General features: G+C 42.4%; 4 protein-coding genes across 9 annotated transcripts in view; 3 read left to right on the forward strand and 1 right to left on the reverse strand.

Annotated features, from left to right (window-relative positions):
* Positions 1–6,749: 6,749 nt before the first annotated feature.
* On the forward strand, positions 6,750–18,997 carry LOC111854109 (interleukin-1 receptor-like 1). 3 transcript variants are annotated; one of them, XM_023831721.2, is made up of 11 exons: positions 6,750–6,998; positions 7,355–7,400; positions 8,188–8,380; positions 9,526–9,709; positions 10,029–10,179; positions 10,715–10,786; positions 10,909–11,068; positions 11,621–11,763; positions 13,876–14,013; positions 17,343–17,507; positions 17,814–18,997. In XM_023831721.2, the coding sequence occupies exons 2-11, from the start codon at positions 7,358–7,360 to the stop codon at positions 18,203–18,205; spliced, it is 1,641 nt and encodes a 546-aa protein (XP_023687489.1). In that variant the 5' UTR covers positions 6,750–6,998; positions 7,355–7,357; the 3' UTR covers positions 18,206–18,997. The 3 variants fall into 3 exon arrangements, with proteins under 3 accessions (XP_023687489.1, XP_072556761.1, XP_072556762.1); XM_072700660.1 differs by having other exon boundaries at positions 10,029–10,110; XM_072700661.1 differs by lacking the exons at positions 6,750–6,998; positions 7,355–7,400 and having other exon boundaries at positions 8,359–9,709.
* A 1,795-nt stretch (positions 18,998–20,792) lies between these two features.
* Positions 20,793–50,176, forward strand: LOC111852086 (probable ribonuclease ZC3H12C). Of its 3 annotated transcripts, none has more exons than XM_072700370.1 (7): positions 20,793–21,164; positions 21,598–21,719; positions 37,950–38,734; positions 41,431–41,570; positions 42,827–43,061; positions 44,260–44,366; positions 44,450–50,176. In XM_072700370.1, the coding sequence occupies exons 3-7, from the start codon at positions 38,034–38,036 to the stop codon at positions 45,715–45,717; spliced, it is 2,451 nt and encodes an 816-aa protein (XP_072556471.1). In that variant the 5' UTR covers positions 20,793–21,164; positions 21,598–21,719; positions 37,950–38,033; the 3' UTR covers positions 45,718–50,176. The 3 variants fall into 3 exon arrangements, with proteins under 3 accessions (XP_072556471.1, XP_072556472.1, XP_072556473.1); XM_072700371.1 differs by lacking the exon at positions 20,793–21,164 and adding an exon at positions 21,404–21,501; XM_072700372.1 differs by lacking the exons at positions 20,793–21,164; positions 21,598–21,719 and adding an exon at positions 29,525–30,054.
* Positions 50,177–60,245: 10,069 nt separating this feature from the next.
* On the reverse strand, positions 60,246–109,542 carry LOC111852078 (radixin). Of its 2 annotated transcripts, none has more exons than XM_072700922.1 (15): positions 109,233–109,542; positions 97,020–97,117; positions 85,324–85,407; positions 82,552–82,647; positions 82,235–82,357; positions 81,967–82,118; positions 81,467–81,550; positions 80,878–81,024; positions 79,386–79,482; positions 69,181–69,344; positions 63,633–63,763; positions 62,995–63,155; positions 62,728–62,820; positions 62,347–62,574; positions 60,246–61,982 (listed from the first exon to the last, which is right to left on the reverse strand). In XM_072700922.1, exons 2-15 carry the CDS (start codon positions 97,029–97,031, stop codon positions 61,818–61,820), a joined length of 1,737 nt encoding a protein of 578 aa, XP_072557023.1. In that variant the 5' UTR covers positions 97,032–97,117; positions 109,233–109,542; the 3' UTR covers positions 60,246–61,817. The 2 variants fall into 2 exon arrangements, with proteins under 2 accessions (XP_072557023.1, XP_072557024.1); XM_072700923.1 differs by having other exon boundaries at positions 109,147–109,542.
* Positions 109,543–130,512: 20,970 nt separating this feature from the next.
* LOC111852063 (adrenodoxin-like) overlaps positions 130,513–144,179 on the forward strand; it is a 15,336-nt gene continuing 1,669 nt past the window's right edge. The window contains exons 1-2 of the mRNA XM_023827572.2: positions 130,513–130,825; positions 137,837–137,961. Of these exons, the coding sequence (XP_023683340.2) occupies positions 130,572–130,825; positions 137,837–137,961 (379 nt within the window). The 5' untranslated portion in view covers positions 130,513–130,571. The remainder of the gene's footprint in view (positions 130,826–137,836; positions 137,962–144,179) is intronic.

Below are 144,179 nucleotides of genomic sequence, written 5' to 3' on the forward strand. Positions count from 1 at the left end.
CTACAGCTGTTGCCTTCTGAGCTGAGTAAATGGCTCTTTATTCACAAGAGTTCCATTCATTTACCACCAATGCACACTGAAGCAACCCCACCTCTCATATCACATCCTATAACTTTTCTCGTCGAGCACAAAAATGGGACATGCTTTAGCCACAGACTTAAGCAATGTTTTTTCATATAACATAAGACCCCTGTGTGTTATAGTACGAGATGTGAATTTATCTCATGGGGTGATAGATGGCAGGTATTTTTCTCATGACATCCTTTATTGGGAACACATCCTATTTGCAATTTCATTTTGTCAGCTTATAGAAAATTTGCTTACAATTTGCACAGAAATGTAATGGAAACACAGCTTATGACAAAGTCAGTTGTCATTGCCTTCCTCTTCTTTCTTTGATCAGTTATATTCACTGTCAGTTTATTCGCTCCTGAAGCTCCTCTGCTAGAACCCGGCACTGCAGATCAGTTTGATCTCTGTCCCCATTCACTTGCTTCTGGTTCCTTCTTCTGTGGCGCCCAGCGTGCCAGTCCAGACTCAGAAAGAGGATGGGCCACCTTTGTCAAGCGAAGGACCATCTTTCTGATGCACCTACTAGATAGTTAGGGGTCATAGGAGGCACTGATTACCCTTCCTGTCTAAAATGAAAACAGCTTAATTTTCTGTGGTAAAGTGCTTTGGACGAGCTCCTATGACAGCCACTCAGTGGCCACTGTTAGGTTCCCCTTGCTGGTACCGGGTTTGGCTCCCTTTTGCTTTCAGAACTGCCTTATTTATTTGTGACATAGATTCAACAAAACCTGAAACATTTCTCAAAGACTTTAGTCCATGTTAATATGATAGCATCATGCAGTTGCTGCAGATTTGTTGGTTCATGATGCAAATCTCCCATTCCACCACATCCCATAGCTGTACTGGATTGAGATCTAGTGGCTGTGGAGGCTATTTGAGTACAGTGACCTCATTGTAATGTTCAAGAAACCCATCTGAGATGATGAGCTTAGTGACATGACATATTATCCTGCAGGAAGTAGCCATTAGAAGCTGGGTACACTGTGGGCATGAAGGGATGGACATGATCCGCAACAATACTCAAGTAGACTGTGGCATTTAAATGATACTCGACACTTTGGCACCTAAAGTGTGCTGAGAAAATATCCCCCACACCATTACACCACCAGCAGCCTGAATTATTGATACAAGGCAGGATGGATTCATGTTTTAATGTTGGTTATGCCAAATTCTGACTACCATATGAATGCTGCAGCAGAAATCGGGACTCATCTGACCAGGCAACATTTTTCCAATCTTCCATTGTCTAACTTTGGTGAGCTTGTGCCCACTGTCACCTCAGTTTCCAGGTCTTAGCTGGCAGGAGTAGCACCCGCTGTGGTGTTCTGCTGCTGTAGCCCATCTGCTTTAAGGTTTGATGTGTTGTGTGTTCAGAGATGCTCTTCTGCATACATTGGTGGTTGAGTTACTGTTACTTTTCTATCAGCTTGAACCAGTCTGGCCATTCTTCTCTGATCTCTGCCATCCATAAGGCATTTTCACCCAGAGAACCACGACGCATTGGATGTTTTTTCTTTTTCAGCCCATTCTCTGTAAAGCCTAGAGATGATTGTGCATGAAATCCCAATATGTCATTCCAACCCACATTTAACATGGTCAGAGGCCCCCTACTATTCTCAATGACTGGTGGGGACCGGCTAGTGATAAACGAAAATGAAATGAAAATAATACATTTATTGACATCTGTCACGCCCCGCTCCGTATGATCCCGATGTGTGCCACGCCCCCCTCATTACCTCGTGTGCATCCCCGATTGTGATCACCTGTGTCCTGTTATGTCTGGCTAGTCTTTTGTATTTAGTCCGTGTCTCAGTTAGTTTCTCCAGATCCGTCATTGTAATGTCCGTGGATGTTCCTGCGTGTGTGTGTGTCTTGCTGATTAAAACCCCTGTTTACCCGTAAGAACGGCTCCGCTTGCCTGCTTCCTCGCTCGCCTGCACGCCCGAGTGTGACAGAATGACGGATCTCCCTCAAAGCACAAAGCGGCAGTCTGAGCATCACCGGCTCGGGCTGCTGCAAGAATTTGTGTATTGGCAATCCCAGCCCGAGGTCCAGGGCGACCCTGTAGCCCTGGAGCTGGCCAACCGGGGCGCGGACCTGCTCGGGAAGGAGCGCCGACTTGGACAGGAATACCCGCTCCAAAAGGCACGGAAATGCCTTCGCCGCCTGAGCCAGCACCTGACGAGCAACCGGGAGAAGCGGAACAGAGAACTGGCGGAAGCAGCCCTAATGCTCTTCCTGGGAGCTTGCTCTGGAGTCAGCCGATTGGCGAGGGAGCTCCATACTTACCTGGGAAGACACCGCCGCTACCCACCTGCTCGGTCCCAACGGTGAGATGCCGCCTCCGTTGGAGGCATATCCACACCGGCCGGAGCGCCTGCACGGAAAAGGGATCAGCCCGGTGAGAGACGCGATTCCCCGGGTCTCTAGAGCCCTTAAAGGGGCAGTCCCGGACCTGCCTGCTCCGGACCTGTCTGCTTCGGACCTGCCCGCGGCACCGCCTGCTGCTGCTGCCGCCGCTCTGCCCGCGGCACCACCTGTCCCGCCTGACCCACCAGTCCTGCCAGTCCTGCCTGTTCTGCATGCAGTCCCTGCAGCTGCCACCGCTCTGCCTGCGGCACTGCCCGAGGTGGCCGCGGTTGCGCCCCCTGCTGGCCGCGTGATGGCGGCGCCCCCTGCTGGCCGCGTGATGGCGGCGCCCCCTGCTGGCCGCGTGATGGCGGCGCCCCCTGCTGGCCAGGAACTGAGGGTGCCTGCTGCAGCTCTGCCCGAGGGCCTGGCTGTGCCTCCGCCTGCAGCGGAGGAAGCCGCTCTGCCCGTGGCGCCCCCTACTGGCCGCACGCCCGAGGTGCCCGCTGAGGCGCCCCCTGCTGGCCACGTGAGGGTGGTGCCTGCCAAGGCGCCTCCTGCTGGTCGCACGCCCGAGGTACCTGCCGAGGTGCCCCCTGCTGGTCGCACGCCCGAGGTACCTGCCGAGGCGCATCCTGTTGGCCACGTGACTGCGGCGCCCGCCGAGGTGCCCCCTGCTGGCCACACGCCCAATGTGCCTGAGGCCGCCTCTCCCGTCCAGCCCGCGGCCCTGCCTGAGGCCGCCTCTCCCGTCCAGCCCGCGGCCCTGCCTGAGGCCGCCTCTCCCGTCCAGCCCGCGGCCCTGCCTGAGGCCGCCTCTCCCGTCCAGCCAGTCCTGGTCGCGGCTCCGGCTGCACCGCCTGCGGCCGCGCCTGCTGCCTCACCAGAGGCCCTGCCTTTAGTTCCCCCAGCCCTACTGACTCCTTTGCCCTTGCCCCGACAAGGCCGACGCCCCACAGGACCCCGCCTTTCGGTGTCCCGCAAGGGACGGGGACATAGGCGCTGGGCTAAGGTCCCACCCGCCCTGCCCCCTGGCTCGCCCGTTTGGCCCCTGGCTGTGGCTCGGTGGCTGCCTGCGGGTCCTGCGCCTCGGGGTCGGCGGTCTCCGCCGGGTCCCCCCCTGGATCCTCGGTGCCGGTCCTCGGTCCCGCCTCCGGCTCCGTGTCGGCCGCCTCCGGGCCCCCCTGCTCTGACTTGGCGTCGGACGGTGCCTTCGCCGGCTCCGGCTGCGCCTCCACCTGCACCTCCGCCTGCCGCGGCTTCCCCCTCCTGCCTGCCTGCACCGGTGTTCCCTCCTGCTCCCTCCGTGTCCCCTCCGTCACTCCCTCGTCCTGTTCCCTTGGCCCCTGGGTGGTCCCCTTCTGCTCCCTCCTCCCTCTCGCCTGCGGCCCCTTCGGCCGCTGCCCGTCGCCCGCCTGGGCTCCCTCGGGCTCCCCTTTGTCCCCCTTCCGTTCCGGTCTGGTCTCCCCTGTCTGCTCCTCCTCCCTTCGTCCCGCCTGTGTCTGTTCCTCGTCCCTCTGTTCCTCCTCTGTTCACTCCTGGCCCCTCCGTGTCGCCCTTTTCTGTCTGCCTGTCTGCATTCCCCGTCCTCTGTCAGGTCTTGTCATTTTTCTGGTCCCTGTTCCTGTTCTGTGTCTCTGTCCTGTTTCCTGTTCCCCGTTTGATGTTTTTTGCTTTTGTTTTCCAGGTTTTGGGCCCCTCGTCTCGTCCATCGCCTCCTCTCGGGCGCGCCCGGTGTGCGCGCCTTTGGGGGGGGGGGGGGGTTCTGTCACGCCCCGCTCTGTACGATCCCAATGTGTGCCACGCCCCCCTCATTACCTCGTGTGCATCCCCGATTGTGATCACCTGTGTCCTGTTATGTCTGGCTAGTCTTTTGTATTTAGTCCGTGTCTCAGTTTCCCCAGATCCGTCATTGTAATGTCCGTGGATGTTCCTGTGTGTGTGTGTCTTGCTGATTAAATCCCCTGTTTACCCGTGAGAACGGCTCCGCTTGCCTGCTTCCCCGCTCGCCTGCACGCCGGAGTGTGACAACATCTAAATTCACAAGGGGATGTTCAACATGAAAAACATGCCCATTGTAGCTGTGACTTGGTTATGGCTAATGCGGGTGGCAGCCAGCAATAGTTAGTGGTTTGGTAACATTTGGTTTCTCAATAAAGGACACCAGGACTAGAGAGAAAGACCAAGACTGTCTGTTGGTTCTGTTATACTGAACTGGGATATGTTGCTGGAAACACATCCGACATACTAACTTTGAGTTTGTACGATTGTAGCTAAACAGAAAATGCAAGTTAGTCTCCCTGTGACATTTAAGAAGCTTTTGCCAGGATAGAAAATTACAACGGCTGTAGAGATGTTTATCACTACAGACATGCAAATATACTTGGCAGTACAGAACACGGGTTTTAGTTAATTATGATTGTTGTGATTTTTGACATTTTTATTTATTTTACATATTTATTTTTATAATGTGCAAATGAGTGTCTCTTAGGTTTTGTTATTGAGACCGATGCATTGCCTTTTACAGCTGTTCCTGATTGTTTCTGCAGTTTTAATAATAATAATTAATTTTAAAATCCTGTTCTCCCTGCTGTACCAAAATTGCACTGAACTGTGATCTCAAAGCTGAAGTTTGTACTGAACTGTGAATTTTGTGTACTGTTAGACTTCTATTGGCCTAATATTATCTGTAAACTAATGTAGATGGCTGTCTGATAATCTGGCTATGACTAGCAGGATGGTGGAAAGTTAATCAGCAGGATGGGCTGGTGACATAAAATATGTGTTGCATACACCGATTTCAAATAAAAGTGCACAATTGATAAACAAGGTTATTTGATAATATAGCACAGCAGCTGAACTCTCTGTTTTATGTGAGGATTCACATTTTCTTTACTCAGCAGTTTACATTAGTATTTGATGACTGTACAATATACACAAAAGCTGAATTCCTTTTTGCACTACGTGGTATTTGAAAGCACATAATCTCTTGGACAATCAACTTTGATCTTGTTAACGAAGAAGCAGTATGCAGTTTACATAATAGCTAGCAAGTGGAACAGTTTACCATAATTCAAAAACATTATTCTTATCACTATACATTAAGCTGTATAGTGTTTCTGCTTGCTCTGCTTCTACACTGGTGTGAAGTGGATCCGTCAGTTCCGCAAACATGTGGCTTAACCCAGCCTTGACTTCATAGTTGCAGGGCTGCAGATGAGGTGGCGGATGGTTTAGCTTTGCTTATCTGATCACAGCAGGATCCAGTTATCTTTAAAAGAGGAAAAAAACAACAGATATTCCAGCTACAACATCAGATACACAGAAACACCTAAACATGTTCATGTCAGTGTTATTTTCTGTTGATTTAGCAGACAGTTTTATCCAAAGTGACACACGTTTGACAAAGCAGGGTCTGATAATCCTGGGCTAAGGGCCACACTCGGGGACCCAACAGTGAAATCACTCTGCCAACCCTGGCATTTGAAGCAGTGACCCTCTTATTACAGGAAGAGCAGCCTAACCCACTAAGCCACACACCATTCCCACTTAGCATTGTTAATCCGCCTCGTGAATTATTAGGAAGGCAAATCAAGCAACTTACAAAACCCCATTTGGCCCACTGATTTAAATAAGCCAAAATCATGAAGACACAAGAAGCAGTGCTTCCAGCACACACTGCACTTCGCTGCAGGTGAGTAGAGAGGTTGTTTCCTGGACTTTGCCACTGCCCTGAAATATCCATGCCTTCCCCCTTTTGCACAGTACAGCATGGTAATATTTTACTTGAGGGGGCACAAATAATGTACAATCTTAATGTATTAATTAACCAGAAACTAAGTGTTACATGCTGACCCAATGTTCATTCATTATTAATCAGTTATAATGGTTCATGTATTTCATGCAGTTACTATATTTGTTCATGATTTATACTTGAGTAGTAATTGACTTACTAAGTTCCTTGTGCCCCTTCAAATAAAGTGTTACCATACAGGAATTCTGCACCTAAATCTCTTGCTATGAAGCAGCAGACTGGCTCAGTCCTTGCCCCTTTTCTTTTATGCATCAAGTTCATATTATCAAAGGTAACAGACTTACAGAGGCACTTAATCACACAATAATCAGAGCAAAGCAGAGGCATCAGGCTCTGTTTCCATGATGTTGATTAAACAAATTTGTCCAGCTCACTCTCAGCTCAGTAATGCGGTACTGTTGGTTGGATGTCTGCCAGACTGCAGGTAGATTTGAGTACTCATCTCTCTCCTGCAGCACATGATGTGAAATAAGGAACGGCCTAAACAGCATACAGCTCAGAGAATGCTAGCATACTGGGCATTGACCAGCAGTCAAAGGTGAGATTCTGCCAAATAAATGAGGCAGTGACACAAGAGTTAAAGCTCTGTGGTACTTATGAGAGAGTACTGGTGCAGAGACTGTATCTGACTGGAGCACACAGTAGATCAAAATTTCCTGTTTATCATCGCAGTGGGTGTGTTCTTACTCTTACCAAACATCATTTCACAAGAAATAGGTTACAGCATAAGAAAACATATTCTCATCCCCAACAGAACAATAATGTAAGTATTTCTTTTTTTCTGAACTAGATCTGAATTGTGTGTTTGTCGGTAGTTCAAAATACATCTTTATCAGTGAGTTTTTCTAATGCTAATCGTACAGTACTTGCGGTATTTCTAATGCCAATTACAGAGAATTCATGCAATTACTATATTTGTTCATGATATATTTGTTAATGAATGCACTAACATAATTATGTTCATCATAATGTTCATGAATGCACTAACAATAAGTAAAAGACAGATAAAAGGCTAACAGGAGATTACATGCAGTATTTGGCAAAAGTTTTGTTAAAAATTCTATGACGATTATTTACTGTAGCGTAACGTTTTGTGTCGACTTTTCCTTCCCCTTTCAGAGGATGAAGCTGATACAGCTGCTGCTTCTGTTCAGTTTTACACTGGGTAATCTTGAGAAGTTTAATATTTTATATTCAGTTACAGGCTTCATTTCATTTCTATACTTTATTTATGTCATGAAACTTTTCCTGGTGTATAATTGTGTGGGCAAAAAAAAAATTTGACTGGAGAATTGGTGAAAACCAGGTCCTATCAACAAGGTGGCTACATTACCAGCCAGCAAAAAATGGGTAACACTTTAACAATTAACTGCACCTTCATAATGTCTTTATAATGCATTCATAAGCAGCATGTAAGTATACCTTAACATACCGTAACAGCTTTAATGTACATTAATAATAAACATTATACAATTATAAGATTATAATGTTTGTTATTTTCATTATTACTGTTCTATGAATGCATAATGAATGCATTATGAAGGTGCAGTTAAGGAATAGCTTCACCCAAAAATGTTAAATCTTAAATCTGTTAAGAATTGTACTTGCTTTAACAAAAGGCCTTATCCATGATGGTAGAAATATGTTAGGGTTAGGGACAGAGGTGACTGGTCCACAGAAATAGAGAAGGTTGTAAGTACCTCCTCTATTTTTGAGATCAAATTATGAAACAAGAAACTCAGTAAAATTGTCTTGTCTTTTAAAAACACATTTTCTCACTTCTTTGCAAAAATTCACTATTGTGATATTCTAAAATGTATCACCTCCTCAATTTTTTTCCCACCAGCCACCATTGGTTACTGTACAGCGGGATGATGGTTTGATGATGCCTAAATGCAGTCACTGAATTTGCAGACTAAGTGTATTGTTTTGTGACCCTCAGTTTTTTTCAGTTGCAGAATTTCTTAACATCAATGTCATCCAGGGAGAGGCTGTTCGTCTGCCTCCCTACAATCTGACAAACACAGAATACTTCTGGTACAGAAATGAAACGCTGATCAGCTCCGCCGCAGGACAGCGAGTGTTCTGCCAAGCAGGGTATCTTTTCTTCCTCCCAGTTCTTCACAATGACTCTGGAGTATACCGGTAATGTGACTATGCCGCATCATTTAGCCATATACATCTTAGCGAAGCATCTCATTGCATAATTTAGCACAATGCAGTGATGAATATGTCGTGTCAGGAGAGGCAGTCTGAATGGATGGCTGGATTTATATAGTTGCACCTTCACTACTGGTTTTCTGCTCCAAGTTATTCCAAATGTAAATTTATTTCCCACTAGAGAGAACAATTCAGCGACATTGCTGTGGATTTCTGCTCTTACTGAGAACTGAACTGACTGGGTCATAAGGCATTTGAGACAGTAATAAAATTGTCTTGTAAAGCTTATAACATTATTATTTTTTCTTTTTTCGTGGGTCTATTATAGCAACAAAGGGTAAACAAAGGTTTTTTCTTCAGATAGTTGCTTTAGTGGGTTTCATTAAACACAAGACTAGTGATAGTGGAAATCAAAACCATTATCAAACGTATGTAGAATGTCAATGATACAGAAGGGAAGATGTCTAATTGAAGTCTTTGTTCCTCAAGGCTCACTTGATGCCAATTCAAAATCCAGTAAAAAAAAGGGAAAACTTGTGTCCAGAGAAAACATAGTCCAGTCCCAAAAGATATGCAGGATCCCTGTTAGCAACCCTAGAGATAAGTTCCTGTCCGTATCCAGAATCAGCATTGCAGTTCCAGTTATTTAATTTCCCAAATCGCTTTGGGCTTGTTTCCTCAGACGGTGCACAAAAATCAACTGAGCCTGTAAGCAGCACCTTCCCAGCTCCTTTTACACCACCCTCCTACCTCCTCACCAAACACAACCAAGAAACTCCTGTTTTCTTTTCCCTCCAAAATAAATTCCACCCCTCCACCTGGGACCTGTCCTCCCACAGATAATCCAGTCACCCTAGTGTTTGCCAAAAAAATTACAAGTGACAGTAAAGGAAAACAGAAAAAACACCCCATGGAACGTAATGGTTACAGGCCAGTAGGCTCACTACACCAGTGAAAATATTATGGTTTAGTATTTCTCTCCATAAAAATGCATTTGAGATAAAACCGGACAGCTTGTTTGATGGATTTATGTGAATGCAATTCACTTTTATTGCTGTGTTATTTCTATAGAAAACATTGACATTAAGTTATATCAGATTGCTAAAATAAGCCTATTTTTGTTATTTGAGGCTAACAACCAAGCAAAGAGATTCATTAAACATAACAGTCCAGGTCTACGATGAGGAACCTTTCAATCAAACCCTCCTGTATAAGTCTGTATTTGGATTAGCTGCCACTAATCCCAGTGTCAATTGCCCTACTGCAGTATGGATGTTATGTCAGGATGTCAGAGGAAGTTTCACATGGTATAAGGTATGTGCAAAGAACAATCATACTCAGCAGTGCTTATCTTTTTAGCAAACATTAATTCAGGGTAATTTATTCACCTTCTTGAAAATCATTTTGACAATCATACATTACTTAATTTTACAAGGGTACAATAGTGAGATTCTACGTCATATTGGGGTCACAAGTCTTTGACTATTTAATTTCACTACATAATCAGTAGTGTACCCTGAAAGACCCTTGTCTCCGGAGCTAAACTTGCACATGATATATTCTCCGCCTTCATTAACTGTAAAGAGCTACTCCAGCCCAGCTCCACACCTTCACACATCTTTTGTCTTTTCAGGATTTTATACACAAACCAAAGAGGTCAACGAAATATTTTCAGATTTTTAACGCATCTAAAGAGCATGAAGGGATCTATACCTGTAAGTGCACATGGATGCGCATGAATAAGACATTCATTACATCTGCATCCAGGGAATTCAAAATTAAAGGTGGGGTTTTGTTATCACTGATTTTCCCAAATTACATATTTATTCAGAGAGACTACAGTAGTGAGCAAGTGTGTGTTTTATTAACTTGTATTTCTCAGAGGTACAGCAGCAGGGAGCTGGGAGTGTGAGCTTTGCCAAGTAATTAATAATAATTAAATAATTTAGTGATCAGTGGTCATTGTTGACACACCACAGCACACAGTGCACAACATCGAAATGTGTCCTCTGCATTTAACCCATATGTGATGTTGTGACATAGCAGGGGGCAGCTAATTCAGCACCCGGGGAGCAGTGCTTGGGGGCGGTACCTTGCTCAGGATACCTCAGTGGTACCTTGCTGGTCGGGGATTCGAACCTGCAATCTCAATTAAAAGTGCACTTGTAATTGAAAAACAATCAAAAATGAGGAACCTTTAACTCAGGGGTTAAATAAAGCCAATTTTAAAAAATCTGATGCATCTGACAATGGCCAGTCCATGAATACCGCCCTGTTTTATCAGTAACCATCTCTTGTGTTGCACTTGGGTTTACCCAGGCCCAGGTCCTGTCACCTATCCTCCATCTTTCAGATTTCCCACCAATGGCACAGCTGAGACTGGAGAGTTAGGTAAGTGTGGCTACAGTAATCTATTCACATTAGCCATCGGGTTAAACAGAGTCGTGCCTAGTGGATCAAACAATGATTTCTAAATTGTGAAACTATGAATCTAATGTCTGTTCACTATCCAGGTTCTCCAAAGAAGATGGTCTGTAAAGTGTCCTTTGGGTACTGCCAGGAAGACTGTGAGGTTGGGTGGAAGATAAATGGGGCCGATCCTCAGAAGCACATGGTGCACAAGGACAAAACTGCCAACTGTACGAACAGCAGGTTCATTATGGAAACGAGCTGGTAGGGTCAAATTAATGTGCATGTACATTCAAAACATAAATGTGACTACCAGGTAGAATGGGGATGAAGAGGAGAGTATTTGTGTTGCTTGTTGTCCTGTTTTACATCATCTTCCATTGCTGAAGACCCGCTCCCGATACTAAGAACAGATGTACAGAGGATGGTAAAAATCCCTGAATGTCGTTCTTAAATATCGAGGATGCATCAGATGCATCCTTGCCAAACAAGAACAATCTCATGATTCATTATGTCCCAAGTTTATTCTTGGGAGGCAAGTGGCAAGACAGGCATTCTCTGTATTGAGAAGCACCCCGTGTCACTCTGGTTTGCCAAAGTAGGTACAAAATTGGCATGTGGATCTGCAGGTAGACTTGGCCCATGATGGCTAAATATGATGACCTTCTCGTTTTGTAACTCCACTTATGTGCCATGTGAATTTTCACAGTCTGACTATATTTCGACATCTACTTCACTAAATACCGATGAAGAGAGATTATCAGAAAGCAATGAAGACACAGTGGCTGTATTTCATTCTGTGTTATTTGCTTTAAGGGAAAAAGAAAACGACATGACTATTTACAAGGCTGTTTTGACCATCTGTAAAGTGACCATGGAAGACTTCCAAACTAAGTTTTGGTGTGTCGCGGAGACACCTAACCGATGGGAGTTTGTGACGGTCTCCTTGAGAATCAGTGGTGAGAGGACAGCTACACACCAGCATTCTCATACCTACTGTAACTGCCTAGTGTACCTGACATCAGTGGGGAGAGCAAGAACAGGAATGAGAGTTTTGGGACTAGAATGCACTCAATTTTGAGCAAGCCTAACGACAGGCCTGTAAATGTTATTTTTCTTCATAAAGCAGAACTAGCAAAATTCTGTAAGTAGCTACTGCAGTGAACGGTGGTTTTCAGTTCTCATTCTGTCTTTATAGGTCTTGTGATGAGTGGTATGAGCTACATTACTAACTAGCTTGCTCCATAATTGCTTACTTACACTCACCTAAAGGATTATTAGGAACACCGTACTAATACGGTGTTTGACCCCCTTTCGCCTTCAGAACTGCCTTAATTCTACGTGGCATTGATTCAACAAGGTGCTGAAAGCATTCTTTAGAAATGTTGGCCCATATTGATAGGATAGCACCTTGCAGTTGATGGAGATTTGTGGGATGCACATCCAGGGCACAAAGCTCCCGTTCCACCACATCCCAAAGATGCTCTATTGGGTTGAGATCTGGTGACTGTGGGGGCCATTTTAGTACAGTGAACTCATTGTCATGTTCAAGAAACCAATTTGAAATGATTCGAGCTTTGTGACATGGTGCATTATCCTGCTGGAAGTAGCCATCAGAGGATGGGTACATGGTGGTCATAAAGGGATGGACATGGTCAGAAACAATGCTCAGGTAGGCCGTGGCATTTAAACGATGCTCAATTGGCACTAAGGGGCCTAAAGTGTGCCAAGAAAACATCCCCCACACCATTACACCATCACCACCAGCCTGCACAGTGGTAACAAGGCATGATGGATCCATGTTCTCATTCTGTTTACGCCAAATTCTGACTCTACCATTTGAATGTCTCAACAGAAATCGAGACTCATCAGACCAGGCAACATTTTTCCAGTCTTCAACTGTCCAATTTTGGTGAGCTCATGCAAATTGTAGCCTCTTTTTCCTATTTGTAGTGGAGATGAGTGGTACCCGGTGGGGTCTTCTGCTGTTGTAGCCCATCCGCCTCAAGGTTGTGCGTGTTGTGGCTTCACAAATGCTTTGCTGCATACCTCGGTTGTAACGAGTGGTTATTTCAGTCAAAGTTGCTCTTCTATCAGCTTGAATCAGTCGGCCCATTCTCCTCTGACCTCTAGCATCAACAAGACATTTTCGCCCACAGGACTACTGCATACTGGATGTTTTTCCCTTTGCACACCATTCTTTGTAAACCCTAGAAATGGTTGTGCGTGAAAATCCCAGTAACTGAGCAGATTGTGAAATACTCAGACCGGCCCGTCTGGCACCAACAACCATGCCACGCTCAAAATTGCTTAAATCACCTTTCTTTCCCATTCTGACATTCAGTTTGGAGTTCAGGAGATTGTCTTGACCAGGACCACACCCCTAAATGCATTGAAGCAACTGCCATGTGATTGGTTGATTAGATAATTGCATTAATGAGAAATTGAACAGGTGTTCCTAATAATCCTTTAGGTGAGTGTAGTTGTCATGTGGAGATTTTTATATGTCCCCATAAGAGTTGGGACACTACAATCACTGCAACTGACAACTGTTAACTGAACATGTGGTTTATGTATTAGCCTGGGTAAAGACAAAGAAACATGAATCGGTACATGCTCTGTTACTCCATTTTTCTCACATACATATTGTTGCGTCGGGCCAGGCAAGCAGTCAAGGGCAAGCTGTAAATGCAAGCAAAACAGGATTTATTGACGATAGACAGACTCTGAACAGGGAACGAGACAATGTAAATGACAGACCTGGCGATACAGACTCAGACGTGGACTTAAATACACAGAATCACTCAGAAATAACACGGAACAGCTGAATACAATCGGGAATTCACATGAGGTAACGAGGGGGGCGTGGCACACGGAAAGATCGTATGAGCAGGTCATGACACATATGCACAACCTTTTCTGCCCTAAGTATACTCAGATACATCCTGAATATCGGAGGCACTGGTGGTAGAATCTAGCACATGCTGTATCCTTCAGTGCTCATATATGGCACTCTGTTAGTCATTGGTTCTGACTGGCATGACAGCATACGCTTGTGTTCTGTTTTACAGAGACAATGTACAAATGCTTGATAGTACACCTGAGCATTATGGGGGTCCTGATCCTGACTACTGTAGCTTTCAGAGTCTTCATGATAGACCTGGCTCTTATTTATCGAGATGTTTTTAAGATGCATAGCAGTAAAAAAGGTGAGTAGGAAATTACATTCAAATGATTATATTTGCAGCTATAACAGACAGTCCCCCCTTTACGGCTATAACACCTGCCGCTCTTCTGGGAAGGCTTTCCACAAGATTTTGGAGTTTGTCTGTGGGAACATTTGCCCATTCATCTAATAGAGCATTTGTGAGGTCAGGCACTGATGTTGGATGTGAAGGCCTGGCTCACAACCTCTGTTCTAGCTCATCCCAAGGATGGGGTTGAGGTCAGGGGTCTGTGCAGACTAGTCAAGTTCTTCCACACCAAACTCACCCAACCATGTCTTTACGGACTGGGGCAATAGGGCACAGACATGCTGGAACAGAAAAGGGCCTTCTCCAAAATGTTTACACAAAGTTGGAAGCATTGAATTGTCCAAAATGTCTTAGTATGCTGAAGCATTAAGAGTTCCTTTCACTGGAACTAAGGGGCCAAGCCCAAACCCATCCCATCCGCCAAACCCACACTCAGACTGCCAGACAGAGAAGTGTGATTCATCCTGCCACAGAGCACATTTCCACTGCTCCAGGGTGCAGTGGCAGCATGCTTTACACCACTCCATCTGAGAGAGCGTTGGTGAGCCTCAGCACTCGGTGACCCTGCTCTGCTACTTTACCTGGTCTGGCACTTCATGGCTGAATTTCTATTGTCCCTAAATACATCCACTTTGCAATAATACCACTTACAATTGCCCGTGGAATATCTAGCAGGAAAGAAATTTCAGAAACTGACTTAATGAAAAGGTGGCATCCTATGACAGCACCATGCTTGAATTCACAGAGCTATTCAGAGCGAACTATTCTTTCAGAAATGTTTATAAACTTCCCCAGTAATCTCAGAGATGTGAGACAACAGCAGATACATTTTTTGGCTTGTTAAACAATGTAAAGATTTTACAATCTATTTTTCCAAAAGAAGAGGTTGAAAAGTAGGCAGAGACCCACAGAATTTATTTTTACATATACAAAATTTACCAAGCAAAATTAAGAAGTTAACAACATTCTTCAAACAAATGGTACTATCATCAAAATTAAAATATATCTAATGGTCTTTTAAGGTAAAAGTATATGAGTGATTATTGAAACTGAAGATATGAATGAATGAACATTACACTTATTTAGCACTTTTCAAGACACCCAAAGCCCTTTACAGAGTCAATGGGGAGCCGCTTCAACCACGACCACTGTGTAGCCCCCACCTGGATGATGCGACAGCAGCCATTCTGCACCAGTATGCCTCCCACACGGTACCTAAGGTGGTGAAGAAGCAGGGCATCCCTGTCACTGCACTGGAGCATTGGGATGCACACAGACCACAGGATGGGCTCCCCCTGTTGGCCACACCAATACTTCTTCCAGCAGCAACTCGATCAGCCTTCCTAGTTGATCTCCCATCCAAGTACTGGCCAGTAGGGTGGGGTGAAAAAAATCAAAATTTCCAATAGCAATTTCCAATAGTGCAGAAAAGTTATCACTGGACCTCGTTATTAAACGTGCAAAATGTCTTTGAAATAGGTTAATATTTTCAGGCTCCGCAACGCGATCGAAGTTTTCACCTGTCACATCAATGCGCAGATCCACGCTATGTATCATCCATATCATAATGCAATGTAAAATTGTTCCAATTTAATACAAGAACCTAACAATTGGTCCGTGACAATGAGTAAGTGGGAAACGACTCATTCAGAAATGTGGCGCTCAGGAGCATGTTTACACTGACATACTGGCAATATACACTATCCATTATCTATACCACAGGAGCATGTTTACACTGACATACTGGCAATATACACTATCCATTATCTATACAACAGGAGCATGTTTACACTGACATACTGGCAATATACTGTACACTATCCATTATCTATACAACAGGAGCATGCTTACACTGACATACTGGCAATATACACTATCCATTATCTATACAACAGGAGCATGTTTACACTGACATACTGGCAATATACACTATCCATTATCTATACAACAGGAGCATGTTTACACTGACATACTGGCAATATACACTATCCATTATCTATACCACAGGAGCATGTTTACACTGACATACTGGCAATATACACTATCCATTATCTATACAACAGGAGCATGTTTACACTGACATACTGGCAATATACACTATCCATTATCTATACAACAGGAGCATGTTTACACTGACATACTGGCAATATACACTATCCATTATCTATACCACAGGAGCATGTTTACACTGACATACTGGCAATATACACTATCCATTATCTATACCACAGGAGCATGTTTACACTGACATACTGGCAATACACACTATCCATTATCTATACCGCTTTATCCATCTGGTTCTTACCAAAAATATTGGGACACCCCTCCAAATCATTGAATTCAGGTGTCCCAGTATTTTTGGTAATATAGTGTATCTATCCATTTTGACTGTCAGGCTTAATACTTTTCATTTTGGTGGCACTGAGGAACAGTTTTACATTGCGTTATGATATGGATGATACGTAGCGTGGATCTGCTCATTGATGTGACGGGTGATTAATCGTAATGCACGTAGAGCCGCAGAGCGATGTAATGTATGTGTATGGCTGATACCCAGTAAAAATCTGCGTTACCTGAACTTTGGTATTTTGTAGTGATTATCATGTTGTGAAAATGCACAAACACAACACTGATGAGTATAGATAATGGATAGTGTATATTGCCCATTGATGTGACAGGTGAAAACTTCGATCGCGTTGCGGAACCTGAAAATATGAACCTATTTCAAAGATATTTTGCACATTTAATAACAAGGTCTAGTGACAACTTTTCCGCACTATTGGAAATTTTGATTTTTTCACCCCACCCTACTGGCCAGGCCCAAAACTGCTTAGCTTCAGGCGGATTACCTAGCCCAGGTGTGGGCAATCTTATCCAAAAAGGTTGTTGTGTGTGCGGATTTTTGCTGCAACTCCATAATTAGATTACTATTTAGAGGACTGATTGGCTACAGAGCCCTCACACCTGGGTTCGAATAACTGAGCTCGGTTATCCCAAAAAGCTACATACACACCGACCCTTTGTGGATAACATTGCCCACCCCTGACCTAGTCTGAACTGCAGGTGATATGGCTGCTTTCATTCATTCATTCATTCATTCATTCATTCATCCATCCATCCATCCATCCATCACCGTAACCGCTTAATCCCAACTGGGGTCACGGAACAATGGACGCAGGCAGAAACACGGGGAGAGCATGCAAACTCCCTCATTCATTCATTCAAGATATAATTAGCAAAGTCTAACCTATTGCTGCCTTGACTTGCCTGAATGTTGCTTTCAGACGGAAAGGTATATGATGCCTTTGTCATGTATCAGACGCACAACATGGAAAGGACAGCTGAGGAGAGAATCGCTCATTTTGTTTCCACTGTTCTGCCTGATGTACTTGAGCGAAAGTACGGTTACAGCCTTTTCATCTGTGGAAGGGACGACCTGCCAGGAGAAGGTACATACAAAATAAGCTTCGGTAGACACATAGTCTAAATTTATTTGTTGGACATCTGCCTTTATTGAATATATGTACGAGGTACCAAGGGGCAAAGGAGCTTTTGATCCAAGTACAAGAAATGGAGTTTTATCCTTTAGAAAGGGTTGAAATTGCCTCAGCAAATATTCAGTGTATTAATTATTTAAATTTGTAGCCTCTTTGTGCTGCTGGGGTGAAAAAATGTCTTCTCAACAAATATCATAAGCTTATTTATTTAAAGCCTGGTACCTTAACCATAAAACTTCCAGTTTTTTGACCCATCAGACTGTGTGGAGATGGTGCAGAGCCGTGTGAAGCTAAGCCGCAGGCTGGTGGTGCTCCTAACCCCAGCTTGCACTGGTCAAGATGGCATATCTGCACCAGTTGCTGAAGATGCTACCTCCCAGTTAGCTCTGCATCAGGCACTAGTCCAGGAGGAGCTGAAGATCATCCTGATCGAGTTGGAGAAGATGGACGGATACTGCCACTTGCCCCAAGCCCTCCAGCACCTTGCCCACAAAACCACACCTCTGCGTTGGGAGGAAACAGGCTGCAGCTCCGGAAGGTTCTGGAAGCGTGTTCGGTACCAGATGCCTCCAGCACCCATCCACCTGTCATATTATTCCTGCATGAGGAAACTACAGCCAGAGATTCAACCACTGAACATTTACCACTGAATGTTTAAGGGTATGATGATGAGCTCTATTCAGGCCACAGCAGAGTCATATAAATAGATGCGTGCACACACACACACACACACACACACACACACACACACACACACACACACACACCTGTTGTTACATGCCGTAAGTTTTTTTCCCGCCTTGTTTTCTGGTTTTTGATTCTCGCCTCGCTCTTTTTGTGCCTTTGCTGTGGTTGATTTTTGATCTCCCCGCTCAGTTTTCTTTGGTTTACGTCTTCGCTCGCTCCCTCGGACACTTGCTTCGGCTTGTGTGCCTGTTCTGCGTGTGTGATGCTGCGTAGGGAGTGACTGCCATTTTGTTTTGCAAGTGTGTGTTCGATTCTGTGTATTTGGTTAGGGAGTCAATTGGAGTGTTTGTCTTTTGATTTCCTTTTCTTTTGCACTTAGCGGAGATTGGCTGTGGGTCGCTTGGTAGTTGAGGATTTTTGTTTGTTAATTTGACCATGGTCACTCCTGAAGTCTTTTGCACCGGGTTACTTGTTCAGTGTCAGTTTTGTGTGTGTGAATAAAATATAAAAATACAAAAAATCCCTTTGTCCACTGGTGTTCCCTTGTTCCCCTTATCCTGTTTATCCTTTTATCCAATTCCCCTTTCCCTTTAATACTGTTACACTCCAACCCTAGACTGGAGCTCATAATGCTGTATATATGCTATGTATCAGTCATCTCTGTATGTGCTTCCGCCTGCCTTAACTGCTAGAAATCTGACTTGCTTGTGTCCTGGACCTGCATGTGGATTGCAATTGTTTTGATTGAGCAAAAAGAAATTGCTGTATGTGCTCTCACTGTAGCATGTTTCAATTGTGAGAATTATTCATCATTTCACATTAAATGCCTATTGTCCAGAATGTGGTCAAACTTCATTGTCTTAAATTGGCATGGCTAAATGCAGTTGCACGCATACAGTCATGTGCTAAAAAAAAAAGAAAAAAAAAAGAACAAAGTACGATCGTTTGCAGTTCTATGCTTTTACGTATCAGGATATAATAAAAAATAATTATATGGTCCTTACCAGGTTCTAAAATTATTTAAATGTAACTTTGGGTGTAAAACAGCACACAAATTCCACTATGTCATTATTTAACAAAACTGAAGCCAAAATGGAGATGCCATTTATGTCATGACATGCTGCGGACATGTCGAGCAGGGAAGCACTGGAATCCATAGGTACTAGGGAAACACGCGCTTATTGGGGAGAAACAGCACATACAGGAAGGACTGGTAGCAACAACGAAGGATGTAAATGACAGGACTGGAGAAACATACTTGAACGCGGACTGAAATACACAGGACTTAATGGAAATAACAAGAAACAGCTGGTAACAATTGGGATTTCACACTAGGTTAATGAGGGGGCGTGACACACAGGAGGATCGGACGAGCAGGGCGTGACAATTTGTGAAAATTAAATACACCTCAGGTGAAATTAGGTTTTTAGGTTAGGTATTTTAGCCCTGATGCCAATCATCCTTCAATAAAAAAATAACAAAGTCAAGGCCCAGCTAAACTTGATTTAGCCCCTGATCTTTTCAATAGCTAGGAACTCCCCTGATATATCCCATGATTCAATAGCTTGTAGAACCACATTTAGCAGCAATAATGTGAAGTGATCATTTTCTGTGTGACTTTCAGTCTCTCACATTGTTTTGGAGGAATTTTGGCTCACTCTTCTTTGCGACATTGTTTCAGTTCATGGAGGTTTGTGGGCATTTGTTTATGCATAGGTCTCTTAACGTCACATTGTAGCATTTCAATTAGGTTGGGTCTGGACTATGACTAGGCCTTTGCAATATTTTGATTCTTTTTTTCAGCCATTCTGTAATAGATTTGCTGGTGATTTTGGCATCATTGTCCTGTTGCATGCTTCAGCTGGCCAAGCTTCAGCTGTCAGACAGATGGCCTCACATTTGACTCTACAATACTTTGTATTTTGAGGAGTTCATGGTCAGCTCAATGACTGCAAGGTGCTTAGGTCCTGTGGTTGCAAAACAAACCCATATTATCACCCTTCCACCACTGTGCTTGACAGTTCTTACGAGGTGTTTGTGCTGGTATTCTGTGTTTGGTTTTTGCCAAACATGACACTGTGCATTATGGCCAAACATCTCCATTATGGTCTCATCTGTCCTAAAGACATTGTTCCAGAAGTCTTGTGGTTTGTTCTTTGCAAACCTAAGCTGTGCTGCCATGTTCTTTTTAGAGAGAAGTGGATTTCTCCTGGCAACCCTTCCAAACAAGCCATACTTGTCTTTTTGTAATTGTACTGTTATGAACTTAAACGTTTAACATGCTAACTGAGGCTTGTAGAGTCTGAGATGTAGGGCTCTTGGGCTTTTTGCATTTCCTTTGAGCAATGCATGGTCTGACCTTGGGGTGAAATTGCTGTGATGTCTATATAGAGAGTCCAGTTTTTCAGAGGATGCCCCCCCCCCCCCCTTACCCGGGACGAACAAACATTTAAAAAGAATGGCGTCGTATGACGCCCCGTAAGACAGCTATGGGGGGCTGGTTCATTCATCACGTGAAATACCCTCATTTTTTCGCAAGGGGGAGCAAGTTAGGTGAGCTGGAGCACGCCGAGCTTCGGTAGCTGGGAGGTGACAGGCGGCCGGACGAGCGAGCCGGTTCTGTTTTCCTTTTTCCTCGTCGACCTTGTGCAGCAAACAAATGAGTACAGTGACGTTTAGGTAAATCCCCCAACATGCTGCCGCATATTCCTGGCGTGGCGACAGCTCCTTGATCCCCCGCTGCCGTCTTATGCTGGCTTGCTTCACGGACCGTCTCAATTTCACCAACACAGAAGGATTTGTTTACTGTAAGCGTTTAATTTGCTCCTATGTAAATGACAACATACACAACGTGAAGTATGCTGGACAAGTTTCGGAGTGTGCAGTTTTGTCTGCACAGCGGCGATGTCCGTCAGAATACAGGTAAATAGCCATGTGTTATAAATTTTAATTTTCTTTAACTGACAGCAGTTTTCTGGAACTTTTACAATACATGTAGCTATATATTTATTTTAGTGACGTGATGAAACAACCTTAGAGGGAAACTGGTAGTTTAATTTGATAAAATATCTCTAACTTAACGGTCTTTAGGGTTAGGGTTACGGTGCAGTAACTTTGGTTTTAAAGAAAATATTAGTTTACTTGCAGTGCATATTGCTGCGCGTGCATACGTTGTTTTAGAAATCAGCTCATCTCGTGTCTGCCAAAATAACAGAAACTGCGTGTGCGATCGCGTATCATGAAAAACAGAGGCTGCAAGGTACTGTTCTCCTGTCTAGCAACACGTCGTGCTTGCTAGCGTAAAAACACCCAGGACAGGTAAGAAAATGTCATTTTCTTGCGTTCACACCATCAGGCCCTTGCTTGCCGTAAAACCACCGGGCTCGAGTTGACAAGTGACCCGCGGATTAAAGAGTTCACCCCGGCTAATGTGTCTCCTGAACCACGGACCACCAGACGCAGGCTGACTACATTCATGTGAGTCCGTTTTAATACACCTCTATACTTTTTTATTATTATATTTTTAATTGGCTGTGTTAAAACATCTAAAGCGAATGGCACGAAGTGAAGACAAGCCCGTAATTCCGACGCGGTTTCGTGCTGTGGACACATGTAGCGATACGTGATAATACAAAATGGTAACCGTGTAAGCCATTGCTGTAACAGTAATTATGGCGGGGGAAGGGGGTCGCGAAGGTTATGCTGGCTCCTCGCTGAATCGCTGCACCTGTTCAAAGAAGCATTGATGGCGGAATTTAAATAACAAGGCGGCTTTGTGGCGGATAATGAGGCGGCGCGCGTGCGGCGCTGTTCCGGGGGAGGGCGCGGGGCGTCGGGAGCAGATGGCAATTACCAGATTGGATAACCGCCTTTGTGAAAGGTCCCGGAGCCGTTTGAAGGCCCTGCATTGTCCTTCCCCTATTGATAATTAGTAATAGTTAATTATAAGTGTAATGCCAGTTATGCTTAGAGGCCGATGCGGTGAGACGCTAATGCCTAACGGTGATTTAGGTTTCTCACTTGGAGTCAGGGTGTGTTTGGGTCTGACGCTGTATCGCATCACTACAGTCCGAGGAAGATTAAACTGTAAACGCAACCGAACTGGGGTGAGTTTCCCGAAGCTGCCTTAATGCCACATCGTTCGTAAGGTCTGTGTTAAAAAGATAGAACTTATGAACGACGTAGCGTTAAGGAGGCATTAGGAAACTTACCACTGGGCGACACAGGCTATTGACGTTAACTGTTACCCAGTTAAATATGATTTTGTTCAGTGGTGTAGGGATGAGGGAGTGATAATGTATTTTAATGCTGGCTTGAAAACTAAAAAAATACGGGAAATGTATTTTCTTTAGTCATCCTTGTTTTATATTAATGAAGAAATGTAGGTCCTAGTTATGTTTCTCTTCACTGCCAATACCTGTAGCATTAAAACTTATGCACATTTTACATCAAGGTAAGTACAGCTCGTTTGTAGTAAAATTGTTTTTAATTATTAATGACTACTGATTAGTAAGTGCATGAAATACATGTTTTCAGGCGAGGTAGTTAACCAAGGTACGTACTAGTGACAAGGGAGTTAAACATATAGGTGCCGATTTTTTTAGGTTTTATTACTCATTTAACCCCGACTTCAGGGGGGTTATATATTCGCTAACCCTAGTTTTGTGTGGGATGTGATTGTGACTCCACACTGGCGCGGTCATGGTAGTGCGTGTGGCTGCGAGGTTTGCCCGGAAAGCCGGAGCTTGAACATTTGAGGAGCGCGAGATGGCCCTGTACAAGCTGCTGGCACGCAGCAGATCTCAGCCAGATTGTAGCTGCCATTAGAGACAGCAGTTGCCTTAGAGTTTAGGATTCAAAATCTTAGTTCCCTGTTAGGAACTTTCTGGATTTTTGGATGCAAATAATCATGCAGTGGAAACACTTTTACTGCTGGGTAGGCAGGGACTGATTTTCTTTTTGATCTGATTTCTCTTGAATCCAAAGTTGGTACCATTGATATTAAATTTGGCCCAAACATTGATAATAAAACTTGCCGAGCAGTGGGCTGGAGATGAATGAGTTGCCCCTCAACACTGTAGCAGTTCAGGTACGGTAGGCATTTCAATGAATGAAAGTTGCATTTATATAGCTCTTTATAGAAGCAGTAGGGAGCCACTTCAACCACCACCACAATGTTAGAATTGATTCTCAAAATGAAAACATTCTGATTGAAAGAATCAATATTTTAGCATTGATCTACACATCCCTACTTAGAGATATATAGTAGCCACCCTCCTGTGATGTCCTGGATTTGTATGAAGTAAAGATGGTAAATGGACTGCATTTATATAGCGCTTTTCTACTTCTATGAGCACTCAAAGCGCTTTACAATACATGCCTCACATTCACCCATCTATACCACACATTCATACACTGGTGGTGAAGGCTGCCATGCAAGGTGCCAACCTGCACACCGGGAGCAATTCGGGGTTCAGTGTCTTGCTCAAGCACACTTTGCCGGGGTCAGGAGGAACTAGGGCTCGAACCCGCAGTCCTCCAGTTGCTGAACGATTACACTACCTCCTGCACCACCATCACCTTAGATCTGCTTTGAGTTCTGAGAGTGACTTTTCTGTTCTGTTTTTTTGGCTTAATTTCTTCACTATCAATCCCGCTAAGTAAGGCAGCGGATAGTAGTGATGCAAATTTTTCCCCTTAGTTAAGAGTATTTGACTCAGGATCAAAAGAAATGTTACTTTGTATAAGCTGACTGCTCTGGTGACTAAGGGCTTGTTTTTAGGGAAATGCTTTTAGACAGAAATGTCATAAGTATATTAAGTTATCAATGCCATGGGGTTTTGCTGCAAAGTTTTGATTGTTGACCTGCTTATTTGATTTCCCCTTTGTGTTTCTTTGTAAAAGGGAAGGTTATTGTTTACCGGCTTAGCAGAACGTATGTCACAGTGGGGTGTGAGTGGGGGCCGAGGCTGCATCCCTGCTGTTCTCATCGCGTGCTGCCAGCTCTTTGTAAGAGCGTCAACTTTTGTGTTCCCGTGGCAGTGCAGACAAAGCAGCAGCTCTCCATGTGCAGAACTCCACTTCTGGCAGCCATGGCCTGTGACCTGTCCGCTTCAGTTTGATGGGGGGGTGTCAGCCCCCCCGAGAGGGAGGAATCATCTGGGACAGTGTTTCTCAATCCCAGATAGTTCATGTTTACCAGGACCTGGGAGGGAGGAAAAATGTGGGCTGTTTGGGTGGGAGCAGAAGTGTGGGGTGTCTGGGGGTCCCTGAAGAAAACGTTGAGTAATTCTGAACTAGAAACTACAGGAATGATTTACTGGTTTTGGATCAGTTTTCCAATGCTTGTCGTTCCATAATTGGTGTTGCTGTATTCTATCGCAGTCATGGGCATGCCTAACGAGTGTCCTGTATCATTCAGATAGTGTGAAAACTCCATGCTGGTCGTTAATGGTTTTGCTATTGCTTTGCTAATTTAGCCTTCCTGCAGTAAGGAATACTCTTCTATCTTTCCCCAGTTCTGGCACAAACTAAAAATACGAGTACACATAATCAGACTCTACTCCAAACCCTAAATGAATGCACTGCCTCTTGACTGTTTTTGCATGGTCATGTTAGCACAGCACTCCTGCAGTGTTAAGTAGCCTGAGTGCAAGCAGGCTTTCCGTGTTCCATGCATTTAATGTACTATGTTTGGCATTCAAGTACACGTCTGTCAAGAAAAGAAAAAGTAGATTTAAAAATGTTACCTGATTTATGCATGTTTTTTTTCCACTTGTGGCCAATTTAAATAGCATATGTCACTCTGCAGTGTAACTTCTTGGAGTGATTTACGTGTCCTAGAGTGCATGTCATCCTGTGTATCTGCGAGTGTATAGCAGTCTGTATTCCGCCTCCTCCTGCGTGTCACTCTGCACCAATCCCACTGGCCCTGACCACCCGGTCTGCTCCACTGACAATAGTAAGTGTGACCATGGCCTCCTGATCGAAGCAGGCCCTCAGAATGGGGCTGGCACTTCATCAGGAAGTGCCTGTGTGCCTGTATGTATTTATGTATGCATTTTGGGGGCGGAGGGGGGGGGGGTGTCGGCATTTGGACCAACAGCTGGCCTGGTTCCATTACAGACCTGCTCCTTTTTTTGTCCTCGCTGTCAGAGTGTTCACCTCAGCCCTGGAGCAGAGTCTTCCTGCTGTTCTCCAAATCCATCCCGCTGAGCTGTTCGTGTGGCCAGAGAGAATCGCACCGTTCTTTGTTGGGGGGGGGGGTGCTTCACACGCGATTGGTTTCGACTGCCCCCTACTTGGCTGGGGAAGTGAAACGTCACAGTCGGCTGGACCACAGCTCGGTGACCAATGGTGGACCAGCAGCCTCTAGCCTAGCAGCCCCTGCTGTGGTGTACTCACTCAGGGGCCTGATCCCCCCCCCCCCCCCTTTTGCTCTTTGTCTGTGGACTGCTGAGGTTGGTGCACTGAGGCCACACTCACTGACCTGCTCACAATGCATCTTTGGTTCTTCCTGTTAGTGACTGGCGGGGCTATGGCCGTTTGACCTGAGGTCACAATAGGGCAGACACTCACACACAGTGTGTCCTGCAGTGGCTGTATAAAACATACTCTGCCTTGCACAGTGCTAAACTTGTGCTTCAATAAATTAAGTAGTATATGAAGCATAGTGCAATGAAAAGGCTAAACAGAAATGTCAGCGTGTCTACATGTGTACAAAATGCCTTAGGGCACTTTTCCTCTGCACCAGGTACCGGACTTTTGGTATTTTCCCTTTTCCATTGACTTCTAGTCGAGTATCCATACCAAAAGTTCCAGTGCCTAAAGTGCCAGTGCAGCTGGGGTACTTCAGTATTCTGGGATGGGACTTGGAAACATGTTCATTTTCAATTGGTTATGCAAATAGCCTGCTTTGGAAACACAATACAATCACCATCTTGAAAAGCTGCAAACTCAGAAATCAGGAATAAATGAAGTAAAATAATAATAATATTAAAGTAATAATAATGTATGTATGGCCAAATGAAGAGACATTTAACTGAATCTTTAATTGCGATCTAGTTGGCAGAACGAGAAGAAGATCTAGATGGCATGACAAGAAATTTGCTATAATATACTAGGGTTGCACGATACTGGAAAAATGACTAATATTGCAGTGTAATTTTCTTTGTAATAAATATTGGGGTATTTATAAAGCAAGAAAGGAGTCCAAAATAAATATACTTCTCACAAACCCAACTAAGAGTGAGGATGAAAATGATTATTATCTGGCATGCAGCGCTTATGCAAAGGCAGTGGTGGTAAACATTACACTGATTTTTAAACATTCTACGTAATCTTGAAAATGAACAATCATCAAGTTTTATTTACTATCACAGAATAAAATATGTTTTAGCGAAACTTAAACCCCGCCACACTATAACATCCAGACAAAATGAAGGTCTCAACCCAGCTGACTATCATGGTCCTTGCGATGTGTGAACTGCATGTGAATAACATGCAATGTTAGTATTAATATCACATATTTCCCAGCCCTATAATACACTACAGCCATTTTTGAAATTCAGTGCAAAAAACCCGTCTCACTGTGATATCATTCAGTGTTGGTACCAGTTTTTACGGCAGTGGAAAACCAACACCTTGAGGTACCAAAGGTATGGTACCTGGTGCAGTGGAAAAGCGCCCTTTAGGCCTCAGAGGAGATACGAGCAACTTCTCCCCATCATTGAGTACAAGAGAGATACATTTCTTGGGTCTGCCTCTTTGTTGATGTTCCTTATGGGGAGCCGTGGAAGTGTCATGTGGACAGGAGGTGATAGGGAGCGTGAGCTGTTGGATCTGTCCCATGAAGTCAGGCTTAGGAAGACCAAGCTGCGGTGGAATCAAGGAGGCTGGGTGTAAGAACGTGACTTATTGATGATCCTTCTGTAAAGCAATACTAGAGTACAGTGCTCACCTGCCACTAATAATAATAATAATAATAATAATAATAATAATACATACAGTACTTTATTGATCCCCGCAGGGAAATTGTCTTTACACCTCCCTCAGCTTACTCCACAAAGAGCAAGCTGTCTGTGAAGGGCAGCCACCTGTAGCAGCACCCAGGGGTTAAGGGCCTTGCTCAAGGACCCACAGACTTGCTGAGACTGGGATGAACCAGCAACTTTGTGATTGCAGGCACATAGGCTTAGCCCACTGAGCCACACGCTGCCGACTAGAGGATGGGAGAGTGATGGTTCTGACAGGTATCGGGAGAGGATTTCATGCTTGCGAGAGTCTTCCTGTGCCCAAGGCGATCTCTCTCTAACACACACACACACACACACATAAACACACACGCACGGACGCACGCACACACACACACACACACACATAAACACACACGCACGGACGCACGCACATATAAACGCACACGCACGCACTCACGGACGCACACACACATACACGCACACGCACGGACGCACACGCACACACACACACACACTGCTTTTGGTCTGCTGATGTCAATGGTCTCCTAAGGATGGTGCACATGTGTCAGCTAGGGCTGCTTAATTACAGCAAAAATCATAATCACAATTAATTTTGGTCAGTATTGAGATCAGTTATTTTACAATTTCTCTTTGACTTTGGATATATTGTGCATTTACTGAATAAAAAAATAAAAAAACTTGTCTAGTGAATTTTCCTCAAACTAAATATAATTCAACTGAGAAACAAATAAAATGGGGCTGAATGGAGTGCTTTGGGTTTATAACACCAGACAGAATAGGTGCGTCTTTGCAATACAACATGCGGTACAATTGTTTTATCTTGATTATTTTGTTTTGATGATCTTTGGAAGCCAAAATTTATAATTAAAGCTTGGTTAGTTGATCCCTGCTGTTGCTCCATCTTCTGCTTGGTTTGGACCAAATGACCCAGCATGTTCCAGGATCTTGGGAGGAATAATCTCACAGTTTGCACTCTCAGCTTCTGTATTGTGCAACATTGTTCCCCAGCGTCTCCTGATCTCCTGGTTAAGACAGCTCTGGGCAGGCTTGGACAGGGATGTTTCTTCCTTGCTGAAAATGTTTAGTAATGCTGTGATTCAAGAAAAGGAAGGATGGGGTTTGTCTCTCTCTTCATTTTCACCTGGTGCAAATGCAGTTTTGCTTTTATCCGTCTTAATAATGACCACTGGCCGACCATAATTCTGACCCAAAAGCAGATGCACTCTTACTGGCCAAATGGGGCATTTTAGGAATTTAACTCTAGACCAGATTCTTAAAATCCAGTCACAGTTGTGCATCAGTTGCTGTGTCTAAAACCCAAAATCCTCCTTCAGAAATGCACAGGAGGCAACTGAGAAATACTGATTCTGAGAATTGCTTGAAGGCTTTCGTAAAGGATACTAACACAAAATATGAGAACACTACATGCTTTTTTGTTAGACCTAAATATCTTAAAATAACAGGTTTTGTTACAGAATAAAAAGTAACCTTGTTCTTACTTTGTGGTTTCTTATCGCCTGTACATGTCTGACTGGTACCAGGACAAATTCTGTTGTGTGCATTGCAGAGAGTCATGTGAAAAATGTCCCTCTTGTACAGTGATAATATTTCTTAAGACCTTTTCAAGAACTTCGAAAGGGATTGTGTTCTGCTTTGATTGATTTGTATAAAATGCACTGTTGAAGTGTCGTGTGTTAGACCAGACAAAATGTCACAGAGTAATGTCTCTGGTGACATTTAAAGTGTGGAAGAGAGTTTTACGTTCTTGCCTCTGGCTTGTAGGTGTACATTGCGGTTGGGGTTGCTGTTCCTCTTTGAGGAGGTGACCATTTTGTTCCTTTGCAGAAGTGTGTCTGAACAATATAGACATCGTGCTTCTGAGTGGCCATGAGCTCTCCATTCATTATCCAGGCCGCTTTCTGGTGGCCCGTTGCCCCCCCCGCCCCCGCTCCCCCAACACCCTTTTCAAGAACGCGGGCCTTTGGACATAATTCAGCCCATTGTTGGCGCCTCACGCCCAGGACAAAGGGCCGTGGGGCCTGGGGAGCGAGCGGCCAGGTGTTTCTCTGGATCAGCCAGCCCTCCGAGGGCCACAAGACCCACACAGCAGCTGCCCGCTGGGGCCTTTTGTGTGTCTCCATTGTTGACACTCACCCCCCTGTTGGGTCATGGACTGGGGGGGGCGGTGGGGTGGTGGTGGATAGAGTTGGGACCACTTGCTTATCTTAGTAACCTCTAAGTCGTGATGTATCTCTGCCTCTGCATGTGTCTGTGTGTTTTAATACATGGCAAGCAAAGGGTATATTTCTGTGTATGAATTAGCGTATGGATATTTATGCTTTCTTTTCAAGTGTGTGTGTGTGAGAGCATGTGTGTGTGCGCACACGTGTGCACTAGTGTGCTACGCTTGCCTACATCTGCCCGCCTGTCTCATTGTGTGCTGCCCGAGCTCCCATTGGCTGCACAAGGTGGGGGAGGCGTGGCCAGCTGGGGTCCATCTGTTGAGCCACTCATTGTGCTGCCTGGCTGGGAGCGAACGGCTCTTCAGATGGGCCTGTGGAGCGAGAGGTGCAGCACGAGGCTGAGGTCCCCTCCAAGCAGCAAGCACTGCCACCTGGACTAGAGGGAAGTACAGGAAAGAAGAAGAAAACCCTGGGGATCCATCTTATGCTCTCAGGCTGTTTTCCTCTTTTTCTTCCACTTCTTTGCTGTGGCCATTTTCCTACCAGCTAAGTCTCACAGGAAGTTGCTAGTTTTTTCTCTCTGTAGGAATGAAAGGATTTTAAGTCACACAGTTTTCTTACCAGGGGCCATTGGTGAGTGTACATACTTGAAGGTTTTATCTCTGTTTGTCTTTATTTAATATTATATGTCCACACTTTTGCACTGACCACCATAGAGTCTGATCAGCAACAGCTTAAAATATCTTAAAATAACATGGAAAACATCAAAGATGAGAAGTAGCCTTGGTACTTCAGCCTTATTTTATTGGGTAAAAGTGGTATTTTCTGTGTAGCATATCTTCATTTTTATTTCTTTGTGCATTTGAGAGGAAGTTGTGTTCTTCGCAGATTGCAGGTGCTCACCACCAGCAGACTGTGATCTGAGCTGTGACACAATAAAACCCTTTAATTTCAAATGTTGTCTTTCGGGCCCTTATGGTTTTGCCTGAAACTGATTTTTAGCATGAAAGCGAAGTTGTACTTTTCCATGCTGCTCACCTCTCCATCTGTCCTGAAAAGAACAGTGACCTGTAGCGTGTGATTCTGAGGAGTTCAGTGCTGATCGCAGCTGTGTCAGTCCACCCACTCAGGCACATTCAGCAGTGTGGGCATAACTTCTGCCTTTAAACTGGCTGGGCCTTTTGGTGGAAAGGAGGGGAATCGGATCTGAAATGTTTTCTAAAGGGGAGACCTCTGAGTTTCTGGACACCTGACACAACAATTCTGTTCTGTGAGTTTTCTGTACTAATGGTGTGTGAGTGTGTGCCCTGTGATGGGTTGGTAACCCATCCTGGGTTGTTCCCTGCATTGCGCCCATAGCCTCTGGGATGGGCTCCGGACTCCCCACGACCCTGAATAGGATAAGCGGTTACAGAAAATGGATGGATGGATGGATGGATGGAATTTTCTGTACTTTTCTGTGGCCAAAGCTGGTCTAAAATTTCTGAGTGAACAGGAGTGTTTGTGAGATTCAACTTCCAACAGCGAGGAATGTGCAGGGAGGTGTATGTGATGTGGTTATGAAACATCTTCTAGGAAAAATGGCTGGTGGTGGATCTTCAAGTTACAGGCCAACAATGAAAGTGATGAAGATGAAAAGCAGCTAATTATGCAGAGAGGTGTGGGTGTTTGCTGGGGGGGGGGCTGAGCTTCTGACTCAGGGGTTCAAGTGAGGTTGCCTCTTTGTATCGTGTGCACTGTTGTTGGGGGCGGGGTACGAGGGGGCATTGAGAGTGCCCACAAGACCGACAGGACACTGGTTGCTGGTCCTGGGGAGGGGGGAGCGGACATCTGTTGCCAGCCCGCCAGCGGGCGACCTCAGCTACTTTTGTTGACACCATGAAAGCACAGACGATGGCCCTACCCCCGCTGTCCCTGGGGGCTCTGTCCCTTCCAGCTGTCTCTGTGCGTAGCAAGCACTGATGGGGCCCTACAGGCTCACCTACCCATTACTTACATGCAGAGAAACATCATTTAACACAGTGGTAAGCAGTGGTAAGGGGCAGCAGCCGTGTTGGTCTGCTCAGCATCCCTGGGCTGTTCGGCTCTCTCTCGGTTACTGGGCACCTTTATTTATAGACTGTTAATTGAGGATTGGCTGGTAATGGAAGGAAGAACCTGAAGGATTGGTGCTAATGGCTTTGATCGCTCAGTGTTTAAAAGCGTTAATTGGCTCCTACCTCTTGCTCTACAGGCCCACCGACTCGGCACAAACATCGCTGTGCTCGTATCTCTCGCTCTTGGTGCTCGACAGGCCCAGCGAGTCGGCACAAACATCGCTGTGCTCGTATCTCTCGCTCTTGGTGCTCGACAGGCCCAGCGAGTCGGCACAAACATCGCTGTGCTCGTATCTCTCGCTCCTGGTGCTCGACAGGCCCAGCGAGTCGGCACAAACATCGCTGTGCTCGTATCTCTCGTTCTTGGTGCTCGACAGGCCCAGCGAGTCGGCACAAACATCCCTGTGCTCGTATCTCTCGCTCTTGGTGCTCGACAGGCCCAGCGAGTCGGCACAAACATCGCTGTGCTCGTATCTCTCGCTCTTGGTGCTCGACAGGCCCGGCGAGTCAGCACAAACATCGCTGTGCTCGTATCTCTCGCTCTTGGTGCTCGACAGGCCCGGCGAGTCGGCACAAACATCGCTGTGCTCGTATCTCTCGCTCTTGGTGCTCGACAGGCCCGGCGAGTCGGCACAAACATCGCTGTGCTCGTATCTCTCGCTCTTGGTGCTCGACAGGCCCGGCGAGTCGGCACAAACATCGCTGTGCTCGTATCTCTCGCTCTTGGTGCTCGACAGGCCCGGCGAGTCGGCACAAACATCGCTGTGCTCGTATCTCTCGCTCTTGGTGCTCGACAGGCCCGGCGAGTCGGCACAAACATCGCTGTGCTCGTATCTCTCGCTCTTGGTGCTCGACAGGCCCGGTGAGCGAGAGATACGAGCACAGCGATGTTTGTGCTGACTCGCCGGGCCTGTCGAGCACCAAGAGCATCGTATCTCTCGCTCTTGGTGCTCGACCAGGCCCAGCGAGTCGGCACAAACATCACTGTGCTGCTTTCGTTGCAAGCAGGAAGCAGCTGTTATGATGAAAGTGAGTTCAGATTGTGCTGTTTCCTGAAGATGGTGTGATGGCCTGACCTGATATACCTGCTGCTTTATGTAAACAGTTTGAAGTTCTCAATCCCATCCACTCTACTCACTCTTTATAGTTTATGATGAGATTGCTATTCTGCCACTAATTTCATCCATGAGAGATGTCTGTTTATGTTTTCCAGAAGGCTCTTGGAAGCTGCCTCCTGGGAAGTCAGTGATGGCTTTTCTGCTCTCCCTTTTGGCCCCTCTTTGCCCCCCCCCCTCCCCCCAATGGCAGCTCACTGGAATGTTTAGCCCGAGTGTGACTCAGCCAGCAGGACTGCCCCGGGCTGCCGTCTGCCCAGACAGCAGGCCCATGAACAATGCCCTCATGGAGATGCCCAGATTGGTCAGGGGTGGGAGGCTAGCCAGACACACGCCCCTGTCTCCTTTGTACATTCCTTTTTGTGTATGGGGTGGGGGTGGATCATTTAAGCTCTGTCATGGCATTTACAGGGAAATACCTCAAAATGAAGATGCATAGGAACTCTGATTCCGGTTGCTAGAACGGCCTGTTTGGCAGCATGAGGGACCGTCTGCTAATGCACGGCTCACCTGGGTGTCCAGTGGGTGCTATCAGCTCTACCTTTGCAGCAGACCTGCCTCCTTCAGCCATGCTGCTACCAGTTCTGGTGGGAATGAGATCCAGGGCTAGTATGTGTTTGTAGTCATGTTACTGTGATAGATTCCTGGGATAGTTGTTTTACTTGTTTAGGGCTTACAAATGGTTTTCTGCCAGTGGTGGTATTTAGCTGAATTTGACTGAATTTGCATAAGATATCAGAAGTAGTATAAATGTTTATGGATAAGTGTGGCAGTAAATACAGTGTGTGTATAAACATTATACATATTTATAGAAGTCCATGCACAATGACACAACTATCTGTTGCGGTTTTTTGTCTTGAAACCACAATTGATAGTTGGAGTGGTTTCATGCAACGATATTATATTTGGCTTTTGGCATTTTGTCATGTCTTTCTGAGTAGCTGTAGCACCATTAAGACATTCTTTCGGGGTACGTTGTCTGGTTAGTGATGCAGAAAAATACTTGATACACTCAGCAGTATCGTAGCAGTGCTGTAAAAGGGCGATTGTATCAGACTCAGAACAGACGCTTTTCAGCTGCTTAGTGCCCCCAGCTGTTTGGAACAGTGTCCGGTCCCCCAAGACCTTCTGCTGGATATGTGGGTGGCATTCTTTTTTAGTTTTTCCTTTTCCATTTCACTTGAAACATGACATACCTTTAAAATGATTTTTTACATGTTGTACTGTGAATAGTTTCGATCTTTTCGTCATTGGAATTGTGGGTATTCCTAGTTGCATCAGGCAGTAAAATGTTCAGGACATATACAACATGCAGCCAGTTGCAGGTCGTGTGGAGCCCAGAAAAGGGGAATCCCTGTGGCCCTAAGGAAGGAGGGTGCCTCCAGATAACAGGCACATCAGCAAGGAACATCTCTTGCTGCATGACATTAATAAGGACTGATGCTTGTGTTTTCCAGTGTGCTGCTACTGTTAAAAAGCATGAAATAAAGCAATTAGGCAGTGAACTGGAACATCTGCCAGTTCACTGCAGTGGGTGGGTGGGGGGGGGGGTGATTGGCTCTGTTGTTTATATTCTCAAATGACCATTGCACAGAGGTCCTTTCTATTGTTTATATACATCCTGAAGTAGCATGCTATGTTTTGCTTTAAGGCAATGGCTATCAGTAATTACCATTAAGTGTTTTACCCCTGAACTGGAGGAAAGCAGCTGTGTTTTTGGCCAGTTCCTTTGAGGTGGAAGTGAGTCAGCACAGCTATCCCTGGGCTGTGGCTCACAGCAGATTTATTGTACCTGATTTTCAGCCAAATATGTCTAGTGCTACAGATCACAGCCATGTGTGACCATGCCAGTTTCAGGCAATTTCTACTCTGTTAATTGTGACATTTTAGTCTTGTGATAGGAATATATTCAGACATATTCAGCTAACAAAGACTGGTGATGACAGAATAAAAATCTCTGCAATAAATGTGTCATTATTAAAGAGGAACATGCCCAGTTTGACCTTTTCCAAATGTCTCCAGCAGTGGCGCTTAAAGAAAAAAACTATAAGATTGAGGGAGATTTTTAAATAGAGGGAGAGCTGGGCTGAAATAGCTGAGGCAGAATGGGCTGAGAGTTCAGGCTTGGGTGAACATTAAATGGTGTTCTTTCTAGTATGTGCCAACATGTTGGGTAGTCATTCCTTTTATAACAGAGCTTGTTGTGTGTGTGCTTTTTCTCTGTGCTCATGACCATAACAAAGAAAGCACAGCAGACGATGCACTCCCATCATAGTGCAGAGCTGCCATTCAGGACATTTTATACCATCCTCTGGTCAGCACCGCAAACCGGGGTGGTCATTCCAGCAGTTCGCTGCAGTGTGTCATCCGATCTGCAAGGGGGTCATCAACTGTCAGCTTTCTGACCAACTCCAGAGTAGGGCTGGACGATTTATCGATTTCAAATCGAAATCGCATTTTGAAACAAAGTGATTAGCGAATCCCAAAGGCTGCGGTTTAGGGTATACATTATACAGCACACCGGACCCAGGGTTTAAAACTGTTGTGAGAATAGTTTTACAAATTCATGCCGTGCTCCTTGTGTGACAGTCATTCTCACCAATAACAAGCGAAGTGCTTCTCGTCAAACTCGCCAATCAGAAGTGGCCCATGAAGGTGTATAGGCCCACAAACTGCAAACATGTAAAACCCAAGGAAAATGTTGCATTCACGGTGCGGAAAAAAATACCGATTCCGCTGCTGAGCTATAAGTGAATTTCCTTCCTATTTCATGGTCCAAGATTGTATCAGAAAGGTCCTATCATCAGTAGAACCGGCGACCTCCTTTTAAACACCAGCAGCGACATACTTCAGCGTATCACACTTTTCAGCAATAGCATTAGCATACTGCTAACCCATCAAAACAAAAATGAGACAGTCAGTAATCCTCACAGCAGCGGAGTCGGTGGCCCCCAAGAAAGTCATAAAACCCATAATACAGTCGTGTTTATGTCATATGTTTATGTGCTTTTTAATTTAAGTGTTTCGAAAGATAAATCTTGTGAAATTAATCTTAATCCCACAACGGTAATAAAATAAAAACCTCGCTTTAACATAAATACTAAAAGAATAGATCGCTTTAATCGCTATTACAGTTGGGTATGGGCATGTGGCCTTATTATTTAGAAAAGATAAAAAAAGAGATGCATATAATGTTTATTCATTCGTTTTGTATTTGTCCGAGTAACAAAGCAAAGGAATGATTAGCCACTTCAGTCGAAAACTGCATTTTACTTTTTCAAATAAAATGCAGGGTTGGCAACTTTGGTCAGCTGCATGGAGTGAGATTTTCTGTTCTCTGTTCTGCACACACATTTACATGCATGTAAGTTTTATTACCTTGTAAATAGTCTGTAGGGTTTGCAAACTGCCGTAATGTTTTTGATGCAGCTAATTTTAAGTTCAGAATGGAATATAGATTTGCCGTAAGATTTCTTGTGTGAGAATCTGAGTTTGCAACCCTGAACACATACATTTTTTTGTTTCACCTGAATTCATTTGTATAGAAAATAACCATATACAGTTGTTAAAAAGCGGAAACTTCGACCAACATGAAATCACCAATAAACGACTAATATTTATTCAACATTTTACGGTTTCAGGACAGAACAGCCACTCTGTTATGAACATTATGGCTTTTTGGTTGAGAGTGTTAGATTCACTGCTGTTATTAACACTAATAACACATTAGCGCAAACAAAAGGGCTGCATACACCGAAGTAGTTCTTGCTTGTTCATTGGCGTGGGAAAAGGCGGTTCTAGTGTTAATTCAATTCAATTCAATTTATATTTATATAGCGCCTTTCACAACAGAGTTGTCCCAAAGCGCTTTACAGGGTTGTGTTGTGATACATGAAACAGAAGTAGAGGGAGATACAGAACGGGGAAAAAAATGAAGGAATGAAATTGAATAGACAAAGACAACGGAGGAGAGGAACCAAAAACTCCCAAGTAGGTAGAAAACAAAACTGGGGGTCCAAGTTCAACAGGCTGCCCAACCCCCCCCGGGCATAATAACATTACTGAGAAGAGAAACGAGTGGAAATGCTTGCTAAAAGGGAGGTATATGCTGGGATTAAGAATGAAGGCAAAGTCCATCAATGAGTCCGTTATCCATGTTGGCCTCTGAGGGGTAGCTAAGGTCTTTTCTCCACGTTGGGCTGTGTCAGGTGGCACTGAAGGCTGCACCCACGATGATACAGTTCATATGGCCCATTTGCAATGTCACCCCTTCATGGGACTGAACCAGGACTCCAGCTCAGATGGTGCCCACCCCGGGCACCACCCGGAAATGTGGGCAGGCAGAGAGCATGGATGGTCAGAACATGCGTTGACACATAAACGGACAAACATAGTAGATAAAAATGACATGTACAGCAGCACCAGCAGCCATAATTATGGTGTGTTAAGTTGCGGATAAGCTAAACTGAAGTAATGGGTCTTCAGTCAAGATTTAAAGACCGAGACCAAATCAGCATCCCGAACATAGGCTGGTAAACCATTCTACAATATGGCAGAATGCTTTACTGCCAACTCTCACTTTATTTATATGTGGAACGACAAGAAAACCTGCATTCTGTGACCTGAGTGGACGACGCGGCTTGTAAACTTGAAGTAATTCTATTAGGGGGGTAATCATCATTACCTGTAAGATCGCTATTGTTTTTCTTTTTGCTGCAATTATTTTCATTATTACTTTATTTAACTTAACACACCACATCTTTAAATTCTCATCCTTGCATTAGAATATTGACACTGAATATTGAACTGAAGCTTGACATAAAAAATTATATTGCAAATCAAATCGTAATCGCAATGTCTGTTAGAAAAATCGCGATTAGATATTTTCCCCAAATCGTTCAGCCCTACTCCAGAGCATGAAAATAAATAGCTGATCTTACCAAGTCTTGTCACTGTCACTTTTTAAAAACATTATTAGCCAATCAGAAGTGAAACCACTCAACACCAATATAGCTGCGGTCTGTGTTATGCTGCCGAACTAGCCCTCCTAGCCAGAGTCTGTCGTTACCATGTATTCATCCATGACTGGTTGTTACAAACGCATTTTACCTTAAGCTTGTCATCTAAGTGTACTTGATCTGTCTGCACAAAATATCTGTCTACACTTGATGTCTTAATTATATAAGTTGAAGTGTGACATGTAAGGAATGTATGAAAAGTCTCAATGCCAAGAAACACCCAAGTGAATTTTTTTGTAAATGTAATTTAAAAAGTCAAGCTGATTCTGAACCTGCTTCCGATTCTTGTGGTCTCTCAGGAGTCGAGGACGCAGAGCGGGGGTGGGCACGGCGGGCGCGGAGGCACCACCGGGGGCCCCGATCTGGATGTTAGCGACGGCTTCATGGGCCTCAAGGACCACCTGGAGGATGGGGTAGGCCGCATCCTGGACCTGGGGTTGGATTTGGACTACCTCCATGTGGAAACTATGGATCGCCAGTCTGGAGCGAGCGGCGACCCTGGTTCAGCTGCTGTGGAGATGGGTGTGGCCCACGTGAGTGACATCTGCTCCTCCACCTCCCTGGGGGACTCTGAGGAAAGTGCCGATTCTGACAATGAGGCGGATCGGGCGCCTAGCAACTGCAGCCATGGTGACCGCCCTTCGCCTGACCCAGACCCAGCTGCAGCACCACCTAGAGAAACTCCTCAGTCTTCAGTGGTCCCTTTGGAGGAGCCCGACCAGGCTGAAATGGCCAGGGAGTACCAGACCAAGATGGAGTTTGCGCTAAAGCTGGGCTACAGCGAAGAACTGGTTCAACTGGTGCTAAGCAAACTTGGGCCTGGGGCACTGATTAATGATATTCTGGGGGAACTGGTCAAACTGGGCAGCAAACCAGAGGCTGAGCCAGGGTGTGGTACAGCAGCGTTGCCCTCTGCCTCGCTGTCTGCCACGTCCTCCTCTTCCTCTTCCACTTCCTCCCCTTCTGGTGTCTTCCGCTCTGCCTCCAACTCACTCCGGTCCGACTCCCCCATCTACCCAGAGAGCCCAGATGACACGGACAACCTGCGGCCAGTAGTGCTGGATGGCAGCAATGTGGCCATGAGGTGAGCGCCTTCGTGCTGTGCCCCGCCCCCATGCGCCCCCATGCCCCACCCCCATGCCCCACCCCCATGCCCCACCCCCATGCCCCACCCCCATGTCAGTGTTTGCTCTCCTGCTTAGAGTTAAGTTCCCTTGCTGAGCTGCGTAGATGTGCTGCAGGAAAATGTCATTTGCCTTTTAATTTTCCAGGAAACTGAAATAATTTTATACACCAGTGAATTTGGCTCATGTTGGTTTGTTTTGTTTTTTTTTTCTTCAGTTCATTTTGGTCTGTTCATTATTCTGTTTTTGTTTTGTTTGATTATTGTATACTGGCCTTTCCAACATCCCTGCACTGGACCAACAAGGAATAATACTGAAACATTACAGTTTAGCCTTCAGAGCAAAATAGAAAAAATTTGTATTAAAAAGCTGCAAGTTTCCAGCAGAGCGGAAACCAAAGGAGGGTCAGTGGCTGCTTGATGTTGGAGAATCAGACAGTTTGATCACATGTACAGCAATCTTTCCATTTATGGTAATTCAGCTTAGGTTTTTTTCATAATGAGTTACATTTTGAATATAGTTTTTAAGGAATAATTTCCTTGATATAATGTTGTTCAGCCAAATAACATACTAAACAATTTTACAAGCTGTGATTTATGTGATAGGTGTAGCATAACGTTCGGCTAAAACCGTATTAAGCACCAGTTTCCTCAGTGAAACTTGACAACCAAAGAAGCCTTTATTTCAAATTATTGCTTATTATTTGTAACAGTAAATAGTAAAATTTTTATTATTAGTAAAAATAGCAAAATTTGTAATTTGTAAGTATTTGTAACAATTTCGTTGTTCTACTGATATTTGGGAAAGTTGTCAGGGTTTTTTCCATTTGAGCTGGATACCGTTTTTTCCATTTAAAATGTTTTGAATTTCCAATTGGGAGGAATGCATTGGTAACCTAAATTGAGGGTAGGCTGCAGTATGTGGAGTTAGAGTTACGGTCGCTAAAGGATTTTACTGCTAGACTAACTGCAGTTTTTGGGAGGATTGGGATAAGGGGGACGCTGTATCCTTATTGGTGGAATACAATTTCAGTTTGTTTATTTAGCAACCGCTTTTATACAAAGATGTGTACAGTTGAGAGTCAGACTGTCAGCTGCTCTTTTCTCAGCTTGGAAGCTGTGTAGTGACTCTGCTTGTTCTGCTTCTGCACTGGTGTGAAGTGGATCCATCAGTTCTGCAAACATGTGGTGAATATTGTCCTTGATCAGCCTTGAATTCATAGTTGCAGGGCTGCTGATGAGGAGGCTGGTGGATTAGCTTTGCTTTTCTGGTCACAGTGAGATCCAGTTATTTTTGTGTATTTTCTTTAAAAATGAAAAAAAAAACATCAGATACACTGAAATGCCTAAACATATACATGTCAATTTTATAATATTGTAATTATCTTCATATACCTGTATGTTTCTATCTCTTCATACGTGTGTCTTCTGTCTAGTATCGTGTCTTCTGTCTAGTATTTAAGATGCCGGCCTATTTTAACACGGGCCACCCTGTGTATTAGGGTGACATGCACTGTTAGCTCACATCTTCAGGGTTAGGGGTCTGGATCCTGGCCCTGCTCTGTGGGAGTCTGCATGTTGCATGGGTGTCCTGAGTGTCTAGTTTCCTCCTGCATTGCAAAGATGTGCACTTAGGTTAATTAGTCCCTCAATCGCCCGTAATATGTGACTGTGTGTGAGTACCTGTGAAGGTGTGTCCCCTACAATGGACTGGTAACCCATGCAGGTGTCCGGACCCTTGTGGCACTTAGAGAAAGCTTGCTTAGCATAGGCTCCAAGTGTGTGTGTGTGTGTGTGTGTGTGGATTAGGTTTATATTACATTGTGGGGACCAAATGTCTGCCACAATGTCATAAAAACCTGTTTTTTGATGTTGTGGGGACCACTTTTCAGGTCCCCACAAAGGTCTGTGACTGCAATCAAAAAACTGTAAATGCCAAAAGACTTATATTTTGTTTGGTTACTTATAGTTAAGGTTAGGGCTGGGTAGGGGTTAAGGTTGACATTGCTGGGATTAGGGATTTGTCCATAGAAATGAATGGACAGTCTCCATAAAGATATGAGTACAGGTGTGTGTGTGTGTGTGTGTGTGTGTGTGTGTGTGTGTGATGTACCTCATCTTGTGCAGATGAATGAAAGCCCTCACATTGGATAGTTTTTATATTGCTGCTAGTGATTCCTATGAACTCTGCATTAATTTCTCCTGGTACTCAGCCGTGTGCGTACAGTGGTGTAGCGCAGTGGCATTATGTCTGTGCTGATTATGATTAAACGTGTAACAGCTGTTGGCTAGAAGGTCTAAGCTGTGAGCCTATTCTGATACTGAGCACATTGCATCATACACGTGTTTAGTGGCCACATGTGACTTTGTTTTGTTTATGCCACTTGGTTGTTAGTGTGATCATTCTGTATATTACATCTCACAAGGGTGTAACAGTAGCACCCTATTCAAACATTTGAATGTTGCTTAGGAAAGCATTAACTTGTGCCCCGTCACTGTCACACATAGGTTTTGACTGCATGCCTATAACACTCCATCCAGAAAAGGCTCCACGTGGCTAAAACAATATGAGTCATTGTGCATAACCATAAAACATTTACTTGGGCAGGATACAAACATGCCAGGATTCAAAACACTTTTGTTTGTGTTCTCTGTAGCCATGGCAACAAAGAAGTATTTTCCTGCCGAGGTATCCAGCTGGCAGTGGACTGGTTTCGGGACCGTGGACACAGGGACGTCACTGTGTTTGTGCCGGCCTGGAGGAAGGAGCAGTCACGCCCAGATGCACTTATTACAGGTGGGCTCAGTCAGGAGAGACGCCTCTTACTGCAGCCAGCAAGGCGCCTCACTCACACCCCATCCGCAAAGGAGGAACCGCATCACAGTGCTTGTGACTCAAGACTTTTCCATAATTAATATAAGACATGCAAAAATAAATAAGGGAATGAATGAATGAAAATTGGTTAAGGAATATCAGCTCAAAAGAAAGTTAGAGTGTTAACAGTGTTAACGGCTTTACTTGTAAGCAGGGTGGCTTCTAGATAGAACAGGACAAGTATATGGTGATAATAAACACTGACTTTCCTACAAGTTTAATTTATCAGTCATGCACATGATGTGGTGGTTTAGTGGTTAATGCTGCTGCTTCACGTATTCAGGGCTGCAGGTTCAAATCCCTCTGTATTAGGTGGAGCTTGCATGTTTGGGTGCAGTTTTCTCTTGCAATTAAAAAGCACGCCATTAGGCTACCTGGCATCTCCAGGTTGCACAGTGTGTGTGTGCCTGCCTGCCCTGCAGTGGGGCCCTGGGTGTACCCCAGTCTTGTGCCCCCTGCTACACCCCCCTCCCCCCATGACAATGACCAGGTCAAGCAGCTAGATATGTGAATAACTTAAGTTTTTTAATATTTACAAATTCTCTATGAAGGATTCCTAGATGCAAATGTAATATTTATCTGACTACTCAGTCTGGCCCTTTATTTCCTGCAGTCCCAAAATACAATGCACAGATATTGTATGAATGTTTAACTTCTGAAAAATCCTGAGCAACCGGTCTACAGATGTGTAACTTTTTCTGGAGTAGGAACTTTTTATTGTTTACTCCTCTAACAGTACATCCTAGTAATGCCAGAAAATTAGATTTTGTGGTGTATGTTTGTGTGTGTGTGTTTGTGTGTGTGTGTGTGTGTGTTTGTGTTTGTGTGTGTGTGTGTGTGTGTGTGTGTGTGTGTCTGCCCTTCAGTGAACAGGACATCCTGTCCAGGTTCCCCTTAGCTTGTGTTTTCTGGCACATTGTGACTCTGTACTAGACACATGGTTATAGAAAATAGATGGAGGGTTGATAATTCATTGTTTGGTCCTTGATTTTATGCTTTAAATTAGGTCTTAGTAATTAAAACTGCAAACATGTTACCATTTCACTAAGTTTAACATAAAACATAGTGACCTCTCTGTTTTACTCTTTGAACATAGTCATCGTATCAGTTTAGAGTAACACTTTAAAACTGAAGGATACCATATCAGTGGCTTCACTGCCATGTTCTCTGTGCTGCAGACCAGGAGATTCTGCGGCGGCTAGAGAAGGAGAAGATCCTGGTGTTCACACCGTCGCGGCGCGTCCAGGGCCGGCGCGTCGTCTGCTACGATGACCGCTTTATCGTCAAGCTGGCGCATGAGTCTGACGGCATCATTGTGTCCAATGATAACTACAGAGACCTGGCCAATGAGAAGCCTGAGTGGAAGAAGTTCATCGACGAGAGGCTGCTCATGTATTCCTTTGTCAACGACAAGTAAGGGGGGGCTGGTGCTGGCCTCAGCGATGATGATGGTGATCATTTATCAATCATGTGCCTGATGCGGTGGTTTAGTGCTTAACCCTCTGGAGTCTAGGGGCAGGGGACACACTTTCACTGACTTGGGGCATGGTCACACATTTCATTCAATATCATAAACTTAATTCATGGCAAATAAACTATTTCTTATATATTTGCTTTGGCATAAAACTCATCTTAATCTTAGTGTACTTTGTAAATATGTCAGATTTATGTGAAGTTTGTAATTTGACATCAAAGTATAGACATTGCAAAATGCAGTTTGGAACAATTGCAGACACATTATAAAAGTACATAGTAAGCAATGCTGGCAGTTTTTTTTGATGCCAGATATCTGATCACCAAAGTCTTGTGTACCTGAAGATGACTAAATGGTGTAGATGCAACATTCAGTTGGATAAATAAATAAGAAAAACCTAACTCATGTAACTATTTCTGGCTCCTTTCATTGAATATGTAGCAACTTTCATGTGTATGAATGAGCCATTGTCACCTGGCCACATCCCCAACCCCCTTTAATGGCTCTGATGGGGATGTATCTGGATCGCGTTTCACCGTTGCCTTGTTCCTCAAATTACCATGCGAATGCGATTTGAATACGCGCTAATGCGGCTATTTAGAATGTGAATAGCGATCTTCGGGTGAGAGCGGTACTACACGCCCCCGACGCAGGTAAAAGAAAGGTGACATGGTTTCCCTTTTTGCTGATTTAACCTAATTTTAAAAACTTTAATACTTCCGACAATGGGCGTTTTGAAAAGAAGACAGATTACGGATTTAGTCAGTGTTTTTTTCATGTTTCTATATCAAGATTTCAGCGAGTTATGAACTGAAATACACAAGAAAGATACGCGGCATCGCCGACGATGCCGTCGACTCCAGACGGTTAATGCCGCTACTGCACATATTAATACTGTAATACTCTTTCAGATTTGGTTCTTTTTAATTTAAATTCTTTTAAATTTATCCAACAGATTAATTTTTAAGTGATGCACTAAGCTTGCACTCATCTGAACAGTGCCGGCCATCATTAAATGATGCTGGCAGTCTGGGTGCCCCTTTCTCCCCATTGTCATGACAACATGCCACTGATGATGTGAGGCAAATCATTCTTATGTGATGTGGCCTCTGACCTTTGAGCTTTGCGCCTGCGCAGGTTCATGCCCCCCGATGACCCACTGGGGCGACACGGCCCCAGCCTGGACAACTTCCTGCGCAAGCGACCCGTGCTCCCAGAGCACAGAAAGCAGCCGTGTCCCTACGGTGAGCCGTGCGTCCCGCCCGCTGCGAGCTCGCCTTCCCAGACCCACTCGTGCCCTTACTTACGTCGATGTTGTCCCCCCCAGGTAAGAAGTGCACCTACGGGCACAAATGCAAATTCCACCATCCGGAGAGGGGCCCGCAGCCGCAGCGCTCAGTGGCCGATGAGCTGCGTGCCAGCGCCCGGAGCTCCAGGGGCCTGGGTGACGGCGTGCTGGTGAAGAGCCACAGCGCCCCCTGTGCCCCCCGGCCGGACGCCGCCAAGCGGCCCGGCTCCAAACGGCAGTCGGACCCTGCAGTGCGCGCCTACTCCTGTGGGGACCTGGACGACGGCACGCAAGGGGAGACGCGTCGGAGGAGCAGCGCCCCCCCCAGCCAGGGCCTGGCCTGTGCTCTTCCGCAGGACACCAGGCCGCAGCCTGTAGGGGGCGCTGCCTCCTTCTCCTGCTCGGAAGTGTACCCACGCTGTGACTCGCCGGACCTGAGCTATTACTCGGTGGTGAGCGGCTGTGCATCGCTGGGCCTGGCGACAGAGGCGGCCCTTCTGCGGGGGGGCTCCGAGCCATCCGACTGCGGCAGCGAGGGGGGGGTCAGCTGCGGCAGCAGTGGCTCCGACTCCTTTGGCGAGCGCAGCCGTGTGCTCTCCCCAGACCCTCCCCTGGATGACCTGAATTGCCGCCACCACCGCCGCTACCCGCAGTACCCCGGCTACCCCCACTCCTACATGTATGCCCCCCCCCCCGCTGCTCTCTCGGCACAGTACTACCACCGGCACACTGAGGGCCTGGGCCGGGCGCAGGGCTTTGGCCGTGAGGACAAGCGCTCGCTGCCCTACATGCCCACACACCCGGTGGTGAGCTCCGGCTGCCACAGCGACTGCACCTCGCTGCCCCTGACCCCCCCACGTCCCCCAGCCTCCCCCCCCGGCCGCAGCTTGGCTTCCACCCGTGCCGAGAGCATTTCCGACTCCCGCCTCTACCGGCAGTCCCTGCTGCAGAGAGGGGGGCCCTACAGCAGCTGGGACTCGTATCACGGCCACCACCGCCCCCCCCCAGCCATGCCAGCGCCCCCACCCAGCCAGCCCTGCTACCAACCCTTTGCCTTTCAGAATGCGCCAGAAAACCGCGAGCAGGCCTGGCGTCAGCCCTGGGGCCGCTCCCCCAACCCCAGCCACCCACCGGCGGAGCCGCCCCCTCTGAGCCGCTACCAGGATGTGCGGGAGAAGGTCTTCGTCAATCTCTGCAACATCTTTCCCCCAGAACTGGTGCGGCTGGTGATGGGTAGGAACCCCCATGTGACGGATCCACAGGAACTGGCGGCAGCGATCCTGGCTGAGAAATCCTCGGGGTACTGAGGAGGGCTGGGGCTCCTCCTGTTCTCCTTTAGTGAATCACTGCATCTCTCCTGGGCCACAGGCTGCTTCGCATTAGTGATGCATTATGGGGGTGACAGGTGACATGGTCTTCATTACTGTGATGGGGTTAGGTGGCACTGAGGCCCCAGTGCACATGCAGGCCAACAGTAGCACTTGGCTGCAGAAGACTGTCGCTTTCCATCGTTTTAATTTTTAAAAAATTGCCTAAATGTATCTGCACAGCTGGCAAAGTTTTGTTCATAGAGAGGGCTTTTAATAGTGTGTGTGTGTGTGTGTGTGTGTACTGAAAGAAAAGTCAGTTTATTATTATTTATTTTCGCAAATTGTGTTAATTTTAATTTTCATTTTTTTTGTAAAATGAGTTTTAGCAAGGAGGTGTTGATCCTTAAGGCACTTTTCCATTGATGTTTATCCAACGTAAGACAGAAGCAGAAAATCCTGGCAATCAGATCACATGAGCCCGAGGCTGTAGGTTTGCTGTGGTTCATCAGAGAGCGCCGGGCGCCAAGGCAGAGGGTAGGAAATAGAAAATTGGCCAAATCAATTTAACTGGTTTTTTTTGACATAGTAAAGCTAAAACTGTTTACTGCCGTTTAACTGTGATCAAGGTTTGGGTGCTCAGGATGAAAACGTTCCAGTTTCAGCCATCTGCTGTGATTTACAGGGTAATGAAATACACATGATGACCCCTAACCCCAAGTCACCTTAATGATGTATTTATTTTTGTATACGCCAGATATTGTTTTTACCCAGAATGCCTTGACAGTCCCTGATGCCAGGGGATTGGCTGTCCTCTTTACAATCCATCGCTTCTACTCACTTTGCATCATTTCTTTTTATTGTAAAAAAATGAAATTTCTTCCCAAAAACAAGATGCCATTGAAATCACAAGACTTATGCTGTTTGAGGATATGCAAGCCCGTGTGGTTGATGCACTATAATGTATTGCTTAATTTATTTGATCATTATTATTCTTTTATGCTTTGTTTTTGTTATGTTGTTTGTCATGTTTTTTGTTACAGTAAAGTTACAAAAGGTGTTGTCATAGAAACCGGCAAGGGTATGCCCTGTCTAGGTTACTTATGGAGATGGATGTGTGTGTCGCTTTGGATTTACTGCTGTCCAGCAAAACGGTGACCAAATGTGTAGAGGGGTCAGTGCTTGCTAGCTCACTCTGAAGTTATCTGCATTCCTGTTCCCCACCTAAATATTTCTGGGGTTGGAATTTGAAGCCGTCACCGTGGTTGTGCACCTGCGCTCGGGTGATGCTGGGGGAACCATCTCCGTCACACAGCGGGAAGGACTCGCCTACCCGCCACATAGCTGTCAGACTTTCGTTTGGTGGTTTCCTCCTAGCTGGCAGGAGAGACCGTACCGCTACACAAACCTTGGGGGCTTAATAATAAGAAACCCTTTTACAGTTGATACAAATTGTATCTTATTAAGTTAATTACAGATTTTTAATATATGAGAGATACACATGTACACAGTATATATGAATGTTTATGATAGTTTACAGTAGTCACATTTTTAACTGTTGTTAAAGAGAGGTCTTGGGCAACATTTCATTGTATAATTACAGTATGGAGGTGGGTTTGGCGGGAGGTAGAGTGCTGGATGCAGAAGCTCCTTGTACATTAAGGAAGTTTAGAAAGAACAATGATTGCAGGAGGGGTCATTTGCATTGAGATCCCTTAAACCCATTCATGGCCTCAGCAACATGTATTATCACAGTGTCAGTGTTAGTAGTGCTGGAGGCCTATTTTCCTTAATGCCATTCACTCCTGGTGTGCCGCTGTAATATACGTAGGTGTGCAGTTGTTAGCATTAAGGTAGACCTAGCAGCTGTAGCAATAGGAAATATTAGCAGTAGCAACTGAGAGTATCAGCTGATGTGGACAGTTGACGCCAGAATCGGAATTAATGACAAAATGCTGCAGAAAGAAATCTGGATTCATGAAACGATTACAAATTCTCAAAGCAGTCCAGGTCTCCAGCATGCTCAGTAATTACCGATCAGGACAGGTAACTGTTTTTGTTTGAAGTCCTGTTTTCTTTAATGGCCCACTTGGTTTCATGGGGGTCGATATGAAAGAGACCAGCATGATGTGTGATGAACACCTTTTTTTAAACGTGAAGAGCCTTCCCCCCTGGCTTCGTGACACCATGTGTCGCGATGAGCGGTGGGGTGGGCGTACAGTAAATGCTTCTACATGGCATTGCGCTTATTGACACACCCAATGATAATCTGAACCGTGTTCAGCTGTTTATTCCTCTTATTTTTCTTAATGCTTTACTACTGTCCCAGAGAACTTGTGTAAAAGGCTGTCAGCTGCTTGGCGTAATGTTCACTGTGTAGCTTTGCTGGATGTTTCATACATTATTTTTAGGTTGTTCTTGGTGAAATCGTTCGTTTCAGCTCTGCTCTGCATTTTAAATGGATAACATATCTCATTACAAGTAGATTAGGTGTCAGTGTATACAAATTAGTGTCAGTATAGTACTAAGGATACAGATGCTTTTTGCTCATTTCAGCATAAAGGTAGCATTTTGTGGAGTGTATGAATTTCTATTTATTATTGGTTTGCTTTCATGGAGTTTTATTCTAGTTGTAGAGTATAACATATTAAAAGCTTCATTGTGGAAGTACCTGACAGGTCTTTCCTTTAAAAAAAAAAAAAGAAAAAAAGAAACCTTGACAGTGCAGGAGTTCAGGGATGCTAAATCCCCATGACAACCAAAGGCGGTGGCAGATGTTATACTCAAGTCTTAGTGTACCTGTGCATTGTTTTGCCAGGCCTACAGTAGAGCTGGGGGATATTGGGCAAAAATGTTATCATGATAAAATTTTTCATATTGGTCGATATTGGTCATTATTGCAAATTGTTCTTTCCAGTTTAAAGGTTGATTTTTACTCCTGGGTTAACTAACTATTCTCCTGAGATAAACTATTCTCTATCATCCAAATGTGACAAAAACTGACCAAAATGACGCTTTCAGAACAATTAGCTATATTTTCTAAGCCCACTAGATGGAGCCCTCTGTTCATTAAAGGTCTGAAAGCATGCCGAAAAGGAAACAAAAAGCGCCACGTGGTCTCAAAAAGTCGTAAATGGTTCACAAAGCCTCATTTTGGCCATCACTACCAAACAGCATTTTCTCTTTCACAAGTCTGAGATAGAAGATGAACAGCTTATTTTAGTCATCGCTGCAAAAACGCCACCACATTCTTTCTATCTGTTATATCTGTTATCTATGTGTGGATTGTTACTGTCGGGATTTATCATGGATTGAATTTTCCTGAGGACTTTCCTTTTGGATTTCGCTGGATTACCCTTATTGCTCAGCTTGCTCTCCTGGCGAGTTGACCTGTTTTGACATTTTTGTCAGTTGTCTGCCTACCTGCCTTAATACATTCTGTTATCTGTTGAATAGATCCTTCCTTTTCTAGGTTGTGCTTGTGCTGCTGGTCCTGACAAGTAATCACATAGAAAATGTCTTTTTCTGATGCAAAGCAAGTCACCGAAATATCGAAAACATATTGAGCATTTGGCACATTCATATCGAGGGATATTATCCTGTGATAATTATCGTTATCATTTTATCACCCAACCCTAGCCTACAACGTAACTAACCTGGAAAACAAAACAGAAATGCAGGCCAAGCACCTACAATTCTATGTCTCCAAATCTGTGTACATCTGCATTTAGTTTTAATCTGTTCCCCCAATTTAATTAGTCCAATTAATTGCAGACAATCCTTATTTATCCCAAAACACTGCAGTTAAATTTGTGTATGAATAAATGGTGAAACTTAAGAACTTGACCCTGCCCTTGGTAGTGAAGTGGCACAGAGATGTCTTCACTCTAGTGTCACAATGTCATCAGTGTCATCATTTCACCTATTTCCACATTATAAGCAATTGAAGCAAGTAGTAGGACTTGATATTGCATTTCATTTGTAGCTCTGTGTTTATACTTGGTTGAATAAATTAAATGCATCTCCCCCCAGTATTTTGCATAGCATATTAAATTCATGATTCAATGTGTTTAGATTAATTACAGTTACATTATGAGATGCATAATTCCAGCTTCAGGTGAATTGATTAGATATGCTGCTTCTTGATAGCAGTCCAGCTCAAGAGACATCTGTCCAAGAACATGCCAGTAAAACTTATCCTAATGTGTCACCAAGACTATTGTCATTTGAACATGTCAAGTTGTTTCAAATTCTTTCACAGGTCTGCTTTAAAAGTTCAAGTTAAACACCAAATTCCACAAAACTATGTTTGAAAGTCATGTGCAGAAATGTGTATTTTCCAGAATTACTTTGGTCAATGCTTGTGTCTGCAGTGAACCAATGCTTGGTTTTGTGTAAAGTATTTTGTAAAAGAATTTGTGAATCGGGAGCTTTGAAAATAAAATAAACTTGCATTGGCTGTTCGTCTTGGTCATTCCCCTCAAACTTCCAGTAATGGTTACCTTGGAGGTTGCATTAAGCACAACACCTCAAAAAGCAAATAGTATTCTGCTTTCTAAATTTTTCTGAATTCATGCCTATTTAAAAAAAAATAAAAATTTTTCTGGGGACACAGGGACATGGAGGTGATAAGTGGCCTGACAACCAGCCTGCTGAAACTGAAAATTTCTACTGTTGTTCTTAGGCCAAATACCGTATTTGTTGTAGCATTTATGTAACAGATGGCACACAATTTCAAGTTCACAATGCAATAAACAAAAACTCAGAAATTTAGAACTTTGTGAAGCCAGAAAACACTGATGTACATCTGGAGGTAACAGGACACAAGACAGTGTAATTGATTTCAAAGTCATCACTATGCCATTTTTGTTCAGTTTTTAGCCTTTTTCCCCCATGAACTACTAGCCCTGCATTAGGTTAGGTTTAGCAAACCAGACAACTTTATTTAACGTGTTTTTTAGGCATTATGTGGTGATTAGTCCTATATATGAGAATTATTATATTTAAAAAAATGGGCATATCCATTTTTGATGCTGGTTTACAGCCAGTAGTTTTCAGTCAGGTTTTCACTTGTTGCATTTTCTCTGCCCTATTTCCCCAACCTTCAAGCCAGCAAAGAAGGCTGAGGCTGCGGGGCATGTACATGCCCATATGAAGAATGCTATTCAGTTCAAAGGCATGAACATTCCATTTCCAATGCAGTAATCTCCACGGTCCTTTTAAAGGTCAAATATTTTAACTTGGTGTACAAGTTCATATCCTCAATACTCAGATAATTAGATGTACTTATTCAACTTTCTGTTTTACTTTCTTATTTAATACAATTTCCACTACATGAAATATTTTTTGTCTTGCAGACAAAAACATCTGTTGAGGCACACTCTCATACCATGATGAGGGTCACTGCACCTGCGCTATCGGTCAGAGAACAGTTATGGAAATGCATTGTAGTATCATTCCAACGGCCTCTTCCAGATGTTACACCCATGGCCTCTGCACCTCCTACTACAGATGTTACACCTGTGGCCTCTGCACCTTCTACTACAGATGTTACACCCATGGCCTCTGCACCTTCTACTACAGATGTTACACCCGTGGCCTCTGCACCTCCTACTACAGATGTTACACCCATGGCCTCTGCACCTTCTACTACAGATGTTACACCCGTGGCCTCTGCACCTCCTACTACAGATGTTACACCCATGGCCTCTGCACCTTCTACTACAGATGTTACACCCATGGCCTCTGCACCTTCTACTACAGATGTTACACCCGTGGCCTCTGCACCTCCTACTACAGATGTTACACCCATGGCCTCTGCACCTCCTACTACAGATGTTACACCCGTGGCCTCTGCACCTCCTACTACAGATGTTACACCCATGGCCTCTGCACCTTCTACTACAGATGTTACACCCGTGGCCTCTGCACCTCCTACTACAGATGTTACACCCGTGGCCTCTGCACCTCCTACTACAGATGTTACACCCGTGGCCTCTGCACCTCCTACTACAGATGTTACACCCATCGCCGCTGCACCTTCTACTACAGATGTTACACCCATGGCCTCTGCACCTCCTACTACAGATGTTACACCCGTGGCCTCTGCACCTCCTACTACAGATGTTACACCCGTGGCCTCTGCACCTCCTACTACAGATGTTACACCCGTGGCCTCTGCACCTCCTACTACAGATGTTACACCTGTGGCCTCTGCACCTCCTACTACAGATGTTACACCCATCGCCTCTGCACCTTCTACTACAGATGTTACACCCATGGCCTCTACACCTTCTACTACAGATGTTACACCCATGGTCCCTGCATCTACAGTAGTACTGTTGTAGTATCAATGAACTCTGCACCTTCTACGGTTTTGATTCAGCTGCCATCTACAGGTTCTCCTATTATGCTTGAACATTCATACTCCCTCCTACCTTTACCATCTAGAACTGAAGCACATCTGAAGACAGTGAAATGCCTTCATTGCAGTCTTTCTTTATACAGGACAAACCTGCCCACACACATATTAAGGAAGCCTGTGTCAAAATACATTACACAAACATCTCTTTTAAAGTGTGTGTGTGTTGATGAAAAAAATGGCGTATTTGCTGTGCAGAAAATGTGGCCATGGATTTTCAGTGCTATTACATGTACAGAGAAAAGCCTGGGGAAAGGCCATGACATCATGTGTCAGCCTGGGGAAAAGGCCATGACATCATGTGTCAGCCTGGGGAAAAGGCCATGACATCATGTATCAGCCTGGGGAAAAGGCCATGACATCATGTGTCAGTTAGAGGAATATCTGCAATATCATTCGCTGGCTCAGTGGAGTGGATTAAGCCACAGCATGTGTGAACATATCCAGTCACTAGATTATTGTAAAGATAGGTGGCTCTGAATTAAGCTGTTCTAATGGAAATGGTGCCTATTTTTTGAGGGGAGTCCAGGGTTGCCGTCTGTGTAAAGACACAGCAAGCTGCCCAGAGGGCTAATGTGCCACTTTGTGTGTTGCTTGATTTAGGCAGATCATCATCACAGATTTGCCTGTCCATTCATGAGCCTGAAACTGGAGAATATTTGTAACCTACAATATCCAAAACAACACCTGGCATTGTGCACGCACTAAGCACAGAACTTCCTGTCCCCATAATTGCATTGCAAAATTTGTTTCTGTTTCAAACACAGAAACAACATTTCAGAGGTTCCATATATACAGACATTAATGCTGTGAAGCACAGTGTCCAGTACATTTACAAAGAAAAAACATTCCATCCACCTTGCAAAAAGATGTAGTACAGATGAATAAAACTGCTTACTCAACAAAGTTTATGCCCCTGGAAACAATGTGCCAGTTGTGCCCAGGTAACCCCACGCTAGAAGATGCTGTACAGATTACAAACACAGCACAGACAGTGAGCATTTCAGTGACTAACAGTGTAGTAACACTTAACATGGAATAAAAGATATGTGGTGATTTCACAATGAAATATTTTTTGCAGGTATTTCAATGTACCAGTGGAAGTGTCCTCAGTGCTACATCATCGATAGGTACCAAGAGTGGAAAGACGGGCTTCACAACTATAACGACCACATAAGTTGTCGCTCTAGAACTTTGCAATTTACAAGTTAGAGAATAATGTATTTTGGGGTAGCATATATATATTTATGGTATGCTTGGTTACATGTCAAATTGTTTTAATGTTTTAATTTGTAAATTACATTGACACAGCATTGAGGGGTTCACAGTTTGGTCAAGTGGTAAATTCTGGAATTTAATCACTGCATATGGTCATCTTGATTTTTATGAATTGTGTGTCCTTTAATGACATATAAACATTTAATGCATGACCACTATCATTGCCTCATTTCTTTAGAAGAAGGCTAATCAACTCTTTGGAGGATTTACGGCAGGAGAGGTTTCCTGCCTGGGACACCATATTTCATGCATATTGTCAAGTCAAGCAAGTTTGTTTGTCATTTCAGCCACATACACAGTATGCAGTGAAATGAAACATTATCCTCTAGGATCAAGGTGCACAAAAATAAAAGGACAGAAACAACACAAGACTACACAAGTGTAATATACAGGACAAGACAACATACAGTGCAGTCGACAAAGTAGTAACCGAGCCAGTCTGAATGGATATTTGAATAAACGGTATTATTGCAGATGCAGTATTATGGCATAAACTGTATTTTAGCAGCAAGACAGCAATAAATAGTAAATATATAAATGTGCAAACAATAGTAGCAGCAGGAGACAGAGTGTGCAGTATATAATGGTATATGAAATACAGTTCGTAATTCACTTCTGATTCAGAAGTCTGTCAGCCTGAGGAATGAAACCGTTTCCCATCCTGGCTGTGAAGGTCTGTATGCTACGGAACCTTTTGCCAGATGGAAGGAGGGAGAAGAGGGTGTGGGAGGGGTGTGTGGGGTCGTCCACAGTGCTGGTGGCGTTGCGGATGTGGTGTGACGAGTTGATGTCTGACACAGGGCAGCGTGAGACCCCAATGATCTTCCCATGGTCCTTGCTATCCTCTGTAGGGTCTTGCGGTCCGAGGTGGAGCAGTTCCCATACCAAGCCATGATGCAGCTACACAGGGTACTCTCTATAGTCCCACTGTAGAACGTGGTGAGGATTGGCGGGGCAGATATTCCTCAGTCTCTGCAGGAAATAGAGACGCTGCTGGGCTTTCTTGGTGATGGAGCTGGTGTTGAGGGTCCGCATGAGGTTCTCTGTGATGTTAACACCAAGGAACTTGATACTCTGGATGATCTCCTTTGTATGCCTGTTGCACCTCCTCTCTGTATGCCGCTTCGTCGTTCCCACTGTTCAGACACACCACAATTGTATCATCCGCAGGCCTTACCATCACAGGCAGGTATAGATAGCCTATAGTTGGTGATGGCCTGGATGCTCTGCCATGTGTAATGTACATCCCCACTGTCTTGGAAGTGGCTATGGATTCTTTGAGTATGTGCACACTTTGTCACGCTGATGGCCCAGGCCAGGTTGGCCCTTAGGTCATCTGACCTGAAGGCAGTGTCTAGGGTTCTCAGCAGCGAACGTACCTCTCCAGTCATCCATGGTTTCTGGTTGGGGCATGTGATGATGTCTTGGAGACAGTAACGTCATCAATGCACTTTCTGATGTAGCCGGTCACTTACACCGTGTTCTCCTCCAGGTTGGTAGAGTTCCAGCTTCCAGCTTCCAGCTTCCCAAAACATGTCCCAGTCAGTGTGCTCAAAGCACTCCTGAAGTGCAGAGATGGGGGCCAGGTTTTCATCTGCTTCAGAATGGGCTTGGTACGTGGACCTCGGTGTGGACCTAGAGAGGTCACTGCAACTTAACGGGCCACCATCTAAGATTTGTCACTTTGTGGCATTGACTGACACCCACGACAACTATTCCTGTATCAACTGTGGGTTTCACCCCATTGCAGTAATAATGGATCTACACAGAAAAGGTGTTTTCAGCTTGGCAGGTAAGTCCTTTTCATGTTCATTAACTTTTCAAAATATATTCTGTATGCATTTGCATGATCATTTGTGACATTTACAGGGAGTGACACAAAACACCCCCAGAAGACTCTGAAGGTAAACGCGATGTTGAGGATTTTTGGAACTCCATTAATATGGAAATGATAAGCCATGTTTTTTTTCCAGAGTAACATAATTAAGGAATAATTATGCATTGTTAGATTCCATTGTTTCAGCCTTAAGCAATGAACTAGACCAGACCCGTACTTCTTTGGGAGGAAAGAGTTTATTTCCAGATGATGTTCTCTAGTGAAGCAGATGTTACGCACAACATTCTCAACCTTCTTCTCCAAACTTGTGTGTGATACCAGCCTTTTTACAGAGTCTAACGCTGCGTTCCATTTACCTCGGTGGTCGGAACTGGGAATGATGTCACACACAAGTTAAACACATTCTAGTACAAGAAGTCGGAAAGCCGTTTAACAGTACCAGGGACCCGTTTCAAAGAGCATGATTTCTTGCTTAGCCAGACAACCTGTCCGATTTAAGGTACCTCAGTTTAAATGGGATTTATCTTCATTCACTTACATTTAGCTCGGACTACCTTAAATCCGACAAATAATCCAACTAAGCATGAAATCCAGTTCTAACCCGGTTAATTATTATTATTATTATTATTATTATTAGCAATATTAGCTGATAACACATTACACTGTGTTTTGCGCGTAAAACTCTGTAGTAAACTGTCCACAGATAAGTTAGACAGTACTGTGTGTACGACCGATTTAATGAAAACTGCAGGTGTCCCTTCCATGGCTGCAAGTAAAAGCAGAAAATCCAGAGGAAAATGTCCATCCCATCTCTGGATTGTCTCAGCACTATGTCCCTTATGACAAATTTCATGAGGGCAATACAAAAGAGCCCAAGAACATTCTAAGGAGGATCAGGCTTGTTCCAGACTTACAGGGTTGGCTGAACAGTCAAGTTGTGGAGCAGTTTTTTGCTAAAATTAATAAAAAAAAATAAAAAAAAAGTATTTTCTTAATAATTTGAGTCCATCTGCATATGTGATGAGAAACATTGTTCATCATCATAATGCTGATACCAACCGCCTGTTTCTGGACTTCTAGAGCAGCAATTAAAACGTGGGCACAGACTGGAACAGCTAGGCAACATCACTTTATCTGCTGTTGGGCAAGTTGTAATAGGTGACTGCCTCATGAATGCTTTCATTGAGTTTCATTGTTATTTTTATTTTTGTGATTAATTAGGTAAGTTTTTAGATTATACTTCCGTTTTCTTTGCAGCTCAGGTTGCGCAACCCTCTGAAAAGCAGCATGATGACAATGGGTTAAATGCAGAGGGCACATTTTGCTGTTGTGCACTGTGTGCTGTGGTGTGTCAACAATTGCAACTAATCACTTTCACTTCACATTTGCACGACAGGTAACAATGAATATTATCAAAAACGATATCTACTGCCGTTGAACCCCATGTATAGTGTTTTATGAGGAATTCACACGATTCTAAACTGATGAAGATAATCACAGCCGTGTTATAGCCGATATGAAAATAGCCCCTCGTATGTATTTGTTTTTGATAAGTTGTATTTCCCTATTAGCGCGCATGTGTTTGCCCACGTCTTGCGTGAACCCTGTACAATTCTCATGCATCTCTAGTGTTGTGTAAATTACCCAACGTGTGTGTACCTGGTGGTCCAACGTCTGACCTCCTTGTATGTTCTTCTTACAAGTGGGTTTGTTGCTCCTTGGGTACCTGTCATAGTCCTGCTAAGAACTGCGATTCTTAGCAGGTCTCAGGATACCTTGTGTGCCCAGTACTACATTGGTATCAGAAGAAGAATTCCAGAAGTGATCCCACTAGTGCTCCTGGGGTAGATGAGGTTTTTGGCAGACCTCAAGCAGGTTCAGAAGCAGTGGAATGCTGAGGAGGACGATGAGGGACATGAAGCTCATCCACTGGTGCTGCAGAAGAGAAGGGCATTGGGCACGCCACTGCCCAGAAGCCCACACCAGGGCAGACGAGCAGGGGATGCAGGAGTGAGGAAGGCTCCATCCGAGATGCACCAGAGCCGTGCAGTGCTCCCTGAAGCCCCTCTTGCCAGCCTACTGGACTCTTGTCGGAGATGATGCCGGTGAACCCTGACCACTCACTGGTCATCCGTGACAAGCTGCGATCCCAGCCGCAGGCACGAGCAGCAGAGGCAGCAGGCAGAGGGTCAAGCATGAGGAGGGAGGCCTGGCGAGCTCAAGAGCGCCGTGAGCTGGATGAGCAGCGGGAGCGAAACCAGCAGGACCGGGAGCGGCTCTGGGAGTCCGTGGAGCTGGAGTGGCTGCGCGGCGACCTGGCCAGCTGGGAGCAGGAGTACAACCACCTGGCGTGTCTGGCCGAGGCAGCATTCCAGGGCCATGAGACTGTATGCCTCACTCCGGAGACCCAGCTGATGGCAGACCTCCACAAGTGGCGGAAAGAGGAGGCTACCCATGTTTCGGTGCAGGAGTAGTAGTGCAGGGCTGCCTAACTCTGTGAGCAGGAGGCCCTGTGGCAGGACCAGCCTTCTGCACAACATCTGGGCCCCACTATGCAGGGTAGACAAAAGGGCTGTGGGGCCAAGAGGAAGGTGCACTGACAGCTGTCCATGGCTGCTCTGTGTGCTGCTCTGTGTGCTGCTTGTCCCCAGAGAAAGGGGCTTGGCTGTGGGAGTAATTGAGAGTGGGGTGGCCTGGCCAGGACCACCCCCTAGCAGGGTGATCAGATCCACCCAAGCCATGCAAAAAGAAGGGTCAGCGGCCGGGGGAATCGGACACACCAGCACCCACCAGCAGCTAGCCATGTCAGTGCTGGGAGGGGACACACCGACAACTGCCACCAGGACAGATGACCTTTGAGGAGGGAGCAGTGTAGCGCTGGCGGGGTGTGCATGTCCCAGCATACCCCGCAAGTAATTGTAAATAGCCCCTTGTATTTGTGGTTGATAAGTTGTATTTCCCTATTGTCACGCATGTGTTTGTCCGTGTCTTATGTGAACGCTGTACAATCCTTGTGCGTCTCTAGTATTGTGTAAATTACCCATGGTGTGTGTACCTGACAGTATAGCGTCTGACCTCCCTGTGCTTCCCTTTTGTGTTGGGGTTCAGTGCTGGTTGGGTGCCTGTCATAGTCGTTAAGAACTGCAATTACACAGTGTGTTTTTCCCAGCAAGCAAGTCTCCTCATTCTTCACTGGTCTTGCGATGCTTCAGTTTGCCCAGTACTACAATATTTCAGTTTGATAGTATATAACCAATAGCTCTCCAAAATCCCTCTGAAATAACATACTAAATATGAGATTATTTTCTGCATAAAACTATAAAAAATGTACAATCTCAGTAACTTTTACACTAACCACATATAATTTTAATTGTAATGAAAAATACATGCTAGTTACCTCTGAATGGCACCAGCTTTTCATCCACAGTGATGTCTGGGCCAGGATTATACATTAGTGGGAGTCACTTATCCCTGACATCCTGGAATGCGCCCAGCTTGTTGGTTGCCCGCTGTGATGCTCTCGAGTCCCAGTCGTCAAAACGAATACTTGCATTTAGTGCTTCAAATCTCTCCCTGGGCTTGATGACCAGAAAAATGGGTCATGTTTCCTTGTTCCAGAGGCTGCCAACAGCCTCCCCCCCGGACTTGAATCACCATTCTGTAATCCGAGGTAGGCATGCAGTTCTGAGCTTTCTAACATGCACCACCTGTCACCATACTGCTGACTCCCTTCTTTGTTAGTGCATATTATTGCCTCGATGGAGGGAGTTAAAACAATGCGTCAGCCTAGGTGTCATCTTCATAAGGAACTCTGCAGACTTCCACTCTGGTCCCTGGGGAAATGGTAATGGCCCATGAAATTTCTCCTTGACACTCTCCGGGTCTGTGCAGTCAGAGTCCTCGCTTTCGGGTGGCTGTTCAAGCACATCCTCTTCCTCACTGGTGATATCTTCTGTGCTCTGCCTCTACACAGATTTCACTGAGTAGCACAGCCATCTTTCACTGTGTGCAGGACTGAGCCTGCAGCCTGGTGAGTCATGCTTATACCTGTGTGTGACCAGACCCCTGTGACTTTTGATCCATGCTTTGTTATGAAAAGTGCCTGTTTTTGCTTGGTGTTTTCTGAAGGCGCAGTGAAGGACGGTGTTATAGTATCATAGGCCTGCAGACCTCAAGGCTGTACTGAATATCTGACCAATTCCCCATAACAGACATTTCAGAGATGGACAATAGATCAGCTACATTAGTCATGGTTTTTAAAACCAGACTGAAAACTATATTAGATTTTAAAAAAAAAATCATTTTATTAAATTTGTATAATTTCAGTTCTGTCTGAAGGAAACCAGCTTTTAGAATTTATTAAAAAAAGATACAAGAAAATACAAAGGCATGATGCAGCAGTTCAAAGAATTGCTTCTCTCTCTTTATTTGGATTTCTTGAACCATTTATGCAGTTATGTCATGTTAGGAGAGCCATTTACAGTTTAAATTGAAAAGAATTGAAAAGATGACATTTTAGGTACTTTTCTACCCCAGAGCAAAAAGACATCTAAGGCTCCACAAGGCCCCTAAACATGTAGCAAAGGTACATTTACATTTATACCAAAAAATGTAATTTCATTGAATTACCACCATTTTTATAGATTTTGGTCTTTTTAGAAGAGGTGTTCAGGTTTTTCTTCCTAGAATGATATTTTAGGGTATTTTTTGTCCCCAGAGCAAGCAGACATCTGTGAATTCATCAAAATTCCATTGTTTCAACTGGGGGATGGACAGTCCCCAAACAGGTGGGCAAGGTGAGAATTTCTCACTCCGACATTTTTTTTTCTTGAGGTAAACTAGAGCCAAATTAGTGGCTGTCTGTGATATAACTGGATTCTGTTCAAATTTACTATGCTTAAGTGGAGCTGCAAACCACAACTGGGGTCTGTTTTACACTAACAGGGGGGGAGCGTCTACAGAATGTGGTGTAAATAATTCAAGGAAAGCAAATAAGAGGCTGCAACACTATTTATTTTCCAGGAAAATACAAAGTTTGTCGCCCACTTGGGCTTGTCTGTTAGGCTAAATGGGTCTGTTATGTCAGTTGTAAAACTGCTCCTTTAACTCATTCAGCTTTCAAAAATGAAAATGTCTAACACTCAAGTTACTGCCTGAAAGATCATCTTTTGTTATTTTTAACCAACCCAAAGACAGCTATGCCCAGCAGAGCCAGAAAGCAGGACCCAGGAGCAGAGCCATGCAGGCGAAACCAGAAGGAGCTGCTCCAAACAGAAGGTGGGGTGGTGGGGGGCAGCTCAGACCACGCGTTTGGCTGCCCAGTCAACTGTAATGAGGTAGAGAAGTGTCCTTGTCTCAGGACCGATGTTTTCATATGCTCTCCAGGCAGAAGGGCCCCACAGGGTGGACAGGCTATGCGGGGGGAGGAGCCCGCGTGCCGCTACTAGGGAGACAGTCATTACACCCACGTTATGTGCACTACACTGGCTTCTCCTCCTATGGACAAACAGGGAGGCATAAAGACAGACAGACACACCCACCCCTAGGCCATTGTGAGCAGGCAGGCAAAGAAAACCATCTATGATGACTGGGCATAAACACTAGGTCAGGGCAGCAAACCCATGTGTGTGGGACCAAGTACTTGGGGTCTAACCAGTCCTTTCTGCACTCTTTGCCTAACTTATAAAGTAGGCAAATACCTCTCTGCTGTTTGGTTTAGTACTGTGCCCACAGAGTGCACAGACTGTACTCTACATGACTGCCTGGTTCATCACTGTCCATGTGGGGAGGGGGGGGATTCTGGTCCCAGGGCTGCTGCATCACTGAGAAATTACTGAGGTTGAGTCAAGCTAACCTACCCACACACAGGCATCCTCTGTGAGACACACACACACACACACACACACACACAGGCTAACAGAAGCCTTCAGGCAACCTCATTTACCCAGTCACACATAGACAAAATTACTGCTTCAAATCACAAAAGAGACAAAACTGGTTGGGATAAAGCTTATGCAATCTCTCAGGTGAGAAAAAGAGGAGGAGGGTTGGGGGGGGACACTACCACTGGCACTGGTGGTCATACCATCTCACATTCACTGGAGGACTCAGCCACTCAAACTTACTGAACAGTCAAGATGGAAACTAGCATTAAAATAAGAGTCGAAAATAAGATCTTTTAAAAAGAAAAGATTTAAATTTTTTTCCAACTGAAGACAAGATGTAAGATATTAAAGCTTTACATACAAGGCTGCTAGTAACATCAAAAAGCTATAAATGGCCATTTTCAATAAAAGCAAAAATATTATATTTCTTTATCATCACCCCCCCCTTCGGACATGCTGCTTTCTCCAGAACAGGGCAAATCCTTATATAGATGGGCAGAGCTCTATGCAGAGAGTGGCGTGATTGGCTGACCGGAGCTGGTCAGAGCTTTGGCAAGGCCTGAGGGGGCAGGCTGTTGGCCGCATACCTCAAGCCTCTCAGCAGACAAGTTGGGTGGGTGCATGGGGGGGGGGGGGCGGGTGGGGGGGGACAAGTTGGGTGAGCAGAACAGACCGATCCTCACATAGACTCAAACTCATCGATGCGCTGCTTGGTGTTGCCCTGCCGGATCTGTCGGAGGGTTTTGTACTTGTCCCGGCCAGCACGAACGTTCTCCGCATGCAGCATGTCATTCTGGGTCTTCTTGGTGTCGTCGCGAGCCTGGGCCAGCTCGGAGCTCAGAGCCTGGAGGGAGTGCGATGGAAAACAAGCATTTCACTTTTATCAGTGAGAATGCATCACCATTCAGCACACAAGTGCCTGAAATACCCATATGATCCGCCAGGACCATGTATTTACATTCTACCAGTCCCATGTCAATCTTGGTCAAAAAGTGTTGCAACTATATCCAAGATCACTCTAGCCACTCATAAATCAGTTATACCAGGACTGCCCAGCCCTGCTCCTGGAGATCTACCATTCAGCAGAGTTTAGGCACAGGCCTAATTTAACACACCTTATACAGATGATCAGGCCCTTCAGTAATATCTCAGCATTAGAGCCAGCTTAGCTTCAACGTAGTTGAATAATACTAGGTCAGGAAGTGTACCTGCAGCTGCTTCTTGACGCGCTCATTCTTCTGTGCCTCGGTGAGGCGCTCCTCCTCGCTTCGGTGGTCGGTGACCCCGTCACTGGACAGCTCGGCACTGGCCTCCGCGCTGTTCTCATCCTGCTCGTCGTGCTCATTCTCAGCAGGGGCGGGTGGGGCTGGCCGTGCGGTCATCACATTCTTCAGCTCACCCTTGATCTTCTCCAGGTCCTCCTGGGCTGACAGGGCCTGCAGGACGTGTGCAATGACCCAAGATGCCCAAATGCAACCAATATTGCAGCAGAACATTTTAGGACAGCTGAGATCACAACACCAGACATTTATGCAGCACGTCTGTGACAGTGAGAATTCGTGACCAGAGAAGCGTGTCCCGCTGTTTACTTTGTGCTGCCACTCGTTTGCTTCATCCTCCTTCTTCTTCTTTGAGTCCTCCAGCAGAGCAATCTTGGCAGTGAACTCTCCCAACTCAGCTGCCTGCAAACATTACAGAGACTCCGATGGTTCAAGTTTTAAAAGGGCCCTAGTATTACCTCTAACATGCTCAGTACAAATTGCACTAGCTAGCTAAGAATGTTCCAGCACCAGATTAGGTTTGGTGTTGGGACACACTGTCGCTGCCAACCGCCATCACCCCTCCCCCCTCCTCACCAGCTGCTCCTGGTTCTTCAGCTGGTCTGCCGCTTGTTTGGCCAGGGCCGCCTTGGCCTCCTCAGCAGCCTGGCGCTCCCGCTCTAGCCTCTCCGCTTCCTCATGGGCTCTCTTCCTCTCCTGGTCCAGCTCCAGGGCCCTGCGCGTCTGCTCCTCCAAATCTGCCAGGCAGCATGCGCACCATCAGTCATGGTCAGCCCCCACAAGCCACGCCCACCCCAGCAAGCCACGCCCAGCCACATGGACAATCAATGGCAGAGGCACTTCCACATTTACTGAAAAAGATCCTTTAAAGTGGGGTGCTGTACAAACCACAGGGACTTTATGCAAGTCATATGCATATGCAGAGCATATATTCAACATTGCATGTTGCAGCTGTTACAGTATGAGTCATGGAAATCTAGACCATTCAATGAATGACTTTGGGTATTAATGCTGGAAAATGAAGGAGAGGAATTAAGTTATCAAAGATTAGGTCGGGGCACAAAGTAACTTTCAACTAAGAGCCCTTGTGATGTGGGCACATGCCTGAGCAGCTGGGAGACGGCACTTACTCATACAGCGACACACTAAAAGCATCCCCACATGGCCTACGCTGTGTGGCCGGTGACACGCGCATGGTTAGCAGCGATTAGCACCTTTCTGTGCCTTCATCGTCTGCTCCTCTATCTGCCTCAGCCGCTCCATCAGCTCCTCTTTCTCTCGCTCTATTCTCTCCTTTTCTTTCTCTGCATGCTCCCGTTTCTTCTTCTCATTCTCTAGCTGTGCTCTGGACGGGAGGAGAACAGAAACACAGTTTGGCACAGCAGAGGTCGCCTTTTGCTGCGGTGGATGCAAGCAGCACCTGTACATGAGCACAGCCGCGTGGGAACAGCATGCCGATGTCTCCCGGCTCAGTCCTGCGTTTGTCACCTATGAAGGGCTGCATAGCTGGGCTTCTGCTTACAGCCACTTGAGCCACGTACTTGGAGCCCAGCCCTCCTCTTGGCTGCCTTACATGCCAAACATGATCAGCAGAATCACAGCCTTTCCAACACTGCATCCTAGCCTCGGAATAATCCCGTTTGACATTACAAATAGGGGGTGCAGGCATTTCTGCTCCAACGCAACAGGTGCATTCCTATAGAACCATGCGTTATGGAAAAATTATACAATAAAAACAACAGGGCTCATGGAGGAAAAACAAAAAGATGGGAAAAAAAACAGCTAAAGGCAAATGACTTACAACCCAACCAATGCATCAGTCACCATGCTCAAAATATTTTATAAAATCAAGTCATTGAACATTAAAGTTTTTCTTTAAGTTGGGACCAGTACACGTTACACAATTTCTCATAACCTTGTTCACCTATATTTAAGACTTTGGAACAGATTTAGTAAATCAGTACAAATGTCTCTCCTTTTAAGACAATACCATTCACATCTAGATTGTCAGAAAAAGTAAAACATATAACAAATCAATAAGATTCTAGTAAGCTGATTGTATATTAGGACTGGACCTATTTCATTCATTTTTATAACTGAGGATTACTTTTATTGATTATTTTTACAAGTAATCAGGTAACTGTTTAAAAAGTATTTTGTTCAAGTGTGAGAATAAATAAAGACAAAAACGTATCCCAACCAGGGCTCTGAATGAACAGTTATTGCACAAACTTGCAAAATAATACAAAAAGATTTAAGTGCAATCCACCCCTGTTCTGTATATTAACTGCATACTGTATATACTGCCAAGGTGAACATTTATTGACAAGTTTAAAAAGTGAACATGCAGATGGCCCATGATGAGAATGTTCAGAAAGCTGTCAGTGGTGAAGATAGCTGAGCCCTCCTCATGAAAGGTGCCCAAAGGAGACTTTACTTGGTTTAATGGAAATAAAATCGTTTTATTACATTTATTCAATAAAAAGAAAATTGCCTGTGGTCAGGTTAAAAGTCAGGTCAGCTAAAACCTATAACATATTAAAGTAATATTAAAATATGCACATAAAATATTACTAAGACCAAAATCTGAAGTTTATTGCACATTTATGCTGTCCACGTGACAATTCATAACATACAAAAATCAGTTAAAATGTTTTCAAATATGGCAATATACACGGTCTCTGTTTGTAGTTAGCACAGTAATATGTTACATAAGAACATAAGAACTATACAAATGAGAGGAGGCCATTCGGCCCATCGAGCTCGCTTGGGGAGAACTTAACTAATAGCTCAGAGTTGTTAAAATCTTATCTAGCTCTGATTTAAAGGAACCCAAGGATTCGGCTTGCACTACGTTATCAGGAAGACTATTCCATACTCTGACTACACGCTGTGTAAAGAAGTGCTTCCTTAAATCCAGTTTGAAATGTTCTCCCGCTAATTTCCACCTATGGCCACGAGTTCTTGTATTTGAACTAATGCTGAAGTAACTATTCGGTTGAACAGCATCCAAACCTGTTAGAATCTTATAGACCTGGATCATGTCCCCCCTCAGTCTCCTTTGCTTGAGGCTGAACAGATTTAGCTCAAATAACCTTTCCTCGTATGACATTCCTCTAAGACCAGGAATCATTCTTGTGGCGCTACGCTGCACCTTTTCTAAGGCCGCTATGTCCTTTTTAAGACATGGTGACCAAACCTGTACACAATATTCTAGGTGAGGTCTCACCAAGGAATTGTATAATCTTAGCATTAGCTCCCTTGACTTAAACTCCACACACCTGGAGATATACCCCAACATCCTATTGGCCTTTTTTATTGCTTCCCCGCACTGGCGAGAATGAGACATGGAAGCATCAACATACACACCAAGGTCTTTCTCATAATCAGCTACCTTTAATTCAGTAGGTCCCATAAAATACCTGTACTTTATATTTCTGCTCCCTACATGGAGTACCTTCCATTTGTCTATGTTAAATTTCATCTGCCAGGTGTCAGCCCAGTCACTAATTAAATTAAGATCCCGCTGTAGCTGCTGAGCCGCTAGTTCAGTATCTGCTACACCACCCACCTTGGTGTCATCTGCAAATTTCACCAGTTTACTGTATATATTGGTGTCTATATCATTTATGTAAATTAGGAACAAAAGTGGTCCTAAAATTGAACCCTGCGGTACCCCACTATGAACGCAGGCCCACTGTGACATTGAGCCTCTTATAACTACTCGCTGCTTCCTATCCGTTAACCAGTTATCAATCCAGGTCGTTACAGTTCCTAAAATACCTGTCGCTTTGAGTTTAAGTGAGAGCCTCTTGTGGGGAACAACATCAAAAGCCTTTTGGAAATCTAAGTAGATGACATCATAGGCCTTCTTATCATCAACTTCCTGAGTAGCTTCCTCTTTGATTATAGCCTCCATAACTTTACCAGTTATACAAGTTAGACTGATTGGCCTATAGTTTGACAAATTACTTCTATCCCCTTTTTTGAAAATGGGCGTTATGTTGGCATGCTTCCAATCAGAAGGTACCACACCTTCAGATAAGGATTTTTGAAACAGTAATGTTAAGGGCCGGCAAATAATATCCCTCATCTCTTTTAACACTATAGGTAAGATGCCATCAGGGCCCTGTGATTTATTTATTTTGAGCTTAGCTAGGCTTTGCAAAACATCAGCTTCAGTTAAATATATATTAATTATAGATGATGTTGGATTAGTAATAAGAACTGGTAAGTTACTAGTGTCCTCAACAGTGAATACCCGTGCAAAACTATCATTGAACTCATTTACTATGTCAATGTCGTTTTCAATTATAAGACCCTTACTATCCTGCAGATTAGTAATTTCAGCTTTAAGAGCTCTTTTAGAGTTAAAATACTGGAAGAAACTTTTAACGTCATCCTTAGCCTCCAATGCGATCTTCCTTTCGACATTCCTTTTAGCTCATCTAATGTCATTTTTTAATTCAGCCTGTAGATTTAGATACTCTTGCTTTATTATGTCATCATCAGTTATTTTCCATCTCTGGAACAAAGCCCTTTTCCTCCTTACTTTATTTCCCTATTAAACCACCTATGTTGCAATTTCCTAGATTTATTCTTGCTGGAAACAGGTATGAAGTCCTCTTGCACTTGCAATAATGTGCTTTTAAAAAATTCCCATGCCTCTTCAACAGTTTTGTTATTTAACTCCATCCAGTTCACAGTTTCTAGTTTTAATCTCATACAATTGAAGTTAGCCTTCCTAACATTATATATTTTTGATTTGGACTTTGCTCTTCGGGCACTAAACTTAACCTCAAATTTAAGCATGTTATGATCGCTACTGTCAAGTGGTTCTAAAACGTCTAATTTACCAATCCTGTCCTGGTTATTGGACAAAACAAGATCAAGAATGGCATCTCCCCTGGTAGGGGTGTTAACAAACTGAGTAAAAAAACAATCCTGTACTAATTCCACCATCTCAAGTTCATTTTCAGAAGAGCCAGCAACAATGTCCCACTGCATCCCCGGTAGATTAAAATCACCCATAACTACCACATCATTTTTATTGCTCATAATCCTAATATCACTGTATAACAATCTGCTTTCCTCAGCAGCTACATTGGGTGCTCTGTAACAAACACCGACAATTAGGCTATTTGAGTTTGTAGCATCTAATTTTACCCATATAGCTTCCGTACTTTTACTTATATCAGTAAGCTCCCTTGCCTGCAAGTTTTCCTTTACGTATACTGCAACACCACCTCCCTTCTTACCTATACGGTCTTTACGGAACAATGTGTAACCATCCATATTATATTCTTGTCCATCCTTATCACTCAACCACGTTTCAGTTATTGCTATAATATCATAAGAGTGCGATGAGATAAGAGCCTCTAAATCATGAATTTTATTCCTAATACTCCTGGCGTTTAAATACAGACAACAAAGGGTAGGCCTATTACAGTGCCTACTTATAATATGATTTTTTTGGGGCTTTCAGTTTCCCCCCAGTTACATACTTAACTAACCTCCCTGCCCCCCCAGTCCCTAGTTTAAACATTCCTCAACTACTCTACAAATACGCCTTCCCAGTACACTGGTTCCCCTCCGGTTCAGATGCAACCCATCCGGCTTGAACAGGTCCCACCTGTTCCAGAAGGTCCTCCAGTGCCCCATAAACCTGAACCCCTCTTTCCTACACCATCCTTTTAGCCATGCATTTAATTTAACTTAGCCTGAAATGTTGGCAGTAGCCTCTAGCATAATTAGCTGCTAACAGTTAGGTCACCCAGTTGATTTATTCAACAATATTAAGATATTCATATTTTTATCATACTAGGACAGAATGAGAATTTTGCTGAATTAGTAGATTGGGACCATTCATCAAATGCTATGAGCAAATTTGAACATTATCAAACTCAGCAGTTTACAGCGACACTGCAGCAATAACATTGTCTGTGATGGATAGAAATAGCGCTACTAGCTTCTTCCAACTACCTTTGCAATTGAGGTTAATAACTTGATAAAACACTTGAATAGTGAAAGGAAGTGGTAGAAAATGACAAGATCATATTCAGACAATGTCGTCAATTGCCAATATCGTTGCCATATTGCCCAGCCCTAGATGCAAGGGATGAGAATCTGTACCAGCCAGCGAGAGTCACACCACATCTTTCCCCTATTTACTAACTGCATATTATCAAATTCTTGTTTTGGAAACGCATGTAATAGCAAAACTGCCTGTATATCAATTTTTGCATTTATTGAGCGTCTCCTGTCAGATTTTAACCGCTAATTATTAGGTGATGCATGAACATGTTGATGAAATCTGAACTGTGTGATTAGGTTGGGTATTATAATTCCATAGACATTTGCAACAAGTCACAAAATTCTGTGGGATTTCAATGAAGTATAGCAGCTATACAGTGGTGTATCCAGTTACGTATGTAAGGTATCCGTTTGATAAAGGGATAGTAGCTCCAGGACCTGCTCATCCATATGCCTTGTATACCTTGAATGCTTACCTTCATGCTTATAGAAACACCCCAGCCAGTAGGAACAGGTGAAAATATGTCACCAATCCCTATCAAGATTGTCCTCGGGGAGATTCCACCATTTTCGCTGGTGTCTTGTTGCATTAATACCAGGTCAACAGTACCCTCTGCTGGCAAATCTAAGTAACACAGTGCTGTGCTGGTACTGCACTCAGCAAAGGCCCAAACTGGCCCACATGATGCAGTCTGGCTGCTGTATAACACAAGCTTCAGTGACCCATACCTCTCCAGCTGTTTCTGGTGCCTCTCTTCCCGAGCCTGGGCCTTCATCTGCTGGACCTCGATGGTGTCTGGTTTCCTCCTCCGCATGTAGAGTTCATGGTTTCCCATGCACAGTGCCAGGATGCGTTTATTGATTCGCAACCGCGGCGCATAGAAAACAAAATCCTGGGAAACAAGATAACTGTGAACACTTTGCTGGCAATTCAGTGCATTCCACTAATGCAGTCTCAACACTAATCAGGAACTCCAGAGGCTTCAGGAAGAAAACTTACATACAAATCGATCCTTTTAGCATGTCCATCAAACTAGCACTAAAAGGTAACTACTAGGGGTAGGTGGGAGGGGGAATTGACTCTTACGAGCTGCGATTCTTCAAGATGAGTATCTTAATATCACCATTTAAAACCATTACTGAAATTATACTGTTCACATTTGGTACTGCAAATTTACCCAGTTGCACACAGCTGATTTTAAGGGACTCACATGAATGAGTCTGGCACAGTGCCATCATGAATCAGTAAGTGTGTGCAGAAACTTGTCCTGCACCAACTAACCACAAGTGCGTGAAATGTAAAATTTCATTGAATAATTATACACTTAAGTTTCTAAACAAATTGAACTATTTACACCTTTTTAAAACTCAGGTTTCATCTCACACTCTGTCTTACACTTTTCATTGCTGCACTCAATGCCAGTTGCCTTAGATATCTAATGGGCATCTTCAATGCATTGGCAACTCTGTCCGGTCACATTTTTTAACCAATAGTGATCGAGAGCCAATTTGCCTCTAATCTGTGGGGCTAAAATCGTTTTTTTATTTTTAAGTATAGTCTGAATTTCCTGGCAAAAGCACACTCCGATGATGTAGTCTAAATTGAATTAGCATGCTGGATGTGTCTCCAGAAAATATACAAGCTGGGTATAACAGAGTTCACAGACAGTCTTAACTACTCTCTCTGCTGTTGCCGTAATTCACTGGGAAGCCAAAATGTTCCCAAACTACTGATTTAAGTGGTGTGGGAGGGTCTTTGAGCTCTCTAGCACTAGCTGTAACCAACTCAAAACCACAATTAGCGTGCTTTCCTTGTTGAACATGTACTTGTGAATGTAGGTTTCACCCGTGTCAAGAAATGTATTTGTTACATTGTACGTTCCAAACTGAAAACGCTGTAACCGAAAGGCACACGAATTCATGTACACGTAGCCCTTGTTTTTACGTTAAATGTAGACCTGAAATGCTCTTCAGCAAAATCAGTTTAAAAATTGCGGTACATATCAGCAAACATATCAACATATTGATTTGGGTGGTCACTGTCCGATTCCCACCCCAGTATCGATCACAGAAAGCCGATTGGAAATGTTGGATGAAGCGCATTTGCAACTGGGCCACTTCAGTATTCAAAATGTATATAGAACCTAGTCCAGTGACAAGGAACAAGTTATTTGAATTGAGCCAAAAATAATTAAATAGTAGAAATCTTCTTAGATGTGAGAGATGAAGAATATGATACACTTCACCCACTGGATGCTACAGTGATTTTAAATGTACATTTGAGGGATACGACCAAAGGGCAGTGTAGAAACAAGATGGGAGAGCCTCATGATGATGTTGAAGCAGGATGGGATGCTGTTAGGGCATTTCTGTATGGATTAAAACCTGTGAAAATAAACTAGGCCAAAATTACCTAATGCATGCAGAAGTCTCAGGAGTAGAGCTGTGTGATATGATGACACACATTGGATGATGAAATAAACATCATCATTTCATATTTTATCATTTTCAGTTTTTATTGGACTTCATTACAGTGGAACCTGCTTGTAATGATCACAGTTATAGTGATCAACCGCTTATATGGATCAAAAAGTTTGGGACAGAATCATTCCTATACAAATACTGTTTAAATAATTTGTTTCTAGAAATCAAGTAGTGCACTTGCAGGGTTCATTTTGGGTCTTTTTATACATGACAATATATGGAAAAGATTAAAACATTGCTAATCTTTTTTTTTAATTTTTTTATTAACTTTACTTTGATAAGCTTACTTTGCCTTCTGCTTCTGGCAAGCTACCTGAGGCTAATGCTGCATGCACAGAAAACTTGACAGGAAAAAGAAAGTAATTTTCTTTCAGTTACAGAACCGCCCAAAAACTATCCACTGAGACGCAACAGTGAAACTACAATAAAGTATATTTATGTACAATATTGTACTGTATTGAAGCCCCGAGCAGATGGAGGAATCACAGCAGTGGCGAAAGAAAACGACGAGAGGTGGACTGACACGAAGTTGTTCTTTATGTTACTTCTTAAAGGGACCCCACAACATGCAACAATAACATGAAAGCCTCGAGTGACAGGGAAACACAGGAAAGTTACACTAAAGACCGTTAGCCACACATGGCAGATAATTACACAATAGTTAAGACACGTGAGGATCAGGCAAGAACTGAGTACCACCACGGTTAAAAGCACACGTGACAACTTGATACACAGCACAAGTACCTACACTAAAAAATACAAACAGGGGCTAAATACACAAAATATACACAGGGCTATATACACGCGCTCGCGAGGCATGCCGGGACACGCTGATGCCACTGATGCTACAGTATTACAGCATATTTGAATTATACATAGTTCAGTAATTTACGGTAATTTGTACAGTACTGTAATTTGAAAAGCGTTTGAATTTGTATTTTGAAAGAGTCAAAAATTTTGTAAATAGCGACGCTGTCCAATCTATTACCTTAAACTCATGTAATAAATATACAAATGTCAATTACATGGTAATCATGGTAACCACTACAGATCCCCTATAAGGTTAGGGTGGCAAAATATATATTTTTGCTAAATTGTTTTGTGTTCCTTTGTGATAGTGTTGCTATTTGCTGCAATGTGACAGCATGGATAAACCTAAATATAGACAAGTCCTGTAAAGTGTATTTTAAGCATGGAACTATGGGGGACAACATACACCGTGTAACTAATATTGTGTTTTTATACATATTAATTAATAATTGCACTGTGTCCATTCAGCACCAGTGACTTTAAGCAAGACAGACTATTGAACATGAAGTGCACACACACAAACCCTGAAATATATTACAAACACTGAAAGATACTACAGCCAGAAAACTGCAGTGTTGGAGTTAAGGTTTACATTTTGTATGTTTTAATTTTATACATATTTTATACATGAATAAGAGGCAAGTTTGAAAGTGTTGTGTTTAGTAGCTTAACTTGAAAGAAAGGTGTGATATTATTCAGTACAGCAATGATACTGGAATTTGTTCACTGTGAAATGCAGTTTTTGCTGACAAGCAAAATAAAGATATTATTTTGGGAGAAAGAACATTGTTCTCTTTACGCACAAGACATGTACCAATATCGAACCGAAACTGTGGCCCAAAAACCCGAGGTACGGACCGTACCGTGGGATACCTGTACCATTGCACCCCTAGTAAACGGCCAGTCATACTTAAAAAAAAAAAAAAAAAAACGTTGTATACCGCAAGACTGATATAACTTTGAAAAATACCGCGTTATAAATTTGTCGTCATACCGCCCAGCTCTAGTCTGATGGAACCTGAAGCACAACACACAATTCACAACATTGTAACGTGTGAAAAGGAACAATCCTGAAGCCAGAATTAGGACCCTGGCAGCAGGAACACCAGACCCACCTGATCCATTTTGACATCTGCGAATGGATTATATAACACTGCCTAAATGTAGAAGGTTCCAGGATGTACTTCTTATAGTGGACAAAGTCTCTAGATGGGTGGAAGCATTCCCAACAAGACATGCCACGCCAATCCACACGGCTAAAATACTGAGATCATACTGTGATGGGGATTGCCAGAACACAGACTCTGACCAAGACACACTTCACATCAGAAGTCTGATGTGCTCGTTAGCATCCAAGCAACACAACAAAGAAACCGGACTGAGCCTCTATGAAGTGATCATGGGCAGGCCAATGTCATTCCTAGGAACAATTGATCTGCGCAAAGCCAATGTCCACATTTCATAATTCATATAGTTAATTAGTAGTTCCATAACGTTTGCATTTAATCTTTTCTTTCATGTATTATGTACTTTTTTGAACTTTAAAAAATTTATCAATCATAAATTATCAAAGGAGGAATTTTAGGATTTTGGTATGTTACTGTGTTATATTACTGGTTGTTCATTTACTTTGTAGCACAGAAATTCTAGCTTGGGTGACCTTCTGTAATAGTAATGGTAATTAGAAAAGCACCCTGCCCTCTCGCCCCATTGAGACCAAAAGGCACAACGCTATCCAATGCAAAACAACTAATAAAGAAAGACTGAGCGGTCAGGCTGCTACAAGGTAGAATGATCAAGGAACCAAGTCTTCCATCACCATCTTCAGGATCCTGTCCTTTTATCTTGTTGCTCCTGCTTGGCTGTGATCAAACATGGTCTATTGTCTTAGGACCTGTTCACACCTGGTATTAACATGCCTCCTGTGTGATCCAATTACAAGTGGACAATGTCAATTAGAGGTGCAAACGCACCCAATATGCACTGAGGACGCATTGAAATTCAATCGCTCAGTCCACATTCGGAGCTGGTCTGGGACACATATGGCCTCATTCTCATAACGTGAACGTGAATGTGTCCTGGGCCACATTGAAGGACCACCTACTCAACTGACATCCTTGTGTGGGTGGGCGGATGTACATATGCGGTCATTAAACGCGCAAGCGGTATTTAACACATGATGCCAGAACTTCTGCAGGATGGGCCACTGTGTACTAAACTGCATGGTGAATAGCAATGAATCTTTCTTTTCTACAACACTAAAAAAATACATTTGAATCTGCTGGGAAGCTGGTTTAATTTCAGACTGTCGCAACCCATTCACATGGAAACTACTTGTCAGAAGTGTGCATCATTAATATTCCATTAAAATTTGGGAAAAAATATTGTGAAAGTAGTGATTTATTAAGATGTTTTGGAATTTGTGCACATCATATTTATTGCACACTTTGATGAAGCTGCCTTATGTCAAAGCTGCTCCACTTTAATAATATTCGTGAACCCTGCCAGTAAAAATTACATGAACTTAAAGTAGTTCACAATGTGTGTTCCATAGCCTATAAAATGGATATGGTAATAGAAACGTATAAGAATGTGATTGTTTATATAGTATAATATTGGATTGTCTGGGGGCTTGAAAACCAGGTCAGAAATTCAGTCCCACTCCAGAGAAACAATGAACCTCTTCGTTGAAAATTTCACAAATTTTGAGCTTCATTGTTATTCAAATTATTCAAATACTAATCATATGGCAACCAACATACTGCATTACATACTGAACCGTTTGCCCTTGAAAGAAAAGTATATTAGCGGTTAAATAATGTCCAATAATGACAAGTTTTAGTCTCTCCCTCCACCGAACTAACATTTATCCAATCACAGGTGAGTTTAGTAAAGGTGGCAACCAATGCAATTTTAGCTATGAAATACTTTGGCACCAAGTGCACCATCAGTGACCACTTTAAAAAAAGGAAAAGTGTTGGCTGTGATTGACATTAAATAAAACTGTCTTTTTAGTAAAACGGTACTTAACGACTTTGGAAGGTAAGTGAAATTTCAATTAAATATTCAACCTTTTGTTTACATGAGAAACGCAAGTATGAGCATTACATTGCGTTTATGTAATAATCTTGCATTAAAAAGCTTACACCAAGAGATACAACTCAGAAACAACAATAATCCAGACATTTTTACCTACATTTCAAACTATTGACATCAGTTTGGTCGAAAATGGATAGCAGTCATACCAAATCTCTTCCACCATCCAAATTCCTTCCTCCATGACGTATTGCTCAGCCATTAGGCCGCAATTGTGATAATGCAGTTTCAAGGTACCCTGTACGTTTCAAGTTATGTCATAAGTTTCAAGTTAACCCATACTGCTGCAGCAAGCATTCAGATCAATAAAATACATTCATGGATATTTTCATTAATCGTTTACAACCAACATTTTATTAGACTATGCATATTTAAATCAATATGTTCACCCTTACCATTGCAGCAAGAGTTGCAATGGTAAATACGTTTATGATTTTTTTTTAAAGTATGTTTTTATAATTTATTAAGGAGTCGTTTGCATTTAGCTTGAAAGTACAACAGATGTTTTATTAGATTAACTGCACCAGTAAGGGATAAAACATATCACTCAAGCTGAATGTACATTAACAATCTAATAAAACATTGGTTGTGCTATCAAGCTAAATATAAATGATTTCTTAACACTTAATTGAAATATGTTTACAGATGTTTGTGTTTTTATTACGTGAACACTTGCTGCAGCAGTAAGGGTTAACTTACAGGGTAACTTGAAACGGCATCATCACAATTGCGGCTTATTAGTTGCGTGATGCATCACAGGAATTCAAACGGCAGAAGAGGTTTGGCATGACAGGTGCCACTTCATGCTGGTGGAGTCACCATGTAAATAAACATTTACATCTCAGAAACTAAAGCAGCACAAACGACAATTTCAATGGCACAAACTGGCACAAATGCAGCACAAACAGCTGCAACAGGTTTGGTTGAAATCTGACAAATTGGAGGCCAACACGCAGGTTGCGCAGAGCTCCTAGGCCAGTTTGGGGCCAACCGAACGTAAACATGCATGAATAAATCAACACTCTACCACATTACCTGGGTGCGTTAGTCTGATTGAGAAAATCGATTTAGTACAATTTAAGTCGGACAAACATGTTTGCATGCATTTAAAAAGTGTGGTTTTAGTCGTACTAACACAATAATTCGATATTTTCTAACATCATGTAAATGTACTGACTGATTAACACTACCCTGTTAAACTTATCCAAGCCTAAGAGATGAGTTTATGTTCCAAAACCTTTTAAAAATAGTTATTAAATCTGTTCTAAAGAAACCAAAATCTTGAACCTAGTGGTTTAGGAAATTACAGACCTATCCCAAATCTTCATTTCATTTCAAAGATCCTGGAAAAGGTTGTTCATTAGCTGTCTTTGTCTTTCCCACAGAAAAACAATGCTAATGAAGTATATCAGTCTGGCTTCAGACTGAACCATAGCACACACACACACTAGACCTAACTGTAGAATTTGATACTCTGGACCATAATATTCTTTTGGACCAGCAAGAATCTGTGGTTGGTATTAAGGGGACAGCTCTCACTTGGTTTTGCTCTTATTTAACCGATCATTATCAATTTGTCTATGTGAACAATGACTCTTCCAAAGCCCACTAACGTGAAATACGGTGTTCCACAGGGATCAGTGCTGGGCCCGCTTCTATTCACTTTATAAAGCTACTACTTGGTAACATTAGAAATCATGGTGTTGGGCTCCATTGTTATGCAGTTAATCCAACTCATGCATCACAGCTTTCTGGGTTAGAAGGCACTGGATGGCAGAACATTTCCTTACTTTAAACCTAGAAAAAACAGAGGTATTGCTAGTTGGACCCAAGGCTGCTTGAAATAAGTTTGACAACCTCAAGCTTGGGGGTCTTCCTACTCAGTTTAAAACAGTGATCAAGGATCTAGGCATCTTGGTTGATTCAAGTCTAGGTTTCGATGCTTGCATAAGAAATATTACTAGAACTGCGTTATACCATCTACGGAACATAGCCAAGCTTCAGAAGATGCACTTTTTTCATGATGCAGAAAAACGAATACATGCCTTTATAACTTCCAGACTGGACTACTGTAATGCCCTCCTTTCTGGTTGCCCATCTGGATCCTTACATAACATTACATATTAGCCTTGTTCTGTTCACCTTTCACTGGCTTCAAGTCAAGTCTCAGATTGACTACAAAATATTGCTATTAACTTATAAAGCACTGAATGGCCTTGAACCAGAACACTTAAGAGATCTACTGGTCTCTTACAACCCACCTTGCTTACTTGGCTCTCAAGGAGCAGGATATCTATTAGTACCTAGGGTAGAAAGAATTACAGCAGGCTGCAGAGCATTCTTTTAGAGCTCCACAGCTGTGGAATAGTCTTCCAGCTAATGTGCAGGATTCAGGCTGACTCTCAAAAGTCCAGACTAAAAACACATCTGTTTAGTCAAGCTTATATGGACTCTAATTCTAGCTCTAGCTAACTGCTCACTCCCAGTTAGGAGTACAGTGTGAGGTGTACAGCTGGGTGGGGATTGGTGCCATTGGCTTTTGATAAACTGAACTGTCAGTGCTGTCACTGCAGCGTCACACTCCCTTGTGAAAGTAGAGTGCTGACATTCAGGGACTCCCCATGTCTGCATTCCCACTTGCCTCTCCCTCTTACTTATGCTGCCATACCTATATCTGGCAGAGATCACATATTGTACTCACCTAACTGTTTGCACTCTAGTCTCTTCTATTTTGACTAATTGCAGTTTTAACAAGATATTCTGCCTACTCTGCTGCTTGCGACGCCTCTACTACCTGTGACATCTTTCCGGCCTGTTTGCCCTTCTGCCTGTGCCGTCTATCCCGCATACCCTGCTGCCATCAAAAGCAGCACCAGCACCTGCCTGCCGTAACCTGCTTGTCCCTCCGCTTCGAGACTCAAATCTTAAAATTTGGACAGTGTGAATTGGGAGTTTGACATCTTGCTCATTTGACTTTCTCTGCCAGCCCCAGGAAGATGGGCTCCCCATTTGAGTCTCGTTTCTCCCAAGGTTTCATCCTTCTAGGGAGTTTTTCTTTGCCACTGTCACCCTTGGCTTGTTCACTGGGGGCTTTGGGAAGGGATAATGTGAAAATACTATACAAATAAAATTTAATTGAATTATTCATTTTGTACATACAAATATAACTTTCCAGCAGGACAAAATGGTAGAAATGAATGAATGAGCAGCTTTAAGTAGTCTATTTAAATCATGTAGTCATAATTTGTAGTCATATCTTCCTCAAAATGAATTTGAGCGAGTCATCCATGTGTTTATTACATCCTGGTTAGACTACTGCTGTAATGCCTTATATTATGGGTTAGATCAGTTGTCCCTTCAATGCCTGCAGATGGACCAAAATGCAGCAGCATGCTTACTGACTGGAAAGCGAAAGCGTGACCATATCACTCCTGTACTGTAAGTAGATTTTATTACTTGTTTTTAAAACTCTTCAGGGGAATACACCTGCTTACTTGACTGAGCTGTTGCACCAACATGCTCCAGTCAGAAATGTTTTTTTATTGCTTCCCCACACTGGCGAGAGTGGGACATGGAAGCATCAACATACACACTGAGGTCTTTCTCATAATCAGCTGCCTTTATTTCAGTGGAACCCATAAAATACCTCTACTTTATATTTCTGCTCCCTACATGGATTACCTTACATTTATCCTTTAAATTTCATCTGCCAGGTATCAGCCCAGTTGCTAATTAAATCAAGATCCCATTGTAGCCTCTGTGCTGCTTGTTCAGTATCTGCTACACCACCCACCTTGGTGTCATCTGCAAATTTAACCAGTTTACTGTATGTATTGGTGTCAGTATCATTAATGTAAATTAGGATCAATAGTGGTCCTAAAATTGAACCCTGTGGTACCGCACTATGAATGCAGGTTCACTGTAACATTGTGCCTCTAATAACTACTCACTGCTTCCTGTCTGTTAAGCAGTTTTTGATCCAAGCTGCTACAGTTCCTAAAATCCCTGCAGCTTTGAGCTTTAGCAAGAGCAGTTTGTGGGGGACAACATCAAAGGCCTTCTGGAAATCTAAGTAGATGACATCATAGGCCTTTTTGTGATCAATCTCTCTGGTAGCTTCCTCAAAGAACTCAAGTAGATTAGATAAGCAGGATCTACCTCTCCTAAATCCATGTTGGCTATCCCTCAGAATGTTAGAGCTGCTGAGACCCTCGAATGTTTTAAGTCTTTGCTTAAGACTCATTTATTTCAGTTGGCTTTTAATCCCAGTTGTGAATGATAATTATAAATTATATAGTTTAGTTAAAGCAATTTATCTTTAATATGTTGCGGTGTATTTATTATATGTAAAGCACTTTGGGACAGTAAGTGGTTTTCTGTAAATGTGCTATATAAATGAACATGAACTTGAAAAAGTGAAGTCAATTAGCATAGGTAATCTCCACTTGGATTCTGCATTTGAATTTGTTACTTTGAATCGATCATTTTCCATTGTCTGTCCGTGTGATATATAGGGGCAGGGAGTATGCACGTAGCTGACTTACCGGAGCCTTCTTGTCGATGGGCTTGATAACAAACTTCTTATCGTTGAAAGAAATATTTCTAATCTCACTCCAGGGAAAGCCTATTTTTGGTGTTAATCTGCAACACAGAAATTCACATCCTCAATGTCTGACCAGTATACTGGCGAAGTCGTCAAAACTGGTTTCAAAAGGCAATATTTATGTCAAATGCAACATTCCATATACACACAATTTTTAATCTAAAAACTACAACTAAATATGAAATAGCATGAAAAGCTATGAAACAGGCAAAACTTTAATACTTGCAGGCTTTTCATTCTGGTAGAATTTGAATAACATCACAGTAGCTGCAACAATTAATCTTCACGAAAGATTACTGCCCTGTGTTCTCAATGATTATATATGAACAATGCCACTCATGGTTGCCCATTAAATCATTTTGAATTTGTTGATTAAAACTATTCAAACTAACCGATTTGCTTAATTATACTAACTTCCATATAGTGTGCACATTCTATTGTCTAAGGTCAATACATTTAGCATCATTATTTGGAAATACACCATAGATGTGACTATTAGGGACACTATTCCTCCAGGGATAGAATATAAGTATTTTATATTAATAACCTCAGCATTTCATTACTGAATTTATCATTTCATAACACACAAATTACATTACACTGCAACTGTTGAACCCATAGATAAAGTGATTTTTTTCTTATTTTGTGATGACCATACAATACTGGCATAACTTAGTGCACGTTCCTGATTGCAGCGGAAAAACAGGAGGAAAAGCAGCTTCATTAAAAAGGGCCAGCAGATGGCGACTGTCTTAAGGATTTCTGGTTTAGCCAGAGCATCTAGATGACACAATTTGCATTGTTTTCCCAAAACGCCACCTCCCACCACCCCACATGTATAGGAAATAAGAACAGACCAGTGGCTTATTCAGTTACCAGCAGAGCGCCACCACAGCAGAAAACTGCTGTATATGCATGCATTTCCCACTCATTTTAAACTCCCCTCCCTAAAAGAGGACTCAGAGGAAATTGGTTCATTCGTAAACATTAGAACAATGAAAGTCTGTTCACCAAATGCAACCGACTGAGAATTTATACCATCCCCCCTGCACAATACAGAGGTGGTATTCGCCGACTTGCCAGAGAGACAAATTTGACCTTTCCCTTCTTGATGTATAACAACTCAATATAGCCTCTCAAGAAGATTGTGCTAAAAGATGTACACGTGTGGCTTGCAAAATTACAGATACAGCTATGTTAATATGTATTCTGACACCGCATTTGGTAACAGAGGTCAAAGGAACACCGTTGTGGTTTACACAATGTAGCAATACAGCTTAAATCACACAAAGACCTACACACTGGGACTCACACTAATGCTAGACAGCAGAGTGCATCTGTCCTACAAGAGAATGTAATATTCAGTCGCATGCCATCATCTGTTAATGGTTATTAGTGTGTGTGTGTGGTTTTGGGGGGTGGGGGGTACTCACTTGTCGCTATGCTCGTAGATGTTAAGCCCCAGGGCATCAACACCCAACCACAGCTCTGTCCCTTTTTTGTTCTTGATCTCAAAGTAGTTCACGCCATACATCTCCAGATCCTGCGCTATCTTCAGGTACTCCATCATGGAGTCCTCTCTGAAAGAAGAGCAGCCTCAGTTAATATTCCAAATCCATATATCCATAAAGTTTTCACACTATACAAACATGCCATGTGTGTTACAAGTCCAGAAATTCTTACTAAATTTCATCAAGTGGTTTGATATTTAAAAATCCACTTTGGGAGCAGGAAATTGCAGGGATACTACTCTGTTCACAAGCTGAATAGCTGACCTGGGAGTATTCACCAACTGAGAATAAATGATTTTGTACTGGTTCCTTGAGCCTCCAGCAACTAGGACTCTAGGAAAGTTCTACAATCTTTAACGGATTAATGAGTTGGTCTGACAGAGTGGGGGCAAGTGAACATTGCCATTCTATATTTCACCCTGAAAGTATGCAAGGGTGTGTGTGGACACAAGAGACTGACTAGCCCTACTTTACAGCTCTCTCACACACACTCATACAAAAAGACTCCTACCTAAGCATGCCCCTGTGCTCCTCATGCCATGTCTGTATCCTCTCTTCCCACTGTTCCTTGGTGAGCTTATGCTGTTCCAGAACTCTGCAGAACAGAACCACACAGTAGGCCTGAAGCGGAATATGCACTATAGGGCACATAATGAGAAAATCATAACCATGCATCCCATTTGCTGTGCTGCTCACTACTGCTGTAAAAAAAGACAATTGTCAAAACAATAAATGCTATTTTTAATGAGTATACCGTAAAAGCCACCATCAGTCTGGGGATCATTTTATTCTTGACTGTGTTTGAGTGGCATCTCAGGGCGGCCGATTGCGATAAAGGAGGGCTAAAGGATTAGTGTGAAATTTCTTTTTTTTTTTTTTTTTTTTTTACATCAGGTCAAGACACTTTCCATCCAAATTAACTTACTTATGAATTAAGAGGATTTACGAAAACAAGAAACCGCACATCATGCGAGAAGAATATTGAAATTTCAAAAGCCCCAGGGCTCTCACCTCTGGGGTAGCAGCCGGTCATTGGAGAGGTAGCCAGGCTTGTGAACCTCCTTGTTAAAGTCACCATATTTGGCTTGGACAGAATACGAGGCCAACAGCACTGCCGTCTCAGGGGGACAGTAATTCTCATCATTCAGGATAGCCTCCTTCACCTAAGAGCGAGCAGAAATGCAAGAATGGTACATAATTTAAAGGATCTGGTCCTAAAATGTTGGGACAGAAGCTACTATCCAAGTCAGCCATCAAAAGGTCCCCAAACACCATCAACCTGCAGGAAGAAGAGCCGTTGTGTGATCTCCTGTATCAGCTCCTCTGACACATCCTCTGGGAAAAACTTGGCCCGGAATTTAAACTGGAGTGGGTTTTCCTTCTTCACATCCTGTTGGATTACCTGGAAAGCAAAGCAGGAGACTGTGACAATGATCACATCAATGGGTTAACATCCATGCCAGGCCAGTTCCAGAAACTCTGGCCACAGTAATGTTCTGCCCAGTACCCGTTCTCAGGTCTTATCCAGCCAATTAGACAGCGGAGGTGATCAACTCACAAGACCAGGAGCGAAGTGACTGACCAATTAAAACTCACCTTCTTGTTAAGCTTGAGCCATGTGCTGTACCCCTTGCTGTCGACATACTGCAGGCCAAAGAACCATACCTCACGCAGGCCCACTGTCTTCACAACCTACCCAGGAGAGAAGAGATCATCCAGAACTTAGGACTTAAGCAGAACCACAGCATGAAAGGGTCAGTTTTTACATTACTCAGTCAAGTGGTGGAACACGAACAACACAATTCCCACATCAGTAAGGGAATTAAAATTGTTTCTCCTCCCATAGAAGAGTTTCACTTAAGGAATGCTCCAGATTTTTTATTATAGCAGATCTTTGAAATTGTGTGGACAAGGCTGGCTATGTTGAATTTTGAGACTCAAAAGAATCAAAACCATACCCAAAAGTACAATTTCAGCTGCTGTGGTTTACAAGACTGAAGCCTGGATACACTCATCAGTTCATGGATTCCATCACAATCACCCTGAAGCAGCTTGGCACTGCTGCAGTGTGACTGTGACATCATTCATTGTTATTTCCTATTCATTTTGCGTGCATCTCACTCGCTCAGTCACATGACTGCAAAGTTAATGAAAATCTTTCAACTGTATTGACCTTTATTTCCTCACACACTCAAGTATGATATCTTGAAATGTCACAATTGAACAAGATATTTTTAAAATGCAAAACAGTACAAGAACTGGAGTTTTAGACTAATGAACCCCTGTTTATGCCACTCCAAATTCTGATATCTGCAGACAAATTGCAACAGACAAAAATATCAAGCAACTAGAGGGGCACCTAATGGAATCTGTCTTGGTTACCTGTTCTTACAAAAAGTTTTGCAAACAGTATGCAACAGCACAATGATCTCTTAAGAGGGCTATAGTCTAAGCCAATTCTGTCAGTTCAATAGGTGTCCAAAACCAATTTGTCATGATGATTTTGGTGTACAGTGTATTCTAAATTACATCACTGTGTGGGTCTGAATTAGCACGTTATTAGGGTATTCAGGGTACAACCAAGTCACCAGTAATGCCCCATAGAGATTGTAACAGCAGGGTTTCCATGAAACATTATTTCCAGATAAACAGCAACAAATGAAGCCTTACTGATTCACGAAGAAGTCTTGATTTCTTCCCTTAGAAAAACCACCCATCTGAGCAAACTCAAAGTAACAACTGGGAAACTTGAGCATTTACAGTGTAAACTGGGAGGGTGTTATGTGCTGGTAAGGAGGTCCCAGCAGAGCACAGGGTTCATTAAATGAGCCATTTATTGCAGGTGTTTGCAGCAAGGTCCTGGGAGCCCTTGTTTTCCAGCTATGAGCAGAAAACACCGAGGGCGCTTTTCCACCGCACAAAGTACGGTACTTTCGCTTTTCCATTGACTTCCGGTCGAGTACCAGTACCGAAATCTCGAGTACCAAAAGTGCCAAACCAGTTGGGGTACTTCTTTGGTACTTCGGTACTTTGGGGTGGGACTTGCAAACGTATTTGCTGTCGATTGGTTATGCAAATAGCCTGCCGCTGAAACACAAAATACAACCGCCATCTTTTGAAATACATAGCGAGAAACAAAATAAAAAGCAGTAGAAACAAAAATATAAAAAAGTAAAATGGAAGGATGGACAAACGAGGAAACACAGGCTTTAATCGCCATATGGTCGGATGAACAGATCCAGTGGGATTTGGATGGCACGACTCGAAATAAAATAGTTTTTGTCGTTCCGAGCAGTTCAGTTTCCCTATGTTTCCCCTGTCGCGCGCTGATTTGTACACGGTTTCGCTGTTGTTTTCATGTCTTTTTACGAGGTAAACAAGCCATATATATTAATTTTAAAACATCACATGCCTTTTGTATGTTTTTTGTTTTTACAGATAATAAATGACATTACTTAATTCGCTGGATAGAGGTATTTCTTGATGAAAACTGTATAGTATTGCTTATAAGACTATATTATGTGTGACGATCTACTGTATTCATATGTAATAATGTACCTGAGTGATTTTCAAACATTTCGCATACCTCTTTGCTTTAATATTAGGGGAAACATTATTTCTTGAAAGACAGGAGAAGTATAGGGAAACTTAATTGCCCGGAACACCGTAATACCAAGCCGCTTGGAAGAAATGGGGCACACGCGAAACACCGAACAATGCCGCTTGAAAATCAAAAAACATAATTAAATAATTTGTTTGCTTTCAAAAGACTGAATTAGCAGTGAGCTTAATTCTTACTGCTTTGATCGGCTTAGCCAAAGTAAGTGTACCTACATAAACGTAATTGATGGCAGCATGATTTGGATTTTACTGAATCTTATACTGTGATAGAAGCTGACATAACAATAAACCGCATTTTCCAGCCTCAACTATTAGTTTTAATTTTGGGCTGTCAGTCAGGGGCGGTCACTGATGATGTCATTTGGCGCCGGTACCATTTTTTACGCCAGTGGAAAACCGACATGAAAGAAGTACCAAACTTTCGGCACTTTATGGAAGTACCGAAAGTACGGTACCTGGTGCGGTGGAAAAACGCCCCAAGACTAGTGAACGGTTCTCTTTTTGACGGACTGTTTTAGCATGAAGTACTGCAGAGAACAACTACATTTAATGGCAAAAAAGCAGCAATGAAAAACCTCTTTAAACGTCTCCATAGATGCAAGTCGAAAAGCAAGCACTCCCAGTGGAAGATCTGAGGTTGACACACACTGATATCTATAGCCACTACTGGTTAGCAAAAGTTGTCAAAAAGTACCTGCAATCAATGAGACACCAACCCAATTGTCATTGAAGGCTTGCACAACTGACCTGGTCAAAGAGCTGTTTGCCTGTTGTATTGGGCTGGATGGCAAACTCTAGCTCAGCATCCATCGTTGTTACCCGGACATTGATCTGCAGAGTGAGAAGCAGAAGTTTGATACCATTAGTATCTAGTGAGGGACACAGAACCACCAAAACATTTCTTACATCACTCAGTGAGCAAGCAAATTAAACCCAGGGGACCACTAGGTTTATATCCATAAAATCATGCCTAAGTGCTTATCCAAAACAGGGACACACAGATCCCAGGCAGCAGAACACCATGAATCGGGTAGTGAACAAGTCCATTACAAGTGAGTGAGTGAGTGAGAGAAAGACAGACAGACAGACAGACACAGACAGACAGACAGACAGAGACACTAAATGGAAATTTTGGCAAAACAAACTGACCTAACTGCATGTTTTTGGACTCACTAAGGCTACGTTCACACTGCAGGCCTCAGTGTTCAATTCTGATTTTCTACTCCAATCGGATTTTTTGTTTGCCTGTTCACATTACTCTTTTTAATGTAGGCAATATCAGATTTCAATGTGAATGGTTCACAATACTGAACTGGCCCGTGTGTGCATAAAACAACAAAGACGCAATGACATGCATGCGCAAAAACGTCACTTTATTGATTCGAAAACTGCCCGGTTACGATATGAGCCTTCCAGTTTTGCCTGAACAGATTTATCTCCCCAAATACTTATTAAATTCAGCAGCTCACTGTCCCTCCACTGGCCAACTTCTGTGCTCTCCTCCATGTTTGGCACTCTGATGGAGACATTGCAAAAAATCAGACCTGTACCCGATTTATGACCACATACTGAAGTGGCCCAAATCGGAATTGAAAAAAAATCAGATTCCATGTGACTTGTGCTGTTCACATTGTCATGAAAAAATGTGATGAGTCACATGAGTAAAAAAAATTGGATTTGGGCCACATTTGTCCTGCAGTGTGAACGTAGCCTAAAGTCTAGGTCCAGTGACTGAATTTACAATCATTTGTTATAACGATGGTCTGTCAGTAACTTAAATATCCTGGTCTGCCACATGGACACAGAAAACGTACCAGACGTTAATGTGCAATTTGATGGCATCATGACCAGTTGAAACCGTATCCGCGATAAGAGTAACCACTTGAATGACACAGACTCACTCTTGCTCACAAAACACACACTATTTTCACACTGAAACTCAGCTGATTTTAATACATTCTGTATCTAAATTTCTCTGCTAGCTTGTACTCATAACAGGGCAATCTTGTTCACATCTCGAGCACATTGTTTATATGCGACGTGCACTCAAAACACCACAAACATGCATGCATGGTCATGTCTTTCTTTTGTAACGTCTGATATTTGGACTTCAAATGGTCTTTACACAATTCTACTGTTCAAGATAAATATTTATTATATATAAAAATATTTCTTTTAGTATTGTCCACAAGACCACAGTAAATGATAGGGGTGTAAATCACAGCTTTCCTCGCGATACGATACAATATCGATTCCTTAAGCCAACGGTTCGATTTTTTTTGATACCTCAGAAATTCCCACGATACGATTCGATTCGATTCATTTCGATACTGGGGATAGTAGTCGAAATGATGACATTTCACACAATCCTTACATTTCAATTAATTAAAAAAGGCAAAGGATAAGAATTTTATATTTTATTGGGAACTGTAAACAGAATCTAGTGCAGTCAAGTACGTCCCATAAATCAAGCAAAATAAAGTGCAATAAGGCAAAAATAAAAACTTTGGATGGATGTAGATTAACATGGTGAATAATTTAAATTTTGAATCAAGTCTTCCCCAGACAAATACAAAAGTGTAACCAAAAGTATGTCCATAACCATCATGACCTGCTCCTATGACCCTCTCGTGTGCTACGCCACTCATTAACTTCGCCTGCTGTCCCAATTGTTCCCAGCTGTTTCTTATTGTTTCGTCTAGGCCTGTGTATTTAAGTCCACGTCAGTCTGTCGCCCAGATCAGTCATTGAAGTGGTGTGCTTGCAATAACCCCGCCCCCCCTCCCCCCCGTTTGTTGGATTTCCGTCTGCCTGATCCTGATTCCTTGTTCCCTGCTCGCTCGCCCTATGCTGGGATACAACAAGAACAAGTAAAATAAAGTGCAATGAAGTTAAATAAAAAAACATTGCATGGACAGACATGTAGAATGAGGAAGATCCACATGACTGACTTATGCAGTGAAACAAGTATGTCAGTATTCTGTTTTGAGTTTTTTTTTTGTTTTTTTTGTTTTTTTTTTTTTTAAATAAAATTAAATGGTCAACGTGTTCAGGAGATTGTGTGCTCTGAGCATAGCGTCCTATGTCACCTGCCGTACTAAACACACGCTCTGAAGGTATGCTAGCCTGCGAGCTACTTATAAATGACCAAGTCAAAATGATTTACCTACTACAAAAATGCAAAACATATATTTATGTATAAAATATTGAATATTCTTTAATATTAATTATTATTATTAATTTCCCTTTGGGATGAATAAAGTATTTTTTAATTGAACTGGGATTTTCCTTCAACTTTCTCTTTCTCAGCTCGCTTTTCGGAGGGAAGTTAATGTTGTAGTTTTTATGAACAGTCCGAAAATGCCGCTCCACATTTCCCTTCTTCGGAATAGCACCGGTAGACTGACAGATGAGGCAAACGCACTTCGAATATGACATGGTGGGGGGAAAAATTCTCCCCCATTCATTTTTATACCTTTTCTTAAATTTAGTAGAAATAAATTGGAGGCTAACTAGGGGACCCGGTAGCTTGCAGCAGCTGGCGTGGTTGAATGCATCATCCATCCTCTATTTTTTATGCCATACGATCTACACACACTACCTTTGCAATCGACCAGTAGGTCGCGAAAGACGTTTTGGGCGTAGACCATGTATACGTCGGAGTGGATCATGAAGACAATACTGGAACAGGCGAGAAAATAAAGACACATGTATCGATATTTATGCGGTAAAATCGATGCATCGGATCGTTTGCTGTAGAATCGATATATCGATACAAATCGATGTATTGTTACACCCCTAGTAAATGACAAAACACACACACACACACACACACCTTTTTTGTTTACAGAATCTAATTTCAACTTTACAGGTTCTAACATATTGCATAACACACTTCAAGATAACATCTCATTCTTTGTGACATTTATAATGCATATTGCGCTTGTCATGTTAGGCAATTATAATGGCATGCATAATTTAACACAGATTTTTACAACTTAATAAATTTACACAGATTGTCACCTTTTACTTGTTAGACATACAATTTAGGCAAAACAAGGAACCTCTTCATTGAATAAGTACAGCGTTTGCAATCACTTCAAGGTTCCAGTCACTAACAACCGAGCGCTTCTTTTTTTGCAGATACCATTTGTATTAACAAATTCAATTAGATGTTCATGTTCAAAACTTTTGATACTTTAGTATAAAAGAGCACCATTGTTATTAATGCCTCACTTTTTATATGTATAGTATTTACATACTTAATATTATGATAATGCTATAAGTAACGTTTCATGTAATTGCAGGCTAAGTGGGGTTAACATCACCACATTGCAATTTGGTTGGTTTGTTTAAAAAAAAAAAAAAACAATCAAAAGAAAAATCATGATCTATATTGTGGCTTGGGATTCCAACCAGAAATATCGTGATAACATTTTGGCTATATTGCCCACCCCTAACCAGATGTTCACAGTACCCAGTAACATGTATTTATTTATATCAGTTGTTAAACCTCTGGTAATTGTTTATTACAAAGGCTTATTACTCATGCAATTTTGGGCTGAGGGTTAGCATGTCATTTGCAATGACAATGCCAGAGATGATTTAAAATTCAGTGTTATGCATAGGCTTGTGTTGGTTAATTTATGAATGATTAAGGCAGAGGGTGCATCATACTGGTAATTCTAACTCTCACTGAGCTTCCACTGTATCGCTGGCAATGTTACAGGCTGTATCTTACAATGGTGTTACTCCAGCTAAGATTCTCAGTACTGCTGTATTGGGATGAAGCTTTGTAATGAAGCTCCCACTCCTTTTTTTTTTTAGTCAAAATCACTTTGCTTGGAAATGGTATAACTAATCTACTCAAAATAAAATTCCCCTGGCGCTCCCCATTCATTACATTAGCACTTTCATCCATACAATTAGACAGTCATATTTACTGAAGGGACTCAATCTTCTGGAACAGGAAAAGGCCTAATCAACAGCTACAGTAATACCAGACAAGCCACAAAGGTCAATGAACAGGTGATTTGTGGTTCTGCGGGCTCAGGACTGAATGAATCAATTACTAGGTTTCTGTAGAAGCCCATCCTACAGACCTGGTGCTGACCCACAGTGCTGCTGGTTTTAAGTCTAGATGTCAAAGAATGAGCTACTGTTCTCTGACGTAAATTTTGTGGGACAGGCTGACATCAATGACAGTAAAAGCTACTTTTACAAAGATGATAATCTGGGGAGCTACCAAGTCATGACAGTATATTATGCTGACTAGGGGGTCCCCTCACAATCGATAATGATCATCTCATCAATTGACGAGTTGCCGACGACTGCTTTAACTGCACCCAAATGGAGCCAGGAGTGATGACGCATTTCAATTTGGCAAACCCTGGCACACTAGCTCACAAGGAAGAGCCCATACATGCTGCTGTTCAGAGGGGTGGTATATGCTCTTTTTGAAGCCCACTGAGAGAGACCGCAAGGGAGATGTCAAAGCCATTTTCATAAGGAAAGTGTGCCACTTCCTAACAGCTTCCCAAAAATAGCACACCTAGCAAACGGGAAATGACGCTGGAGCTGCTGGCGAAGCTGCAAAAACAGGTCTAACAGCGCAGTCGTAGCAGATGGGGGATGACTCTTCACACTGCTTAAAAGGGGACCTTTCATGATGCCTTGTGGGAGCATGCACACACAGCACGGTCCCCCTCTGCTCCCTGGCCCTGAAATAAAACCCACACAGCAGCACTGAGAGGGAAATGTGATCCTGGGAACTCTCCAGCTGGCTCAGGTTACGGTACCTCAATGCAGCTCACATGGGACCACCTTTACTCTCGATGGTGCGTGTGCGCGTGCGTGCGTGTGTGTGTGTGTGTGTGTGTGTGTGTGTGTGTGTGGGCAGGCGCCTGCGTGCACTTGTAGACAGAAACCCCACGAGGACAGACACAAGCAGACATTTGCCCATTTTCACAATCACCTGTCACATGAGTCTTTGGTTCACACACACACTGTTCGTGTCCTGTGGCACCAAGTAAACCCCACCTCCCTCTCACTTTCCCTGTGCGCCTTCCTAGCAATGAACACGGTTTTTTTTTACCAGGGAGACCTGCTTCAGATCATAGCCCCATTACTTTTTAGGTCTTAATCACACATTATCTCTTTACACAAACAGCTCCACTTGCATTTCCAACAATGGTTAAACACTGCTTTCGTAAATTCAGGATTTGAAGCTTAAGCTCACACAGAAATATATCAGCCTGCTTAAACTGCACATGGCACTGATGCCACCAAAAAACTAGTACAGAAATGTGTGTTTAACGGATAAATCTTATTAGAAGGCGAAGTACCACATTAATGGCCTTGCTTCTTACAAATTTCTCTGTCTTTGAAACAGCTAAAATGTCATACCAATATCGAAGTGAGCCACATATATCCATAAAAAAACATCCATATTTAATACCATATATTTGGTAATCTGCATACCGATTGCAGTAGTAACTGAATTTAGGCTATAAACTGACTAAACACTAAAAAAAGGTAGAGAATTGCAATTGTAAGAAAAAGTGATCATAAATAGTTATTTCAAAATCAATCTGACACAGCTCTCACTTAAAATTGGCCGTGTACGATGAATACTGCATGCCCAGGCATTCAACAGGAGGTAGCCAATAAAATGGTCAGTCTCATGTGAACCCACCCACCACCACAATGTGATGCCATCCAGCTGACAATCTTTCCCCAACAGCTCTCCTGTCCTCTGTGTTGGGCCATACTGCTAACTCAAATCAGATTGGTTCAGCAGTTACCTGACATGGAAAAACCTGGGGCTGAGCTCAGGCCGTAAAAAAAAAAAATATTGTGTGTAATGAGCTATGCTGCCACATGTCTGAGGTATGGTCTCACAGTAACATGGAATCCAGGCCAGGTGCTGAAAGTGCCAGTCATGGTTGGGAAAATAGGTCTTCTCATAGAGAGAGGGAGGCGTGAGCCACACAGACACACAGACACAGACACACAGAAAAGGGACATGCTTCAGAGCGACACGTGGCATGGTGACAGAACCCAACAGAAGTGTCTGTCTGTGAGGGATTCAGGTGAACGAGTGCATGTATAAACTAGTATGGAGAGACCACTTGATCACAAATCACTGGGCTATCGCAACTAAATCCTTGGCAGTAAAATGCATGAGAAAAGCTTTCCGAGGCACAAATAAACTGGTATAATTAAGAGTTATCAGAAGTTCTTAGTCAAACACTACAATAAACTTAGAGAAATCCCAGCTCAATCTTCATTTATTTTTCTATAGATTAAATGCTATTTTGACCTATAGCACTTGGCCTACTCCATACTTCCGACCAAAACACTACCATTTGTTCTTCCTTTCTCCATGGGGGGCAGGCTGCAGCGCTTTTTAGAGGCAGTGTATTTTCCTGTCATGTTCGGTAAACATTCGTCTCCTCAGACGCAGCTTAGCTACTATTTACAGCTGTCAGTAAAGCAGTTTACCGAGGATTTACTACAAATGTCCCAGACTCAGGAATTTTAACCACCCCAGCCCCCACCTACCCATACAATACACATGCACACTGTGCTGTCTCTCCAGTCACCAGGACACTGTTAATCCCCCCTGAGCAGCTGTCCGCCTGATTAACCTCTAAATGGGAAGTGAGGGTGGAGGGAGATAGAAGAGTTCCCAGTAACCAGTGCCCTCCATGGTATCTGCTCCTGCGACGGCCAGCATAGCATGACGGGTGAGGGGTGGGGAAAAATCCACACGTCAGGCACTACATGAAGTCACATGGAGGTGCAGATTGCCAAGATAGTGTGCTGGTAGGGCTTCCAAAGCTGAAAGCAGACTGATTACAACTTCCAATCCTAGCCTTTAGCATTAGAACGTGCATTAATTACTGAACTGCTCCAGGGCCAAACTACAAAGGTATCTAATTGCTCTTATTGGAAAAGAGACAGGTTCAAATGTAGCACAAGAAGACAATCTCCAATTCAAATGGAGGAACTAAGCATTCAGCCAGTGTCTTAAAAGTAGCTGAAAGTTACCAGTTATGGAGGGAGAATCCAAAATTTTGAGGCGATAAGGAGCATCCCTGCACCAAACGTGATGGCAGCACTGGAATTTGCCATTTACCAGATTCCAAAGTATATTTACCGTTTGTGAAAACTATCCATTTTCTAAATAGAAATATATAACTAAGCACAACTGAAAAATCATTTAAAGAACAAAAACAATCACTTCCTAAGCATTTAAACAACTGCCAAAGGCACATCCAACGAGAACAGGATTCTGAGTCCAAACTTATAGGAGATGAACAGCTGAGGTTATTCTTGGCTGTGTCACATGAGACTGCGATGGGGAGACCTGTGTATATGGATGGACTGGCCTTGCACCTGGGGGTGGAACTGCAACACACCACAGAGCACATGCAGGTGAAACAGCAACTCCAGTCATGAAATGACACAGTCATCTATATAATGACCAAATAATTGCAAGTTGCTAAAATATTTAACCCACCCACACAAATACAGACACACACAACATCCTCTATCCCAAAGCCAGGCTGCAGTCACACCCAGCGAAAACTTATGCAGATCAACTTCTAAATAATGCACACAGCCCCCTGGACAGGCCCACTGATGGCAAGCAGAAACACACACATATTAGGGCTGCCACTAACAACTAATCTTCTATGGATTAATCCATTGACTATTTCACCGATTGGTCAATTAATCTATATGATAAATTTTTCTCAAGAAAATCAAATAGACGGTTTAATTCAAGTTAGTTTGTTGTAAAAATAAAGCTATGTTATTAATGGGCTTTAGATAAGAGACGTCAGCTTTTTGGCACTATACAGACATTATTTTCGCCCACAATTACATAGGCAAATTAGTAGTACGAGTAAAATATTAAGATTATTGTGATGCCCAAGTTAGTAATCTGTATAAATTAGACGTAGCCTTATGCTTATTAAATTTGGTTAGCGGAGCACGCCACATGCAACAAACGATAAGCACTTCAGTCGTGATGAAGGAAGGGACAGATCAGCAGCAACATCTTTTAAGAGAGAATATAATGTGGTTAAACAAGGTAAAGATGGTGGTGTGGTGGTACGTTTTGCAGATTAAAGTCTAAAATATTTTTGTAAATATAGTTTTCTTTATTTCAGTTCACAAATTATTTTCTTTATTCAGTGTCCGTTTTCATTTCAGTTTACGATAACATTGATCGCAACAAGCCCAATGTGCACCAACACACACTGGCACTGTCAATCCACATAGAATAAGCCCAGATTTTAGACTAAACATTTTCTCAAACACTTATTCAATGGAGATTCTAAGGTATCAGGCAGAAAACTTTATGGCTTTAATAATGAGTGTATTTAGCGGCTACAAGAACAATAAATAAATAAATAAATAAATAAATAAATTAAATTAAAAAACTCTCCGTACTGATGCCAATTTAATAAACATGAATAGACACTTATGGTGGTTTTGCTTATTCTGGTAGTCCAGAATAGCGCCTGTGCATTTCCCCTCCAGGCGCTCGTGCATAGCGTTAATGCTGGTGTAGAAGTCCACCGAACTTTGCACAGTGTAAAACCACCTGTTTGTTTTGTGATAATCTGAACTACTCCCATAATTATGTATCGATATTAAAAGGAAAACAGTTGCTATAGTGCATTGAAGCGTTTTAGAAATCAAAGGCAATTTCATCAAAATTAGAAAAACGATGCGTCGATTTAAAATATTGTCGACATTTTTCCTGCATCAATGCCATCGACTGCTTCCATAGCTCCATGCGTGTGAAGTTTGTAGGTTCTTCCCACGTCATCGTGAGGTTTCCTCCAGGTACTCCAGTATCCGCCCACAGTCCAGAAACACGCTGAGGCTAACTGGAGTGACCAAATTGCCCATAGGTGTGCATGTGTGAGTGACTGGTGTGTGTGTGCACCCAGCGATGGGTTGGTGCATCATCCTGGGTTGTTTCCAAAGGATCCCCCACAACCCTGAATAGGACAAGCGGTTACAGAAAATGGATAAATGATTTATTGTATTGCTGATCAGCATCACCATTTAAAAACCCAAGTTAGTTTTAGAAAATGATGTGAAAATCACCATAAAAATAAATATTGAATTCTGATTCAACAAATGTGTGGCGAAAGCAAAGTTGTGGGAGAGGCTGAGGATGCCAGTGGGTATCAGTGATAGAGGCTTCACTAAAGTAAGTGGGGGGGGGGGAGGGGCTACTTCCTCTTTCATCATAATATTCACAAACAGCAAAAGTACAACCACACCCATATAATCAACATCATCGTCAACATGACCCACATGGAAAGGGCAGCATAGACAACTGACACCAGTAGCTGCAAATCTGTGCTCACAAGCCTGCAAGCTGACGTAAGCAAATCCTGACCTTTCAGGATCATTAGAAGCATCTCCCAGGGCAAAGACAAGACCCAGCTCGTCGGCACCTGTTTTATCCCCTCCCACACAACCAAGACATCTTGACCCCACAAGCAGCGCCAGATCAGCTGAACCACCCATGAGCAGAACAGCCTCCATGTTGCTTAAGGCAGTGATACAGGCAAAAGGAGCTTCAGTCAAACTAGCTGCTGTCATTTAAGGAGAACAAAGAATCAGTGTCTGGGACATGTGTCAGTGGGTGAGATCAATTGTGAGAAGCAGAGAAAGAGCCCAGTAAATCATGATGAGACAAACACTCCCAAAGTCCCGAGGGTATTGAGAAGCTATGGTGCCAGCTGGAGAAACGCAGCCCTGTCAGGCTGCAAACCTTCAGATGGGCCTCCTGTTGCACAGAGCAGACCAACAAAGACCCAGCGTACAAGGTGGGTGTTAGGTCAGGATCCCCATATCTCTGCATAGGCAGAGTGTGCGCACATCCACTACAAAGGTATTTTCCGCAGTCCTGACTGCACAGCTTCTACCATCACAGCTGTATGTTATACAGGTTCACCTGAACAGTCAAGGGTCACTTTCTTTCAGTGCTTTTCTCAAAATCTTTCCTTGCTCAAACTAAAAATCCTGTCTTCACTAACAAATATTTGTGTTCTATACTAGAATGAGTGTAAGGCAATGCAACGTGAAAGAAAGTCTACCCTGCCAAGAGCCTGTCTTTAGTTAATGTAGCAGACAATTCCGCTACTTGGAATTCCCAACCAAAGTGGCATAATGCAACCAAATCAAAGCCTTGTGTGTTAACGATAACTGATAAGTTCCCCTGCACCGCTGTCCTGAGGAAGAAAGGAGAAGCACCTCAAGTTATGATGCCATTTCAAACACAGAAACTAGCAAAGCAGATCAACTGCTTTAAATGATTGCATCATAGCTCAACACAATCATTCAACCCCATGAAGCATCTGTTCCTCTGCAGGAGACCATAGGACCTTCTCACTAAGGGATCATCTCTTTGGGTCTTTCTTGGAGCATGCGAGGCATTCCACATGCAATAGCCAAGCGTTGCTTTTACTGGCATTATCTTTTAAAAATGTGCAGTGTGTGGGGTCATTCCAGTAACAGTTCATACCAATGGAAGCCACAGACCATATGAAAAGAACACAAAATACTAACTAATAATCTGACTAATTTGGTCAGGGGTGCATGCGAGTGAGGTACATAAGAACACAGAGTGGTAAAAAGCATCTGCTAGATGGTCTAATTGATAGTCAGCCATGCCATATGAAATAAGAGGTTTCACAAAGATAACAATGCTCCTGCGTATTATGGGGCTGAATCAGCCATGACTAACTTGCAACCATATTAAATACATTATATGACAAACATATGTGGACACCATCTTGTCCAACATCTCATTCCAAAACCAAGGGTATTAATATGCAGTTGGTCAGCCCTTTGTTGCTCTAATAGCCATTAGATGTTGAAACAAAGATGGTGAGACCTGTGGTCCCTCAGGTTGAGTATTGATGTTGGATGATCCATGAGTTTATGTGGCAGACCACTTCACAGATAAAGTTGTTCCCAGACAACCGATGAAGGTGCTAAATTACAAGTCACTAACCTCTTCAGTACAACCACTCATCCTGCTGTCAGTTTGTTTTTGGAGATTTTAAAACTGTGAGCTTAATTATACGTGTCAGCAATGGGTAGGGATTAATTAGCCAATTTCTCTAATTAATAACAGTGTCCATATACTTTTGGCCATATACTAGTGTATATAATTGAAATGTCAGTGAATTAGGGAAAGTGAACTTATAGTGAATAAAGAATGAACAAAAATATAAACTCTGCCCTTTCCAAACCCAACCAACTGGGAAGACCAAAGTCACCTGTGACAAGTGACTCATAACGCATCACAAAAGGAACAACATGTGACACTTTGAATTGTCTGTGACCACATATTTTGAAATAAGATCTCATTCCCCAGAAACCCCAAGGACAGGTGGGACACTCACCGGTTTCGGCATCCTTGCCTTCTCTTTGCCCTTCCTTGTTTCTTAGAGAACACAAAGAGAGCCACTCCTGCGCCTGCAGATGGCAGGACGTGCAGAACCTGGAGGAAGAGAAGAGACAAGACAACATTAGCAGGAAACCATTCTAATCCAAAATAAACCCTAAAGGAAGTATAAGGGGGCAATGAAAACTTAACATACATCATAAAAAAACTCAAAGTGATGCAATCTGCAAGTAAGGTCCATACGCAAAACACCAGTAATGGGCAAAAATCAAACCATTAACTAATGATTTTTAAAAACACCCGACCCAGTGGTTTCTGCTCCATTGAAGGCATAGTGCAAGGAGAGGGACCATCAGGTCAACACACAGCAAAATTTAGAGAACACAATATGATCTTTGCTTTAATCACCTCTTTCATGGCAAATGAGAGGTCAGTTATTCTTGTACTGACAAAAAGTAAGTATACTTCACTCTTCACAAATATAAATAAACAGACATTTTGCAACAGGTTAGAGCTGGGCGATATGGCCTAAAAATAAAATCTCAGATTTTTTTCACAATAAATCCGATTTTCGATTTTAATCGATTTTCCCATCCCCTACTCAAAAATCAAACTACAGATGACAAATAAATGGTTCAAAACAAGTTAACTTTTTTTTTTTTTTAGTGCAATCTGACAAGCCAAAAAAGATGCTTGTAAGTGAGATGGTAGACCACGCCATTGTAAACACTTTTAGAAACTTGAACAAACTTTTAGCATGTTAATGAATCCCGGCTTTTCCACAGTATGTATGGGCACCATGTCTTTTGCAATATACATCGCGACAGCGTTTATTGCCTTCCACCGTGCCCCATTCTTATCATATGGCACACAGTTCGAAAACGTGTCAGGGACGGTTGCTTGCTTAACTCTGGATGTTGTGCTGGTGCTGCGGGTATTTTCATTTCGCTGGGAGCTGCACTTCTCCCACTCCACTGTGTGCCTCTGCTTTAGGTGCTGGAATAAATTTGTCGTGCTGCTTCCTTTGGTTGCAATGGTTTTTAAACTGACTTTGCAATGAGGACTTGTTGGTCTGTGTCCGACGGCGCAAAACCGAACCATTGCCATGTTGTTTGTGAATCCGCTACAGTGTTTGGGTGCGCCGCGCTAATTTACCCGTGAAGAACGGTGCGTCGCATTAGTTCCGCTTTTGGCGCTCGTGTGTAAAATAAGTAATAAAATCGATTTTTATAAAAACACATCGTCCTGAACTGTAAATTCGAATTAATCGATAAAATCGATTTATCGCCCTCCTCTACAACAGGTATTGTGTCCTTGAGCAAAGGATGCAAAATGGATTGCTTGCAAGAAAACTTAACAGCAGACTTAACCCTTACCCAGCCCTAACCATTACCATAAGAAACCAAAACAAAACACACTGGGTATCAGCCATATGTAACCTATCCATGTCCAATACTTACCCATTTAGTTTTCGGGAGTCTGCAAAAAGTGCTTATTTCTTGCTAAACTGATTTGTACAAATCAATCGTACGACAGCGGTTTCCCATTTAGATGTTTTTTATGCGGCATGGAAGCTGAACACTAAACGCTGCCACTCAGTTTTTTTGCCACACAGTGGGTGTGAAAGCAATGACTTCCAGCTGCTGTGACGTCATGTTCATACCCTTCGCAGGAGGAGTGCAAGAACATTTGGAAGTATTTCATGCATTTGACAACTAGCAGCACAGTGATTTGCAATCTTTGCAAAAACAAAAAGTTTTGAGGGGTGATAGTAGCATTTAGTGGAAAATCCCACTAATCAAAGTACATATGATTGCGCAAGATGAGAATAATATGAAAAAAAGCAATGGATGATTTGGGGGTCCCTAGATTGGGTTATTTTGCACACTGACTACAGCCTGTGATACACAAGGGGCCACTATCACAATAAAGTGCCACTATTGCCAGTAGGAGTAAAATTATGGGGCATTTCAAGCATTTGCCACTTGTGTGTACTCTCCGGGAAGACATTCAAATTGAACAGCAAATGCCTCAAAAATGCTTAAAACAAGATGTACAAACAAGATGGAACAGTACATTATACATGTTTCTAGCTGCCTAATTAAAGATTTTTAGCATACATTTTTATTTGTATCTACTTGTTTAAAAATATTAATAAAGATTTATATACAGTGGTACCTCAGAACTCAATTTTAATCCGTTCAGAACTCCGGGTCGAATCCTAAAAAGTTTGAGTTGTGATCAAATAAGAAATAATGGAAAACCAATTAATTGGTTCCCGGCCCCAAAAAAATACACCTAAATATGTTTTTTTTCCCCTTTTTTAGCATGTAAACACAAAATGAACTGGATAAAACAAGAGCATTTACTGTACTAAACACATCTAAGCACATTTATCAAAAGTCATTTGTAAAGTAAGAAAATAAATGCATCCAAACAATGTGTCCAGCCCCGATCGTCCGTTCCTTCCGTGTGCCACGCCCCCTCGTTAACCCCGTGTGGAATCCCGTGTGTTCAGCTGTTTCTGGTTGTTGTCATTAGTCGTCTGTATTTTGTCCACGTTTCAGTTTGTTTCCCCAGTCCGGTCATTATATTGTCTGTCTGCGTTTTGCCTGCCTTACCTGTAAGTAAACCCCATATTCCCCGATACCCTGATGTCTGCGCCTTTGTCTCCGTTCTGTCCTTGCTCGGCACAACAGTATTATTATAATTAAATGTATTAATGGTTTATTATGAATATTAAAAAAATTTATAAGAAATCTATTTTTAAATGTATTTTATATAATTACTGTTACTGTCTATCATTGTCTAAATGTATTTTTACTGTCTAAATATATGTATTCAGTTAGTGTAAACATGCACGATGTTATCACAGCTAATGCGAGGCTGAGACTGAAGCTTTACCCTTTGTTTCCGCTGAGAGATGTGCCGCGTGACTCATTTCCCCACGCGTACAAGTTATCTTAGGTCGGTGTTCACGGTTTGACTTCTGAGATTCAGATCGAGCTCTAGGTAATTTATTTTTGAACTGGTTGGTTCAACTTAAGAAATTCCAGTTCTAATGAGTTCGAGTACCACTGTACAGTTGTCCCTCGCCACTTCGACTTTCGTGGCTTCAGTCTATCGCGCTTTTTTGTATATTGATTAAAAGGTTGATGAGACTATGAAAATGATACATCGCTATGCATCGGAAGCATCTTTGCTCTTCGTAATGAAATGTACAATAATAACAAAGCTCTTGAATCTAAATCTGTTGCGGCAGGCGTTTATCGGTATCGGAAAAAATGTGTATCGGCCCATCCCTAACACACACACACACACACACACAGACACACACACACCTACACCTTCTCCTGGATACCAGACCCTCTAAAGTGCCTGCCACTGCTCAACACCATACGAAGTTCAGCTCCTCCTCCCCACCCACTCACAAGATCTCAAAACAGCTAAACAGCCTCAGCCCAGCATTGGTAATCCAGAGGCAGCAGGAAGCTTCTGTCGGCAGCTAGAGCTGATGTCTCATCTACATATTACTGTTCAAAATAGCAATTTCTCTTTAAATAAATCAGTGGTTGAAAATCAAAATATGTTCTGTTAGGTGGGACTCTGTTACTGTCAGTCACTGGTCTCATTTTAATAAACTAATTGCACAGGTTAATAAGGACATTGACAAGAGTACACAATCACAAAGTGCAAAAACCGAAATATCCACAAAACTGCCAGTGGGTTTCCTTTAGAGACTTAAGCCCAACAACATTTCCATATGACTCCTATATAGATACATTACAAATTTAAAAAAAGTATGAAGTAGGTCATCAACAAAAATAAATTCTAAGCTCTATATAAAGGATAATTCAGTAACATGCTGTAGCAGAAAATAGGGGGAAATGATACAGTGCATAAGAGAAGAGGTTCCCAGGGCACCAAAAGCATGAGTGTCAGTGCTTGGCAAGCCTAAGCATGGAGGCCAAGAGGCGTGATCATCATAGGATTCTGAGGGTAGGCCCAGACCACTCCCACATTCCAATCAAACACAGCGGCCCCCAAACTGGCTGGCACCCCCCATTTTTACATCCTCTCATAGCTGGCAGGCAGAAGGTCCTTGGCAGACCTAATTAGCCCCATCAAATCAGGACACGCTCTACCCTGCCCAGGCGGAAAATTCCACGACCTACCCTTAGACATGCACAGCATCAGACAACTGCGGTAAAACTCCAGATAGATGCACAGGGTTTGAGATAAATGAATAGTGAAATCCACAGTAAGAACTGTAGAAGTTTGCTCCCAAAAAATAACGATGACACAAAAGAAGGTCCACTACACAGGTGTTCTTAGAGGCTCCTTTCAGACAGAAAGCCACTTATAGTATAGCTGTGTATTGCCTGCTCAAAATGGATATTATAGCTGGTCTGTGATCCAGTGCATGAAAACCCAGCCACGTGAGAAAGCAAAATTCAGAAACTTAGGGTCATTGGGAATGTTGTGAGGATTATGGTCAGAGCAAGTCTGTGAAGTCCCTAACACACACACACACAAATCCCAGTAATGGCAACCGTAACCCCTACAGTCCTCTAACATACCCCCTGCAGGCAGTCTTTATACACTGAATATTAAACAATGTTGTATGAAAGTGATCACATCAGCTAGAGGACTGCTGTCTCTAGGTGTATGAAATCCACCTCTGCTGTCAAGTTCCTAAAACTTACCTAATATATTACAGATTAAGCATCTGTACTCTAATATAGAGATAGAGAGACAGAATGCATTACTTGAGACTTTTCTTGCCTTTATCACCACTAGTACCACAGAAGACAGATGCCCTTGAACTACTTTTCCCTCCCTCACAATGGTGTGGAAAACAAACTTCAGCAAAGTCCCTCCAGGTAGTGTACGACCCCAACAACATCCATCACACACATGCTCAATCACATTTATTGATTACATTCAGTCATTTAAACAGACACACTTATGCAGAGCAGCCAAGAGCATTTACTCAGCAGTCTGTTTTAAACAAGGAGCTTGCCAACCTTAACTCACTAATTTATAAACGCTTTAATATAGTGCTGTCCCAAACGATTCTTCTTTAAATGATTAATCTGGCGATTATTATTTTCGATTATTCGACTAATCTAACAAATTTTTTGATTAATTAAATTTTCCTCATCAGATCACATTTGATACAATTCACCCCCTCCCCCACAAATCTGAAATTCTCATTAATGTTTCAATTTATTAAAACATTTCTTAAACATTAGAGCATTAGCAAAAAAAGGCAAATCAAGAGATTCAATAGGGTTTCTATGTTAAACTGAAGTTAATAATCACTGCAATAGTTTATTATTTCAGTACACCAATTTGACTATAATGTTAAAATAGATGCTAAAACATGGGATGATTTCATAACTAGAGAAACATGTTTATCAAACACTAGCAAAGATAACATAGTTAAGCTTACTTCAGTGAGCAAGAAACGATTTAGGCTACAGTGTGTAAGACTGGTCATAAACGATAATACGTCTCACTCTTACGACAGAAAAAGTGAACAGAAAATATAAAATGGCTGAAACAGTGTCATTAACGTCAGCTACAGTAGAGGTGCAGAAAAGATGTTATGACTGAAGTATTCCCAAACTTTGGAAGGCTGCGTGCAAGCCTTTTTTGCCGCGTGTTTTTCCAGAGGCTACAAAGCCCTGCTGGTAAATGTAGCCATGTTGCCTTGTGCGCAGGGGTGTGGGGCTGGGTGGGTGGCAAATTTCCTTTTTGCAGGGTGGTAGGAGATGTCTCATTAATACTTATGAGAGAAGTGCTACATGATTGGCCAGTGCATTCCTTACAAAATATTGCGGCACTGCTGGCACCGGTGATATTACACAAAACTATATCAGAATTAAGTCAATAATTGATATAGTTTTAACGGTGCCAGCAGTGAAACAACTAGCCAGCTTATTAGTGGAATAACTTTGTATTGTAAATGAAAACCATGCCGCAGGTCCAATAAATAAAATACTGTAGCTCTCGAGTGGCGAAGAGATCATCAGGTGGACAGTAAAGTTCAGTTATTACCAGACTGTTTTATTGCGCAATTCTTAAAAGGACAGTGTTAACGTGATCCCGAGGGGATAAAGTACTTTCCCTTACAATACGCTTTGCAAGGCACTTAGTAATAAGCTGTCACAAAACATTTACGTAGTTTTACACAATGTGTCGACACTAAAATTCCATGTTGACGCATTCTTATAATCGACATTGTCGATTACGTCAAATAATTGTCCCAGCCCTACTTCAATATAGTTGACCCATCTGCATTGCAACTTTCTCCATCGCAGTTTTGAGGCACCGCAAGGTTGGCATATGAAATTAAATGGGAATTTAGGAGTTTTGCAGAAGCTGCAGACGACACAAAGCGGCCAGTGGATGACAAAATTTTTAGCAACTCATAAATGCATAAAACATACGTACAGTGCCAATTTGGAGGATGCCAAGCATGTTTGTAGCAGCCTCTTACAAAGTTCACTACAAGTTATCATGTATCTTCCGCTTCTCGTATACAAGAACATAAGAAATTTACAAACGAGGAGGCCATTTGGCCCATCAAGCTCATTTGGGGAGAACTCTACTAAAAGCTCAGAGTTGTAAAAATCTTATCTAGCTCTGATTTAAAGGAACCCAGGGTTTTAACTTGCACTACAATAACAGTGCTGTGTAAAGAAGTGCTTTCTCAAATCCATTTTAAAACATTCTCCTGCTAATTTCCACCTATGGAAGAGTCTTACAATTTCTGCAATGCAGAAAACGTGGACGGAATTGCGGAATTCAATAAACAAAATGGAATCCGTTGTAAAACAAGGAATGTCGTATAATATATCGCTGATATCGGTTTGTGGGCAAAGCAATGGTTTCTAATAAATTTTGGCCGCTGCAGCCCCCTGTACGTGTTACCTGTTGAGGCATGACTCCACTTGCCACACACAAACTAAGACACAGAGGAAAAAAAATTCAACAATCAGCTATGGCAAAGCGGCTCGCTGAAACACCGAAGTCCTCAAAAAAATTATGGAATTCAACTCTTAGTGCTAAGTTTAGAGCAGAACAATACCCAAACGGTTTTTATGAAATCGGGAGAGCAGCTCTTTTGTAAGTTTTGCCAGCACACAATAGACTGGACCCGCAAAAGCACATGTGACAACCACTTACAATCAAAGACTCACATCAGAAACAGAAGAAATCTAGCGCGAGCCGCTCACTCCAGCAAAGTCTTGGTCATGCAAACAAATCAGCTGAAACAAGATGAGTTTACTGAAGATTTTGTTGCTCTGTGTGCCATGTCAGACATTCCTTTAGAAAAAATGAAAAAGCTACATCCGTTTTTGGTCAAGCACTATAAACAAGGATGAGCACTGCCAGAACACGAGAGTAGCCTCCGTCAAAACCACTTTCCCTGTGTGTTTGAGCAGCATAAGGAGGAGACTTCAAGGGGAAAAAATATCAGTCATTGTCGACGAAACTACCGATGCAAGAGACTGCAGCATTCTGAACATCATCATTGGTGAGTGAATTAAGTAGATAGCATTCACACCAGTAAATTAAAATACATTATACTCAAGAATGTAATGCGAATTACATGCAATGCGTTTGTTAGTTATGCCAATAAGTAAAAATGTGCATATTACTTGTGAAATATTTTCGTAAAAATGAAATGTATCTGATTGATTAATAATTATTAGGTGATTACTGGTGATTATCCATTGTTATTCTGATGCTAATTAAAATAAAGTTAACCAAAAGTTTCTTCTTATTTCTCATATTTCTGCATGTTATGAAGGTCAGTACTTTATGGTGGATGTAATTTTCAAGGAGCAATGCAACTACTCAACATTTGCCCAAGCATTAGTAGGCTCCCTCCACAACAACAAACTGGATCTCAATGACGTCTGGGCAGTGGTCACAGACAATGCTAGTGTGAAATACATAAGTTTTTCTTTTGCATGAAAAATTAATGTTTTGTTGTTGTTTACAGGTAAATGTTTTACCAAAGCAGTAAATGTTCTACTGAACCCAGCACTTTGTTGAATAAGTCATTAAATGTGAGATTTTTTTCCTATTGCATAATTAGACACTTGTGAACAAATATTATTATAACGTAAAACATGGAATTCAGGAGAATAAAAATGGAAAAAACGGAATTTAGGAAAAAACAAAACGGATTTCATAAGGCCCAACTATGGCCACAAGTTCTAGTATTTAAACTAATATTGAAGTAGCCATTTGGCTGAACAGCATCCAAACCTGTTAGAGTTTTATATACCTGGATCATGTCCCCCCTTAGTCTCCTTTGGTCAAGGCTGAACAGATTCAGCTCAGCTAACCTCTCCTCATAAGACATTCCTCTAAGACCAGGAATCATTCTTGTAGCCCTATGCTGAACACTTTCTAAGCCAGCAATGTCCTTTTTAAGGTAAGGTGACCCAACCTGCACACAATATTCACACACCTAAAGACCCAACATTCTATTGGCCTTTTTAATTGCTTCCCCACACTATCGAGAGTGGGACATGGAAGCATCAGCTACCTTTATTTCAGTGGAACCCATAAAATGTGTACTTTATATTTCTGCTTCGTGCAAGGATTCTCTTACATTTATCTACATTAAATTTCATCTGCCAGGTATCAGCTTTGCTTGCCAAGGGGACCAAAAACATTTTACACAGTTTTTCCAGATTGTGAAGGCCTGCACCCCTAACCCCCCAGAATGTGGAACAGTCAACTGTAGAGCCCTGGTTCTTTAACTTTTTGCATTTTGGTTAAATGCCCATTTACAATACCACTACACAAGCTGCTGTCCTAAAAGATCACTTAAACTAGAAAACAGATTTTGCAATATCTTAAATTAGGTTGCTAAATGAGCAGTAAAATTCTAACAAAGCTGTAATATTGTTGATTTTTAAAATGTCTGTCAGTGAATGAGATAAAACAATGCATCTTGAAACTTGGTGGCAAAACTAGCAGGAAACAGTACATTTAAAAATGGCTGCTAGAGAACAAGACAAGAAACTGCACAACTATGATTAGTTGTATCTATGCGTGTGAATGTAGTGTGAACAGATAAGATAAAAGTACCCAAAGGCATTATGTGACTGCAGCAGAACTGAGAGAGCTACGAAGAACTTGGAGAACTAGATAACTGAAGCAGAGTGAAAACAGTGGGAGATCTGGAAGCTGAGCAGGAAACGATGGATTTGAAGAAGGTCGGAGTGCAGACCAATGTGGAAAGCTGAGCAGAGAATAGCATAACCCAAATGATGTAGGTCCAATGGGAGAGCTATTCTTCTAGCAGCCATACTAAGACAATTAAAACAACCACAAGAAACAAAACACAAAGCATCTTTACTTGATTAGGAACAGCTGTTGGTAGAATTGTACACCTAAGCAATCTTTTATACAGTATTGTGGGAATGGCAATTTTAAAACAACTGGAAAACACTGTTTCAGGACATGTACTGATGAAACCAGCAGGCATTAAAAAAAGCCACAGCAGAAAAGAAATCCAACTCCTTTTCGACCTAAATCCAGGTAGCTATATGGCTAGGTGTTTTAATGGTTTTGACAGCAAATCACTTTGGAGACTAGGATCTTGCTAAGGAATAAAATAAACCTGGCCCACCACAGGGATGAAACCACTACTAACTCTACAGCACAAGTATCTGGCACCTGCGTGCTATTGGCAGCCAAAGACTCATTGCTCCATTAGTCAGTACTTGTCCTCTGTAGGACACGGATTTCATTCACACCATGATAATAAACCAGCAAGCCAAAAACTAAAGAACACACATCCATTTGGGTGAAACTGTTGAGGACAGTGCATCAGCGCAATATAGCATCTTAAAGCCACCATGTAACAAATACAGGCAGTCCCCAAGGTTAAGAACATCCCACTTACAAACTGCCATAAAGCTGATATTAAAAATTTAAGTTATACACAGCGATTTGTAATAATGAACACACACAATACTTTGTGATGCTCATGAAAACATTGTTCGGCTTCAGTAATTTGTTGGCTCGAGGTACAGTACTATACTGTATGTAGTTACTTTTATTACCGCATTATATACTTCTTCAGACTTACTTATGAAACTGACTAAGACAGACAGAGGGAACAGATCTTGTTTGTGACCTGGGGACTGCCTTTAATACAGTACCTGAGTAGATCTCCATCCAGTTATATCATGAGGGAAAATACATGAACACTACATGTTATTCAATGGCTTTTGCTGTCAAAGTGTCTGATGTTACACAGTTCACCCAATTTATCACAAGATAAGCATCACTGTCAATTTGGAGTAACTCAATGCTTCACTTTATCAGAATGAAAACCAGATAGCAACATGGTCAAAAATGCAAAACTGTGAGACTCCATTTGGCAGAAGTAACTCTACCACCTGCCCCTTCGTTCATTGGGAAGACTTAATATTTGTGACATATTTCAAATATGCCTTTCAGCATAACATTAGGAGTCCTTAGAGGAAGAAAGACTTAACACTAATAGAACTGGAACAAAAATGTTGATGAGGAACATATTCAGTAAAACTATTTTAATACATTAAACATTCTATGTAATGTATACTACTAAGAACATGACCTCTTAGGTTTGCGCCAGTTAATTCACTAAGCTCAAGCAGGATTATTCAACTACAGCTCTAAGAAATATGAGCCCGTTGCACGGGGATCTTATCTACCTTGTCCCTATTAAAACTACAGTGTTAAATTTTCAAACAAGGGTACTAGTTAGTTTATGAACTTACTAGTAGTGCTGCAACAGCTTAGCAATACGCACTAGCTTGGCATCTGATCTGCAAAGCTCACTGGACAGAGACCGAAAAGCCCAGCAGTACTGGCTGACTGGAACCGAAGCCAAGCCGAGACAGAGGTCTTATTAGAACGTCCTCGTGGCATATGCTTGTGCCAGATGGATCAGCGCGGTGTAAGAACTATCCGATCTACTGCCAGCGCGCAAAGACTTTTTATTCCAGAACGTACTTGCGCAATTTTACTGTGCGATTAATTACCCCAACTAAGGAGCCAAGAATATTTACGTAACAGATTCTTTAAAAACTGCTGCTTTGATCATGTGTGTTTGGCGCCTGTTAGCAATAACAGAATTTAGGCGCCCATAGCTACTGTATTTTGGAATATAGTAAAAACGACAGTGATGACTAACACAAATGTAAAATTTATATGATTGTAGTTAAGAGAAATACATATAAAATTGTATCATATGGCCGAATTTTAGGCGACGCGAACTTATCTGCAGATGTTCATGAAAAATTTCCAACACGAAATTTAGTTCGTTCATCACTAGTATCTCTCCCGGTTTGCTATAATGCATCCATAACACCGCCGACAAACTACACAACCCAAGGCCAAAAAAGTGTAATGAAACCAGCATAATGCTTGGGTAAGCAGACCTATATACAATGTACCCAAATACACTTTCGACAGGTAACGAGTTGCTACACCTGCGAAAAAGAAACGACTGGGTTTATAAGTATGACCACAGGGTAGAAAAGTTTACCGTTTAACTTAGCGCGAGTCTGGCAGGCGCACAGACTTATGCGCCGCCGTTAAATATCTGAAGGCGCAGTGTCTTCCAATTCTACCTTTAATCGTCGACAGAAGTTTGGACTGGTATACGAACAGTTAACATATTTACGACGCACAATAAATTTTGCAGCAAAGTAGCATTTAAGTTCCGAAGCTCTACGGGATTTAGATAGTGGCGTAGCGGCTTAAAAATAAAATATCCACCGCTGGCATCTTGACGCACACATTTTACGTTTGAAAGGCAGTCATACAATTGTATCCGTTATTAGCTACATATTAACCAAGCGAACCGTACAAAACGCTGCATATGCCCATCCAGAGATTAATTCCACGTTATTTTAGGAAATTATTTGCTAAACATGTATTTATTTATAATACGCACAATACTCCAATAAACAGTTTAAACAATTTCAGCAGCAGGCCAGGGTAGCAGCTGCAATAAGTCCGGGAACCCACATAGAACCCCCTAGTTCTGAACAGCTTAATTTAAACCATCGACGAGAGACATCCGAAGAAAGAAAACTCACCTCAGGGGAAGAATCGAGTCCCGAGCAGTTCGCAGTCTTACCTGGAGTACGATACGTTTGCAATATCCAAGAAAACAAGTGTTTACCTTTGTCCTGTTGTTGTTACCACCCCTACTCGCCGTAGCACAGGAAATTTGATGGTGATGTTGGTAGAAACCCAGCGACTTTCACCACTAACGAGAGATCCAGAGACAGTCAATATGGCCGTCGGACTGTCTGCGCGAGGCGTGGTTCATTTGATGGAAGCAGAGGGACGAGAGCGCGCACCGCTATGTACCTCGTGCTGCAGGCTGTAAAAGAGCAGCTACATCTTAACGCATTTGGAAGCTGCACGCAACACATCCCCCCACCCCCGCGCCAGGGACAAATATGCACAGGGTCCAGCGGCTGATACCACCATGTGCTGACGTCACGTAATAAACACATGGTGGATAACTCATCCTGAGGATCCTGTTGATTTAATTCTTCGTCATTCTCACGAAAAATATAATTCGGCTACAAAATTGCTTGTATATTAACTTTCAATATAAAGAATTTATACAATTGTTTTTTTTTCTTTTACATCTAAACAAAAAATACACAAAAGCACGACAAAACAGTCCAGTGTAGATTAAGGCATGCCTCCTGACTAGCATAAAACAGGTTGTACTAATGTTACTGTTTGATGGATAACTATTGAAGAGTTGGCAAAATGGGTTTATTGTCATGGGAAGACCATTTATTTTGGTTGTGGCCCTCAGCCCTATTTCTCAACATGTGTAATATCTGAGGATTGTGAAAAGAAATTGATTGCATATCACTTATATGCCAAAATATATACTGATATTAACTGCAACAATTAACAGTGACATTTGCACAGGACAGAATACATTATATAAACATTTTACATTTTAGATTTAAAGTAAGATATGCCAATGCCACATTATAAAAAGTATGACAGGAGGGAAAAGCATGTGCAGCAGTGCTCACAGGAAGTTTTGGGACACTTGCTTAATTTAATAAATTTTTTGCGAATTTATTCTTTTTATAACATAACACATTCGTTTATTCATTTGTTTACAAAAATATAGATCATATTAGATGCAACCAGTAGTTTTAAATAAACCATTAACTTCAAGTAGCAAAGATCGAAACCCAGATTATAGTTCTAAAAGAATTGATCTGTCTGAGTTAAAAAGTTAATTGACAAGCAGTATCACTGGATGCTTTTAAATTAGTATCACCGTTGTAATAACATAAAATACAAAACATTTGTCTTTAGTATCCCTTATTGAGCCTGTCAAAAAACTAAGTCAGTCAAAAAAAATGTTCTGAAGACATTTGCAGATACACATTAAGAGACCACTCTATATTTTTTAAAGATCTGCATTTTTAAATCCTGAAGAACAAGGTGAAGCAGGAGACACTTGGAACAACCAAAAACCAGTCAGGTAAAGGGCAGAAGCAACTTTCTAATGCCAGAGATGACCATCAACTTATCTGACAGTGCCTCATAAATCAGAGGATGAACTGAAGTGACTTTCAAAAAAAAAAAAGGGAAACATTAAGTGGTGTCAAGTGCACTGCCAGGACAATTCATGAAAGGCTCCTAGAAGCAGGACTGAAGACCCAAAAAGCAAGGAAGAAGCCCTTCATCAATGAGAAGCAAGGAAGAGCCAGGCTGGAGTTTGCAAAAAAAATGTATGTTTTACACAGGCTTTCACCCATAAATTGAGAAATGAATGAAACAGAACATTTTGCTGTGATCCCTTTTTTCTCTCCAGAGCTGTATGTTATACATTGCTTTTCAATGGACTTTTGTTATGAAACTGATAAATTTGCAACATTTTTAGAATTGGAATTAAGCAAGCATCCCAAGACTTTATGTGAGCACTGTATATAATGCAAGATCTTTTTTTAGCAATAAACAATAGACCAATAACTGCATTCATCATGGCGGTGGAGAGCACAATGCTTCCTTCTGTGACATCACATTGGGCTGCAGATGCTATACTGCAACAGTGCTTTGTGGAGACACAATCTGGTTGGACAACAAAATAGCTATGAATGTAATAGGCTGATAAAGTCTTTCTGCACAACCTTGTGGCCCTCTGTCTAGGTCTGTGAAGTCTCCTCTTCTGAACACACTCTCAGAATTATGTCCATATGGGGAACATAGAGAAATTGGTTTAGTGCAGGGCAAATATTTGGCAATAACAGTATATAAACATAATTTAAACTAACACAGTATTGAATGCAACATATAGGCAAATATAGCAAAGACTGTACCACAAAGCAACAATATAAAAATACTGTAAACTAAATGATAAATATAACCCAACATAATGGCACAAACAGTGAGGAAACAACATCCATGTGTGGAAAAACAGAAGGAGGGCAACACAGTATATGACTGAACTGATGTGTTGTGATTGGACAAGGAAGTGTGGGGGGGTGGCTTACCCCTTGGTGGCAGAGGTGGTGTTGAAGAACTGGAAAGTTACAGGAAAAGGCTGTAGAGATGGTTTGTAGTTTGAATGGTGAAGCGCCTCCCTGGTGACGGTAGTTTGGTGAAGAGGTGGATGGTATCTGACAGACAATGATCTTCTCATTGGAACAGACCACCCACTGCAACATAGTCCAGCGTAGTTCGGTGAGTTACAGAGATGTGCCTATGTTCACAATGTTTGAATCTTATATAAAGCTATCTAGAGTAAACATATAAGCAATACTTTTAACCCTCAAATACTTGGTCACTGGCTGACTCCACTCTTGCCCCAAGCTATCATTACTTTGTTTTACACAAATATGTCTGCTAAATAAATGAATATAAATGTGGACTTGAACAGAGAGGAGGCAAAGGGGAAAAAGAGGTGATCGGCACACTCCCAGTGTGAAGTTCCCAGTAGAAGTTCATCAGGAGGGGATGTGAGATACTGAGGTTCCTGAGCTGATGCAGGAAGCACAGTCTCTGCTGTACGTTCCTAATGATGTAGTTGATGTTAATATCCCACTTATTGGTGATGGTGGTCCCCTGAAACTTAACTGAAACCCCCACAGATACGCTATGGCCGTCTATGGAAGTTTAATGCCATTTACACAATCTTGATAGTGTTGATTGAGGTTATTATGAGCACGTCATGATACAAATCAGTTGACCTCTCTTTGGTGAATGTGTCATCTGCAAATTTTGGATTTTGCTGGATTTGTGTGTAGAGGTAAAGTAATTTGGGTAGAAGAGGAGAGGAGCACCGTTGTGCTGTGAATCACACAGGTTGGATTTCAGGCTTGAATACTATTTGCCCATACCCAGAAGGAGGTAATCCACTGACAGATGCTGGGGTCTTGCTTACAATGGAGCAGGTCCAGGACAATGGTTTAAAGATGGAATTTAAATCCACAAACAGGATTCTAACATAGGCTGTGTCCCAATTCAGGGGCTGCATCCTTTGATAGATTTAGTCGACATACCTCTTGTAGGTTTCCACTTTTGTCCTTCTAAAAGTCCATGCATTGAATCTTGGGATAGGTTGCACCAGAGAAAAGAAGGACGCTTTTCTAGGCCGCATTCAAAGGAGCCTTTGAAATGGGACAGCCTTGTTGCACTGCTGTGATGCATTCAGTCTTTGATTGTAGCCTTAGAAGTCTACAGTCTGTGAAATGGGACACAGATTTAGCTTTTGGGGTAGTCCAAGTGATGGAGGATGTGGTGAAGGTACTGAACAGTGTTTGGAGGTTGGTGATGGATTTGAAGTGCACCAGCATCATGCATTCAAAGGTTTCATGACCATTGATATCAGAGACTGACCTGTAGTTGTTGAACTGTCATGACCATGTCTTTCAAGAGGGTGGATGACAGAGAGAAGCTGAATATCTCTTTTATTTTACCCATCCATTGATCCAAATGGAGTCTTGGGGTTCTAGATGAGAACCCATCTGGGTCAGCTGCCTTTCTGACATTATGTTTCCTGAAGAGTTTGTGGACATCCTACTGGTTTACTGAGAGTGAGCAGGGCTCACAAAATCACTAGCCTGACATCTCGGGACAATCAAGTTTTCCCGTCTGGCTACCAAAATGTAACAAAACCACGCCTGACGGGCTATCAGAAATGATCTCCTTCGTAAAATAAAATTCCCTCCTTTATTCACCTTTTCTGCTCTTTTGACTTGCCTTTTGGAGGAAAAACTTTGACCACTGAATGAACGAGTTGCTGATCATAATGATGGTATGTCTTCTAGGAAATGTACACTTAAGGCCTGATTGCGCAATTGTCTTGCTCCGCCATGTTTATGCATTGTCAGCCATGGCAATTGAGTACAGACGCTCCTCTACTTACGAACTTTCAACTTACGAAGTTTCAGACATATGAACGAAGAAGACTGTAAGTCCAAATTGTGTTCATTGGGCTCCCGTTTCCTGCCTGCAACATCAATATTTTCTTCTGCGTGCCAATTCCGCCTAGTATGACTTCTGGCCACTACTCCTGCCGCGCAGCAGTGTAGCGTGCGTACTCCCAGCATCCTAGTTCTTTGTACTTGCGTATGCCTTTAAAATGATGTTGAATAATGACTTACGAACATTTCAAGTTACCAACGGCCATTCATAATGTATCTCATTTGTAAGTAGAGGAGAGTCTGTACTGTATGTGAATGCAAGCAAGTGTGGCTTTATCATCACACCAGTTATATTCAGTACACTGCATATGGTGACATGAAATAATGTTATAAAAACATTATATAAAACAAAGGCCTTTGATGTTGTCCCCCAAAATGGCTCAAAACTGTAGGGATTTTAGGAACTGTAGCAGCTTGGATTGAAAACTCGTTAACAGACAGGAAGCAGCAGGTAGTTATTAGAGGCACAATGTCATAGTGGGCCTGTGTTCATAGTGGGGTAAACTGGTTAAATTTGCAGATGACCAGGTGGGTGGTGTAGCAGATACTGAACTAGCAGCAGAGAGGCTACAGTGGGATCTTGATTTAATTAGTGACTGGGCTGATACCTGGCAGATGAAATTTAATGTAGACAAATGTAAGGTAATCCATGCAGGGAGCAGAAATATAAAGTACAGATATTTTATGGGTTCCACTGATGGGAAGGTGGGAAGAAGCTAAATTTGATTGTCAGACCTACTGTTAATTCTAGTTAAGCTACATTGCCATGGTAAGGGATGGTCTTCTTTGGCAGGCAGACCTCCATGGTAAGGGATGGTCTTCTTTGGCAAGCAGATCTCTATGGTAAGGGATGGTCTTCTTGGGCAGGCAGACCTACAGTACATGGTAAGGGATGGTCTTCTTTGACAGCAGACCTCTATGGTAAGGGATGGTCTTCTTTGACAGCAGACCTCCATGGTAAGGGATGGTCTTCTTTGGCAGGCAGATTTCTTCTTTATGGATATTACAGGACCAGTATACCTCATTTGTGCATACTGTTACACCAACCTTCCATGACCCCCTTTTTTGTGGAGCCTGAGCAGTCCTTCAGCTTTCCCTTAGCTTTAAGGGTGTGTTGTCACCTAGTGGTTTTGGTGGGTTTGAACAGTTGCAGTTTTCTGGAAGTGGGTACAAGGATAATTAAAGCATGGTCAGGGTTACCAAAAGGTGCACAGGGAAAATGGCAGAATGTCCCCTTTAATGTTAGTGCAGAATTGATAGGGTTTGGTCCTCATGTCTGGGGTAGCTGATACACCGGTGGTACATGGGCAAGTCTTTTTTCATGCGGCTGTGATTAAATTCCCACATCAGGAAAATGGGGACACTATTACATTTGTTTTTCAGATCATGAATAGCATCTACCAGCTGCGCAGAATGTGCGTGAGTGCGGGCTGGAATGTAACTCCTGCTGTAATAACGGGCTGCAATTCCCTAGGCAAATAGAAGGTTTGTAATGAATAAAAAAAGAGTCTCCGGGTCTGAAGAGCAATAAATATCGGTAACACTTTACTTGACGGGGCCCAAATACTTAGTAATAACTCAGTTACTACTAAAGTACAAATCATGAACAAAAGTCATGAACAAATATAGTCGCTACTTGCGATAAAAGATATGTCACGATCAATTAATGATGAACAAAGATGTTTCACTTGTGTTATTCAGTACTTGTTCCTTCAGTAGTTCTTTAGTAACTCCTTCATTAGTCGACAAAGGTTTACAGAATTAACAGATATACTAATAAATATATAGTAAGGACGAGATAAAACATAGCATGATCCATTAATGATGAATTAACAGGAGATCAATATGTAATTAAGACTTCGTTTGTAGTTAACTAACACATAAGTAATAATATACAATATTATTTGTTCCCCGTCAAGCAGTGTTACCGAAACATCATCAACAACTTTAGAGTAACAGAGCGCGGGAGCCTGTGAGTCGCCACCTTAGCTGACCCGCACGTCAAACTCCATAGCGTCCTTGCTTTCTGTCGGGAGGGATTTTAGTGGTAAGTCTTCCACATGGCATAACACACAACAGTTCATGCAATGGTACTTTCATGCTTACACCTAGGTGGCAGAGGTGGAGTTGAAGAACCCGGTAGTTTCAGGAAAAAGCTGCTTAGATAGCTTGCAATTCGACTAGCGAACCGACTTCTCAAGGATGAAAGTCAGCCAAAGTCAACAAAAGATATATATGTAACGGCGAAATATAAACAAACGACAGGGACACCGAAAATCCAGTTCACATTGACTTCACCAACTCTACTTTTCCCTGTGTTTTGGCAGAGATTGCACAGCCGCTATCATTTTTTCCGAAATACAGAATTTGTTTCAACAACAAGTTTCTGTGAGCAAAAGAATACACACTTCAGAGATTAGGAATTATCGAAAAATCTTCCACAATGCTATGGTTGTATACAATCTGTAGAAAACATAAAGTAAAATACTTGTATTCCCCACTGAAGCATAAAAGGTTTTATGCTCCTGCCAAGTCTTGTCTGGTTTTTAAGTGGAAATGGTGCACGTGAATTTTTGTGGTTAACTTTAATCTTTTTGGACCTCGAAGTGCATGCATTATAGTACTATTTGCTGGAACCCTCACCCTAACCCTTATTAGAGGTCCAAGCAGCCATACCTGCTGGATCCCCATTGTTTTCAGTCATGTTCTGAGACTGAGAAATAAGACTCGATGTACTTTAGTGCCATCTAGTGGATTTTTTAAATAGAACAGCCTTGTTCCAGGTAGACTGGTGCTTGAACATGGGTCATCCAAGGTGAATTGTTGAACTTACTGGCCTCCACAGTAAAGTCGAGTGTGTAATGTGCTGCTGCTCCCCATCACATTCAGACCAACTCTAATTACGTATATTGCAATTACAATTGATTCACTTCCTTTTTTTAAAATAAGCATTTCAACCTTTTCTTTTCAAACATAAGGGTAATATTTGAGAAAATTCATTCACCATTTCGTGTCTGTGGACCTGGCTCAAAAGTTTTAACAGGTAAAATGAAATTGTAATATAAAAGGTACCAGTGCAATCTGCACATCCATTTGTCTGTGTTTCTGTGCATTTCGCCTCAGCTGTGGCAGGATCTTGGCCCATTATGCTTTTCTTTGAGCAGTAGGGACCCAAAGGTGCTCGGGCAAAAGGCCCTTCCAATGGCACTCCTTCTATCAGCAAAACAATTCACTATGGAGTTAGAAGCAAAATCCCTCCTTAATTAAATTATTTACTGATATACAGCAACTCTCAACATCGTTATAAAGGCAACATATATGTATCAATTCTTTTATAGTACTCCCGTCTTATTATTAGATTGGATAGTAGTGTCTGCATAAATTCATCATTCTGCAGGACATGGAATCATAGTAACTGGGGAACATGGGGAAACACAGGCGCCGGTTCTCCCCTCATTATTTAGTACATGGTGTTGGTTCTTCCCTCATTATTTAGTACATGGTGCCTGTACTCTCCTTATTATTCAGTAGCAGGTGCCGGTTCTTCCCTTGTTATTTAGTACCTGGTGCCGGGTCTCCCCTCATTGTTTAGTACATGGTGTTGGTTCTCCCCTCATTATTTAGTACCAGGTGCCTGTACTCCCCTTATTATTCAGTACCAGGTTCCGGTTCTCCTCTTGTTATTCAGTACCAGATGCCGGTTCTCCCCTTGTTACTCAGTGCCAGGTGCCAGTACTCCCCTTTGTTATTCAGTACCAGATGCCGGTTCTCCCCTTGTTACTCAGTGCCAGGTGCCAGTACTCCCCTTTGTCATTCAATACCAGCCGATATTGAGAGCTGCTGGAACTCAGAAGAGAAAAATAAAGAAGTGCAGGTACTGTGTACCTATGAGTACCGGCCCACTTCAAGCACTGCTTCTCTCAGGTCATTCATCAGTTTTCAAGTAACTGCTGGGTGTATCATGGCCATACTTTAACGTAATGGGTGTGAGCACCAATTTAGATAAGAAAAATGTAGTTTCTTTATCCTCTGTATCTCTGGCCATTTCCATTAATTATTTCTGCTGGAGGTTGAATGAAATTGGTTACCACAGCTCTGGAGGTACTTTGGCTACTCTTCTGTCCTGAAGTTCTAATTTCTCTGGATTGGTCTCCTCTGCTCCAGTTCCTCTGTGCTTTCTTTCGCTATGTGCAATCCCTTACTTCTCCCTTTTCACTTAACTTTCTTCAGCATCTTGTCTGCCAGTCCCCTACACATCATTCTGTTACTCTCTATTTTTGTCCTGATTCTTTTTCTTGAATCATCTCAGGCTCTCATATCACACTACTTTTTTCTTTTTTACTTCTTTTAAGCAGTGACTGTCATGGACAGTTCCCATTCTCACCCCGCCCTCCTCCTTTTCCCTGTCTGGCCAGCAGGTATTGCTGGCCATTCTGCCTTTTCCCCTCTCTGTAATTGCATCCTGCTCCTGGACTGCTATGTGGCTCAGAGTATGTGAACCCATGGGGCATGTGTTTGAGGCTGGCAAATCTCAGTTTCTCCTGTTTTAGGTTTCGTGTTTGACTTTAGTCGTCCTCAGTGTTTGTAGTTTTGGTTTTTGGTTTTCATAGTGTTTGTTTTCTGTAGTAGTTCTCCCACATGTGGTCCACTCTCCTTGGGTTAGGTTCTGGGTTTGTTTTGTATTTGTTGAATTCTGTATTAGCCTTGTACTCCTAGTTTTAGATTAGCATTTTCTAGTTTGTCTGTTAACTTTCCTAGTTTTGTTGATTATCTCTGTTCATTAGTTGCACCTCTTGCTTGTACTCTGTGTTCTGTTTGATTGGTTGTCTGGTTAATGCTTCTCTTCTGCATCCTCATTAGCTCAGTTTGGTTTGTGTATTTAACTTCCTGCTTCACTTCATTGAATGTGTTTGTGTCAATGTACTGCATGTTTGTTGCTTTGCTTAGTTCCTTAGTCTTGTTTTTTTCTTGGGTCCCTAGTTGTTTTTAGTTCATTGTTTTTAATTTATTTGTTATTGTTTCCTGCTTATTTTCCCCCCTTGTGGTCCTTTTATTTGGTGCCTCCCCCATTGTGGTTGGTATTAATAATAAACCCCTGTTGTCTCTGAGCCCCATCATGTATTGTCGCCTTCTTTCCCCCGCCTGCACCACGCCCCACCATCGTGACAATGGCTCTTCAAGATCGCGAGGGTAAAAAACCATTAAGCCTGTAGTAAAACCAACATAAACAGAGCAGCAGGACCTGTTAAGGAAAAAAAAGTCACATTAGTTATTCAAAAATCATTAACAGTGCTATCCCAACCCCCTGGACCCAGCGATTTTTTTTTGAATATCTTTTAGTGGTGCTGGGTGTATTTAACACACCCACCAGTAAATCAAACATTAAGCACATCCCACACTACTACAAGCGGAAAACTGCTGTGATCCGCCTTGTAATGTCCATCCATCCATCACCATAACCACTTAATCCCAACTGGGGTCATGGGGGGACCAGAGCCTATGCTAGGAACAGGCAGGAACCAGTTGCCAACATACTGCACACGCACACACACACACACACACACACACACACACACACACACAGGGCCAATTTAGACTCACCAATCATCCTGCACGCTTTTGGACTGTGGGAGGAAACCAGAGCCCCCGGCAAAAATAGGGAGAGTGGACCGAACCCAAGACCTTCTTGCTGTGAGGCAGCAGTGCTAAGCACTGCACTAGCGTGCTGCCCTGCCTTGTAATGCATGTAGGCAAATACATACACAAAACTTTCATTTGAACTGTATTTTAAACAATATTGTCTTACTAGGGTGGACCTTCCACATTAAAATATGGTATGCAGTGAATTTTCAAATGCAGGAAGGAATGAAATTATATTAGGAACTACGATTCTACCATGGGCTTAAGTCAAAAATGGTAGACTTGCATGCATTTTGCCATTAACTTAAGCACTTTTCCAGCTACACGCTCTGGAGGGCTATATTAAGTCATGTGACTCTACATGGTCAAATGCAGTATTGCATTTTTTAGAAAGCCTAAAAATAATGGTTAGAATCCAATATACATATGAGTAATTTATATGACATACAGAAATATTTTAGTATATGTACACATAACCTTTGGGCTAGATTCAAAACAAGTGACATCAGATGCTTAGTAGACGCTCAGATGCCACCTTATTCCACAGGTGACATCATATAACAGTACCATGCTTGAATTCCGTGAGCTCTGCAGAAGCACCCATTCTTTCACAAATGTTTGTAAACCGGCTTGCATGGATAGGTGCCTGATTTTCTTCACCTGTGGCAATGGGTCTGAATGAAACCTTTTGTCCATATAATATACAGTATGTGCATATAAGCTGTATATGTGAAAGCTGAGTAGATTGTTGCAATGTTGGTGCATGGGTCCTAAATCTGTCCTCATTAAGGCTCAGTATTGCCTGTGGAGAGAAGCTCTTCCACAGTCTTTTTGTGCTGACTTCCAGGCAATGGTAGCATAGAGAAGGGGCTGTTGCTGGGGTGATTGGCACCCCTAATGATCCCTAAACCTACATTGTGTATGTAAATGTACTGAAGATCCACTTGTATGTTAAGCTAAATGCACAACCCTCAGTAGTCCTTCTGAGTGCTGTTCCTGAACCCGGCATGAGCACCTGTTCCTGAACCCAGCGCCATTCCCTGGAGTTTTTAAAATCACCAGCTCAAGAAATGAATGAATCAATCAACAAATTAATTAATTTAGTTAAATGACTAAATGAGGTATTGATTAGTCAAACAAGTTGTGTTAGTGCTTAAGTCAAAAAATACATGGGCACATTACCTAGTGACTGAAAATACTTAGGTGACTTTAGGAAAGGCTTTGAAATAGCACACTTTGTTGACATACTTTGACAGACATAAACTCAGCAGGAAGATCATTTAAACATTTTCTTTGACTGCCTAAGATTTAGCACTATGTTTCAGTTAAATATTATGTATATAAATTACCTCGATTCTGCATCACTTTGGCAAAAAATGTTTGCTAAATAAGTTCATTATTCAGCCTATAACTAAATTGCAGGATTTCAGAATTGCTGAATTGAAAAACACAAAGGGGCGGTGGTTTTGGCATGGACTGCAAAACTGGCGGGCAGGGCTGGGGATCCTGCCCAAGAGACTTTTGTGCATCATTAAGAATACAGTGATGAACAATCATGAAAAATAATTTCATGTGAACTGATAAAACTTTAATAATAAAAGCCTCAACTGTGTTTAGACTATATTTAACGTTATGCCATCATAAATTTGGTATGGGAACTTCGGCTGGCGGTGAGCACTAGCATAAAAATCTTATCGCACTTTTTGACCTGTCAACATATAAATACACACTGGTTTGCATCACAATACAGAAGTTAGCTGATAATGACAAGCCATATGTGTTGAACCATATTTTAATATCTTCAGAAGCATCCAACATGACCTTTGTCACAAAGCGGGAAGGACGGAGGCGAAGAAAACACAATATGTAAGGCAAAAGGAAATGGACCACAAGGGGTCAAAACTAGACAGGGAGAGGGGAGGGAGGGGGGAGAGAGAGAGAGAGAGTTTTGCTCTTTTCTTCTTTCAGCATAAAGTACAGTTACTGTTTGTCCACACTGTCAACATGACAACTCTGACGCACATGGCTGAACCCCTAGCCATCACGTGACTCTTACTTCTGTTTACTGTATGTTGCGCTAAGGCTACCAGCATTTTCATGATTTTTCAGGCTAGAGCTTATCTGATGGAAAATAAGATTGGTTTCTAAAGCCAGCATTTATTGCCTGGCATCAGCCATATACCAATGGGGGGTATCAGATCAGTTCCATCTTATGGACAGAATTTCTATGTGCAGCCAAGGGGTGGAGGGTGATGTGTTCAATCACCTCAGCATTGCATCTTTGCTATTTACAGATGAGGCTTCATCGAATTGTATCCTCCATTGTGTACTAAGAAATTTGCAGCCGAGTATGAAGCGCCGGGGGTGAAGATTGGCACGTCCAAGTCTGAGGCTATGGTTCTCAACTTTAAAGGCATGGATGAGTTAGCCACTTTAGTAGAGGAGTTCAAGCATCTCAGTTACTTGTTTATGAGTGAGGGAAGAATAAAGTGGAAGACTGACAGCTGGATCAGTGCAGCACCAGCCATTATGCAGATGTACTGGTGTGTCATATTGAAGTTGAAGAGAGTTGAGCCGAAAGGTTATAAGCTATCGATTTACCTGTTTATCTACATTCCTACCCTCACCTACAGTTACAAGCTCTTTGTAGTAACCGAAAGAATGAGATCATGGATACAAGTGGGGAAAATGAGCTTCCTACATAGGGTATAAACCAGGGTTCTTCAAATCTGGACCTCGATTCCAAATCCAGGCCTTGTTTTCAGTTCTCCCAGGTAGTTAGTTTAATAATTACTGACTCTGATTGGTCAGAGGCTTCACACCTGGCTCACAGGTAAAGGAAGGCTGGAAAACCAGCAGTGCTCAGACCTCGAGGACCGTGATTTGAATAATAGCGGTATAAACTGTCAAACTTAGAGACAGGATGAGGAGCCTGAATGTCCGGGAAAGGCTCAAAGTAGAGCCGCTGCTCCTCCGCATCGAAAGGAACCACTTGAGGTGGTTCATGCATCTATCACCTCTACTCAGACTGCTGACACTACGACCCAGACCTGGATTTACAGCAGACAATGGATGGATCAATGTTCCCCTGGGATCAATAAACATTGCCATCCATTTATTTCCTACTGGAAGCTTCTTATGCAATATAGGGGATGCAGAACACATTGACAAAACCACAGCATGTTGGAATATCCACAAAGTATGCTTAGAACTCAAAATGCTGCTGCATATTTTTGTCATTTACATAAACCTCTGTGAATAATTAGGGTAGTTACACCACACTGCAAGCTTGTCATTTATTATAGTAATGTTTGCTTGTAACAGCAACTGACAGTTTATTGTTGTGAATGAATATAATTGTTATAATTGCAGGATTCACTAGTATCATGGGATGTCTGGATGAAACTCATGTATGGCCTCCATAGGTGATTTCCTACTGAAGTTTAGGAGCCTAGTTCCTGGGCCATTTTCATTGGGAAATTTTGTAGCTCCTGGTCACTTTCGTCTGTCAATTTCTCATCACACAACAGAACTGTGATCTTCATGCTTAACAAGCATGGGAGATGCAAAAAAGTTATAGGGTGAACTTGACAAGTAATTTCAATACAATAGAGAATGAACAAGCCATTCTGTTAGTTATTTGGGGGATCAATTGTGTGGTCAAAAATGGGGGACAAATTGCATTTTAATTTAGATGTTATTTATATGGTCCGCAACATGTTTACACTTCATAGTGGTTTGAAACCGAGACCGAAACCACAAGACCAGCATGCACAATCTCATGTCTTCCAGAACTGCTCTATCCACCTCCACCAACCCTAACCCATTGCCTCATGAGCAGCCTATTGAGCTCTCAGTCACGTTACTAATGTAAAAAACTAATTTTCATTTCATAATTAACAGTATAACGCATGTAAATCACAAAATTATTATTCTGTTTGAATTTAGGGCAAGTTGTATATTTTTTCAATTTTACACATTACACCCATTTTATTGTGTAACAGCCGTGTATACCATGTCACTATTTTAGTCCAATCATGATTGATCACGCTTGCCATAAAAGCTAGGCTAGTTTCATTAGCTCAAGACAAATAAAATATAAAATAAATAATTAAAATAAATAAATAAATAAATAAATAAATAAATAAAAATTAAAAAAGAAAAAAAAAAAAAAAAATACAAATAAAGTAGTCCTCCGCAGAGGGGGGGTGGAGGAGGGAGAATAAAAAAAAAAAAAAAAAAAAAAAAAAAAAGCTCAAGACAGATAACCCTGAGAATCCCGAGCACCCGGGCACATTCTGTTCAGCAGTATGGGAACATTTTGGTTATACAGTACAGTAGAGTGTTGTATTTTGTTTTTTAATTCATTTTTGTGTGTGTAGTTATTTTATGTGAGGGTAAGTTAATCTAACCTGTCATTTTGTGTTCATCTGTTTAGTGTTACAAATTGTAAATTTGCCCCCTTTTTTTCTTATTCACCCCCCGCCCCCCCAAAGAAAGCAAAAAATAACTGAGTTATGAACCAAACTGTGGATATGGCGAATCGTTACATCCCGAGTACTTCATTATTAAATTTGTCCAGCAGATTAATCTTGTGTTTTCCACAGAATAAAAACAATGTGGGTTTATTCATGCAGGTTCCTGCAGTGGAAAAGCACCTTTGCTCGGGGCCAGAGGGTTCCTGCCTACTCTGATGATACCTTACCCCGACCCAGCACCTGGACCACAGTCACATTTCAACCTGACCCACAGCAGGCCAGAGCCAGGAATAAGATGAATATAGGCATACTCAAGGCCTGGTTCCAGTACCTGTGTGGGCTCAGAGTCACCTCAGAGAGACATTATTATGGGATGTGTAGTACTGCACAATAATGCCACAATCAGGTGAGAGTCCTATCCTGTTGTACCACACACTAAGCCAGAGGAAGAACAATCTCTCCACCCTGCAGACCTCAGAGATCTTCTCAGGAAGATCTTCTCAGTTATTCTCTGTTCTCAGGAATATCAGTGCAAATAACCATTTCTCTCAGTAATCAGCTCACAGCCACCACAATAATTGAAATAAATAAATGAAAAATTTCACTACGGTTTCATTCGTGTCCTCTTAATTGCCTGCAAATAAAGATGACACATACACTTTCACCTTCTTGGTCATTTCACAGCAATTAAGAATCATCTTCTCACAATCATAAAACCTTTAACTGGTGTTCCAGCAGTTCAGTTTCTAAAGTAGTTGTCCTGATATGGTCCTGCTACTTCACTCTTAAGACCAACATAAGAGTTGGAGTAGTGCAAGGCGCATATGAACTGGCAAACGTGGAACCCAGTTCTTTTTCCGCACCAAGCGGCAAATACTCTCAATAACCAGAAGTGCTTAATCAGTACAAAACTCTCTCAGGAAGAACTTAAGAAGATCGAATCTGATGTCAACAGCTATCTGCCTTATACCATATGCTTGAATGAGATCCATGATCCACCAGAGGATGCTATGACTCAAGAGGAACTGTTTAAGAATATCCTGGAAACTGAACAGAATTTAGCTCTCAATGAAGACCTAGAGGTCCAGCAGATAGAGGAGAGAATTCTTGCAAAACAACTGGAGATACATCATACAGGACTGGAAGAAGATCCTGAAAGTACAGGTAAACTCCTGCAGAAAAGCTATCCACATTGTCAGTGCCCAGTCAAATCAACTATGCTTACAATGTGCGGTGCATGTATAGACATAACATTACAATATCAGACAGCGTTTAGGAAAACAGCAGACTCACGCATAGGAAAATGGTGAAAGACTTATTGCCATATGTATGAAATACAGGATGCACTAAAATACAATGAAATTCTTACTTTCCCATAATGCATAAACAAGTCTTATGCCTTCTGAAGAGCAAGGTCCCAGGCTATTTCCAGATAAAATTTGGTCAACTTTTACTGTACCATTTCAAGAAAATTCACTTTGAATCCATAGTTTTATGTGCATTTGGTTATATGAGCCAATTTTGACAGAACAATTCTCAGAATTTTCCCATAATCCTTAAGTTGTATACCTTCTGAAAGGCAAGGGCTCAAGCCATTTCCAAGGGGTTAAAGCAGTGGTTTCCAAGCGTTTTCTGCCAGGCCCCCATTTTGCGGATAATAAGATTTTTCGTGCCCCCACAAGCACAAACACAGATTAATCTCCCTCTGTACTCACTAAAGATTCCTGAAGGAAATATTAGTACATCTGCTATTATGTCATGGCATTAATTGTGAACATGCAGAGTGTATTCCAGAAAGCGGGTTAGCGTTTAAACCTTAATTCCCACATCAATGAGCTTTGTTCTTGATCCTCAAAGTTGCAAGCAGCATTTCTGGAACCATATTATTTAAGTAATCTTAAACTCATTGAAGTGGGAGTTAAGGTTTAAACCCTAATCCCCTTTCTGGAATACCCTCTGCATGTTCACAATTAATGCCATGACATAATAATAGATGTACTAATATTTCCTTCAGGAATCTTTAGTGAGTACAGAGGGAGAATGATCTGTCTGTGTTCGAGTAGGTGGGGGCATGAAAATCTTATTATCCACAAAAGGGAGGCCTTGAAGAAAGTTTGGAAACCACTGCTTTAACCTCCTTTTCCACAAAATTACAAATCAACCGGTTACTGTAACTAGTCTAATGGGCATCTAACATTTTGATCCTATATCCTGAAAGTACAATCCTCAAATAAGCTGAACAAGAGTATCTGTGTTGCAAACAAAACACTCTCTAGAATCATCCAGGGACAGCACCTCCATATCACAGAGGTGAATGAACTCTTTTACGCTACCGCAGTAGTTATTGTGGGCGGGGTCCCAGAAAAACAGAAAGCTAAGCCAACTAGAGAGGAACCGGCATGGAAAGCTTGGCTCCAAAGCCAGACAGAAGCCTACAGGAAAGAGCTTCCTGTTATTGGTGAGCTAAAAATGGGAGTACCCATGAAAGCAGCCAGTAGAAAAGCACAAGCAAGGCTTAAGGCTGCTAATGGACATTTACAAGGTGTGGCCAGCCCTGAGGAAGTTGATGGAGGTTTCAATAAAAGATTGGAAGACAGTAATGAACCTGATGCATGGGGGAACCATCATTACGAGGGAAATCGTTATTAAACAGGATATCTTCCAAGGGACCTCCCTGTGTCCACTTCTTTTCTGTTTGTCACTTGCACCATTGAGCAACATACTTAACATAAATAAGATCAGTCAAGAAGGAAGAGCTTGCCAGCTATCTGCTGTACATGGATGACCTCAAACTGTTTGGGAGAAATTAAGCAGAGCTCAGAGAAGGCCTGGAGATGGTAAAGAGGTTCAGTGATGACATCATTAACGATCTTTCGAAGAGGAAGACTTACCAAATTTGAAAAGATCCAGCTGGACCAAAACACTGTCATTAGAGACCTGGACCAGGATGAGGTATACAAATACCTTGGCACTGATGAGAGTGATGGGATCCAGTACACCAGGATGAAACAAGCCATTACAAAAGAATACTATCATCGAATATGCCAAGTCCTCAAATCAGAGCTGAATTCCCAAAACAAGATCACTGCAATCAATAGTCTCGCAGTACCAGTACCAATGTATAGCTTTGGTGCCATTGACTGGAAGAGATAGGAGGTCAACAAGCTTGATCAAAAAACAAGGAAGCTTCTCACCATGCACGGTATCCACCACCCAAAGGCAGATGTAGAGCGATTGTACATCCGGAGAAAAAATGGTGGCCGCAGACAAATAGAACTTGAGTTCGCATATAACACCACTCCTGTCAGGATCAATTAATAAATTGAATTGGGCAAAGACAGGCTCACTTGCATGGTGAGTAATCATGAAGCTGGAAAAGTGAAATATTCACTCTGCAGCTGAAGTCAAAGAGCAATTCCACCTGCAAGATTCACCAAGCTCCGCTTTAAAGAAGCAGTTGAAAGAGAGCATGCTGAAGAGCAAAGCGGAGAAACCAAAAGCGAAACGATTTCATGGACAATTCTCTAAACTACTTGACAAGCAGTATGTAGATAAATAAGAGTCATTGACATGGCTTCAAAGCTCAGGCCTCAAAGGACATACGGAGAATTTATTGCTTGCAGCACAAGACCAGGCACTGAATACATGACTCCATCAAAAAGCCATTCTTAAGGTGGATGTCGATGGTAAATGAGGAATATATCATCAATTTGAAAAGCACGTAAGTGACATTATGGCTGGCTTATAAATCTTAGCACCTACTGTATACCTTCATAGGCACAAGAAAATGGCGAGCTCTCTGCATTGGGCAATCTACAAGGAACTCGGTCATGAAATGCCTGAGTGCTGGTTTGACCATGACCCACAAGCAGTCACAAACATCGATGCCATGATCACAATTATGTGAGACATGGGCATTAATACTGATAGAGCCATATTAGCGAACCAGTCTGATATATTGGTCCATTACAAGGAGGCCAAAACATCCTAATCAATGTTGCAATCCCAGATGACACTAATCTTCTAACAAATGAAACTGAGAAGGTTAGCAAATACAGATATCTGGCAATAGAAATAAATTCAATGTGGACCACAAAAAGAATAATACAGCCAATTGTCACTGGAGCACTTGGAATCCTAAGGAAGGGATTCAATGACACCATGGAGCTTCTCCCCAGGAAGCGTTGTGCTAAAGAGCTACAAAAGATTGTGCTCTTAGGAACTGCGCACATTCTGTAATACTTAGGTCTCTGGTTGAGGCCCAGTTACTTTGTAAAGATAGGCTTAAGGGCAGCAAAATGAAAGTATAGTGATAATAATCAATAATAATCAGGTTACTAAAGGTCAGCATACAGAACACAGTCAAACAATGAATACCAATAGAAGAAAGCACAGATAAAAAGGGTACTGTCAAAGATAATCCCCATGTTCTTAGCCTGAGGAGAACAAGCTACTGAGGAACCATCAACAGAGAGTGAAAAACTTGGAAAGAGTATACTAGGAACCCATAAGGAGAATCTCTGTCTTGTTGCTATTGAGTTTGTGAAAGTTAGAGGAAAAGCATGTAGGCAATCGGTGAACCAAGAGGGTGGAAGGGCAGAGTCAGGCTTGGCGGACATATAGAGCTGTATATTGTCTGCATAACAGTGGAAATTTATACCAGATTTCCTAAAAATTGAGCAATATGGTAATATATTGAATGAAGGATTTTCAGAACAAAAATACATATGTGGTACTACCATAATATGCCAAACCCCTGAGGTGAATGAGGTGGGATGTGTAGCTTTCACATAGTCTGACTTGAGTAAACTAGGATGACCAGGTCTTCAAAGTCCAACACCGGGACACTTGCAAAGCATGTGTGTGTTGGTTGAACTATGTTTGCGGCACATACTGTAAAAGCTCAGTTACTACTCCAGTACAAATCATGAACAAATATCCACTGCGCGGCCAAAAAAAAGGTCGCAATTTGAATTTATATCAGCAAATACTTAAGTGGATAACTGGATCATTATTACAGCTCAGCGTTATGCAGCAATAAAGTGAAGTCAGCTGAGTACCTGAATCTACTGAATGGCCAGGTTATACCTCCATCCATCATCAATGGATTTTTTCCCTCCCTGTTGGCATGGGCATATTCCAGGACAAGAATGCCAAGATTCATTGGGTTCGAATTGTCGAAGAGTGGTTCAGGGAGCATGAGGAATAACTTTCACATATGACTTGGTCACCACAGAGTTGTGACCTTAACCTCATTGAAGGTCTTTGGGATGTGCTGAAGGAGGCTTTATGGAGTGGTTCAACTCACTTGTCAATACAGGATCTCGGTGAAAAATGAATGCAAATCTGGATTAAAAAAAAGGGTGAGATGTTGCATAAGCTTCTGGAAACAATGCCATGACAAATGTGCACCATAATCAAAGCTAAAGGCGGTCCAACGAAAAATTCAAATGGCGACTTTTTTTTTGGTTGGGCAGTGTAGTAACTGCATGAAATACATGAACTATTATGATTAATTAACATGGGGTCAGTATGTACCCAACATTAGTTTCTACATTATTTGTGCCCCCTCAAGTAAATGTTTGCCAAACTTTTTTTTAGATTGGCAGTGTGTTAAAACCAGTGCATAGACCAATTGTTAGGTCTATATTATTTTTTTTTATTTCAGGGCATAATTTGAAATTGGGACTTACCAGGTGAAACCAGGACGTCGGGTCTCCCTAGGTAAACTCCTGCAGAAAAGCTATCCACATTGTCAGTGCCCAGTCAAATCAACTGTGCTTACAATGTGCGGTGCATGTATAGACATAACATTACAATATCAGACAGCATTTAGGAAAACAGCAGACTCACGCATAGGAAAATGGTGAAAGACTTATTGCCATATGTATGAAGTACAGGATGTACTAAAATACAATGAAATTCTTACTTTCCCATAATGCATAAACAAGTCTTATGCCTTCTGAAGAGCAAGGACCCAGGCTATTTCCAGATAAAATTTGGTCAACTTTTGCTGTACCATTTCAAGAAAATTCACTTTGAATTCATAGTTTTATGTGCATTTGGTTATATGAGCCAATTTTGACAGAACAATTCTCAGAATTTTCTCATAATCCTTAAGTTGTATACCTTCTGAAAGGCAAGGGCTCAAGCCATTTCCAAGGGGTTAAAGCAGTGGTTTCCAAACGTTTTCTGTCAGGCCCCCGTTTTGCGGATAATAAGATTTTTCGTGCCCCCACAAGCACAAACACAGATTAATCTCTCTCTGTACTCACTAAAGATTCCTGAAGGAAATATTAGTTCATCTATTATTATGTCATGGCATTAATTGTGAACATGCAGAGTGTATTCCAGAAAGCGGGTTAGCGTTTAAACCTTAATTCCCACGTCAATGAGCCTTGTTCTTGATCCTCAAAGTTGCAAGCAGCATTTCTGGAACCATATTATTTAAGTAATCTTAAACTCATTGAAGTGGGAATTAAGGTTTAAACCCTAAACCCCTTTATGGAATACCCTCTGCATGTTCACAATTAATGCCATGACATAATAATAGATGTACTAATATTTCCTTCAGGAATCTTTAGTGAGTACAGAGGGAGAATTATCTGTCTGTTCGAGTAGGTGGGGGCACGTAAATCATATTATCCGCAAAAGGGAGACCTTGAAGAAAGTTAGAAACCACTGCTTTAACCTCCTTTTCCACAAAATTACAATCAACCGGTTACTGTAACTAGTCAAATGGGCATCTAACATTTTGATCCCGTATAGTATCAACAATACAACATTAATAATACATAATTACTGCTTATTTTGTTAATGAGTTTTGGTGCGTTTAAAATGGAAATGTATAGCCAATCTCGGTAATCTGTACTTTACACGGCGTTACGCAACATACTAGGAAGCGAAGAATGAAGGGCAAGTGGCACACAGCGCATGAATAAGCAGTACTACATTTGCGTTTGGGGACACTGCGACTCGGGCACTAAAACATTATTTCGTTTCTTAAGCCTAAAAATGTCATCGGCATGCATACGTCGGACGCTGGTTGCTGTCTCGCAGAGTTTTATACCATCGAGCTGTAATTTTTTAGCTTTCGGTTTGCATTTTTCTCCGTCACCGGCTGCACGGGACCGACAAACGGCCTACACTAATAACCGACGCTTCAGCTCCTTCACCCGGATACTGAGGTACGCAATCCTCGGTCTTGGTTTCAGGCAAGCGGCTACACACTTTTAGTGCCGCGAGTAGTAGATTTAGTCGATAGGGATATTTTACATGTTTTAACTCATATTAAAAATAGTTCATCAAAATCTGTTCAAGATTCTTCATAGCTGTCTTTCACATTTTACAAGCCAGCTTCCATTAGTAGTCGGTAACTACCGTTAAAACGTAACGTTACAGTGTGTCCTAGTACATTCCATTAATATGCGGTATGTAACGATGCCAAGTGTCAGCACGAGTAAAAACATGAGCTATTATTTTAAAATTTAGTAAATAGTCTCCACTGTCCACTTAGTAAAATGGTTGAAAGAGACAGCTAGTTAATTCACTTTACAAGACCGGTGTAGATCGGGATGGTAAACTTAGTTAAATTTTAAGTTCCATCAAGACATTAATCATAGTGTGTTATGCTACGACGGTGGCAAATAACAGAGACAGTTAAATAACTTTGGAAATTCAACTTTCATCTACTTCAGGAAATGCACTTTGACTCAATGGGCGGGCATTATTTGTCCGTTCGTGTAACATAGTGAAGTTATAGGAAGCTTAAATTTGGATTAGCAAGCATTGTTGGCATTTAGTGGTTTGTGAGAACAGTATTAGATTTGTGAGTCATTCTTGAGATGTCTGCGTTGTGATAGCTGCTTCATTTGTCTGGATTTAATTAAGTTTGGTAATACCAGTCGTTTACATTTTTCATAGGCTCTTGAACATTCGAATTGCAGCGCATATACAAAATGTAATTGCTTGTTTCTACGAAGAAGATGCGTGTTACTTTAAGACTCCACATGAGATGGTTACTGAGACTGGATGTTTTCTATATGGTGTTTAATTAATTTAATTAGTTAATCAAATGCATAATAGCTGAGTTGGAACAGTCAAACATATACAATGAATATTCCTGAATCTTGCCTTTGACAAGCAATTCAATATTTATTTTTCTGATTACTTTATGATTGATTTCTTTGTTTAACCAGCTTAGTCCGATTAACAAAGTTTTTATAAGTGAGACCTGATCAAGACAGGCAATAGACAGAACTGGATGTAAAAAAAAACTGACAGAATAACAGAAGGTCAACACTACAAAATCAACACAGGATAAAAGTTCTAAGACAACAACTAAGCTAAAAATATAATTGATACATTATTGATCCCCATGGAGAAATTCTTTTTACGCCTCCCCCAACTTGCTGTCTTTAGGTGAGAGCAAGCTGGCCACAAAGAGCAGTCACCTGTTGTGGTGCCCAGGGAGCTGGGGGTTAAGGGCCTTACTTAAGGACTCGCAGATGTGCCAAGGCTGGGCTTGAGCCAGCCTTCTGATAACAGGCACATAGGCTTAGCCCACGGAACCACACACTGTAAAAATGAAAGCACAGAAAAATAAATGTCCAAATAATTCAGAGAATTACAGAGACAAGGCCAACTAACTGTAGAATACAATGTACTATGTATGTAGGATCTGCAATTAGTACTGAACCTTAAGGTTCCACAATGAATAATATCCAGTGTTTGAAGACAATGAGCTGATGCATTCTTATCACCGTAATCAATGACCGTTAAACATGTGGCTTCAAAAAGATTTAGTTTTACATAAAACAAGAAGTAACATTTTGTTCTTAAGATAATAATAATAGAAAAAACTGCTTCACTTACAACCTTTGCACAAAGTTCTGTACAGTATATGGAGCTTAAAGAAAAGCTGGTTATCGGTTTAGTATTTAGGATTTTTAAACTACCTTAATTCATTGTTCTGGTAATAACAATACACTGATATAATTCCCTTAATATTGGAAACAGCCTTAAGTTTGTTTTTCTGTTTCTCCTTCATTCAGGTCAAGCTTTATATGGCAAAACTGCATTTTTACGATTAAAAACAGATAGTCAAAGGCCTTATTAAGTGAACTGCAATTTATAACAGCATCATCAACATAAAAAGTTTTATCCCTGTTGATTTATATATAGTAGATTAATTCTGACCTGTAAGTGATCCCTGCTGGATAACCTTACAAACTGGTAACATCTCAGATGTAAGACCTTCAGGATGGCCTTAATGTTATCTGTAAGACCAATCCACTGCAGTATCATAAAAGGCTCTTCATTTTAAGGAAGTATTCTTATGATAGACACTATGAAAGGCTCTAGAAAATAAAAATGAGAGCAAAGATGTTTCTTATTAACTAAAACTTTGACGTCATTTGCAAGTTTAATGGAAATAATGACTATAACACTGATTTTTTTTCTTTTCTGAACCCTGACCAATATTTTGATTGAATGTCATTACATCACATTTATTTACTTAGCAGAAACCTTTTTTCAAGGCCACCTACACATGAGGATCACAGGTCAGGGTCAGTCAGTGCCCCTAAAGCAATTGCAGTTGAGGACCTTGCTCAACCGTCTAATGGTGAACTTACTCTTCCAGCCACCATTGACCATCTGATGACAGGTACACTGAGTCCTAACCCACAGAGCCACTTGCTGCTTCTGTTCAAATACTGCTGCAGCTCTACGCTTGTCAGAGAGTCAGAACGCTTGTTGGGCTAAAATTGTTCAGCATTGTTGCAGGATCCCTTTACCAGGGGCACAACATAAGCAGTCTTTCATTCATTAGGATATTTATTTGTAGCCAGGGACAGATTAAAAATGAGTAAAAAAAAAAATCTGCAGCTATTTTTAAAAAGTGTTTCCTGTGGATGAAGAGGTTTGGAATGGGGGCAATGTGATGGGGAGGGGGAGGTGGCACTAATGTAAAAAATGCCGTTGGGGGTGGTCGCCGTCAGACCGTTGTTGTACATGTCTTTTATATATTATTGTTTATTGATGGCATGAAGCAAAACAAATACTTAATAATTAATTCAAATTTAAGCTAGTTAATTATCAGTGACAGTAATATATTTCTAAATTAAGTCCTCAACAGTTTGCTGCTCTCTAGTGCTTCATGCAGCATCATAACAACAGCCTCTGCAGTGCACACAGCCTAAAAGCCTAGTTCATACTTTACTTTTCCGCATTCGCTTTAGTGCCCTTCCCCGGCTGGGGATGGTCGTCCGTACGGCAGTGAATACGGATGGTTGTGGTCGGTGTATGCATGCATTCAGCAGTGATATTCCACCATGACCAGAAGAGGGCAGATGTATTGTAACAAACACAAATACAAGCATTGTAGTGAAACAGGTAAACTATTATGAACAGTTTACAAGTTATTAGTCAAGACTTAGGCAGTATTATGGCGTTCCACATATTTTGAAATCCATCCATCCATTTTCCACCGCTTATCCGGGGTCGATTAATGGGGGCAGCAGTCTAAGCAAGGATGGCCAGACGTCCCACTCACCAGCCACATCCTCCAGCTCTTCTGGGGGGATACCAAGGCGTTCCCAAGCCAGCCGAGAGATATAATCTGTCCAGCGTGTCCTGGTTCTGCCATGGGCCCTATCCCAGTTGGACATGCCCCGAAACACCTCCCCAGGGAGCCATCCGGGAGGTGTCCTAGATAGATGCCTGAACCACCTCAACTGGCTCCTTTTGATGCGGAGGAGCAGCGGCTCTACTTTGAGCTTCTCCCGAATGTGTGAGCTCCTCACCCTCTCTAAGGCTGAGCCCAGCCACCCTGAGGAGGAAGCTCATTTCGGCCACTTGTATCCACGATCTCATTCTTTCGATCACTACCCAGAGCTCACGAATATGCTGCTTTTGCATAAGCGCTGCATGCGTTCTCTGAGACAATCATAATCATCTTCATCATTGCTGTTTAAATCATTCCTAGACGGGTTTGTGAGAAATTCTTTTGGCTTTATAATTACCCCAGTGTTTTGTCACAACAAAATCGCATACAGTGTGCTGTCCTAGTATATTAAACAAAATACTTTTTAAATTTCTGGTCATGTGATCCTGATCTTTTTGTTGTATCTGTTCTTCTGACCAGATTGCCCATCACCATGGTGTTGGATTAGATGATTGGTTGGATACATGTTTTTTTTTTTTTCTTCTGTGGCGACTAAGATTTTGGTGTGGCGGGCATCATGGAGAAATGTTACCAGTGACAACACTGGATTCCAAATCATTTACTGGTTACTCTTTTTTACTGGTTACACTAACATTTAATCTGTTCTTTCAATGGTTCGTGTTTGGGAATTTAGTTCAGTTTGTTAATTTTGTCATTTTTTAAATCTGTTACTCTTGCCCTGGACTTTGATTAAATGTTTTTAAGTATAGAAATAAATGGTAATACAGTGGTACCTCGGTTCTCTAACTCATTAGAACTCGAATTTCTTGAAAGTCGAACAAACCAGTTTGACCTAGAACTCGATCTGAATATCAGAAGTCGAACCGTGAATGCTGACCTAATATAAATTGTACGTGCCAGGAAATGAGTCATACTACAATGCAATTCTTACTTGAATGCCTTCACAGACTGGACGATTAACCAAATAAAGCAGCGCAACATTACAGTAACTAACAATAAATAAACCACTAACTTACGTGTACTATTAGAGCATTTATGTCATTTATTTAAACTTTATTTTACCAGGTAAATTAACTGAAAACCAGTTCTCACTGCTTTACGTGATATTCGGGAGAATTAGATTACGCATCGGAACTGCCTGGGATACAAACGTCATGCTTGTAACTAAACTCTTCAGCCAATAAGTGCAAAGGTGTGTCGTCACGGAGGCGGTTACAGTTTGTGCAGCCAGGTGAGAGGTCGCAATGCATCTAACCGTAATGCATTGCATCAGGATCAGAATGCGTTGCTTTAAGCCAGCGCTGTAAGCAAGTCGAACGCACCCAATGACCGGACTGGGGAAACAAACTGAAACGCGGACTTAATACAGAGGACTAATGACAACAACCAGAAACAGCTGATCACATGGGGATCCCACACAAGGTTAACGAGGGGCGTGGCACACGGAAGGAGCGGACGAACGGGGCAGAACAGGGGTAATGTTGGGATAAGATCTTTATCGTTTTGGAAGCCATTAAGAAGACAAATGCTCTTCTTGTTATATCCTGTTCATTTTGTGTCTAAATGCTAAAAAAAAAAATACTTAGGTGTAATTTTGGGGGGCCGGGAACCAATGAATTGGTTTTCCATTATTTCTTATGGGAAAAATACGATCAGAACTCAAACTTTTTAGGATTCGATCCGGAGTCCGGAATGGATTAAGTTCGAGAACCGAGGTACCACTGTATAATGAAACTGAATAGCTATCACAAAGGCAAATTCAACAGTTTAAACAATAGAGTTGCATAATTTGTCAGTATTCGAACCAATTAAAAAATAGACAAAATGAATATATTAAGGTAATGAATTATGTGTTAGAGGATGATTCATACACTAACAGTAATGAATGTTATGTTTTCTGTAAGTTATGAGTAATGAGTGTGTTGATCTATTATATGACACCGCCACCTCATGTATGTTAGGATTGGAACATTTTAATTTTACACTTCTCCTCACTTCCTGTTGACTCAAAAAGAAAAGATGTTCAAGTAGTTGCAGAGGATTACCTACCAGCAGTGTTGTGCCTCAACAGTTCTGAGCTGGTGAAGTTTCTGGAACAGTGTTTAGCTGTTTGGATAGCTAGCCTCTTTAAAATAGTGACATCAAAGCAATGAACATTGCAGCATGGTATTTAATCTGTTTTGGGCCCTTAGTTTAGATATGGGATTCTTCTAAATATGGGTGTTGAGGCAGAGGAACTTATCATTTCTTGCTGTGGTTGTATGTTGCTTGATCTGTGCTAGTGATTTCCCTCAAATGGTGGAGTGAGACTGAGTAATGCTTGCTGTCTTTTCTTCTGTTACACGTATGTATTTTCTCTCCAGCTTTTCTGTTTTCAGTTGTGCAGCCATTTTCAAAAGGCCCTTTTTTTGCTGTTTATATTTAAGGCAAATAAAATTGAAAGAATATATAATAGAGATACAAACACTTTGCTCAACATATGATACGAAATGTCTCATTCTTCTGTAAAATATTGTATTGATAACTTATAATATTTACATAATAATCGCTTGTAGTAATGGGTTTCTAAAGTGTGGACTCAAGGAGGTTCAAACCATGAAGCATCTATAGAATTTTAACATAAGGAGAGCCATATCTTGTGCCTCTTTAATCTTCCTTTCTTTGTGCTGTGTGTTGCATTTTGGGTAGACAAACTCTATTTACAGCATTAATGTAGTCTTGGAAGAAGTATTTGGAAAGGCTATGGTAATGAAAATCAGCCTCAGACAAATGAATTTTGTACAAAATTGGGTTTGTTTATGAAATCCAAAATATTGTTGTTTAATGAATATATTTATTTTCAACAATTTCTAAATGTATTTTTATTTAAAATTTTGATTTATTTCAAAATTAGACTTATCCAGCGTATTGTTATTCACACCGTAATGGGTTTTCAGTGAAAATTGCAGAATATGTGTAAACGTTAGGAAATGGCCTGATACTTGCATATTACATGAAACGGTTTTCACAGGCTAACAAATAATCGTAAAATATACATCCATCCAAGGGTGTAGGGTTGATTTCAACATTTGTAGGGACCAAATCAGCTCCGAACCCCCATCTCCCCAAACCCACGTTATTGACACTAGAGGGCATCAAACACCAACTTTCCTTGAATTTTAAAACAATTGAAGGCAAACTTTGATCCCTAAGAGGGTATTGTGCCATTAAGATAGGGAAGATTTTTTTGAGAGAAAAGTAACAAAAAATATTCAGATTTTTTATTACTTTTGTGATTGAAAGATGTATGGATGGAATTGGCACTGGCTTTTTCCAATGTGAACATTTGCTAGTTGATGCCAGTTTGCGAATATATCGACCATGTAAAGATCATTTACACTGGAGAAATCATATAACTGTCCCTCATTTATGGTAATTTGTAACAATTTTTAACAACTATGCAAAGGGAAACTAGAAAATAAGCTTACTAGTGTATAAATAATACTTGATGTTTTTATGTTTTCTAATACAGGTCAGAAAACAAGGTGACAGTCAATTTTATCAATCGCGATGGACAGAAGATAACTGTGAAAGCGGCTCCTGGTGACTCTCTACTTGACGTTGTCATTGAACAGAACTTAGACATTGATGGATTTGGTGAGTCACCTCTTCACACGCACACACATGCACAAATATATGCACACTAATGCATGCATGCTTTGAGCTCACATTTTGCTTTTTGTTTTTAGCTTAAGGTTAAAATAAAATGCTACACTGTTGAATGGAAATATTAAGGCCAAGCACCTCTTAGGTAAAGCTCAGAGATCCCCAGAGAAGCAAATTCTGCTTCCCATACTTCCATGCTATTAAAGGACTCTCACAAACTGAGAGTGTTGGGCATTGAATGTGAATGGAATGTCCTAATGTTACCGTGTGGTCTGTGTAGCCTGAAGGTGACACTGGAAAAGTGAAAGCCCGCTCTGCTTGGTGGGGGGGCACTTCCTGCCTCGGTATGGTGACGTGTGACATTCAGAGTTAGGACAGGCAGAATGTTTCCTTAGATGTTCCAGGATATCGGTAAAAATTCATTTGACTTTCATTCAGTATTACAGAATTTCCAGCATATGACTATTTATCTAACTTTGTACCAGTTTAAATGCTAGTAACTTTTCTAGGATAATTCAGGCACTTGAATTTAAGGCCTGGGTGAGGAACCTGACGAAGTGCGGCTCATTTTTCCTTCATATTAACTGCAGGGTTTTGGGAGACAAGGTTGGGAAAATACATGGATCCCCTGCAGGTTTCATATCTAGAGGACAGTTCAAAAGCAGGCCTCTCTGCTGTGTGTTTTTAATATCAACATTGCATGTTATGCACGTGCATTTGTCACATTGCAAGGACTGTGATAGTCAGCTGGTTTAAGACCATTGATTAGTTTTGCTAAAACATTTTTACTCTGTCATACAAAAGAACTTGGCAAGCTTTGCAATTTTAAGGATTATTCCTTTTCAAGTTTATCTAGTGTATGTTAAAAAATCAATGTAAAGTTTACCACCACTGCATTTGCATAAGTTCATAGTTATTTTTATTATTGCTGTTTGTGAGAAATTTTGCAAAAGTCAGTGAGAAGGAGAAAAGCAACCAAAAGACATTTGTGTTCCACTGTATGGAAATTATTTGGATTCGATTGGAGACGATATTTAGCAAAAACAAGTCATTTGTCGGCACTGATTTGTGTCTGCACAACACGTGGCAATGCCACCAGCTTATTTCACCAATTCTCTTGGTAGATAATAAGTAACTATTACCATGTCGTCGTCCTCCCCCCCAGTTGAAAAATATCAAGAAAACGTAGTAAGCGGGGCAGGTGCTTTTATTATCCAAAGACTACTTCCGTTCAATACACTTGTCCTTTTTTGGGTCAAATTAGACTATATGTATGAGTCATATTTAAAAATGGTTTGTATCTTTTGCTGAGTAGATCAGCTCCTTGGACTATGGTGGCTTCCTGGGTGATTTTTCTGATTAATCAGAGGTGTTCAGTTGTGTTCTTCCCTGATTTTCTTCATTTGGACCTGGGTTTGAACCATTACGAAGTGAGCCAGATATTTCATAATCAGAATCAGAATTCACTCTTTCGGCCAGGTACAACTGCATGTACTAAGAATTTGTTTTGGCTTTATTGGTGCTTACATTCACAGAACATAAATTAAGAAAAATAGATAAGTAGAAATAAAGTATTAGAATAAAGGAATAAAATAGTGCAGAGCAGTGCAAGCTGTGCAATATATTAAGAATAATTATAATTAATTATATAATTATGGAGCCGACACCTTATCGTGGTGGAGGGGTTTGCGTGTTCCAATGATCCCAGGAGCTAAGTTGCCCGGGGCTTTATGCCCCTGGTAGGGTCTCCCAAGGCAAACAGGTCCTGGGTGAGGAACCAGACGAAGTGCGGCTCATTAGACCCCTTATGATGAGTAAAAACATGGATTCACATTTTTCCTTGCCCAGATGCGGGTCACTGGACCCCCACCTGGAGCCAGGCCTGGGGGTGGAGCTCGATAGCGAGCGCCTGGTAGCCAGGCCTGCACCCATGGGGCCTGGTCGGGCACAGCCCGAAGAAGGCACGAGGGTCCCCCCTCCAATGGGTTCACCACCTGTAGGAGGGACCAAAGGGGTCTGGTGCAGTGTGAGTTGGGCAGTGGCCGAAGGTGGGGATCTTGGTGGGCCGATCCTTGGCTGCAGAAGCTGGCTCTAGGGACATGGAATGTCATCTCTCTGGCGGGGAAGGAGCCTGAACTGGTGGATGTTGCGGGGCTGTCTTGGTTGACTCGCATCTGCAGCATCACGTGGACATCGGGGGCAGTGCCTCTAGACTGGCAGACCGGGGTGGTGGTCCCCCTCTTTAAGAAGGGGGACCAGAGGGTGTGCTCCAACTATAGGGGGATCACACTCCTCAGCCTCCCTGGTAAGGTCTATTCTGGGGTCCTGGAGAGGAGGGTCCGTCGGATAGTCGAACCTCGGATTCAGGAGGAGCAGTGTGGTTTTCGCCCTGGCCGTGGAACAGTGGACCAGCTCTATACTCTCGGCAGGGTCCTGGATGGTGCGTGAGATTTGCCCAACCAGTCTACATTTGCTTTGTGGACTTCCTGGTGAGGGTTGGACTCCACCAGGACTGCCCTTTGTCACCGATTCTGTTCATAGCTTTTATGGACAGAATTTCTAGGCGCAGCCAGGGCGTTGAGGGTGTCCATTTTGGTGACCTCAGGATTGGGTCTCTGCTTTTTGCAGATTATGTGGTTCTGTTGGCTTCATCGGACCGTGACCTTCGGCTCTCACTGGAGCAGTTTGCAGCCGAGTGTAAAGTGGCTGGGATGAAAATCAGCACCTCCAAATCCGAGACCATGGTCCTCAGCCGGAAAAGGGTGGAGTGCTCTCTCTGGGTCTGAGAGGGAGTCTCGGGGTCTTGTTCACGAGTGAGGGAAGGATGGAGCGGGAGATCGACAGGCGGATCGGTGCGGCATCAGCAGTCATGCGGGCGCTGCATCAGTCTGTCATGGTGAAGAAGGAGCTGAGCCAAAAGGCAAAGCTCTCGATTTACCAGTCGATCTACGTTCCTACCCTCACCTTTGGTCATGAGCTGTGGGTAGTGACCGAAAGAACGAGGTCGCGAATACAAGTGGCCAAAATGAGTTTCCTCCACAGGGTGGCTGGGCTCTCCCTTAGAGATAGGGTGAGGAGCTCGGTCATTTGGGAGAGTAGAGCCGCATCGAGAGGAGCCAGATGAGGTGGCTCGGGCATCTGCTCAGGATGCCTCCTGGACGCCTCCCTGGTGAGGTGTTCTGGGCATGTCCCACTGGGAGGAGGCCCCGGGGAAGACCCAGGGCTCGCTGGAGAGACCATGTCTCTCGGCTGGGCTGGGAACGCCTCGGGATTCCCCTGGAAGTGCTAGACTAAGTGGCTGGGGAGAGGGAAGTCTGGGTTTCCCTGCTTAGACTGCTGCCCCCGCAACCCAACCCGGAAAAGCGGTAGGAGATGGATGGATGGATGGACGGACATTAAAGGGATCAGAGGTATATTGAATATCCATCCATTCATTTTCTGTAACCGTTTGTCCTATTCAGGGTTGCAGGGGGTCTGTAGCCCAGAGGCCATTGGTGCAAGGCAAGGAATAACCCAGGATGGGGCACCAACCCATTGCAGGGCACACTCACACACCATTTGCTCATACATGGGCAATTTGGGAGCTCCAGTTAACCTCATCTTATTTTTTGACTGAGGGGCGGGGGGACCAGAGTACCTGGAGGAAACCCCATGATGACATTGCTAACCACTCCACCACCATGCTGCTCCAAATATTGGAATATAAAAGCACGAAAACATATGATGTCCAATAGATGAAAAAGATGTACAAAGATGTGTGCAGAGTGAGTGGTGGAGTGACAGAGGCACTGCTGAAGGGAAGAAGCTGTTTTGTGGCCTGTAGTTTTGGTCTTGATTAGGGCTGGGCGATAAAACGATTACGATATGTATCGCGATAGACACGTGATCGATATCAATAAAAAATGTGTTCGATAAAACATTCGATATTTTTTATTCTTCGTCGGAAGAAAACAGAGGTTGCGAAGCTAGTTTGGATCCGAACAGGTGTTCCGGGCAATTCGGTTTCCCTATGTTTCCCCTGTCTATCGGGAAATAATGTTTCCCCTAATATTAAATCAAAGAGGTATGTGAAATGTCTGAAAATCACTCAAGTACATTATTACATGTGAATACTGTATTGTTATTAGTACCGAGGCCCAGAGTTGCTGTATACCTGTTTTAACAGGGGGGAACCAAATATCCTGGATGTCAGGAAATAATGTTTCTCCTAATATTTAGGCAAATATGTATGTGGGATGTCTGAAAATCACTCAGGTACAGTATTACATGCGAATACAGTAGTTCGTCACGCATAATATAGTCTTATAAGAAATACTATACCGTTTTCATCAAGAAATATCTCTATCCAGCGAATTAAATACTTTCATTTATTATCAGTAAAAACAAAAAACATGTGATGTTTTAAAATATGTGGCTTGTTTACCTCAAGAGCTTCGTAAAAAGACATGAAAACAACAGCGAAACCGTGTACAAATCAGCGCGCGACAGGGGAAACATAGGGAAACTGAATTGCCCGGAACACCGGAAACGCAGCTGTCATAAATGGTCGTAGCACAGCAAAACAACTGCTTTATGGAAGTTCTGCCGGTTTTTTGTGAATCACTGTGACGGTCGCCTCGCCCTTCCCTAACGCCGCTCGCCCCCCGTCTCCTGAATATTAAGTTATAGGTCTGTATCCTTTCGGTTTGTATGTGTCATGTTGTCCGGTTTTTCGCGTATCCCGTGTTTCGTTTCGAGTCTGCCGTGTCTTTGTTTCCCCTTCTCTCTTTCCTCTCTGTGTTTACGGCGCACTTCCGGGTTCCGGCTCCCTACGTATCGCGTCTTCCTCGTTAGTGTTTGCATGTGTGTCTTTTCCTAGCACAAAACCTGGACTGAAAATATACTTGAATAGTTCAACTTCAAGTATGATTAGAGTAAGAATAACTTGAAGAGTTACTTTTTCATATTTCTGCAGGTTTTATATTTCAAACAATGTTACTGTACTGTATCAGGTTTGTTTTTTTATATTACAGATGTACTGTATCTCAGTCTACGTCAGTTTTATTTATGTTTACAAAACACTGCACATATTTTAAAAACACTTTATTTTCCATGGTTGTTGACATGTTTAAAATAAAAATGTTTAAATGTAATATATTTTTCTCCTGGTCTTTATTTTAAATGGGTCATAAAAAATGTCAATAATTATCGATATCGACCGATATGAAACACTCATATCGTGATACAGTTTTCAGTCATATCGCCCAGCCCTAGTCTTGATAGATCCGAGTCTCTTGCTGGAGGGTAGTTTTTTGAACAGTCCATGTCCAGGATGGGAGGAATCAGCCATAAGCTTTCCTGCCTGCGTCAGGGTTCTGGAGGCGTGTAGGTCCTGAAGGGATAGGAGATTGCAGCCAATCACCTTCTTTGCAAAGTAGATGATGCGCTGCAGTCTGCCCTTGTCCTTGGCAGTGGCAGCAGCATACCAGATGGTAATGGAGCAGGCGAGGATGGACTTGATGATGGCTGTGTAGAAGTACACCATTATTTTCCTTGGCAGACTGAACTTCTTCAGCTGCCGTAGGAAGTGTGTCCTTTGGTGGGCCTTTTTGATGATCGAGCTGATGTTCAGATGCCACCTGAGATCCTGGGAGATGATGATGCCCAGGAAATGGAAGGACTCCGCTGTGTTGACCAGGGATTCGTGAAGAGTGATGCAGAGTGGAACTGGGTTGCGCCTGAAGTCCACTACCATCTCTACTGTCTTTAAAGTATTGAACTCCAGATTATTCTGGCTGCACCAGGTCACCAGATGATGAATTTCTCTCCTCTAGATAGATTCATCCCTATCAGAGATGAGTCCAGTGATGGAGCTTGACGGAATCATGGCTGGTTGTGTGCAGGGGAGAACAGCAGGGGCGACAGGATGCAGCCTTGCAGGGAACCAGTGCTTATGATCAGGGAATCGGAGATGGGCTTCCCCAGCTTGATTTGATTATTTCCTAGCAGGAATCCTGCATCAGAGGCTCAGTTTTGTCTAGCAGGCATTAAAGAGCAAGTCATTTTCAAAGTCATGTTGTCTTGCTCTGGTGAGCTGAGGTCTTCTTGTTTTCTCCTTGCAGTCCCTGTATATCCTATTACAGATGTAATTTCATAATGAAGTAGTATAATGGTCTTGAATTGAAATTTATTGCTCAATCCCAGCTGATACAAAAAACGTCCCTGTTACT

This window comes from Paramormyrops kingsleyae, chromosome 16 (assembly GCF_048594095.1).
Source record: "Paramormyrops kingsleyae isolate MSU_618 chromosome 16, PKINGS_0.4, whole genome shotgun sequence".
In the NCBI taxonomy this organism is placed as follows: domain Eukaryota; kingdom Metazoa; phylum Chordata; class Actinopteri; order Osteoglossiformes; family Mormyridae; genus Paramormyrops; species Paramormyrops kingsleyae.

Coding starts and splice junctions, on each gene's coding strand:
- LOC111852078 (XM_072700922.1), bottom strand. Junction 63,764..69,180: donor CACCAGAAACAGCTGGAGAG/GTATGGGTCACT, acceptor CCTCCCGTCCAG/AGCACAGCTAGAGAATGAGA. Junction 63,156..63,632: donor GACGATGAAGGCACAGAAAG/GTGCTAATCGCT, acceptor GCTGCCTGGCAG/ATTTGGAGGAGCAGACGCGC.
- LOC111852086 (XM_072700370.1), top strand. CDS start 38,034: ATGGGCCTCAAGGACCACCTGGAGGATGGGGTAGGCCGCATCCTGGAC. Junction 43,062..44,259: donor TATTCCTTTGTCAACGACAA/GTAAGGGGGGGC, acceptor GCGCCTGCGCAG/GTTCATGCCCCCCGATGACC. Junction 44,367..44,449: donor AAAGCAGCCGTGTCCCTACG/GTGAGCCGTGCG, acceptor TGTCCCCCCCAG/GTAAGAAGTGCACCTACGGG.
- LOC111854109 (XM_023831721.2), top strand. CDS start 7,358: ATGAAGCTGATACAGCTGCTGCTTCTGTTCAGTTTTACACTGG. Junction 9,710..10,028: donor GAAGTTTCACATGGTATAAG/GTATGTGCAAAG, acceptor TTGTCTTTTCAG/GATTTTATACACAAACCAAA. Junction 11,764..13,875: donor GGTCTCCTTGAGAATCAGTG/GTGAGAGGACAG, acceptor TCTGTTTTACAG/AGACAATGTACAAATGCTTG.